Source organism: Schistocerca gregaria, chromosome 6 (genome assembly GCF_023897955.1).
Source record: "Schistocerca gregaria isolate iqSchGreg1 chromosome 6, iqSchGreg1.2, whole genome shotgun sequence".
Lineage (NCBI taxonomy): Eukaryota > Metazoa > Arthropoda > Insecta > Orthoptera > Acrididae > Schistocerca > Schistocerca gregaria.
The window spans coordinates 39,149,645-39,276,740 of record NC_064925.1 but is presented as its reverse complement, the minus strand read 5'-3'; the positions used below and the strand labels follow the sequence as shown (position 1 = coordinate 39,276,740).

The following is a 127,096-nucleotide window of genomic DNA, read 5'->3' as shown; positions in this document are numbered from 1 at the left end:
GACTTGCTATGCGGTATGTACGTGACTTGGTTATACATACATTGCTTTACTGCGGTTTTATGAACTTGCTCTCATATCTCCCTGTTCAGAATAAAGATTACATATGATTATAAACTAATTTCCCGATGAACTACAGGTGGAATCATGAACGACGGCGACGTCACGCATTCTCCGACCTCCAGTTAGCGTTCATTAGTGTTCTGAACGCTATGCTGTGAATGCGCGCATTACACGTAACGGTAGCGAGTTATTTAGTGAATTTTTATTCCGTCTGTTGTGAGTTCTCACAGCTGACGACGATGGTAAGTGGCTAATTCAGCATTCCCAAGCGAGGAACATAATTTGCAGGGTGCATGTTTTCGTCAAGCGCAAACCCGCTCTATACACGCACCACCACAACTGCCAACCCGTCCATGCCTAGACCTGAGCGGATCACCACCGTTTGTGAATGGAACCACAAAGATACAAAAGTGTCGACATAGTTCACAAGTAGGTCGCACTGTAATATTAACCATCAATTAATTTTGAAAAATGAAACGTTTTCTTACAGCATATATTAAAGTCCCCCCCCCCCCTCCAATGAACCATGGACCTTGGACAGATAGTCGTACCGTAGGTACAACCACAACGGAGGGGTACCTGTTGAGAGGCCAGACAAACGTGTGGTTCCTGAAGAGGGGCAGCAGCCTTTTCAGTAGTTGCAGGGGCAACAGTGTGGATGATTGACTGATCTGGATTTGTAACAATAACCAAAACGGCCTTGCTGTGCTGGTACTGCGAACGGCTGAAAGCAAGGGGAAACTACAGCCGTAATTTTTCCCGAGAGCATACTGCTTTATTGTATGATTAAATGATGATGGCGTCCTCTTGGGTAAAATATTCCGGAGGTAAAATAGTCCCCCATTCGGATCTCCGGGCGGGGATTACTCAAGAGGATGTCGTTATCAGGAGAAAGAAAACTGGCGTTCTACGGATCGGAGCGTGGAATGTCAGATCACTTAATCGGATAGGTCAAAGTTAGATATAGTGGGAATTAGTGAAGTTCGGTGGCAGGAGGAACTAGACTTCTGGTCAGGTGACTACAGGGTTATAAACACAAAATCAAATAGGGGTAATGCAGGAGTAGGTTTAATAATGAATAGGAAAATAGGAATGCGGGTAAGCTACTACAAACAGCGTAGTGAACGCATTATTGTGGCCAAGATAGATACAAAGCCCACGCCTACTACAGTAGTACAAGTTTATATGCCAACAAGCTCTGCAGATGACGAAGAAATTGAAGAAATGTATGATGAAATAAAAGAAATTATTCAGATAGTGAAGGGTGACGAAAATTTAATAGTCATGGGTGACTGGAATTCGGTAGTAGGGAGGAGAGAGAAGGAAACGTAGTAGGTGAATATGGATCGGGGCTAAGAAATGAAAGAGGAAGTCGCCAGGAAGAATTTTGCATAGAGCACAACTTAATCATAGCTAACACTTGGTTCCAGAATCATGAAAGAAGGTTGTATACATGGAAGAACCCTGGAGATACTAAAAGGTTTCAGATAGATTATATAATGGTAAGACAGAGATTAGGAACCAGGTTTTAAATTGTAAGACATTTCCAGGGGCAGATGTGGACTCTGACCACAATCTATTGGTTATGACCTGTAGATTAAAACTGAAGAAACTGCAAAAAGGTGGGAATTTAAGGAGATGGGACCTGTATAAACTGACTAAACAGAGGTTGTACAGAGTTTCAGGGAGAGCATAAGGGAACAATTGTCAGGAATGGGGGAAATAAATACAGTAGAAGAAGAATGGGTAGCTTTGAGGGATGAAGTGGTGAAGGCAGCAGAGGGTCAAGTAGGTAAAAAGACGAGGGCTAGTAGAAATCCTTGGGTAACAGAAGAAATATTGAATTTAATTGATGAAAGAAGAAAATATAAAAATGCAATAAATGAAGCAGGCAAAAAGGAACACAAACGTCTCAAAAATGAGATCGACAGGAAGTGCAAAATGGCTAAGCAGGGATGGCTAGAGGACAAATGAAAGGATGTAGAGGCTTATCTCACTAGGGGTAAGATAGATACTACCTACAGGAAAATTAAAGAGACCTTTGGAGATAAGAGAACCACTTGTACGAACATCAAGAGCTCAGATCGAAACCCAGTTCTAAGCAAAGAAGGGAAAGCAGAAAGGTGGAAGGCGTATATAGAGGGTCTATACAAGGGCGATGTACGTGAGGACAAAGTTATGGAAACGGATGAGGATGTAGATGAAGATGAAATGGGAGATACGATACTGCGTGAAGAGTTTGACAGAGCACTGAAAGACCTGAGTCCAAACAAGGCCCCGGGAGTAGACAGTTGGAACTACTGACGGCCTTGGGAGAGCCAGTCCTGACAAAACTGTACCATCTGGTGAGCAAGATGTATGAAACAGGCGAAATACCCTCAGACTTCAAGAAGAATATAATAATTCCAATCCCAAAGAAAGCAGGGGTTGACAGATATGAAAATTACGGAACAATCAGTTTAATAAGCCACAGCTGCAAAATACTAACTCGAATTCTTTACAGACGAATGGAATAACTAGTAGAAGTCGACCTCGGGGAATATCGGTTTGGATTCCGTAGAAATACTGGAACACGTGAGGCAATACTGACCTTACGACTTACCTTAGAAGAAAGATTAAGGAAAGGCAAACCTACGTTTCTAGCATTTGTTGACTTAGAGAAAGCTTTTGACAATGTTGACTGGAATATTCTCTTTCAAAATTCTAAAGGTGGCAGGGGTAAAATACAGGGAGCGAAAGGCTATATACAATTTGTACAGAAACCAGATGGCAGTTATAAGAGTCGAGGGGCATGAAAGGGAAGCAGTGGTTGGGAAGGGAGTGAGACAGGGTTGTAGCCTATCCCCGATGTTATCCAATCTGTATATTGAACAATCAGTAAAGGAAACAAAAGAAAAATTCGGATTAGGTATTAAAATCCATGGAGAAGAAAAAAAAAACTTTGAGGTTCGCCGATGACATTGTAATTCTGTCAGAGACAGCAAGAGACTTGGAAGAGCTGTTGAATGGAATGGACAGTGTCTTGAGAGGAGTATGTAAGATGAACATCAACAAAAGCAAAACGAGGGTAATGGAATGTAGTCGAATTAAGTCGGGTGATGCTGAAGGAATTAGATTAGGAAATGAGACACTTAAAGTAGTAAAGGAGTTTTGCTATTTGGGAAGCAAAATAACTGATAATGGTCGAAGTAGAGAGGATATAAAATGTAGACTGGCAACGGCAAGGAAATCGTTTCTGAAGAAGAGAAATTTGTTAACATCGAGTATAGATTTAAGTGTCAGGAAGTCTTTTCTGAAAGCATTTGTATGGAGTGTAGCCATGTATGGAAGTGAAACATGGACGATAAATAGTTAAATAAATTGCAGAAATATCAGAAGTCGAGGGCATATTGGAACTGATATTGACTCACAATTACTTTACATATAATGGGAAAGTTTACCAACAGAAAGAGGGTTTTGCCATGGGCAGCAGCGTATCAATTTTCCTGAGGCAGACATATTTCTCATTTATCTGGAAAGTAAGTTGTTTGAAGAGAACAATAAATTCAAAAGTAAAATAGTATATCACTGGAGATATGTTGGTGATACTTTGCTGCTATTTGATAGAACCAAAGATGAGACTGAAGAACTACTATGCATATTCGTTTCCACAAAAACATAAAATTCACAATACAACATGAGGACAACAAAAGCATAAATTTTCTGGATCTTAAAAACATCAACCACCAACGAAAACGTTAAGTTCAGCATACACAGAAAACGCACATACACAGACATAACACTGTATAATTCGTCATGCCATCCCACCACAGAGAAACCTGCAGCATTTAGGTACATGCTACGCAGAGTAGACTTGATTTAGAAGAAAACACTTTCAAGAATGAGTTAGATACAATGAAGAACATTACCATAAGCAATGGATATACAGCCAAAACAATCGACGATTTAGACAGACATGTACACAAATGTAACACAACGAACGGCCGCTCTGTGAAAGAAGAGAAAATATTTGCCAGTATCCCATATCACAAAAATTCGCTAACCCTTTAAAAAACACAAATGTAACAATCGCATTCTCAACTAATAATAAGTTAGGAAACTTACTCGTCCATAACATAAAATAAAATACTCAAACATAAAACAACAGTGGAGTGTACAAAGTATCGTGCCCAAACTAACCTGCTTACGATGTAGGGAAAACAGTCAGAAATTTCAAACCCCGTTTTCAAGAACACGTAAACGCTTTCAGGCTCAACCATTTAGAAAAATCAGTCATTGCACAACATATGTTCGAAACGAAACACGTCATCAACAGTCTATAAAACAATTTGATAGTACTACATAATGAAGCCAATGGTAAGACCCTAAATCTGTTAGAACAACTGGAGTAAATTAAAAAACAAAAACAGTCTATGTTTAATGAACCAACAGATTTTGCAAGCCACAGTTACTTCAGTAATTTTAAGACCTATTCTAAAGTTATTTTCTGCATATGTCAATTGTTTAATAATTATATCTTTCGTGCTACGAATAAACTCATCTTTTATCACACCGTGGACAAAAACATCTGTGAAGTGTTTACAAACATGAGTATACAAATGTGCCACTTGAATGAAGTGATGTGTACGGAAACGCTTGCTAAACGAATGTATGTTAGTGCTAAAGTGATGAAAACGCTTTCCTTGGATCATGTGGTAAGTTTACACTGTTCATCTTTTCCACTATTTCGCACATATATTCCGCGTTTGACTTACTAAATGCATAACCTAACACCAAACCTTTTCTTGAGAGGGATAGGCATCTCACCTCATTCAAGGTAAAAAAATAAAGCATGCTTTAAGACGAATTACACATGATGATGGACCCACAGGGTATGAAATGCAGCGTGTACTTAACAAAACATCCAAAGTTGTGACTGAAGGCGTTTGTTAATTCATACGAAATTTCTTCACGTAATATACACTACGGAGAAGACAAACATAATTGGCGGAAAGAATGGATCATCTTCTAATGACTGCAGTTTCATTATACCATTTCTCAAGTGGAGATTGACATCATATCCATTCAACAGAACTAGATCTGAAAGTGTTCTCACATTGTTCTTACATCCTGGCACATCCATCCAATATCCCACGTCCAGCGGCTATACCTTGGGATCACCAGATGAGCAAATTATTTGTCCTCAGATACGATGCTCTGAACTGCTCTTTCACACTAACCACCGCAAGAATCTAACAATAATACAGATATTTGTCCCTCACTGGGAAAAATACCGTGTTTCAAATATCTTTTGACGTGGTCAGACGTTTGTTTACCAGATTTTGCTGCTGCCAGAAGGAAATTTGGGGCTACGAACTGAGTCTCTCAAATTCTCGGAACCAAATGCATCAATAGTTCCTTTTAAAGCAAACAGAAGGCGGGTGGTCAGTGTGATGATGATGATGTTTGGTTTGTGGGGCGCTCAACTGCGCGGTCATCAGAGCCCGTACAAAGTCCCAATTTTTCAAAGTCCAATTTTTTACACGGTCCAATCTAGCCACTGTCACGAATTATGATGATGACGAAATGATGAGGACAACGCAGACACCCAGACCCTGGGCAGAGAAAATCCCCAATCCGGCAGGGAATCGAACCCGGCACCCCTTGATCTAGATTTGGATTGGATTGTTTGGGGGAGGAGACCAGACAGCGTGGTCATCGGTCTCATCGGATTAGGGAAGGACGAGGAAGGAAGTCGACCGTGCCCTTTCAAAGGAACCATTCCGGCATTTGCCTGGAGCGATTTAGGGAAATCACGGAAAACCTAAATCAGGATGACCGGACGCGGGATTGAACCGTCGTCCTCCCGAATACGGGTCCAGTGTGCTAACCACTGAGCAACCTCGTTCGGTCCGTGATCTAGAGGCAGCAACGCTAGCCACTAGACCTCAAGCTGCGGACGTCAGTGTGATAAAAAGTGGTTTGGAGCGTCTAAACCGAGTACAAGAAACATTTGGTGATCCCAAAGGGCTCGATGGCACAGGGAGAGCAGTATACGGCTTTCGGTACGATTTTGAGGAACGCCCGTAACAATTCGAAATCCTGCTGAATTTTGTTTTATATTGACTTCTTTGTGGTGTATATTACGTGAAGAAATTTCGTTCAATTCATGCGCATGGCGTAAAAAACAGACAAACAAAAAAGCCGTTAGGTTTTAAGCATTTTCTTATAGATTATCACTATCGTAATTATTTTCTATCGTAATAATGTGTTACTTACTATTTTCAGTTATCCAAATGCACATACGCTAATCAAGCAGAACGTTATGACCACTGGTCTACTATAGAAATAATCCCCTCCAGGCGATAGCGGCGTCACCTGGCGAGGAATGACTGCTAGTCAGACACATGCATGTTGCATGTAGTGTGTAGAATGGGAAAGCCGCACCATCTATCCGAGTTCGACCGAGGGCAGATTGTAGAGGCCCGGAGGCTAGTCACGAGTATTTCGGAAACCGCAAGATTGTCGGGTGTTGGAGAAGTGCAGTGGTGAGTGTCTTAAACACATGGTGAAACGACGTGCAGACGGGGGCGGCCACTCCTCATAACAGATGTCATACGTCGTAGGCTGGCCAGACTGCTCAAACAGCACAGGCAGCGAACAGTGGTGGAACTAACATCAGACTTTAATGCTGGGCAGGGTACAAGTGTGTCTGAACACACAGTGCAATGAACATTCTTAACGATGGACGTTCGCAGCCGGCAACCCACGCACGTGCCAGTGTTACCACCACGACATCGGCAACTGCGATTGGAGCATGTAATCATAGGCACTGGTCTTTGGCGCAGCGCTAGAGCGTTTAATGGTCTGATGAATCCCGATACTTTCTTCATCGTGCAGATGGCAGGGCGCGAATCCGTCGTCTTCCAGAGGAACTGCAACATGACACCAGCACTGCGGGACGGAGAAAAGCTGGCGGCGGCTCCATTATGCTCTGGGGAAGATTCACGTGAGCATCCGTGGGGCCAGTGGGGCTCGTGCGAGGCACCGTGTCGATCAAGAAGTATTGTACACTGGTTGCAGACCACGAACACTCCTTCTTGACGTGCAGCCACGTCTCGATCCCCGAGTCAACACATAGGGACGTTTGAAAGACAACAACCGTCTGCACGAGCAGTTCGACGGCGTTTGCAGCAGCATGGACTATCAGCTCGGACACCATGGCTGTGGTTACCATTGACTCTGCGTCACAGACAGGAACGTCTGCGATGCTGTACTCAACGAAGAACTTCGGAGTACGAATGGCATAAGGCATTTTTTCGGATGAATCCAGGTTCTGTTTACAGCATCATGATGGTCGCATCCGTGTTGGCGACATCGCGGTGAACGCACATTGGAAGCGTGTATTCGTCATCGCCATACTGGCGTATCACCCGGCGTCATGGTATGGGGTGCCATTGGTTACACGTCTCGGTCACCTCTTGTTCGCATTGACGGCACTTTGAACAGTGGACGTTACATTTCAGATGTGTTACGACCCGTGGGTCTACCCTTTATCCGATCCCTGCGAAACCCTACATTTCAGCAGAATAATGCACGACCGCATGCTGCAGGTCCTGTACGGGCCTTTCCGGATACAGAAAATATTCGACCGCTGCTGTGGTCAGCACATTCTCCAGATGTCTCAGCAATTGAAAACGTGTGATCAATCGTGGCCGAGCAACTGGCTCGTCACAATACGCCAGTTACTACTCTTGGTGAACTGTGGTATCGTGTAGAAGCTGCATGGGCAGCTGTACCTGTACACGCCATCCAAGTTCTGTTTGACTCAATGCCCATGCTTATCATGGCCGTTATTACGGCCAGAGGTGGTTGTTGTTGGTAGTGATTTCTCAGGATCGACGCACCCAAATTGCGTGAAAATGTGATCACATGTCAGTTCTAGTATAATATATTTGTCCAATGAATATCCGTTTATCATCTGCATTTCTTCTTTGTGTAGCAATTTTAATGGCTAGTAGTGTATATCAAAATTGCTAAAACCCTTGCCCGACTCCATTTTCTTTTTGTTAGTGTGAGATGGCGTGACCTGGCTTATGAGTTGACCTTCAGTGCGAAGGCTGACATATCCACGCTGGACTGTGTTGTGCGAGAGTAATTAGTGCACTCTGCTTACTCGAACCTGCTTACTCGTGTCAAAGCTCGGTCTCCCTCTACAACTTTTGCCACTCACACTCCCCTCCGTTAGCAACACGAAGATTCGTGGATGCCTTGTCCGCTTCCGGCAGCTGAGTTGTCAGCGTGACAGGTTGTCAATCCTAAGGGCCCGGGTTCGATTCTCGGCTGTGTCGGAGATTTTCTCCGCTCAGGGACTGAGTGTTGTGTTGTCCTAATCATCATCATTTCATCCCCATCGACGCGCAGGTCGTCGAAATGGCATCAGATCGGAAGAGTTTCACCAGGCGAGCGGTCTACCCGACGGGAGGCCCTAGCCACACGACATTTCATTGCATTTTTTCCTCGACCGACCGCTTCTCCTAGTCTTTAGTCGAGGATTCGACTGACCGGCTGTCGAGTAGTCAGCCTGGCCGCCACGCACCCCCGCTCGCAGTCTCTCAGAGGAGGGTCTCGCGCCGCCTCCGCCGCTGCCGCCCGCCTGCCTGCCCTCTCGCCGCCTCCGCCGCTCCGCCCGCCTGCCCTATCGCCGCCTCCGCCGCTGCCGCCCGCCTGCCCTCTCGCCGCCTCCGCCGCTCCGCCCGCCTGCCCTCTCGCCGCCTCTGCCGCTGCCGCCCGCTGCCCTCTCGCCGCCTCTGCCGCTGCCGCCCGCCTGCCCTCTCGCCGCCTCCGCCGCTGCCGCCCGCCTGCCTGCCCTCTCGCCGCCTCTGCCGCTTCCGCCCGCCTGCCCTCTCGCCGCCTCCGCCGCTCCGCCCGCCTGCCCTCTCGCCGCCTCTGCCACTGCCGCCCGCTGCCCTCTCGCCGCCTCTGCCGCTGCCGCCCGCCTGCCCTCTGGCCGCCTCCGCCGCTGCCGCCCGCCTGCCCTCTCGCCGCCTCCGCCGCTCCGCCCGCCTGCCCTCTCGCCGCCTCTGACGCTGCCGCCCGCCTGTCCTCTCGCCGCCTCCGCCGCTGCCACACGCCTGCCCTCTCGCCGCCTCCGCCGCTGCCGCCCGCCTGCCCTCTCGCCGCCTCCGCCGCTGCCGCCCGCCTGCCCTCTCGCCGCCTCTGCCGCTGCCGCCCGCCTGCCCTCTCGCCGCCTCCGCCGCTCCGCCCGCCTGCCCTCTCGCCGCCTCCGCCGCTGCCGCCCGCTGCCCTCTCGCCGCCTCTGCCGCTGCCGCCCGCCTGCCCTCTCGCCGCCTCCGCCGCTGCCACACGCCTGCCCTCTCGCCGCCTCCGCCACTGCCGCCCGCCTACCCTCTCGCCGCCTCCGCCGCTCCGCCCACCTGCCCTCTCGCCGCCTCCGCCGCTCCGCCCGCCTGCCCTCTCGCCGCCTCCGCCGCTCCGCCCACCTGCCCTCTCGCCGCCTCCGCCGCTCCGCCCGCCTGCCCAATCGCCGCCTCCGCCACTGCCGCCCGCCTGCCCTCTCGCCGCCTCCACCGCTCCGCCCTCCTGCCCTCTCGCCGCCTCCGCCACTGCCGCCCGCCTGCCCTCTCGCCGCCTCCGCCGCTCCACCCACCTGACCTCTCGCCGCCTCCGCCGCTCCGCCCGCCTGCCCTCTCGCCGCCTCCGCCGCTGCCGCCCGCCTGCCCTCTCACCGCATCCGCCACTGCAGCCCGCCTGCCCTCTCGCCGCCTCCGCCGCTGCCGCCCGCCTGCCCTCTCGCCGCCTCCGCCGCTGCCGCCCGCCTGCCCTCTCGCCGCCTCCGCCGCTGCCGCCCGCCTGCACTCTCGCCGCCTCCGCCGCTCTGCCCGCCTGCCCTCTCGCCGCCTCTGCCGCTGCCGCCCGCTGCCCTCTCGCCGCCTCTGCCGCTGCCGCCCGCCTGCCCTCTCGCCGCCTCCGCCGCTGCCGTCCGCCTGCCCTCTCGCCGCCTCCGCCGCTGCCACCCGCCTGCCCTCTCGCCGCCTCGGCCACTGCCGCCCGCCTGCCCTCTCGCCGCCTCCGCCGCTGCCGCCCGCCTGCCCAATCGCCGCCTCCGTCACTGCCGCCCGCCTGCCCTCTCGCCGCCTCCGCCGCTCCGCCCTCCTGCCCTCTCGCCGCCTCCGCCACTGCCGCCCGCCTGCCCTCTCGCCGCCTCCGCCGCTCCGCCCACCTGCCCTCTCGCCGCCTCCGCCGCTCCGCCCGCCTGCCCTCTCGCCGCCTCCGCCGCTGCCGCCCGCCTGCCCTCTCGCCGCCTCCGCCGCTGCCGCCCGCCTGCCCTCTCGCCGCCTCTGCCGCTCCGCCCGCCTGCCCTCTCGCCGCCTCCGCCGCTCCGCCCACCTGCCCTCTCGCCGCCTCCGCCGCTCCGCCCGCCTGCCCTCTCGCCGCCTCCGCCGCTCCGCCCTCCTGCCCTCTCGCCGCCTCCGCCACTGCCGCCCGCCTGCCCTCTCGCCGCCTCAACCGCTGCCGCCCGCCTGCCCTCTCGCCACCTCCGCCGCTCCGCCCACCTGCCCTCTCGCCGCCTCCGCCGCTCCGCCCACCTGCCCTCTCGCCGCCTCCGCCACTGCCGCCCGCCTGCCCTCTCGCCGCCTCCGCCGCTGCCGCCCGCCTGCCCAATCGCCGCCTCCGCCACTGCCGCCCGCCTGCCCTCTCGCCGCCTCCGCCGCTCCGCCCTCCTGCCCTCTCGCCGCCTCCGCCACTGCCGCCCGCCTGCCCTCTCGCCGCCTCCGCCGCTCCGCCCGCCTGCCCTCTCGCCGCCTCCGCCGCTCCGCCCGCCTGCCCTCTCGCCGCCTCCGCCGCTGCCGCCCGCCTGCCCTCTCGCCGCCTCCGCCGCTCCGCCCACCTGCCCTCTCGCCGCCTCCGCCGCTCCGCCCGCCTGCCCTCTCACCGCCTCTGCCGCTGCCGCCCGCTGCCCTCTCGCCGCCTCTGCCGCTGCCGCCCGCCTGACCTCTCGCCGCCTCCGCCGCTGCCGCCCGCCTGCCCTCTCACCGCCTCCGCCGCTGCCGCCCGCCTGCCCTCTCGCCGCCTCTGACGCTGCCGCCCGCCTGCCCTCTCGCCGCCTCCGCCGCTGCCGCCCGCCTGCCCTCTCGCCGCCTCCGCCGCTGCCGCCCGCCTGCCCTCTCGCCGCCTCCGCCACTGCCACCCGCCTGCCCTCTCGCCGCCTCCGCCGCTCTGCCCGCCTGCCCTCTCGCCGCCTCCGCCACTGCCGCCCGCCTGCCCTCTCGCCGCCTCCGCCGCTGCCGCCCGCCTGCCCTCTCGCCGCCTCCGCCGCTCCGCCCGCCTGCCCTCTCGCCGCCTCCGCCACTGCCGCCCGCCTGCCCTCTCGCCGCCTCCGCCACTGCCGCCCGCCTGCCCTCTCGCCGCCTCCGCCACTGCCGCCCACCTGCCCTCTCGCCGCCTCCGCCGCTCCGCCTGCCTGCCCTCTCGCCGCCTCCGCCACTGCCGCCCGCCTGCCCTCTCGCCGCCTCCGCCGCTGCCGCCCGCCTGCCCTCTCGGCGCCTCCGCCGCTGCCGCCCGCCTGCCCTCTCGCCGCCTCCGCCACTGCCGCCCGCCTGCCCTCTCGCCGCCTCTGCCGCTGCCGCCCGCCTGCCCTCTCGCCGCCTCCGCCGCTCCGCCCGCCTGCCCTCTCGCCGCCTCTGCCGCTGCCGCCCGCTGCCCTCTCGCCGCCTCTGCCGCTGCCGCCCGCCTGCCCTCTCGCCGCCTCTGCCGCTCCGCCCGCCTGCCCTCTCGCCGCCTCCGCCGCTCCGCCCGCCTGCCCTCTCGCCGCCTCTGCCACTGCCGCCCGCCTGCCCTCTCGCCGCCTCCGCCGCTCCGCCCGCCTGCCCTCTCGCCGCCTCCGCCGCTCCGCCCTCCTGCCCTCTCGCCGCCTCCGCCACTGCCGCCCGCCTGCCCTCTCGCCGCCTCCGCCGCTCCGCCCACCTGCCCTCTCGCCGCCTCCGCCGCTCCGCCCACCTGCCCTCTCGCCGCCTCCGCCGCTCCGCCCGCCTGCCCTCTCGCCGCCTCCGCCGCTGCCGTCCGCCTGCCCTCTCGCCGCCTCCGCCGCTCCGCCCACCTGCCCTCTCGCCGCCTCCGCCGCTCCGCCCGCCTGCCCTCTCGCCGCCTCCGCCGCCGCCGCCCGCTGCCCTCTCGCCGCCTCTGCCGCTGCCGCCCGCCTGACCTCTCGCCGCCTCCGCCGCTGCCGCCCGCCTGCCCTCTCACCGCCTCCGCCGCTGCCGCCCGCCTGCCCTCTCGCCGCCTCTGCCGCTGCCGCCCGCCTGCCCTCTCGCCGCCTCCGCCGCTGCCGCCCGCCTGCCCTCTCGCCGCCTCCGCCGCTGCCGCCCGCCTGCCCTCTCGCCGCCTCCGCCACTGCCACCCGCCTGCCCTCTCGCCGCCTCCGCCGCTCTGCCCGCCTGCCCTCTCGCCGCCTCCGCCACTGCCGCCCGCCTGCCCTCTCGCCGCCTCCGCCGCTGCCGCCCGCCTGCCCTCTCGCCACCTCCGCCGCTCCGCCCGCCTGCCCTCTCGCCGCCTCCGCCACTGCCGCCCACCTGCCCTCTCGCCGCCTCCGCCGCTCCGCCTGCCTGCCCTCTCGCCGCCTCCGCCACTGCCGCCCGCCTGCCCTCTCGCCGCCTCCGCCGCTGCCGCCCGCCTGCCCTCTCGGCGCCTCCGCCGCTGCCGCCCGCCTGCCCTCTCGCCGCCTCCGCCGCTGCCGCCCGCCTGCCCTCTCGCCGCCTCTGCCGCTGCCGCCCGCCTGCCCTCTCGCCGCCTCCGCCGCTCCGCCCGCCTGCCCTCTCGCCGCCTCTGCCGCTGCCGCCCGCTGCCCTCTCGCCGCCTCTGCCGCTGCCGCCCGCCTGCCCTCTCGCCGCCTCTGCCGCTCCGCCCGCCTGCCCTCTCGCCGCCTCCGCCGCTCCGCCCGCCTGCCCTCTCGCCGCCTCTGCCGCTGCCGCCCGCCTGCCCTCTCGCCGCCTCCGCCGCTCCGCCCTCCTGCCCTCTCGCCGCCTCCGCCACTGCCGCCCGCCTGCCCTCTCGCCGCCTCCGCCGCTCCGCCCACCTGCCCTCTCGCCGCCTCCGCCGCTCCGCCCGCCTGCCCTCTCGCCGCCTCCGCCGCTGCCGCCCGCCTGCCCTCTCGCCGCCTCCGCCGCTCCGCCCACCTGCCCTCTCGCCGCCTCCGCCGCTCCGCCCGCCTGCCCTCTCGCCGCCTCCGCCGCCGCCGCCCGCTGCCCTCTCGCCGCCTCCGCCGCTGCCGCCCGCCTGACCTCTCGCCGCCTCCGCCGCTGCCGCCCGCCTGCCCTCTCGCCGCCTCCGCCGCTGCCGCCCGCCTGCCCTCTCGCCGCCTCTGCCGCTGCCGCCCGCCTGCCCTCTCGCCGCCTCCGCCGCTGCCGCCCGCCTGCCCTCTCGCCGCCTCCGCCGCTGCCGCCCGCCTGCCCTCTCGCCGCCTCCGCCACTGCCACCCGCCTGCCCTCTCGCCGCCTCCGCCGCTCTGCCCGCCTGCCCTCTCGCCGCCTCTGCCGCTGCCGCCCGCCTGCCCTCTCGCCGCCTCCGCCGCTCCGCCCGCCTGCCCTCTCGCCGCCTCTGCCGCTGCCGCCCGCTGCCCTCTCGCCGCCTCTGCCGCTGCCGCCCGCCTGCCCTCTCGCCGCCTCTGCCGCTCCGCCCGCCTGCCCTCTCGCCGCCTCCGCCACTGCCGCCCGCCTGCCCTCTCGCCGCCTCCGCCACTGCCGCCCACCTGCCCTCTCGCCGGCTCCGCCGCTCCGCCCGCCTGCCCTCTCGCCGCCTCCGCCACTGCCGCCCGCCTGCCCTCTCGCCGCCTCCGCCGCTGCCGCCCGCCTGCCCTCTCGGCGCCTCCGCCGCTGCCGCCCGCCTGCCCTCTCGCCGCCTCCGCCGCTGCCGCCCGCCTGCCCTCTCGCCGCCTCTGCCGCTGCCGCCCGCCTGCCCTCTCGCCGCCTCCGCCGCTCCGCCCGCCTGCCCTCTCGCCGCCTCTGCCGCTGCCGCCCGCTGCCCTCTCGCCGCCTCTGCCGCTGCCGCCCGCCTGCCCTCTCGCCGCCTCTGCCGCTCCGCCCGCCTGCCCTCTCGCCGCCTCCGCCGCTCCGCCCGCCTGCCCTCTCGCCGCCTCCGCCGCTGCCGCCCGCCTGCCCTCTCGCCGCCTCCGCCGCTCCGCCCGCCTGCCCTCTCGCCGCCTCCGCCGCTCCGCCCTCCCTCCCTCTCGCCGCCTCCGCCACTGCCGCCCGCCTGCCCTCTCGCCGCCTCCGCCGCTCCGCCCACCTGCCCTCTCGCCGCCTCCGCGGCTCCGCCCGCCTGCCCTCTCGCCGCCTCCGCCGCTGCCGCCCGCCTGCCCTCTCGCCGCCTCCGCCGCTCCGCCCACCTGCCCTCTCGCCGCCTCCGCCGCTCCGCCCGCCTGCCCTCTCGCCGCCTCCGCCGCCGCCGCCCGCTGCCCTCTCGCCGCCTCTGCCGCCGCCGCCCGCCTGACCTCTCGCCGCCTCCGCCGCTGCCGCCCGCCTGCCCTCTCACCGCCTCCGCCGCTGCCGCCCGCCAGCCCTCTCGCCGCCTCTGCCACTGCCGCCCGCCTGCCCTCTCGCCGCCTCCGCCGCTGCCGCCCGCCTGCCCTCTCGCCGCCTCCGCCGCTGCCGCCCGCCTGCCCTCTCGCCGCCTCCGCCACTGCCACCCGCCTGCCCTCTCGCCGCCTCCGCCGCTCTGCCCGCCTGCCCTCTCGCCGCCTCTGCCGCTGCCGCCCGCCTGCCCTCTCGCCGCCTCCGCCGCTCCGCCCGCCTGCCCTCTCGCCGCCTCTGCCGCTGCCGCCCGCTGCCCTCTCGCCGCCTCTGCCGCTGCCGCCCGCCTGCCCTCTCGCCGCCTCTGCCGCTCCGCCCGCCTGCCCTCTCGCCGCCTCCGCCGCTCCGCCCGCCTGCCCTCTCGCCGCCTCTGCCGCTGCCGCCCGCCTGCCCTCTCGCCGCCTCCGCCGCTCCGCCCGCCTGCCCTCTCGCCGCCTCTGCCGCTGCCGCCCGCCTGCCCTCTCGCCGCCTCTGCCGCTGCCGCCCGCTGCCCTCTCGCCGCCTCTGCCGCTGCCGCCCGCCTGCCCTCTCGCCGCCTCCGCCGCTGCCGCCCGCCTGCCTGCCCTCTCGCCGCCTCTGCCGCTGCCGCCCGCCTGCCCTCTCGCCGCCTCCGCCGCTCCGCCCGCCTGCCCTCTCGCCGCCTCCGCCGCTGCCGCCCGCTGCCCTCTCGCCGCCTCCGCCGCTGCCGCCCGCTGCCCTCTCGCCGCCTCCGCCGCTCCGCCCGCCTGCCCTCTCGCCGCCTCCGCCGCTGCCGCCCGCCTGCCCTCTCGCCGCCTCCGCCGCTCCGCCCGCCTGCCCTCTCGCCGCCTCCGCCGCTGCCGCCCGCCTGCCCTCTCGCCGCCTCCGCCGCTGCCGCCCGCCTGCCCTCTCGCCGCCTCCGCCGCTCCGCCCGCCTGCCCTCTCGCCGCCTCTGCCGCTGTCGCCCGCTGCCCTCTCGCCGCCTCTGCCGCTGCCGCCCGCCTGCCCTCTCGCCGCCTCCGCCGCTGCCGCCCGCCTGCCCTCTCGCCGCCTCCGCCGCTCCGCCCGCCTGCCCTCTCGCCGCCTCTGCCGCTGCCGCCCGCTGCCCTCTCGCCGCCTCTGCCGCTGCCGCCCGCCTGCCCTCTCGCCGCCTCCGCCGCTGCCGCCCGCCTGCCCTCTCGCCGCCTCTGCCGCTGCCGCCCGCCTGCCCTCTCGCCGCCTCCGCCGCTGCCGCCCGCCTGCCCTCTCGCCGCCTCTGCCGCTGCCGCCCGCCTGCCCTCTCGCCGCCTCTGCCGCTGCCGCCCGCCTGCCTGCCCTCTCGCCGCCTCTGCCGCTGCCGCCCGCCTGCCCTCTCGCCGCCTCTGCCGCTGCCGCCCGCCTGCCCTCTCGCCGCCTCCGCCGCTGCCGCCCGCCTGCCCTCTCGCCGCCTCTGCCGCTGCCGCCCGCTGCCCTCTCGCCGCCTCTGCCGCTGCCGCCCGCCTGCCCTCTCGCCGCCTCCGCCGCTGCCGCCCGCCTGCCCTCTCGCCGCCTCTGCCGCTGCCGCCCGCCTGCCCTCTCGCCGCCTCTGCCGCTGCCGCCCGCCTGCCCTCTCGCCGCCTCCGCCGCTGCCGCCCGCCTGCCCTCTCGCCGCCTCTGCCGCTGCCGCCCGCCTGCCCTCTCGCCGCCTCTGCCGCTGCCGCCCGCTGCCCTCTCGCCGCCTCTGCCGCTGCCGCCCGCCTGCCCTCTCGCCGCCTCCGCCGCTGCCGCCCGCCTGCCCTCTCGCCGCCTCCGCCGCTGCCGCCCGCCTGCCCTCTCGCCGCCTCTGCCGCTGCCGCCCGCCTGCCCTCTCGCCGCCTCTGCCGCTGCCGCCCGCCTGCCCTCTCGCCGCCTCCGCCGCTGCCGCCCGCCTGCCCTCTCGCCGCCTCTGCCGCTGCCGCCCGCCTGCCCTCTCGCCGCCTCCGCCGCTGCCGCCCGCCTGCCCTCTCGCCGCCTCCGCCGCTCCGCCCGCCTGCCCTCTCGCCGCCTCTGCCGCTGCCGCCCGCTGCCCTCTCGCCGCCTCTGCCGCTGCCGCCCGCCTGCCCTCTCGCAGCCTCCGCCGCTGCCGCCCGCCTGCCCTCTCGCCGCCTCTGCCGCTGCCGCCCGCCTGCCCTCTCGCCGCCTCTGCCGCTGCCGCCCGCCTGCCCTCTCGCCGCCTCCGCCGCTGCCGCCCGCCTGCCTGCCCTCTCGCCGCCTCTGCCGCTGCCGCCCGCCTGCCCTCTCGCCGCCTCCGCCGCTGCCGCCCGCCTGCCCTCTCGCCGCCTCTGCCGCTGCCGCCCGCCTGCCCTCTCGCCGCCTCCGCCGCTGCCGCCCGCCTGCCCTCTCGCCGCCTCTGCCGCTGACGCCCGCCTGCCCTCTCGCCGCCTCTGCCGCTGCCGCCCGCTGCCCTCTCGCCGCCTCCGCCGCTGCCGCCCGCCTGCCTGCCCTCTCGCCGCCTCTGCCGCTGCCGCCCGCCTGCCCTCTCGCCGCCTCTGCCGCTGCCGCCCGCCTGCCCTCTCGCCGCCTCTGCCGCTGCCGCCCGCCTGCCCTCTCGCCGCCTCTGCCGCTGACGCCCGCCTGCCCTCTCGCCGCCTCTGCCGCTGCCGCCCGCTGCCCTCTCGCCGCCTCCGCCACTGCCGCCCGCCTGCCCTCTCGCCGCCTCTGCCGCTGCCGCCCGCCTGCCCTCTCGCCGCCTCCGCCGCTGCCGCCCGCCTGCCTGCCCTCTCGCCGCCTCTGCCGCTGCCGCCCGCCTGCCCTCTCGCCGCCTCCGCCGCTGCCGCCCGCCTGCCCTCTCGCCGCCTCTGCCGCTGCCGCCCGCCTGCCCTCTCGCCGCCTCCGCCGCTGCCGCCCGCCTGCCCTCTCGCCGCCTCTGCCGCTGACGCCCGCCTGCCCTCTCGCCGCCTCTGCCGCTGCCGCCCGCTGCCCTCTCGCCGCCTCTGCCGCTGCCGCCCGCCTGCCCTCTCGCCGCCTCTGCCGCTGCCGCCCGCTGCCCTCTCGCCGCCTCTGCCGCTGCCGCCCGCTGCCCTCTCGCCGCCTCTGCCGCTGCCGCCCGCCTGCCCTCTCGCCGCCTCCGCCGCTGCCGCCCGCCTGCCCTCTCGCCGCCTCTGCCGCTGCCGCCCGCCTGCCCTCTCGCCGCCTCCGCCGCTGCCGCCCGCCTGCCTGCCCTCTCGCCGCCTCTGCCGCTGCCGCCCGCCTGCCCTCTCGCCGCCTCCGCCGCTGCCGCCCGCCTGCCCTCTCGCCGCCTCTGCCGCTGCCGCCCGCCTGCCCTCTCGCCGCCTCCGCCGCTGCCGCCCGCCTGCCCTCTCGCCGCCTCTGCCGCTGCCGCCCGCCTGCCCTCTCGCCGCCTCCGCCGCTGCCGCCCGCCTGCCCTCTCGCCGCCTCTGCCGCTGCCGCCCGCCTGCCCTCTCGCCGCCTCTGCCGCTGCCGCCCGCCTGCCCTCTCGCCGCCTCCGCCGCTGCCGCCCGCCTGCCTGCCCTCTCGCCGCCTCTGCCGCTGCCGCCCGCCTGCCCTCTCGCCGCCTCCGCCGCTGCCGCCCGCCTGCCCTCTCGCCGCCTCCGCCGCTGCCGCCCGCCTGCCCTCTCGCCGCCTCCGCCGCTGCCGCCCGCCCGCCTGCCCTCTCGCCGCCTCTGCCGCTGCCGCCCGCCTGCCCTCTCGCCGCCTCCGCCGCTGCCGCCCGCCTGCCTGCCCTCTCGCCGCCTCTGCCGCTGCCGCCCGCTGCCCTCTCGCCGCCTCTGCCGCTGCCGCCCGCCTGCCCTCTCGCCGCCTCCGCCGCTGCCGCCCGCCTGCCCTCTCGCCGCCTCCGCCGCTGCCGCCCGCCTGCCCTCTCGCCGCCTCCGCCGCTGCCGCCCGCCCGCCTGCCCTCTCGCCGCCTCTGCCGCTGCCGCCCGCCTGCCCTCTCGCCGCCTCCGCCGCTGCCGCCCGCCTGCCTGCCCTCTCGCCGCCTCTGCCGCTGCCGCCCGCTGCCCTCTCGCCGCCTCTGCCGCTGCCGCCCGCCTGCCCTCTCGCCGCCTCTGCCGCTGCCGCCCGCCTGCCCTCTCGCCGCCTCCGCCACTGCCGCCCGCCTGCCCTCTCGCCGCCTCCGCCGCTGCCGCCCGCCTGCCTGCCCTCTCGCCGCCTCTGCCGCTGCCGCCCGCCTGCCCTCTCGCCGCCTCCGCCGCTGCCGCCCGCCTGCCCTCTCGCCGCCTCTGCCGCTGCCGCCCGCCTGCCCTCTCGCCGCCTCCGCCGCTGCCGCCCGCCTGCCCTCTCGCCGCCTCTGCCGCTGCCGCCCGCCTGCCCTCTCGCCGCCTCCGCCGCTGCCGCCCGCCTGCCCTCTCGCCGCCTCTGCCGCTGCCGCCCGCCTGCCCTCTCGCCGCCTCTGCCGCTGCCGCCCGCCTGCCCTCTCGCCGCCTCCGCCGCTGCCGCCCGCCTGCCCTCTCGCCGCCTCTGCCGCTGCCGCCCGCCTGCCCTCTCGCCGCCTCCGCCGCTGCCGCCCGCCTGCCCTCTCGCCGCCTCTGCCGCTGCCGCCCGCCTGCCCTCTCGCCGCCTCCGCCGCTGCCGCCCGCCTGCCCTCTCGCCGCCTCTGCCGCTGCCGCCCGCCTGCCCTCTCGCCGCCTCTGCCGCTGCCGCCCGCCTGCCCTCTCGCCGCCTCCGCCGCTGCCGCCCGCCTGCCTGCCCTCTCGCCGCCTCTGCCGCTGCCGCCCGCCTGCCCTCTCGCCGCCTCCGCCGCTGCCGCCCGCCTGCCCTCTCGCCGCCTCTGCCGCTGCCGCCCGCCTGCCCTCTCGCCGCCTCCGCCGCTGCCGCCCGCCTGCCCTCTCGCCGCCTCTGCCGCTGACGCCCGCCTGCCCTCTCGCCGCCTCTGCCGCTGCCGCCCGCTGCCCTCTCGCCGCCTCTGCCGCTGCCGCCCGCCTGCCCTCTCGCCGCCTCTGCCGCTGCCGCCCGCTGCCCTCTCGCCGCCTCTGCCGCTGCCGCCCGCTGCCCTCTCGCCGCCTCTGCCGCTGCCGCCCGCCTGCCCTCTCGCCGCCTCCGCCGCTGCCGCCCGCCTGCCCTCTCGCCGCCTCTGCCGCTGCCGCCCGCCTGCCCTCTCGCCGCCTCCGCCGCTGCCGCCCGCCTGCCTGCCCTCTCGCCGCCTCTGCCGCTGCCGCCCGCCTGCCCTCTCGCCGCCTCCGCCGCTGCCGCCCGCCTGCCCTCTCGCCGCCTCTGCCGCTGCCGCCCGCCTGCCCTCTCGCCGCCTCCGCCGCTGCCGCCCGCCTGCCCTCTCGCCGCCTCTGCCGCTGCCGCCCGCCTGCCCTCTCGCCGCCTCCGCCGCTGCCGCCCGCCTGCCCTCTCGCCGCCTCTGCCGCTGCCGCCCGCCTGCCCTCTCGCCGCCTCTGCCGCTGCCGCCCGCCTGCCCTCTCGCCGCCTCCGCCGCTGCCGCCCGCCTGCCTGCCCTCTCGCCGCCTCTGCCGCTGCCGCCCGCCTGCCCTCTCGCCGCCTCCGCCGCTGCCGCCCGCCTGCCCTCTCGCCGCCTCCGCCGCTGCCGCCCGCCTGCCCTCTCGCCGCCTCCGCCGCTGCCGCCCGCCCGCCTGCCCTCTCGCCGCCTCTGCCGCTGCCGCCCGCCTGCCCTCTCGCCGCCTCCGCCGCTGCCGCCCGCCTGCCTGCCCTCTCGCCGCCTCTGCCGCTGCCGCCCGCTGCCCTCTCGCCGCCTCTGCCGCTGCCGCCCGCCTGCCCTCTCGCCGCCTCCGCCGCTGCCGCCCGCCTGCCCTCTCGCCGCCTCCGCCGCTGCCGCCCGCCTGCCCTCTCGCCGCCTCCGCCGCTGCCGCCCGCCCGCCTGCCCTCTCGCCGCCTCTGCCGCTGCCGCCCGCCTGCCCTCTCGCCGCCTCCGCCGCTGCCGCCCGCCTGCCTGCCCTCTCGCCGCCTCTGCCGCTGCCGCCCGCTGCCCTCTCGCCGCCTCTGCCGCTGCCGCCCGCCTGCCCTCTCGCCGCCTCTGCCGCTGCCGCCCGCCTGCCCTCTCGCCGCCTCCGCCACTGCCGCCCGCCTGCCCTCTCGCCGCCTCCGCCGCTGCCGCCCGCCTGCCTGCCCTCTCGCCGCCTCTGCCGCTGCCGCCCGCCTGCCCTCTCGCCGCCTCCGCCGCTGCCGCCCGCCTGCCCTCTCGCCGCCTCTGCCGCTGCCGCCCGCCTGCCCTCTCGCCGCCTCCGCCGCTGCCGCCCGCCTGCCCTCTCGCCGCCTCTGCCGCTGCCGCCCGCCTGCCCTCTCGCCGCCTCCGCCGCTGCCGCCCGCCTGCCCTCTCGCCGCCTCTGCCGCTGCCGCCCGCCTGCCCTCTCGCCGCCTCTGCCGCTGCCGCCCGCCTGCCCTCTCGCCGCCTCCGCCGCTGCCGCCCGCCTGCCCTCTCGCCGCCTCTGCCGCTGCCGCCCGCCTGCCCTCTCGCCGCCTCCGCCGCTGCCGCCCGCCTGCCCTCTCGCCGCCTCTGCCGCTGCCGCCCGCCTGCCCTCTCGCCGCCTCCGCCGCTGCCGCCCGCCTGCCCTCTCGCCGCCTCTGCCGCTGCCGCCCGCCTGCCCTCTCGCCGCCTCTGCCGCTGCCGCCCGCCTGCCCTCTCGCCGCCTCCGCCGCTGCCGCCCGCCTGCCTGCCCTCTCGCCGCCTCTGCCGCTGCCGCCCGCCTGCCCTCTCGCCGCCTCCGCCGCTGCCGCCCGCCTGCCCTCTCGCCGCCTCTGCCGCTGCCGCCCGCCTGCCCTCTCGCCGCCTCCGCCGCTGCCGCCCGCCTGCCCTCTCGCCGCCTCTGCCGCTGACGCCCGCCTGCCCTCTCGCCGCCTCTGCCGCTGCCGCCCGCTGCCCTCTCGCCGCCTCCGCCACTGCCGCCCGCCTGCCCTCTCGCCGCCTCTGCCGCTGCCGCCCGCCTGCCCTCTCGCCGCCTCCGCCGCTGCCGCCCGCCTGCCTGCCCTCTCGCCGCCTCTGCCGCTGCCGCCCGCCTGCCCTCTCGCCGCCTCCGCCGCTGCCGCCCGCCTGCCCTCTCGCCGCCTCTGCCGCTGCCGCCCGCCTGCCCTCTCGCCGCCTCTGCCGCTGCCGCCCGCCTGCCCTCTCGCCGCCTCTGCCGCTGACGCCCGCCTGCCCTCTCGCCGCCTCTGCCGCTGCCGCCCGCTGCCCTCTCGCCGCCTCCGCCACTGCCGCCCGCCTGCCCTCTTGCCGCCTCTGCCGCTGCCGCCCGCCTGCCCTCTCGCCGCCTCCGCCGCTGCCGCCCGCCTGCCTGCCCTCTCGCCGCCTCTGCCGCTGCCGCCCGCCTGCCCTCTCGCCGCCTCCGCCGCTGCCGCCCGCCTGCCATCTCGCCGCCTCTGCCACTGCCGCCCGCCTGCCCTCTCGCCGCCTCCGCCGCTGCCGCCCGCCTGCCCTCTCGCCGCCTCTGCCGCTGACGCCCGCCTGCCCTCTCGCCGCCTCTGCCGCTGCCGCCCGCTGCCCTCTCGCCGCCTCTGCCGCTGCCGCCCGCCTGCCCTCTCGCCGCCTCTGCCGCTGCCGCCCGCTGCCCTCTCGCCGCCTCTGCCGCTGCCGCCCGCTGCCCTCTCGCCGCCTCTGCCGCTGCCGCCCGCCTGCCCTCTCGCCGCCTCCGCCGCTGCCGCCCGCCTGCCCTCTCGCCGCCTCTGCCGCTGCCGCCCGCCTGCCCTCTCGCCGCCTCCGCCGCTGCCGCCCGCCTGCCTGCCCTCTCGCCGCCTCTGCCGCTGCCGCCCGCCTGCCCTCTCGCCGCCTCCGCCGCTGCCGCCCGCCTGCCCTCTCGCCGCCTCTGCCGCTGCCGCCCGCCTGCCCTCTCGCCGCCTCCGCCGCTGCCGCCCGCCTGCCCTCTCGCCGCCTCTGCCGCTGACGCCCGCCTGCCCTCTCGCCGCCTCTGCCGCTGCCGCCCGCTGCCCTCTCGCCGCCTCTGCCGCTGCCGCCCGCCTGCCCTCTCGCCGCCTCTGCCGCTGCCGCCCGCTGCCCTCTCGCCGCCTCTGCCGCTGCCGCCCGCTGCCCTCTCGCCGCCTCTGCCGCTGCCGCCCGCCTGCCCTCTCGCCGCCTCCGCCGCTGCCGCCCGCCTGCCCTCTCGCCGCCTCTGCCGCTGCCGCCCGCCTGCCCTCTCGCCGCCTCTGCCGCTGCCGCCCGCTGCCCTCTCGCCGCCTCTGCCGCTGCCGCCCGCCTGCCCTCTCGCCGCCTCCGCCGCTGCCGCCCGCCTGCCCTCTCGCCGCCTCCGCCGCTGCCACACGCCTGCCCTCTCGCCGCTGCCACACGCCTGCCCTCTCGCCGCCTCCGCCACTGCCGCCCGCCTGCCCTCTCGCCGCCTCCGCCGCTGCCGCCCGCCTGCCCTCTCGCCGCCTCTGCCGCTGCCGCCCGCCTGTCCTCTCGCCGCCTCCGCCACTGCCGCCCGCCTGCCCTCTCGCCGCCTCTGCCGCTGCCGCCCGCCTGTCCTCTCGCCGCCTCCGCCGCTGCCACACGCCTGCCCTCTCGCCGCTGCCACACGCCTGCCCTCTCGCCGCCTCCGCCACTGCCGCCCGCCTGCCCTCTCGCCGCCTCCGCCGCTGCCGCCCGCCTGCCCTCTCGCCGCCTCTGCCGCTGCCGCCCGCCTGTCCTCTCGCCGCCTCCGCCACTGCCGCCCGCCTGCCCTCTCGCCGCCTCCGCCGCTGCCACCCGCCTGCCCTCTCGCCTGCCTGTATTGATCCTGCGCCACGGCGCACGGCGGGCAGTGCACGCAGCCAACGCCGCCCGCCAGCGGCGGAACTACGACGCCCTCACAGCACCCTCAAATCCCCGCTGCCTCAGCTCATTCACTCTGACCACGTCCCGAGAGCACACCGCACGCACACCGTGCAAAAAATCGCGTAAAACCAAATGGAAGCGCTACTCTCTAGTCTCAGATTAAGACGCAAGTTCCTCGAGTCAGTCCGGCACTGGGAACGCGAAACCGATCAAACGTGCTGCTTAGTCCACATTAAGAGCGTCTCAGCCCTCACACATTGCATTTTTTGCTCGACCGACCGCTTCTCCTAGTCTTTAGTCGAGGATTCGACTGACCGGCTGTCGAGTAGTCTGCCTGGCCGCCACGCACCCCCGCTCGCAGTCTCTCAGAGGAGGGTCTCGCGCCGCCTCCGCCGCTGCCGCCCGCCTGCCTAAACGCAGGACAACGAACGCGATACCATTCGATAACTCCAGTAGTGCTCAATATACAGGGTGTTACAAAAAGGTACGGCCAAACTTTCAGGAAACATTCCTCACACACAAGTAAAGAAAAGATGTTATGTGGACATGTGTCCGAAAACGCTTACTTTCCATGTTAGAGCTCATTTTATTACTTCTCTTCAAATCACATTAATCATGGAACGGAATCACACAGCAGCAGAACGTACCAGCGTGACGTCAAACACTTTGTTGCAGGAAATGTTCAAAATGTCCTCCGTTAGCGAGGATACATGCATCCACCCTCCGTCGCACGGAATCGCTGATGCTCTGATGCAGCCATGGAGAATGGCATATTGTATCACAGCCGTCCACAAAACGAGCATGAAGAGTCTCTACATTTGGTACCGGGGTTGCGTAGACAAGAGCTTTCAAATGCCCCCATAAATGAAAGCCAAGAGGGTTGGGGTCAGGAGACCTTGGAGGCCATGGAATTGGTCCGCCTCTACCAATCCATCGGTCACCGAATCCGTTGTTGAGAAGCGTACGAACACTTGGATTGAAATGTGCAGGAGCTCCATCGTGCATGAACCACATGTTGTGTCGTACTTGTAAAGGCACATGTTCTAGCAGCACAGGTAGAGTATCCCGTATGAAATCATGATAACGTGCTCCATTGAGCGTAGGTGGAAGAATATGGGGCCCAATCAACACATCACCAACAATACCTGCAGAAACGTTCACAGAAAATCTGTGATGATGACGTGATTGCACAATTGCGTGTGGATTCTCGTCAGCCCACACATGTCGATTGTGAAAATTTACAATTTGATTACGTTGGAATGAAGCCTCATCCGAAAAGAGAACATTGCACTGAAATGAGGATTGACACATTGTTGGATGAACCATTCGCAGAAGTGTACCCGTGGAGGCAATCAGCTGCTGATAGTGCCTGCACACGCTGTACATGGTACGGAAACAACTGGTTCTCCCGTAGCACTCTCCATACAGTGACGTGGTCAATTTTACCTTGTACAGCAGCAACTCAGCAACTTCTGTGACGCTGGCATTAGGGTTATCGTCAACTGCACGAAGAATTGCCTCGTCCATTGCAGGTGTCTTCGTCGTTCTAGGTCTTCCGCAGTCGCGAGTCATAGGCTGGAATGTTCCGTGCTCCGTAAGACGCCGATCAATTGCTTCGAACGTCTTCCCGTCGGGACACCTTCGTTCTGGAAATCTCTCTCGATACAAACGTACCGCGACACGGCTATTGCTCCGTTCTAATCCATACATCAAATGGGCATCTGCCAACTCCGCATTTGTAAACATTGCACTGACTGCAAAACCACGTTCGTGATGAACACTAACCTGTTGATGCTACGTACTGATGTGCTTGATGCTAGTACTGTAGAGCAAGAGTCGCATGTTAACACAAGCACCAAAGCCAACATTACCTTCCTTCAATTGGGCCAACTGGCGGTGAATGGAGGAAGTACAGTACATACTGACGAAACTAAAATGAGCTCTAACATGGAAATTAAGCGTTTCCGGACACATGTCCACGTAACATCTTTTCTTTATTTGTGTGTGAGGAATGTTTCCTTACAATTTGGCCGTACCTTTTTGTAACACAATGTATAGACTACATGTAACACAATGTATAGACTATATGACATTGTATAAGTATTTGGAAGCGATATTGATTTAGCCAATACCTAAAAACATTATTAGGAAAGGCGACTGCAAGACTTACATTTGCTGTGGGAAACGTTCATAAGTATACCGGTCTGTCCTGAGAACTGCCTACAGACAGCGTGTGTCCAGTCCTAGGGTACTGTTCTAGCAAATGTACTCCGCACCGAGAACACACGAGAACAGACACAGGGCGAATTCATTTCGTAATGTGACGGTACGCCGCATATCAAAATGTACACTATGTTATCAAAAGTATCCGCGCCCCTGGCTGAAAAGACTTACAAGTTCGTGGCGTCCTCTATCGGTAATGCTGGAATTCAATATGGTGTTCGCCCACCCTTAGCCTCGATGACAACCTCCACCCTCTCAGGCATACGTTCAATCTTGTGCTGGAAGGTTTCTTGGGCAATGGCAGCCCATTCTTCACGGACTGCTGCACTGAGGAGAGGTATCGATGTCGGTCGGTGAGGCCTGGCACGAAGTCGGCTTTCCAAAACATCGCAAAGGTGTTCTGTGGGATTCAGGTCAGGACTCTATGAAGGTCAGTCCATTGCAGGGATGTTGTTGTGTAACCACTCCGCCACATGCATGCGTTATGGTTGCTCGATCGTGTTGAAAGATGCAATCGCCATCCCCGAATTGCTATTAACAGTGGGAAGCAAGAAGGTGCTTAAAACATCAATGTAGGCCTGTGCTCTGACAATGCCACGCAAAGCAACAAGGAGTGGTAATCCCCTCCACGAAAAACACGACCACACCGTAACACCACCAACTCCCAATTTTACTTTTCGCACTACACACTCTGACAGATGAGGTTCACCGGGCATTCGCCGTTCGCATACACTGCCATCGGATCGCCACATTGTGTACCGTGATTCGTCACTCCACACAACGGTTCTCCACTGTTCAATCGTAGAATGTTTACACTCCTTACACCAAGCGAGTCGTCGTTTGCCACGTACCGGCGTGATGTGAGGCTCATGAGCAGCCGCTCGACGATGAAATCCAAGTTTTCTCACCTCGCCTAACTGTCACAGTACTTGCAGTGGATCCCGATGCAGTTTGGAATTCCTGTGTGATGGTCTGGATAGATTTCTGCCTATTGCACATTACGACCTTCTTCAACTGTGGCGGTCTCTGTCAGTCAACAGCCACTTCGCTATCACATCGGCATCAGCGGACCTAGGGATGTTTAGGAGTGTGGAAATCTCGCGCACAGACATATGACACAAGTGACACCCAGTCACCTGATCACGTTCGATGTCCGTGATTTCCGCGGAGCGTCCCACTCTGCTCTCTCACCATGCCTACTGAGGTCGCTGATATGGAGTACCTGGCAGTAGGTGACAGCACAATGCACCTAATACGAAACAAGTATGTTTTTGAGTGTGTCCGGATACTTCTGATCACATAGGGCCGTGCTGTGCGGCTCTGCAGCTGAAACCACGGCTCTCAGTGGTCGCACGCAAGAATTGCGAGCCTTTGTCGAAGGCACACTGCCAACAGCAGCTGGCCTAGGTTTGCTGAGGCAGGGATTGTGTCAAGTGCAGCGGTCACACTGCGCCACTGGCCGAGAAAAGTGGCAGGTCTTCACTCCAGGCTAAACTTATCACGGTTGGCTCTGAGCACTACGGGACTTAACATCTGTGGCCATCAGTCACCTAGAACTTAGAACTACTTAAACCTAACTAACCTAAGGACATCACACACATCCATGCCCGAGACAGGATTCGAACCTGCGACTGTAGCGGTCACGAGGTTCCAGACTGAAGCGTCTGGAACCGTACGACCACACCGGCCGGCCAAACTCACCCCGGTGATGAACACATAAGGACTGGCGCAAGCAGTGCGAAACGTGCCAAGCGCACCCGGACGTGTCCCGTCGTAGCAGTGGTTCACTTCTTGCCGCTAGTGATGTACGCAGAGCAGGTAATTGTGGAAAGACCAGCTGAAGTTGTAGCAGACTAGTGACGCAGCCCGGACTTGTATGGGGCGCAATAGCGAAATAAGAAATGACAACTTGCCAGCAGTGTCGTGTTTTGTTTGCAGGCCACTGCTTAGAATTATGAATAAAATTCAGAGAACAGTGTTAAGTAACTGAATACATTACTTTCATACAAACTAAGAGATTTAAGTAGCGCACTCCAGGAAAGTTCGATGGAGGAGTGAATGTTATGTGTTCCATACTGGACTGGAGTGACCCCTCTCAGAGCTTCACGCCCATGATGGGGGAACATTAAGAAGTAAGTAAGACAGCCACAGTATATATACGACACACTGTGTGCAAATCATTGGAGAATGTGTGTGTGTGTGTGTGTGTGTGTGTGTGTGTGTGTGTGTGTGTCTGTGTTAGTGATTCAATATGTATGGGAAGCCGGCTGCAGTGGCAGTGATTAAACACAATATGGGGGTTAACACTCATGATCTGCACGTTTAGCCCATGTTACAACAGCATCCGTTTGGCGAAGCTTGATATGCAGAGTCACGCATTGCTGGGACCCAGTGCCGCAGTTCTTTGTCGTGGAGCCTTTACGGCTGACTTCCTTATGTTGCCACACAAAGAACCGTGTCCACGTCTGGGTCTGACTCGAGGGAGCCACGAAGCTAGAAGTCGAGTTGTCTGCTGTGGCGCTGAAAAGCGTGCTAAATATAAACGAAGCAACGTCGCTGAAGTAGTTTTTGGAAAACATTTTACTTGTAGCACAAGAAATGAAAGACCGCATATTCTAGATTAACATGTTTTTTTTCAGATGCAATTGTCCTCAAATGACTGCATGAAAGCTCTTAACTTGACAGATTAATGCAATTATGGTAGTTCTAGAGTAGTTGATGTAACAGTAAAGCTTTATCTGTAAATATTACAGAAAACTCTAGTCTAACATAACCGGCTGGCGGTCTGAGGCGCCTTGCCACGGTTCGCGCGACTCCCCCCCGTTGGAGGTTCGAGTCCTCCCTCAGGCATGGGTGTGTGCGTTGTTCTTAGCGTAAGTTAGTTTAAGTTAGATTAAGTATGGACCGATGACTTCAGAAGTTTGGTCCCAAGGGAACTTACCACACCACAATCAGTCGTGGGTAGCAACTTAAAGTTTGCCCTGCTTTGACTGTTCAGCTGACACCCTGACCCTCAGCTACGTTAGTCACCAACTGCGCTCTCCAGCACAGCGGCTGTCAGCTGGGGCTCCTCGCTTTAATGCCAGCATCTGTCCCGCAGCAACCGCTGTTGTCGCACTACAAGCTACTGCTCTGGATGCGGTGTCACCAGCACGTTGGACAAACGCAAACTGGCGCCGACTCTCACAAACTGGAAATCGGCTGCTGCTTACTGGGGACAGTCGGAACAACACACGGAGGGTTCTTAGCCCTGCTCCACGCCATGTTCTCGCAAGAGGACGTCCGGCCACAAGTCACGTAAGACTGACCCAACGCTGTCAGCGCCAACTGTTCGCCCATCCATTCATCTGACAGATCTTGCACCCTCGTCACACTTATTCCCTGAAACACAGCGCTTTCAAATGTTCAAATATGTGTGAATTCCTAATGGACCAAACTGCTGACGGCATCGGTCTTACAAACTACTTAAACCAACTTAAACTACCTTATGCTAACAACAACACACACCCATGCCCGAGGAAGCACTCGAACATCCGGCTGGAGGAACCGCGCAATCCGTGACATGGCGCCTCTAACCGCGCGGCCACTCCGTTCGGTTACAGCGGTTACAGACTTGGCCAACACTGCCGTGACATTTTGTCACCCTTCACTTAAAAGGTTCCCATCTTCAGACCATCATAATTTGTGGGCTAGAAATTGTTTTGATTCTCCTCTGCACGTTTAACAAAGTACCACGTAAAATTTGAAGAAAATCCGAGACAGTTTAACAGGGAACGTCTCTGAAACTAGACTAATTGATAAGAAAACCTTTCATGCACAAAAAATAAAATGGTACCAGGCGGAACAACGTTTTCATTTCCAGGTTAGCTGGGGCTAACTCATGGCGTGCAGCCACGTCTCGATCCCCGAGTCAACACATGGGGACGTTTGAAAGACAACAACCGTCTGCACGAGCAGTTCGACGGCGTTTGCAGGATCATGGACTATCAGCTCGGACACCATGGCTGCGGTTACCATTGACTCTGCGTCACAGACAGGAACGTCTGCGATGCTGTACTCAACGACGAACTTGAGAGTACGAATGGCATAAGGCATTTTTTCGGATGAATCCAGGTTCTGTTTACAGCATCATGATGGTCGCATCTGCGTTTGGCGACATCGCGGTGAACGCACATTGGAAGCGTGTATTCGTCACCGCCATACTGGCGTATCACCCGGCGTGATGGTATGGGGTGCCATTGGTTACACGTCTCGGTCACCTCTTGTTCGCACTGACGGCACTTTGAACAGTGGACGTTACATTTCAGATGTGTTACGACCCGTGGGTCTACCCTTCATCCGATCCCTCCGAAACCCTACATTTCAGCAGGATAATGCACGACCGCATGTTGCAGGTCCTGTACGGGCCTTTCTGGATAGAGAAAATGTTCGACTGCTGCTCTGGTCAGCACATTCTCCAGATGTCTCAGCAATTGAAAACGTGTGATCAATCGTGGCCGAGCAACTGGCTCGTCACAATACGCCAGTGACTACTCTTGATGAACTGTGGTATCGTGTAGAAGCTGCATGGGCAGCTGTACCTGTACACGCCATCCAACCTCTGTTTGACTCAATGCCCAGGCGTATCAAGGCCGTTATTACGGCCAGAGGTGGTTGTTGTGGGTACTGATTTCTCAGGATCGACGCACCCAAATTGCGTGAAAATGTAATCACATGTCAGTTCCAGTATAATTTATTTGTCCAATGAATACCCGTTTATCATCTGAATTTTTTCTTGGTGTAGCAATTGTAATGGCCAGTAGTGTATACTGACTTTTGTCTGAGTGGCACAATGTAAAACGATAGCTGTTAAATGAATCAGGATATGAAAAACAAGCATAATTATGTTCCAGTCGAAAGTGTAAATGTTACGCTACGCCAGATACTTTTTCTGTGTGCAGTTGTAGGGTAGAAAACGCAACGAGCCTTCATTGTACTATCGAGCGTTTCCTACAGATATATGAATGAGATTGACCACAGACGGCAAGTGTCGGGTGTTGCCATGAGTGTGAAAATGAGATACATTTTGTTCTCCAGCACAGTTCATTCTGGCCCAGACCCTACGCACATGTAGTCTGCTTCGGAAAATTGTAACGGCAACTCCGCTGACGAACAACCGGCAGCTGCCGTGACGCTTCGTGATCCACGTCCCGCTTTCTGCGGCGCTGCGAGATTATCCGTAGCTCGGTATCGGCTGCGCTGAGCTCAGGACGGCTATTCTCTCCCACGGCAGCAATATGTCCGGCCAGGAACACGCCACGTCGGCAAGAAAGCGCTCTGGAAGGGTCGCAGCCCCGCCTGCTATCGGCAGCAATGCTCATGTGCGCGCCGCAGCAAAGATCACATTTCTGTTCAAAATTCCTAAAATTTGCTGAAAATTGTTCAGCTCTCCACATTTTCACAGCCAGTTGATTCCTATAACCACGTGTAACACAACTCCTTTTCCAGGTTCATGCAAGATGTTTATCGCAGCAAAAAATTCGTCTGCGCCGTCAAACACTCAGCTGTTTTTCTCTTCAGAAATATATTATTATAACACACCTTGCAGCCAGTTGCCTCGCTTTGTTTCTTTTTTACGATTTTTATACTCCTTGGTTTCAATATTAATGGTGGGTTGCAAGCAATAGATATCGGAGGCTATTCAAACAGACACCTATAGATTTTTTTATATCTAATAAATTTCGTCCGTAAGCAATAGATATCGGAAGCTATTCAAGCAGACACCTATAGATTTTTTTATATCTAATAAATTTCATCCGCCCCGATAGCTGAGAGGTCAGCGTGACGGTCTGTTACGCCAAGGGGCCCGGGTTCGATTCCCGGCTGGGTCGGAGATTTTCTCCGCTCAGGGACTGGGTGTTGTGTTGCCCTCATTATCATTTCACCATCAGTGGAAGGCAACAGGAAACCACCACTGGAATTTTCCTAGACGCTCATGCGGTGGACCTCTCTGACGAGGCCTCCCCCATGACAAGACCTGCCGTAAGGCTGAACTCAAAGTAAGTTAATAAATTTCCATACCAACAAGATGTGGACAACGTCAGCATTTTCCCCCCTCAGAGCATCAAACTCTCAATCCGAACAGACCGAGCGAGGTGGCGCAGTGGTTAGCACACTGAACTTACATTCGGGAGGACGATGGTTCAATCCCGCGTACGGCCGTCTTGATTTAGATTTTCCGTGATTTCCCGAAATCGCTTCAGACAAATGCAGGGATGGTTCCTTTGAAAGGGCACGGCCGACTCCCTTCCCTAATCCTATGAGACCGATGACCTTGCAGTTTGGTCTCCTCCTCCAAATCAACTCCTAAGTCCGAAAGCCATCCGTCGTGGTAGCAGCACCGTGAAGTTTTCTTCTGTTACTCAAGCGTCATTCGATGCACATTCCAGCTTGCGACGCCTCAGAGCCACTGCCATGTGTACGTATTGTACTCTGGGCCGAGATGAGTGAGGAACTGCCATTTCCTCACAATTATGTAAGTACTTATTAACATAATTTGAAAAATTACGTTTACACGGCGCTCATCGTTTGCCCTTAAGGCAGTTACCTCCTACCCTGTGGCAGATGCTCATCTTTCTCCTTTCATTGCCTCTCTCACAAATCTTGTAGCGTACCTGCAACAAGTAGTTACAACAAATATAGCCTATACTCGTCTGTGAATGTAAGGAGTGCGTCAGAACTCTCCATTACATTGAAAACAATATAGCCAATTTAACGCTATTCATTGAATTGCGTAAGCACTCAGATATCGATAGTAGCAATCTGAGGACAAACGTGGGAGCGCGGTTCCAAGTAGTGTCAGTTTCAATGTCATTTAAGCTGTCAACAGATCGTTACATGAAAAACTTAAAACTAACATTTGGATACGTTATCTGACTGCATATTTGAATATGAAAAACTACAGGCACAAATGGACTTTTAACAATGAATACCTAAGCTATCTGACTGCGTCTTTGAATAAGAATTTACAAGTGATAACAGAATCTGACTTGTGCGACGGAATTTACTGGATTAGAGTACATGACATGTTGTAGTATGTTAGTTATTCTCCTTTGGTCCTAACTTTAGCATTCATCTCCTCAGGTGACTGTCTTCTTCCATGTGGTTTACAGCAATTCGCAGCAGTAGCAGCGGCTAAAGCTTATTGTTACTAATAGTGAATTTTATAAAAAATGTTTGCTTGGGTCCTGTTAACTACTAAATAACTTGTAAGAAGGGATTTCATAAATCAAGTCTATTTAAAACGTAAAAAATCAGCTTGCCCAATTATAGTTTGACAAGTATTAATAACGGCGAAATGCCTGACAATGATATAAGTATCAATACTGGAAGGTCTCAGATAGATTATATAATGGTAAGACAGAGTTCAGGAACCAGATTTTAACTTGTAATACATTTACAGGGGCAGATGTGGACTCTGACCACAATCTATTGGTTATGAACTGTAGATTTAAACTGAAGAAACTGCAAAAAAGGTGGGTATTTGAGGAGATCAGATCTGGATAATCTAAAAGAACCAGAAGCTGCAGAGAGCTTCAGGGAGAGCATTAGGGAACGATTGAAAAGAATGGGGGAAAGAAATACAGTAGAAGAAGAATGGGTAGCTTTTAGAGATGAAATAGTGAAGGCAGCTGAGCATCAAATAGGTGAAAAGACGAGGGCTAATAGAAATCCTTGGGTAACAGAAGAAATACTGAATTTAATTGATGAAAGGAGAAAATACAAAAATTCAGTAAGTGAAGCAGGCAAAAAGGAATACAAACGTCTCAAAAATGAGATCGACAGGAACTGTAAAATGGCTAAGCAGGGATGGCTAGAGGACAAATGTAAGGATGTAGAGGTGCATATCACTAGGGGTAAGATAGATACAGCCTACAGGAAAATTAAAGAGACCTTTGGAGAAAAGAGAGCCACTTGCATGAATATCAAGAACTCAGATGGAAACCCAGTTCTAAGAAAAGAAGGGAAAGCAGAAAGGTGGAAGGAGCATGTAGAGGGTCTATACAAGGGCGATGTTCTGAGGACAATATTATAGAAATGGAAGAGAATGTAGATGAAGATGAAATGGGAGATACGATACTGCGTGAAGAGTTTGACAGAGCACAGAAAGACCTGAGTCGAAACAAGGCCCCGGGAGTAGACAACATTCCATTAGAACTACTGACGGCCTTGGGAGAGCCAGGCCTAACAAAACTGTACCATCTGGTGAGCAAGATGTACGAGACAGGCGAAGTATAGTAATTCCAATCACAAAGAAAGCAAATGTTGACAGATGTGAAAATTACCGAACTATCAGTTTAATAAGCCACGGCTACAAAATACACATGAATTCTTTACAGACGAATGGAAAAACTGGTAGAAGCCGACCTCGGGGAAGATCAAATAGGATTCCGTAGAAGTGTTGGAACACGTGAGGCAATACTGACCCTACGACCTATCTTAGAAGATAGATTAAGGAAAGGCAAACCTAAGTTCCTAACATTTGTAGACTTAGAGAAAGCTTTTGACAATGTTGACTGGAATACGCTCTTTTAAATTCTGAAAGTGTCAGGGGTAAAATACAGGGAGCGAAAGGCTATTTACAATTTGTACAGAAACCAGATGGCAGTTATAAGAGTCGAGGGGTATGAAAGGGAAACAGTGGTTGGGAAGGGAGTGAGACAGGGTTTGTAGTCTCTCCCCGATGTTATTCAATCTGTATATTGAGCAAGCAATACAGGAAACAAAAGAAATATTCGGAGTAGGAATTAAAATCCATGGAGAAGAAATAAAAACTTCGAGGTTTGCCGATGACATTGTAATTCTGTCAGAGACAGCAAAGAACTTGAAAGAGCAGCTGAACGGAATGGACAGTGTCTTTAAAGGAGGATATAAGATGAACATCAACAAAAGCAAAACGAGGATAATGGAATGTAGTCGAATTAAATTGGGTGATGCTGAGGGAATCAGATTACGAAATGGGTCACTTAAAGTAGTAGATGAGTTTTGCTATTTGGGGAGCAAAATAACTGGTGATGGTCTAAGTAGAGAGGATATAAAATGTAGACTGACAACGGCAAGAAAAGCGTTTATGAAGAAGAGAAATTTTATAACATCGAGCATAGATTTAAGTGTCAGGAAATCGTTTCTGAAAGTATTTGTATGGAGTATAGCAATGTATGGAAGTGAAACATGGACGATAACTAGTTTAGACAAGAAGAGAATATAATCTTTCGAAATGTGGTGCTACAGAAGAATACTGAAGATTAGCTGGATAGATCACATAAGTAATGAGGAGGTATTGAATAGAATTAGAGAGAAAAGAAATTTGTGGCGCAAGTTGACTAGAAGAAGGGATCGTTTGGTAGGGCATTTTATGAGGCATTAAGGGATTATCAATTCAGTATTGACGGAGGGCAAAAATCGTAGAGGGAGACCAAGAGATGAATACACTAAACTGATTCAGAAGGATGTAGGCTGCAGTAGGTACTGGGAGATGAAGAAGCTTGCACAGGATAGAGTAGCATGGAGAGTTGCATCAAACCAGTCTCAGGACTGAAGACCACAACAACAACAATGGCTGAGTGCCTGATTAACAAATTATTTCAGTTTCAGAGTTACATTAACATTTACTAACTACAACATATTTATATGGAGGGTAAGGTCGCTTCTTTAACTGTGAAGCAAAACATGGGATTACTGCAAACTCGGACTAACAATCACGACCCTAACCTTCCAGTTGCCCTTTATTCTATGCTTTCGAATTGAACCTTGAATTCCATCTTCAGTTGTAGTTAAGCCATCTAAATCTCCCCTGACCGTATAAATGAAATCAGGCTTTGAGTCTGGTATGATCTGCCATCACCGACGTGCCGGCAGCGTGACACGTCTTCTGTCTTCGAGCTCTCGACCGACACTACATAGAATCGCGCTCCCCTGTTTCGCTCTCAAATTGCTACTAGTTTCATAACAATGCTTGCAATCGCGCTCCCATGGTCGCCCTCAGATTGTTACTGTCGATATCTGAGTGCTTATTTCTGTGGCTTGGTTCTAAAAGGGCCAATGTCAGCAATTGGTACTGGTGTACGCCATATAGTTTCACGTGCTCTTCGTAATGTTAAAACGGCCAATGTCTAAGCCACATAGGATGAGAGATACTGGGGTTTCAAGATGTAAACCCCAAAGTGTTTTATCAAGTTTCCAATCAGCATAAAATGCCCAATCTTGGCATTGGCACTCCCTCTTAATTTACATTTGTTGCAAGAAGGGCCAATATCGACATTGGCTTTTTTTGCTGAGAGATGGTTTCGACAATTGAGACAGTGTTGTGACGTTGGACTTAAACATGGCAGGAATACACAGTAATAGGTGTTGTTCCTCTAACCATTCGGCGAATTGTTAGTGAGGATCCTAGACAATCTTGGTGGGCACAAACATCGTGTTGCACACAGGCGATAAGGAAGAGCTTGAGGAACAAACTGCACCTGAAATATCACCGCTCAAGTCGTCACTTTACCTTGAAGGTAAGTTTACTCAAATCTGCTAGTATCAGGAGCATTTATCCCTAATTTTTCCAACACAAGACCATACATTGACTGGTGTCTCTACTTAATGCCACTCTAAAATATTATCAACCGTGTATTACATTTATTTCATTTTTATTTTCTTTGAGGTCATACAATACAGAAGGAAATACATGTTCGTCATTATTGGCAGACGTGATTTCAAGTTCTGAAGAATATGTATTTGAAGATTCTGATGAGTACGTTCCAAGTGGTGGCGAAAGTAGTGATGAAAGCAGTGACGAAGGGAATATAGCTGTACGAAAGACAGTTGAAAATCTTCAAGGATTGAAGAAATTAGTCTAATTCACCAGGGGCCCTGGCAATGAAACAACAAAGTTCAGTGGAAGGGGGAGGAAGAAATGTGATCCACAGGATTCATCCAGAAAAAGAAAGCGAAACGAAAAATCATGGGAGAAAAATCGGAGGAAAGAATTGAAAACTGTAGAAAAGTAATATGTGATCTCGAAAGGAAAATTTATATCTGCTCAAATTCTGAAATCATTTTGCAAGTGCAGGAACAATTGCGAAGTAAATGACGAAGAGGGAGCGAAAATGTTCATAGAATATTACAAATTGTCCCCAGAAGCTCAAAATTAGTTCATAGCTAATCAAGTGTCTGAGAAAAAGAAACATGTGGAGCTTTTAAGGAACAAACCTGAAAGAACTGCAAGGAGGCGAAAATATTCCAGGAAGTACTTTCTTTACAGCCCTCCTTTGCAGACTAAGATAAAAGTATGTTAGAATATGATCCTTAGTACATTTTCTTTAATATAGAAGAAGATAAGAATAATTGTCGAGAAAATACGGGACTCTGAAGGAGGAGTGCGTTCTGAAGATGGACGTGGTAAACGTTCTAATCATCCGAAAGTTCAATCTGACGGCGTTGATTTAATAAAGGAACACATTAACATATTTCCTTCCTACGAAAGCCATTATTCTCAATCCCATTCTTCTAAGAAATATTTATCTCTAGACTTAAGTATTTCAGCAATGTACCGGCTCTATCAAGAATTTTGCCAAACCAAAGGTATGATGCTAAGAAGTGAACGGTATTCTCGAAGTGTTTTTGTGACCTGTTTCAATCTTAGCTTCCTAAACCAAAGACTAATATTTTTGTAAAATGTGACAAAAAATACGTCATGTTACTCAAGAATCGTACTGTCGATGCTGAACTTTGCAAGGTTGAAGTGGAACGACAGCAACATTTGGATTTAGCCCAGGCTGTTTACGATCAGAAAGACAGTGATAAAAAAGGTGAGCAGAATTTCAATGTAGTAACCATGGCTTCTGATTAGCAGAAATGTCTAACCACTCATTTTCTACGCTGTGGTGTGGCATTTTATAAAAGACAACTTTGGACTTTCAGCTAAACCATCTATGTAAAGAGATATAAAGAATATTCTCCAGTATGTTACATTTGGAATGAAACAGTGGCAGGCAGAAGTGGCAAAGAAATAGCTTCTTCTCTATACGATTATTTGATGAAACTGACCGACGAAATTGTTGTTGTACACCTGTACAGCGATTCGTATACCGGACAAAACAAATATTTTTATTGCCGTTATGTTTCTGAGAATATTGGAAGAATTCATGATTCAGGGAAGACGTTGGAAATCAACCACAAGTTTCTTGAAGTTGTACATACTCACCTGGAAGCTGACTCAGTTCACGCAGTCATTGAGAAGACAAAGAAAACAACAACTGTTGAAGTAGAACTGCCAAGAGACTGGGCCAAATTAATACGTGCGGTTCCCCGAAAGCCAGCCATAACAGCAATAGAGCTGGAACAAAAGGACCTGATGAGAACTCATTATCTGCACAAGAAAATTAACACAGAAGGGAATCCTATTGTTTGTAACAAGATAAAATGGATGAAGTATCACTCAGGTATGCCAGGAATTGTCTCCTACAAACATGGAAGAAGAACCATTCAAGATGATAGATCTGAACAGAAAGAAAACTCGATGATTGTCTATGCCAAAACTTGAACGTTTTTCTGATGCCATATCAGAAAAGAAATTAAAGGACTTAAGGAATCTCCCTCCATACATCAGTGTAAGCAGTCACCCATTCCACACGCAGTTGATCAATCACGTGAGAGGCAATATGCAATGAGATGAAAGAAATAAACAGGTATCTTACGAAGGATGGTGATGACGGGAACGAATGGCATGTTTTTGCTCTCGCCTTCTACAGTATCAACCATAGTGTATGCAAATTGTTTGTCCGATATTAAGAAATGTAAATAAAGTTTCCCACTTGATTATAAGACCAAACAGTGGTTTGATTAATTAAGGTGATAAAATGTGATTTTTGGAACATGTAACAGTTGCTATAAGTTATTAAATTCTTGAAGAATGCATAAAGTGATTTAATTAACGAGTACTGGGAAATATTAATCTTAACATTACCTGCAAAATGATTTAGATAAAATATTTGTATGGTGCGAAAAGTGGCAATTGACCCTGAACAAGGAAAAGTGTGAAATTATTCACATGGGTACTAAAAGGAATCAGCTAAAGTTCGATTACGCCATAAGTCACACAAATCTGAAGGCTGTAAACTCAACTAAATACTTAGGAATTGCAATTACAAATAACCTGAATTGCAACTATCACATAGATAATATTGTGGGTAGAGCAAACCAAAGACTGCGATTCATTGGCAGAACACTTAGAAGGTGCAACATGCCTACTAAAGAGACTGTTTACACCACGCTTGTCCGCCCTATTCTGGAGTATTGCTGTGCGGTGTGGGATCCGCATCAGGTGGGACTGACGGATGACATCGAAAAAGTACAAAGAAGGGTAGCTCGTTTTATATTATCGCGAAATATTGGAGATAGTGTCACAGACATGATACGTAAATTGGAGTGGCAGCCATCAAAACAAAGCGTTTTTCGTTGCTACGGGATCTTCTCATAAAACTTTCAGTCACCAATTTTCTTCTCCGATTGCGAAAACATTGTTGGCACACACCTACATAGGGAGAAATGATCATCACGATAAAATAACGGAAATCAGGGCTCCCACACAAAAATTTAAGTGCTCGTTTTTCCTGTGTGCCGTTCGAGAGTGGAACGGTAGAGAGACAGCTTGAAGGTGGTTCCTTGAACCCTCTGCCATGCACTTTATTGTGAATAGCAGAGTAATCACGTAGATGTAGATGTTATTCAGTGTAGCTAACCCTGATGTCCAAAGGGCCAATGTCAAATAATTAAAGAGAGTTCATGATTTCAAAAGGGGCCAGTGTCCTCTTAAGCCCTTTAATTTTGAAGTTGAAAATTATAGAAATTTATTATTTAAGGGGAGTACGTACATCCTTTACCCACAGTCTTAAATTTGCAGTATTGATGACTCATTATCCCAGAACCTGTGACAGATAGAGATCTGAAATTTTTGGAATGTGTAGTATCACTCCTTTTCTGATTACTGAACTAGAATCAAAATGTTTAAAGAAATAATTAGCTAGTTATGATTTTTTTAAAAAATGTTGCTCAATATTTTCTTTTAAAAGTCCACTTTTTCTTCCGCAAGTAAGAAAACCGTTAGAGGTAGAGATGTTTTGGGACGTTCAGTAGCTGCAGTATACTAAGTGGTAACATAGTGTAAAATTGGAAATAGGTATCTGTAATAGTTCCTGAGATAATGGGTCAAATAATTTTAAAAATGTTATTTCCGGCAGATCACATTCAAACATTTTATTTGAGATTAACTTACACATGGAGGCATGTCAGCTTCTAGAAACCGCCAGGCCCATAGTCAGCATTATCTGGATTCTGTCCTTGACTATCCTGAAAACCTAGAAGCTTCCTTCTTTTCCTGCCTCTTGCTTCTTTAGTCATTTCCTCTGCCGCACGCTGCGCTTTCATGATCCTAAGTCGATCCATTCGATGAAAGGCTTGCAGTGTGTTGGCACCTGGAGTGATACCAAGTTCCTCTAGTACCCCAGTTCTTCCTTTTATACCATCATTAAAAGTTATCACAGCATCACAAACACCCAAGCATAGAGTTTTCCTTCCTACAAAGACATTTTTGTATACGGATCCAAATTACATTATTGAAAGACTCATTCGGGTTTTGTGTTCGACCATGGAGACATTTGGAAAGAAGGCCAGGATGAGCTAATTCTCTATACATTGGTTTAATAGATTCCATCACTGCAGATGGTATGCTGTTTTTGTACCTAAATTGTTCCTCGCTACCCGCTGCCTGAGCTTTGCGGTACTTGCACCATGAATCAGCACCAGGTGGACAAAGACAATGTATAGGCGTATCATCACTGGAAGATTTGTGGAACAATGTAGCCCACACTGCTCGTTTCATCCCTTGTAGGTCACGTGTATTGTTTTCTTATTGCCATTCCATAATAATGCTGGAGTTCATCAATGTTTGTAAGTCTTCCTTTACCATTTAGAGTCTTTCCATCTGATAACTTCTCTTTTCCTTTTGTCTACTTCAATTTTCGGAGACGTGTTCCCATCCGTTTTTGAATGTGGCCCACACATTAAATCTTAACAATCTGCTTATTACCATAAGGTTGGCTTTCCACTACTGATTTGTAAGCTTTTGAATCACCATCCCCCAAGTACTCAGTGTAACACACACCTCTCTCCTGTTGTGAACGTCTGGACATAGAAACAACTGCAGTAGCCTCCATACCCCATTAGCTCCCTCATAATTTGTTTTATGGCTCCCATTTGGTTCATCAACTGATTTACACTGATGACAGTATTTAGTTAGCACTTCAATGTCTAAAACTTTACCTGTGTCAACACTAGTGACAGTTGAAACTGCATTTTTGATGTGTGACCTCTCTTCTGCCATGTGCCATCAACTGCCACAGATAAGTCTGTTGTGTTGTTTAATTCTACTGCTTCTTTAGCAGCAGCTTTCATAGAATAAACAGCAACAGATTTGACACATTCACCAATTACTCCTGTGTACTTACTTGATCTGGTTGGTGGGTTTGACAAGTTCCAGCGTTACACATAATACTTCATCTGCAGTCAATCCTGTCCCAATGCACCTCATCCCACATAAAAATCTAACATTGCTCTCAAACAAGTCATTCTTGCACTTTTCATAAGTCCAAAATGATGTAAAGAGCCTGCAAACTTCCCACTGAATATCAAGTTTGTTAGCCAGTCCAGTCCAGTCCTTGCAGATGAGTCCTCAGAAATGCTAATTTGCCCACCACAAACCTTACATGACACAGCATCTTGCAAAAATTGTCCTAACACACTCAAATCTAAAAGAACATAACCTAAACTATTTTGATCTTTGCCAATAAATAAATCCTCTTGGTTTTCAACTTTCCTCTTCGAAGCACTAGTAGGCGTGTCCTTATCACGGATCTGTGAAAAATCTATTTCAGGATCAACACTGGATTTAGATTTTGTGATATGATGATTTCCGTGGAAACGTCGCTTCTTAAAACAACCCTTTCTTTTCGTCATGTTGAAAAGACGTATAAGAGGCTATAATAACACAAAACCACTATGTTTTCAGTTCAAAACTTATGAAACACGACAACCACAAAGTAAATAAACAAAATGCATGTGCTATACCGCCATTTCTGTTTACACAGTGCAACCAACCTCTTAACACGAACATTAACATGATTTCAAGGAATAAATATTTGAAAATCACAGCCTTCTAGACTGAATAGTTCAAGAGATAGAGATACTTAGGCAAGTCAGTGCAGAACGACCCGATAATTTTACACACGCACTATTAACTTTGAAATGATAAAAACTACACTTACAATTGGAATTTTTCGACAAATAAGCCCCAAATATATTGTCAATAGTTGTCAGAAAATGACAGAAAATATTCAGAAGCTTATGACTTAAAACCAAGATTTTTGACCTTGGCCACTTTAGAACCAAGCCACAGATTTATTTCTAATCTTACATAATGCAAAGAGTAGTGTTAAGTTGGCTGTATAGTTTTCAATGTAATGGAGAGTTCTGACACACTCCTTACAATCTGCGTGGACTTTAATTTCTGTCGGTACATTGGCATCGACTTCTGTGATGTCTGTCCTACGTGCCGCAGCTCGACCATTGAATGTGACACCTCCAGGAAAGACAAGATTGTTGGCATCACTTTTGCAGTGTCTGACTATGACGCTCGCACACCGGCCCCTGCGACATATCAGACGTGAGTTGTGCCTCTGTGTCTGTCAGTCTCTCTAGATCCCTCTGATACTCTACATCAACGTCCACTGCTCGACCGACCAGAGATAATTATTCCTCGCCTAACCACGCCCAGGTCTCTCCTTACGTGCATTCACACCTCTGTAGCTGATAAAATACTCTCTTAAGTCCGTCAACCCCGTACCGGTTCATAAGTTGCTTGTGTCAGCGTAAAAAAATTGTGACACGTATAGTACAAACCATTTCGTGTTTCAGTTAAGACGGTGACGTGCTGCGAGGCAGTTAATTAGTTATTTATACGATCTATAGATCACTGCGTCGGCACTGATATAAAAGGCGTGCAGCGGAAGTATCGGGGAAAATCCAGTAGGTGCTCCAAGTGACGACATCGCACTTCATTTGCAGGACGACTGTATACTGTCACTTACTAATCCATATCACCATCAATACCAGATGGACGTAATCAGTTCGACGTAGCACAAGGAATACAAAAAGGTGCCATTAATGAATGTACTGCGTTTGACGTAAGTTTTAATGGCTATACGACAAATGGTTACTGAAAACTACATATTATTTAGATTCTATATATAATAAAAAATGTTAGTAAAGCAGTGGCGGTTTGAGCTGCAGATTTCTAGATCTGCGTTATCGAGTGGGGATTTGTAGGACTCCCTTTGATAGCTCAGGGATCCACTAGACGAAGGAAACGGCTTTCGGATAGCAGAAGACTTGTGGGTTTTTTAGACCAGACGGTAGTGTGACGTACTCTGGTGAACACTCGGCAGTCGATACGCAGCAAGGGACGTCAGACTGCGTTCAGAGTAAACACACTTCGAGTGTCAAAATTTTATCACTAAACTGTCGAAGTATTCGCAAATAAGTTTCCGAATTTACTGCCCTCCAGGAAAATCCTCGTGCTCAAATTATTCTTAGGGCCGAGAGGTAGCTGAAACCCGAAGTGGAAAGGTCTGAGGTACTTAGCGAGTCATGGAACGTATGCCGGAAAGACAGATTAGAACCCATAGGAGGGGGAGTGTTCATTGCTGTTGACAAAAATGTTGTATCTATTGAGGTCGAAACTGCGTGTCACAATTGTCGCGTCTAACAGGTCTAGGTGAACATAAGTTAATTGTTTGAAAATGAAGATGGCATCTGTTCTTTCGGACATGTCCGAAAGAACAGATGCCATTGTTGCAGCTCTCTAGAATGAAATTACTATTAAGTCAATACGATTAGCTGTTGCCGGGCGTAGATATACATCAACGGGGACAGGTGAAAAATGCGTGCCGTGACAGGGACTGGAACCCGGGACCTCCCGCTTACATGGCAGGCGCTCTGTCCATGTGAACGACCGAGGGCACAGAGGATAATGCGGCTGCAGGGACTAGCTCGCGCACGCAACCCGCGAGACCCACATTCGCACCTTCTGTGTCCACGCACTATATTCGTAGTGTCCCACCACAACACACTCATTACTCGCGAAAGACATTCTTGCCATATGCACATAAGTATGTAGTTGTGGCAATAGCGGCCATGACCTCCTTCATTTGTGCAGATGCACACAAATTACCCGAATTCTTACGGCACTTGGTGGATTGTCTGTCACGAGTAATGGGTATAATGGCAGGGACACTACGAATGTAGTGTGTGGACTATAAGTTGGGAATGTGGGTCTCACGAGGAGCGTAAAATGGGATTAATCCCGCAGTCGCGCTACCCTCTGTGCCCTCGGTGGCTCAGATGGATAGAGCGTCTGCCATGGAAGCAGGAGATCCCACGTTCGAGTCTCGCTCGGGGCACACATTTTCAACTGTCCCCGATGATGTATATCAACGCCTGCCAGCAGCTAATGGTATTGATTTAATTGTAGTTTCAAGTTAGTTGTCGGATGTCTTTACCGGCCATCCAATTCTGCTGTGACGGGTCCAGAGTCAATCAAAGAATGTCTACGCTCAGTAGCGCGTAAATAGCCAGCTCATGCAGTACTACTTGGAGGCAACTTTAAGCTACCGAGTATGGACTGAGATGTCTATGGATTCATTGAGGGGTACAGACAGACACTCGTGCGAAGTACTTTTGAAGACATTTTCTGAAAACGGTCTTCAGCAGCTAGCTCGGTAGCCCACATGGAACGGAAATATCTTAGGCCTTATAGCTACAAATAGGTCGGATCTTATCGACAATGTCAGCATAGAAACAGGAACTAGCAAACTCGATATCATCAAGCGACTATGATTACAGAAGTTAACAAATCAGTTAAGGACGATGGGAGAGTGTTTCTGCTAGATAGAGCAGATAAGCAGTTGTTAGCACCTCACATAGAAAGTAAACCAAAGTCACTCAGTTCCAGTAATATCGACTTAGAGGGATTATGGGCATAGTTCAAGCAGATTGTAAATCACGATCTGGAGAATTACGTGTATAGTAAGTGGATAAGGGCTGGGAAAGATCTACTGGTTTAATAATGGAATTCAGAAAATGCTGAGGAAGCAGCGGCTGTTGCACTCTCGATTCAAAAGGGAATGCACAAAGGACGACTGCCGAAGGTTAGTAGATATTAGTCCGTATAAGAAAAGATCTATGTGCGAAGCATACGAGGGTCGTTTGAGAAGTCCGTGCAAACATAAAAACTACTTACGTGTTTGGGGTAAACCTTTTTTTATTTCTCGACATAGTCTCCTTTGAGACTTAAACGCTTCGTCCAACGCTGTTCTAATTTGTTGATCACTTCCGAATAATAGGAATTGCTGCAATCACTTCGACATTTAAATAAAAACTTTGTCCCGCCAGTCATTTCTTCGAATTGGGCAATAAATAGTAGTCCGAGGGAGCCAAGTCTGGGGAATAGGGGGGACGTGAAACCAGTTGGAATCCTATTTCCAACCGATTTCTCATACACAAACAGCGGTTGACCGGCGTTGCCTGGTGAAACGTTGCTGTGATACCTCGTGTAAGAAGGAGAAATGTGTACCATCACGTTTCCGACTTTGATAAAGATCGGATTGTAGCCTATCGCGATTGCAGTTTATCGTATCGTGACATTGCTGCTAGCTTTGGCAGAGATCCAAAGACTGTTAGCAGAATATGGAATCCGTGGCTTCAGGAGGGTAATACGGAACGCCGTGCTGGATCCCAACGGCCTCGTATCACTAGCAGTCGAGATGACAGGCATCTTATCCGCATGGCTGTAACGAATTGTGCAGCCACGTCTCGATCCCTGAGTCAACAGATGGAGACGTTTGCAAGACAATATCCATCTGCACGAACACTTGGACGCCGTTAGCAGCAGCATGGACTATCAGCTTAGAGACAATAGCTGCGGTTACCCTTGACGCTGCATCACAGACAGGAGCGCCTGCGATGGTGTACTCAACGGGGAACCTGGGTGCACGAATGGCAAAACGTCATTTTCTCGGATGAATCCAGGTTCTGTTTACAGCATCGTGATGGTCGCATCCGTGTTTGCCGACATCGCGGTGAACGGGCATCGGAAGCGTGTGTTCGTCATCGCCATACGGGCGTATCACCCGGCGCAGAGTGATGGTGTGGGGTGCCATTGGTTTCACGTGCCGGTCACCTCTTGTTCGCGCTGACGTCACTTTGAACAGTGGACGTTACATTTCAAATGTGTTACGACCCGTGGCTCTACCCTTCATTCGATCCCTGTGAAACCCTACATTTCAGCAGGATAATGCACGACTGCATGTTGCTGGTCCTGTACGGGCCTTTCTGGATACAGAAAATGTTCGACTGCTGTCCTGGCCAGCACATTCTGCAGTTCACTCACCAACTGAAAATGTCTGGTCAATGGTGGCCGAGCAACTGGCTCGTCACAATACGCCAGTCACTAATGTTGATGAACTGTGGTATCGTGTTGAAGCAGCATGGGCAGCTGTACCTGTACACGCCATTCAAGCTCTGTTTGACTCAATGCCCAGGCGTATTAATGCCGTTATTACGGCAAGAGGTTGTTGTTCTGGGTACTGATCTATTCACCCAAATTGCGTGAAAATGCAATCACATGTCAGTTCTAGTATAATATATTTGTCCAATGAATAGCCGTTAATCATCTGCATTTCTTCTTGGTGTAGAAATTTTAATGGCCAGTAGTGTCGTTTTACTCTTTTCCAGATAGTCGATGAGGATTATCCCATGCGAATCCCAAATGACAGTCGCCATAACCTTTCCAGTCGAAGGAATTGTCTTCTCCTTTTTTGGTGCAGATTCTCCCTTGGTAACCCATTGTTTAGATTGTTCTTTGGTCTCAGGAGTATAGTAATGTATCCATGTTTCGTCCACAGTGACGAAACGACACTTAAAGTCCTGCGGATTCTTCCTGAACAGCAGCGAACCATCCTTGCAACACTTCACACGATTCAGTTTTTGGTCAAGCGTGAGCAATCGTAGAACCCATCTTGCGGATAGCTTTCTCATGACCAAATGTTTATGCAAAATATTATGTACCCGTTCATTCGAGATGCCCACAGCACTAGCAATCTCACGCACCTTAACTCTTCCGTCATCCATCACTATATCATGGATTTTATCAATGATTTCTGGAGTCGTAACCTCCACAGGGCGTCCAGAAAGTTCAGCATCACTTGTGCCCATATGGCCAATCCGAAAATTTTGCAACACTTATAAACTGTCCTGATCGAAGGTGCAGTGTGACCGTAATGTTTATCAAGCTTCTCTTTAGTCTCCTGAGTCGTTTTGCCTCTCATAAACTAATGTTTAATCACCACACGAAATTCTTTTTCGTCCATTTTTTGACAATCACTCGACTTCCTTGATTCAAGCGAGTGCAAAAGAAATAGACCAATATGGCTGAAACTTTGTGTGCGTTCTTTCGAAAGATGCTACTAACCAAACAATGACGTCGATACGCGCCGGTGATGCCACCTCTCGGAGTTTGCACGGACTTTTCGAACGCCCCTCGTACAACAAGTACCACAGTCACAGCTAAAGATCTGGCAAAGAACCCGAGAAAATTCTGGTCCTGTGTAAAATCGCTAAGCGTGTCTAAGGCATCCATCCAGTCCCCTATTGACCAGTCTGGTGTGGCAGCTGAAGATAGCAAAACAAAAGCCGGAGTTCTGAAGCTCGCATTCAAGAAATATTTCACTCCGCAGAATCGCAAACATACCGTCATTTGACAATCGGACAGATTCCCATATGGATGACATAGAAATAAGTATACATGGCGGAGAGAAACAACTGAAAGATTTGGAAACAAATAAGTCGCCAGGTTCCGGTTGAATTCCAATTCGGTTTCACATAACTTACTCTGCAGCATTAGCCCCTTACCTAGCTTGCATTTATCGCGAATTTCTAGCTCAGCACATAGACCCAAGCGACTGGTAAAAAGCGTAGTTGGCTGCAGTGTATAAGGAAGGCAAAAGAACGGACCCGCAGAATCCCCAACGTGTGTTTGCTGCAGAATCCTTGAACATATGCTCAGTTCGAATATAATAAATTTTCTTGAGAAGCGTATGTCCACGAATCAGCTACGTTTTAGAAAGTATCGGCCGTGCGAAAATCACGTGTCCTTTACTCCCACGAAATACTGAGAACTATGGATGACGAGTAACGGTCCGATTGCATATTTTTGAAAGCATTTGACACGGTGCCCCATTGCAGGCTGTTAACGAACGTACGAACACGTGGAATAAGTTCACAGATATGTGAGTGGCTCAGAGACTTCTTAAGTTATAGAACCCAGTATGTTGTCCTCGATGAAGATTGTTCATCAGAGACACGGGTATCGTGAGGAGTGCCCCAGGGGAGTGTGATGTGGCCGCTGTTGTTCTCTGTGTACACTAACGATAGGCGGACATGGACGGCAGCAATCTGAGGTTGTTTGCTGATGATGCGATGGTGTACGGTAAGGCGTCCAAGTTGAGTGAGACAGAAGACGACTTATGCAAAATTTCTAATTGGTATGATGAATGTCAGCTAGTTTTAAATGCAGAAAAAATGTAAGTTTATGCGGATGAGTACGAAAACCAAAAAAGGACCTGTATTTTCAGATACGAGACTAGTAGTGTCCTGGTTGACACAGTCACGTGTTTAAATGTCTGAGCGTAACGTTGCTCAGCGATGTGAAGTGGAACGAGCGTGAGGGGCTAGTGATACGGGTGCCGAATAGTCGGAATTCTAGGGAAGTGTGGTTCATCTGGGAAGGAGACCGCATGTAGGACGCTGACACCACCTATTCTTGAGTACAGCTCGAGTATTTGGGACCCATACCAGGTCGGATTAAAGGAAGGCTTCGAAGCAGTTCAGAGGCGCGCTGCTAGATTTGTTACAGTTAGATTCGAACAACACCCAACTGTACAGACATGCTTGAGAAACTCAACTGCGAATCCCTGGAGGAAATGGTTCAAATGGCTCTGAGCACCATGGGACTTAACATCTGAGGTCATCAGCCCTCTAGAACTTAGAACTACTTAAACCTAACTAACCTAAGGACATCACACACATCCATGCCCGAGGCAGGATTCGAACCTGCGACCGTAGCGGTCGCGCGGTGCCAGTCTGAGGCGCCTAGGACCGCTCGGCCACACCGGCCGGCTAATGATGATCTCGGCTTACTCCTCTGTTCCTATCCTTTTGTGCCATAGGGCAGGGCGAGCATAACGGAATAGCTGCATGACCAACCACAGCAATCCCAGTAGTCCATTTTAAAACGGTTAATTCCTAATCCTCCGCCCATCGGCTTCAACGCCATGGCCATAAGATCCAGGATGATGTGTGGGAATGGTGTTCCCTAGGGTTGGCAGTTTAGGGTTTCAGCATCCATCGCCCACCTACTTAGCGGAGCCACGGTTATGTCCAGCTACCAGATTACTCCGAGAGGCATAAGTAAATGCTAAGGTGCCTCACCAGAAGACTTCTCCACTACTACTCTTCCAGACATTATCCATCTGGGGAAAGAGAGGTACCTTCTCCAGCAGCCGCTGCAATAACCTCAGGACCACGCGCCCGTTGGATACACCAACACCAGTTCACCACCAGCATACCTTCTGCAGTCAACGACCCGTTCCTATGGATGTCAACAGCGACAGCCCTGGACCATCACTCCCTCTGGATAGTGTTGACGGCAACACTAAACTCCGTACAGTCTAGATGGTTCACCATCGCTCCTCTTGGAGGGGGGAGGGATGTTGCGTTTGGGCCTATGACCCCATCAACATAGCAGGTCAGTGCCACAGGTAGCCAATACACAAGCTCCTAGGGTCCGAGGCAACGAGAGCCAAAACAATGACAGTTCCGAACAACAGCTACAACAACGGCGGCGTGTTTCCAAGCTCACAGGCGTCAGACTTATCGCCTTTAGGAGACGCAGCTTGCGCAGACCTATTTGCCTATTGGCTGTAAATAGTCCGCTGAAACGCGTTAGTCCATTGCCGGAGAGGCACATCTCACATTTCTTTACGCTAAGTTCGGTTCCTCTCAAACCTAGTAATTCTCCTGCCAATTAATTAGTATGTTATGATGAATATTGGTCATAGTAGTGATTGCGAGGATTAAATACTTCCTCTAACCTGGTGGTAGTTTGCATGTTACGTACCTCTGCAGTTGCATATTTTAGGTGGCTCTTTATGAGCTAAGAGGAGAGCGGAGACCTAGGGCGCGGTTCTGACCCTCAGTAGTGTCGCAAGTGGAGCACGGTCCAGCTTCCAACAGAGAAAGTGCAGGGAGCGAAGTGACTCGTCTGGTCTGGTCGCCGAAACCAGCCACGGCCCAAGCATTGTCAGGGCGGATGCCTGCGTGTCGACTTCCACACGTCTTTCCGCTAGCCGTGTGGTCTGCGTAAATACCGTTTACAAATGGTTCAAATGGCTCTGAGCACTATGGGACTTAAGATCTGAGGTCATCAGTCCCCTAGAACTTAGAACTACTTAAACCTAACTAACCTAAGGACATCACACACATCCATGCCCGAGGCAGGATTCGAACCTGCTACCGTAGCAGCAGCGCGGTTCCCGAGTGAAGAGCCTAGAACCGCTCGGCCACAGCGGCCGGCAGAGTTTTACACAATGAGTGTGACGAACACCTAGTCCTGTGCGAAAGAATTGCCATTTTACAAGCAGAGCCATGTGATGAAAGCACAGTTGTAGAGAATGTGATATTGTCGGACTACCTGCTTCCTAGAAGACAGTGGAATGGGTGCTCATTTTGTAGATGCCAATCTCTGTTGTTTCTTCCGAGTGAATGCACCTGTATTTCGCTTCGAAATTCCTTCTCTTCGTTAAGGGCGGTGCGCCGACATGTCGGCACCGCTTCACTTGGGGTGAACAGCGTCACGCCTAGCAAATAACAGGAATAATTTTCATTGGTTAATCTTTAAAATGTAACAAAAAGTCGCAGGCACGACGCCACTTTTCAGAATTTCAGACAATCGGGAGCAGCGTACTAGCTGTAGACAACGCTTAACTGAAAATCGGCAGATTTGCACTAAAATGTTTAAAAACAGTTTACGCGAGAAGGCAGACTACTGACTACCGTTAAAAACTTTTTCAGCGTTTGGCAGAGCTTTTACATTGGAAAAGGTGAATCTGCGGACTTGGCTGGGGGCAGAGACCACGAAGTTCTGTTCAGAGGAAATTGGAGGTGGAGACTCAGGAGAGGACGTTCGAGCGTAGTTTTGGACCAGAAATCATTGGTGTTTAAGACGCAGTCGAGTACATTCAGGCTTAGGAGACAGTGTAGGACAGCCTGCGTGCTACAGGGTAAAGTGAAGCGCCGTCGCGCCAGTCGGGGTGAAGAAGACGTCAGGCAATTGCACGCTGACCGTTTCTTGCAATTATGGAATTGCTACCTAGCTGCTACCACATCCACTTGTTAATCATAATAGTTAGTTAGCAAATCTACAACCTGATCATGGGGAGGTTCACTCGGAGTGGCATTAGGGAATAATTTCTGAATGAGGCGAAACACTGCACTTCCGACCGTTGACAAAAAGTAATGTAGTTTCACAATACCTGGTACGTTGTGAGCAGTTAGGTAAGCTTCAGACTGTTGCACCCACTCGAGCCATTCCTCGTCTTTGTCGTTAAACTGGCGAAAACACGGTATATCACTTGGAGCTACATCGTTGCCTGCGGCGCTGCGTTGGTACATTGGTTCGCCAGGAGCTGCAATTATGCTGGGTCTGAAACATCTGTGTTAGCTGCGCTGCACCTATCGCTTGCAGCTGAGGCGCCTGAGCAGGGAGTGGGAGAGGTGGATTGCTCACAGTGGGAGACACAAATGCGATAAATCGACAAGGCAGGCAATAAAAATAAGCACTTAAGCAAAGAAGATTTCTGCAACGTCCACCTGAAAACACTGACTAGCAAAAATACTATAAGATACACTGTTAAAACGAATAAACACACCCCTGCAAGGAAAAGACAAAGCAGAATTAGGGCGCCAGCAAAACAGAAAAGAAAATCCGTGGCAGACAGGCACTGGGTTCTTCTTGTTACAATTCGACAGAAGTTGAATCCCACCTTGACGTCAAATATGTGGGGTCTAGGACGCCTGCCTTTTCGGATCGCTAGACAACATTCAGACAAATCGTATTAATGAGTTTTATTAAGAAATGGACAATGACAATACTTAAATTAGACAATAACACAGAAGTGTCGCAAGCAAAGGGCGACATGAAAATAAGAAATCTCTTCAGCATATGTTGTTGTTGTGGTCTTCAGTCCTGAGACTGCTTTGAAGCAGCTCTCCATGCTACTCTATCCTGTGCAATCCTCTTCATCTCCCAGTACCTAATGCAGCCTACATTCTTCTGAATCTGCTTAGTGTATTCATCTCTTGGTCTCCCTCTATGATTTTTACCCTCCTCGCTGCCCTCCAATGCTAAATTTGTCATCCCTGGATGCCTCAGTACATGTCCTATCAACCGGTCCCTTCTTCTCGTCAAGTTGCGCCACAAACTCCTCTTCTCCTCAATTCTATTCAATACCTCCTCATTAGTTATGAGATCTACCCATCTAATCTTCAGCACTCTTCTGTAGCACCACATTTCGAAAGCTTCTATTCTCTTCTTGTCTAAACTAGTTATCGTCCATGTTTCACTTCCATACATTGCTGCACTCCATACAAATACTTTCATAACGACTTCCTGACACTTAAATCTATACTCGATGTTAACAAATTTCTCTTCTTCAGAAACGCTTTCCTTGCCATTGCCAGTCTACATTTTATATCCTCTCTACTTCGACCATCATCAGTTATTTTGCTCCCCAAGTAGCAAAACTCTTTTACTACTCATTTTGCTGTTGTTGATGTTCATCTTATATCCTCCTTTCAGGACACTATCCATTCCGTTTAACTGCTCTTCCAAGTCCTTTGCTGTCTCTGACAGAATTACAATGTCATCGGCGAACCTCAAAGTTTTTATTTCTTCTCCATGGATTTTAATACCTACTCCGAACTTTTCTTTTATTTCCTTTACTGCTTGCTCAATATACAGATTGAATAACATTGGGGAGAGGCTACAACTTTGTCTCACTCCCTTCCCAACCACTGCTTCCCTTTCATGTCCCTCGACTCTTATAACTGCCATCTGGTTTCTGTACAAATTGTAAATAGCCTTTCGCTCCCTGTATTTTACCCCTGCCACCTTCAGTATATACAATTCCTAATACAACTGAAATAAATACAGTAGACTCTTCCATTCAGGTCGCAGGTCGTGAAACTTCTGTAGAAGTCGGCGGCGGACGGTCGGGTGTCCTCTTCGCATAGAGGCTGCTGCTGTCGCGTTGTCATCCTGGAGAGGGGTCGGTCAGCTTGCAATTGCTTCTTCACAGCCCTCTCTGCTCTCTCGTTCCCGATTGCCGTGCCAGGCCCTTGACTTTACGCCGTAACAGTGCGACTCCAGTTTCGTTGGAAGACAGACTTCATGCTGAGACGATGTCTCAGAATCCAGCCGCTGATGCGCCGCTGTGAGCAGCTGAGCACACCGCACGCAGCCCCCGGTTTTCCAGTCTGCAGGTTACGGTGAGAACTTGCAGAGTGAGTGAGCGAGGCAATGGCAGTCCCTAACTGTTTCTGGGAGCGTTATTTCAGTTGCTTCGGTTCCGAGACTTCCACATTTGTTCTTCAGTGACTGAGGGCCCATCCCGTCTAAGCAAATTGGAGGAGTCACGGCGTGCTACAAAGGATTTGTCCTTTCGTAGATGATTTGTGAGATGATGATCTTTTCACTCACCCATCCCACGCGGACGTTGGAAAGTTATTCAACTGTTACTTCAGGTTTGTTTAATGTCTGTAAGTGTAGGCTTTTGTGTTCTTTGAGCTTTATCGATCTTAATATTTTTGTGTCGTTAGTGTGATTTTCTTGTGTGTAAAAGTAGAGAATTTATAATTATCTGGAGTAATCTAGAACCGGTCTTTCAGTTAATCAGTTTAATGGTCCCCTTTTGGCATATTTTGGGGCAACGGCCTTGCCACAGTGGATACACCGGTTCCCGTGAAATCACCGAAGTTAAGCGCTGTCGGGAGTGGCCGGCACTTGGATGGGTGACCATCCAGCTGCCATGCGCTGTTGCCATTTTTCGGGGTGCACTCAGCCGTGTGATGCCAGTTGAGGAGCTACTCGACCGACCAGTAGCGGCTCCGGTCAAAGAAAACTATCATCACGACCGGGAGAGCGGTGTGCTGACCACACGCCCCTCCTATCCGCATCCTTAGCCGAGGATGACACGGCGGTCGGATGGTCCCGTTGGGCCACTTGTGGCCTGAAGACGGAGTGCCCTTTTAGTGTATTTTGCGAGAGTCAGTACCCAGAAGTCATTTCTTGGAGTCACTGTTCTTGACATCGTTGCTATTAATGCGACAGTTTTCACACTGGCAGCTGAGTCTGTGTACAGCTATCTGACCATCGAGAGGTCCAACTCTGGCGAACCATTGCGACAGCCAGAGGCGGCTTACATTAAGACAGGTTCTCCTGCCGGCACTGTGCTTGAGACGCCGCACAGTGGTCTGAATCTCAAAAAAGGTGGCCAAGAATCGAAAAAGTGATAATCACCAAATACGCTGACTACTATAGAATCTTGCAGAAGAGTTTCGATGCATGTAACTGCGAAAGGAAAGTGGAATATCTTTGATGTCTTAATAATTTCAGTACATATCCTAACGGTGCTACTTGTGTGGAGCGACATCAACAAAATTTAATAATCTCGATTTTGTAAAAAATTGTAGTGATTGTTTCCAAATTACGTTACGGATTATCAACCTTACACGCATGATTCGTTACTTTCAGTACTTACTTCACCAGGGATGTAAACTTGAAACAAAAAAATGACAATCGTGAGCAGAAGAGGACAAAAAGCGTTTTATGTTTCGGAAAAAACAATTCGAAATGAATTTCAAATGCACCTAGGGTTCCTTGTTGATCACACAAAAGTTTGATAGAGGAACTCCAGTGTGGCGATACAGGTCTTTTATGTCCAATGTAACTATAACGTCAACATCGAAAACTTTCAAAAATATTGCCATGATGCGGTGAAAATGTGCGTAGAAAAGTTCATAAAGTCTTAACGCACGGTGCTCAGATAACAAAATCAGCGATATAGCCAATACGCCAATTATCCGAAGACGCTCAGAAGCCAGAATAAAGATACGAAAAAAATATCATGAAAGGTTTTCCAGGAAAAGTTCAGGCGCAAATAGAATGAAAGATGTATTTTATTGGCTCCTGGCATCTTCGGGTACACTTATTTCGAGCGTCAGAAAAATGGAATCCAGGAAAAGTAAAAATTTGTCAATGGACGATCTGGGGCTTTTACTTTTTCCTTATAATGAGTCTGCAAAATATCCAGAAATTTCTGATAAGCGAGATAGTGACTTCGATTCCGGACATCCTGACAGTGAGGGCGACTGGTATTAACGATGTTTCCTTATTTACATGCTTTTTTTTTTAAATTGTGCATAGGTGGTACCTCAACAAGTTTCAGAAAAGAAAAAAAATCAAATAAAAACAGATGGATTTGCATTTTTAGTTTTGGAATTTTGATTTGAATTTCGTAATAAGCGACCTAACAAACCATTTTATGTTGTTGTTGTTGTTGTTGTGGTCTTTAGTCCTGAGACTGGTTTGATGCAGCTCTCCATGCTACTCTATCCTGTGCAAGCTTCATCTCCCAGTACCTACTGCAGCCTACATCCTTCTGAATCTGCTTAGTGTATTCATCTCTTGGTCTCCCTCTACGATTTTTACCCCCCACGCTGCCCTCCAGTGCTAAATTTGTGATCCCGGGATGCCTCAGTACATGTCCTATCAACCGATCCCTTCTTCTGGCCAAGTTGTGCCACAAACTCCTCTTCTCCCCAATTCTATTCAATACCTCCTCATTTGTTATGTGATCTACCCATCTAATCTTCAGCATTCTTCTGTAGCACCACATTGCTAAAGCTTCTTATTCTCTTCTTGTCTAAACTAGTTATCGTCCATGTTTCACTTCCATACATTGCTACACTCCATACAAATACTTTCATAACGACTTCCTGACACTTAAATCTATACTCGATATTACCAAATTTCTCTTCTTCAGAAACGCTTTCCTTGCCATCGCCAGTCTACACTTTATATCCTCTGTACTTCAACCATCATCAGTTATTTTGCTCCCCAAATAGCAAAGCTCCTTTGCTACTTTGGAAGTGTCTCATTCACTAATCTAATTCGCTGACTATCACTCGACTTAATTGGACTACATTCCATTATCCTGGTTTTGTTTTTGTTGATGTTCATCTCATATCCTCCTTTCAAGACACTGTCCATTCCTTTCAACTGCTCTTCCAAGTCCTTTGCTGTCTCTGACAGTATTATAATGTCATCGGCGAACCTCAAAGTTTTTATTTCTTCTCCATGGATTTTAACCCTGTCTCACTCCCTTCCCAACCACTGCTTCCCTTTCATGTCCCTCGACTCTCATAACTGCCTTCTAGTTTCTGTACAAATTGTAAAAAGCCTTTCGTTCCCTGTATTTTACCCCTGCCACCTTCAGAATTTGAAACAGAATATTCCAGTCAACATTGTCAAAAGCTTATATACAGTCAACATTGTCCAATCTTATATACTGATTTAAATAAAATTCGAAACAATTTTGAATGATGTGGTCGGTCCTGCTGGATCTGCTATTTTGAAGTTTGGAATTATAACATCAGACTTGTAAGAACAGATCACGATTTACGTTTAACTCTATTTTTGGCCTACTTTTCTGAAATCCAGACCAGCTGTGGAGCCCCGAGCCCACCCCGAGCCACCGACCACTGTGCTGCGACTCCTCACGAAGCTCTGCCAACGGGACGCCGGTGTCCCACTGCTCGCTGCTGTAACGTGTTTCTGGGCAGCTGCCCTTAACAGCGGTCCTTCCGGACACAGATCTTTTCTTGTTTAGAGTCGGTGCACTTGTCTACTAACACAAACAGTGAAAATCTTAGTCCTGTAATAGAGCACAAGGGGTTACCCAGAAAGTAATGAGCCGCATTTTTTTTTTTTTTTTTTTTTTTTTTTTCAACCGAAAACAATGCGAAGAATGCGAAATGTTAAGTAAGTATTAATTGAAGTCTCCTGAGGGAGTGCGCCAAGTTTCCGTTCTTCCGACAGATAGCGTAGCTGCAGGACAGTTTCAAAGTGGCGTCAGTAGGTGACGTATGTAACAAGCAACGTGCCGTCATTGAATTTCTCACTGTAGAGAGAAGCTGCGGGCAATATTCACAAACGCTTGTCCAAAGCCTATGGAGCATCTGCTGTCTACAGAAGTACAGTTAGTATGTGTGCAAAATGGGTCCCGTGTGCCTAACTGTGGATCACAAATCGCACAGGAAATACATTTGTCCTGATATGTTGCAAAGTTTTGAAGCCGAAGGAGAGGCCTTTTTGTCCCGGATTATGATAGGTGATGCAACCTGGGTTCACCATTTTGACCCCGAAACAAAACGACAGTCGATGGAATGGCGCCATTACCACTCCCTACGAAAGAAATAATTCAAAGCAACTACTTCCGCCGATAAGGTCATGATCACCGTTTTCTGGTGCTGTGGTGTGATTCTCATTGATGTGATGCCAAGAGGCGGTACCATTAATTCAGAAGCATATGCCAACACATTTACAAAAGTCAAAAAGCGCTTCCGGTGACTTTGTTGCCACAGCAACCCAAGAGATGTTAGGCTGCAACACGGTAACGCTCGGCCCCACACAAGTCCAATGACTCTCAAAACAGGGTTGGACAGTGTTACCTCGTCCACCCTCGTCCTAGCCCCATCGGACTTTCACTTGTTTGGGCCATTAAAGGACGCCATTCGTGGAAGACGTTTTGAGGACGATGAGGTGGAGATTCACACAGTGGGACACTGGCTCCGCCACCAGGACAAGGATTGGTACCGAAAGGACATACACGACCTTGTTTCACGCTGGAGGAAGACCATAGAATGTGACAGAGATTACGTCGAAAAACAGGGCTTACAAATGTTCAAATGTGTATGAAATCTTATGGGACTCAACTGCTTAGGTCATCAGTCCCTAAGCTTACACATTACTTAACCAAAATTATCCTAAGGAGAAACACAGACACCCATGCCCGGAGGGAGGACTCGAACCTCCGACGGGACCAGCTGCACAGTCGACGACTGCAGCGCTCTAGACCGCTCGGCTACTCCCGCTCGGCCGCTTATAGATAAAAACACCATTAATTCTCGTGTGTAATTCTTATTACGTTCAGTAAAAAGTTGCTGAAGAAAAAAAATGTGGTGCATTATTTTCTGGGCAACCCTCGTAGTTATTTTATCCAACAGGATACGTTATGACCTTCATGTGTACAGGGTGACTCGAAACTCATATTACAGGCTATGTGAGCTGTAGAGGGGACTTGGTAGATGAAATTTGGATAAGCGAAAAATGGTTCAAATGGCTCTGAGCACTATGGGTCTGGACATCTATGGTCATCAGTCCCCTAGAACTTAGAACTACTTAAACCTAACTAACCTAAGGACATCACACAACACCCAGCCATCACGAGGCAGAGAACATCCCTGACCCCACCGGGAATCGAACCCGGGCGTGGGAAGCGAGAACGCTACCGCACGACCACGAGATGCGGGCTTTGGAAAAGCGATCCATGTCCAGAAATGTACTCGAAGGATTGCCCATGCCATGTGCTCCTACAGCACATAGGTCAGAGCTCATTGCCTCCGCTGTGTGTGTGTGTATCGGGAAGCTGGAGATTTGAAAATAATCCGATTTAACATGGAGAAGGTACACTTCTGGACTTGAACCACTTATCAAAACTTCATCTACCAAATCCGCTCCACAACCCCTAGAAGCCTGAAATAAGAATTTTGAATCACCCTGCATAGTCCCAGCTCCTACACAACGGACAAGTGTGATTTTATGTTGTTATTAATACATGTTTTGTTCTTTGCCTGGCTAGAAGTGAGTTCTTATAAACAAAACCTTGGAAGGGCTGCTTCAGTCCCAGCTGATGCCTGCTTTGCCACCAGCATCTCGGATGGCTTCTTCACCGAAAACGACTCGCCTAGTGGGTGGAAACTTTGAAAAGTCGAGTAGTATAAGCACTAACTTTCTCTATTATTCTGTGGATGTTGGCGTTTGGCAGCTTTAAAAGCTCATAAATCTATCGTGTATCGTTGCTATAGTTACAGGGGACCACAGGGTTTCGCGGGATATGGTCTCTTAACATGTCAACATCTGATGATGATATTGCATGTGATTAATCCTGAACGCGGCCTCATTTCTCGAGAAAAGAGCACAGCGAGGCATCATCGTTGTCCCGCGAAGGAATCAGAACGTTTCTTCGTCTCGAGTGGGATTAAAATTCAGCTTCATGGGATATCAATGTATCCCCTACTGATTTTAATAGATATCTTCTCTGTCGTTACTACGTTGCTGCAATGCACTCCTTTAAACATCCTGTCTTACATTCTACATTTCACGTCACGGACATGATGTGTTTTTCCCGACACGCGTCGTCTGATGATAATTAAAATATTTTTAGCAATCAATAGAAGTGTCTTACAATTTTGATGCGATATGGTCGCAAGTCTCCTTACAGACTTTTTCTCTAAAATGGTAACTTAGCGCGGTATATATCTATGACGAAAATGTAAAATGTCAGGCAGCGTCATTTTTAAGCTCTGTAGTACATCTTAAAATTGAGTGTCAGCTGTAAACACTAGACAATGAACTCAGGCAGAAAATTGTATTGTTGTTGGTCCTGGAAGGCAATAAGTATCATACCTGCATTTCCAACTGAGTGAGCAGGTACGTGTTTAAGCCATCTGAACCCGGTGTACGGAAACCGGTGACATTCAAAACAGCTTCGAGCCATCTCGGACTGGATAAATACTAGCACTGTTTGGTTTTTAGGAGATTCTTATCCCAGAGACCTGCTTCCAGCAAAATAATTACAAGTTCCGATAACTATAATGGAGGTGAATAGTGATTACGCACCAATTTCCTCAAAGTAGACCACAAAGTTCCAATAATATTGAAATGTGGTGACTTTTGTGGCTAGGGGAGATGCGACACTTCATCCTCGAGTTCACAAAACCAATTCTAGACGGCGGGAGCTGTGTGAGTAGAGGCCCTGTCGTCTTGCCACACACAGAAACACCATCGGGAAAGAATCATTTTAATATGGGATGGAAATGAACAACCAAAATGGTCACACAGTGCTTGCCAGTATTGCGACCTCGCAGAGCAATCCTGGGGCCCACGGAACAACACAACGTTGTTGTTGTGGTCTTCAGTCCAGAGACTGGTTGACTTAGTCCTCCATGCTACTCTGGCCTGCGCAAGCTTTTTCGTCTCCAAGTAACTACTACAACCTACATCCTTTTCAATCTGCTTAGTGTATTCAACTCTTCCTCTCTCTCTACGATTTTTACCCTCCACGCTGCCCTCCAATACTAAATTGGTGATCCCTTCGCGGCGGCGCGGTTCCTTTCTGTGTTTAAACCAGTACCTAACTACCTGTGATCTCCTCGCAGCAGATCATCGGTAGGGAAGCCGAGCAGAAACTTCCCTTACTGCGTCTCGCATCGGGCTGCATACAACGTAACTATTCTAAAAATCGGGAAAAGGTCTTAATTTTGAATGAAAGGTGGTAATACTGGCAATACTTCGGTACATTCTGAAGTTTAGAAATACAGTTTCACTGCCAAGCCTGTGATAATCCTATCACAGTCATGCACAAACTCTTTCATTAACATTAGCAAGTTCATGGTAACGTACTTCCCGAAATCTGAACAGATACTAAATACGGATTGTTCCTAAATAAAAATGCTCGCCACCCTATTAAATTTATCGGTGTCTAATGCACTCAAGTTTCTGATCACCGATCTGCTCAATATGCCACGCTGAATTACTGTCTTTTCTCATACACAAAATTACTTAAAAATCAGTACTTAAGAAAAAGAAAAACACACCCGAATAAATATGCCTCCACTTTAAAGCACTTTTGAGGCATTAACACAACTAAAACGGGCAAACTATAACTTTCTTCGGAGCTCGTACTACACACGACCATACCTTTGAAAGGCTGGGCTCCTACTCCTTTAGACTGCTGTAAGCATTGTCTATCTCCAAGAGAAAAGACACCAGAAGAATACTTCGTTCGGACTGATCAGTTTTCTTAGAAATATTATTCTCTTGCGTTAGTCTGCGCTATTCAGGACTAACCAATCATCAAATAACACATTTTCGAATTGTATTTTTTCCTGCAGTAAATATTTAACATTCTGATATTTTATTTATACTTTGCGTTATTAACTATTTTCACTTGACTAGAAATTTACTTAACATATTATGATACAAAATTCCCCGTAGCGCGCATTCACACTCTCTTAAAAATATCTCACTCGAGTCCGCACAACGTTTGTCAGTATAACAATGTTCTACATATTTACTTTAGACCACATTCACGCATACTAAAGACATATACAAAAGCGTACAAATATCAATTAAAAAAACTTCAAGAAATAAACAGAAAAATTCACAAAAACATTCTCTTGACATGTTTCTTGAATGTCTCTCTCCGCTACTGTACTCTGGTGGATGAAAATTAGAACTACGTATTCATCTGAACCTACTTCAGACCGTCTGTCACTGCGCACGCATGAGTCATTCTCCCGATACACAGGCGCCAGATAGGAGCGATATAAAGGCGCCACGCCTCACCTTGATGCTTCAGAACATGTCCTACCAACCAATCCCTTCTTCTAGTCAAGTTGTGCCACAAATTCCTCTTCTCGCCAATTCTATTCAGTACCTCCTCGCTAGTTACCTGATCTACCATCTAATCGTCACCATTGTTCTGTAGCACCACATTTCGAAAGCTTGTATTCTCTTCTTGTCTAAACTAGTCATCACCCATGTTTGACTTCCTTACGTGGCTAAACTCTATACAAATATTTTCAGAAAAGGCTTTCTGACAAATCTATACTGGACGTTAACAACTTCCTCTTCTTCAGAAACGCTTTCCTTGCCATTGCCAGTCTACATTTATACCCTTTCTACCTCGCCCATCATCAGTTATTTTGCTCCCCAAATAGCAAAACTCATCTACTACTTTAAGTGACCCATTTCGTAATCTGATTCCCTCAGCATCATCCGATTTAATTCGACAACATTCCATTATCCTCGTTTTGCTTTTGTTGATTTTCATCTCATATCCTCCTTTAAAGACACTGTCGATTCCGTTCAACTGCTCTCCCAAGTCTTTTGCTGTCTCTGACAGAATTACAATGTCATCGGCAAAACTCAAATTTTTTATTTCTTCTCCATGGATTTTAATTCCTACTCCACGATATGGCTGCCTAAATCATCATCGCACTCCCGTTATGCTTCACTCTTGGTCAGAAGTTGGAAATAGACTGATTCGACCAAGCGACATTCTTCCCTACGTCTTATAGGTTCGGAACCACGTTCTCTTGTTACGGGTATTTGTATCATTGATGAGCGATGTTGGAATTTGAACGCGCCCTGCAATTTCCTCCTTGTGGAGCTCTGGTACTGACAAGGTGTTCTGCAGAGACATTGCAGCTGCCGTCCTCTTATTTGTCGTCCCAGTCCACTTCAGTGACGGTCACGATCACTCAGCGGATGATGTTCTTCCAATTTCCCTGCTTCCGGTATAAATCTTCGATACCGTGCTTCTTCAACACCAAGCACTTCGGCTACCTTGCTTACGGAAACGCCCACCACACGAGCACAAACAATTTGCCCACCACCGAATTCTCTTAGCTCCGACGTAATGCACTCACAACTACACAGAACACGGTTCTGACGACGCCTGCAATGTGTTGAGGGCGCTGCACAGGTGCTGTTGGCCGCAAATGGAACACCACAACTTGCAGCCTTGGCCGGCAGCTGAATTTCTGTTGAAGCATGCACTTCTCGCGGTGTTTAGATGCTTTTGACCAACCGCTGTACATGCCGTGACCGTTTTTGTTTCTTGTCTTGATGTCTGTATTTGAACGTTGCGTGCAAAGGAAGCGTGGGCAGTGGTTTCGTGATGGTTTGCTATATAGTACTGGCGTGATCATGTGCGATTATTTTGTTAGGTCATGGTAGTGATAGACAGCCTGCTTTCACCTAAGCAACAAGAAGGCACACTGTGCACCCAGGATCGCTTTCAGAAACCAAATGTTTGGATGGAACCCTCAACCAAAATAGCTGAGAGTAACGCTTGACCGCACTCTCACCTTCGGAGCCCACTTGGAGAAGACAGCCTTCAGAATAAAAACTAGAAATATCATAATCGAAAAACTGACAGGAAATGGCTTGGGATCGAATGCTCTTGTCTGTTCAACAGCAGAATACTGCAGCTCTATGTGGTTAAATAACGCCCATACAATAGCAGTAGATGGTCAAGTCAATAATACTATGAATACTATGAGGCTGATATCGGGGACCATCAAGTCAACACCAACCCAGTAGCTCCCTGTTCTGTCCAACATCCATCCTCCACACAACGAAGACAGCTAACACTGAAAAAAGAGTGGCAAAAATGCCTAGACAACCGTCAACTTCCTATCTATCACGTCCTCATCTCCCAATTCGTCTAAGGTCTCGTAAACCATCACGGAAGGTGCGAAAGGTTTTAGTAAGAGGCAATTTTAGCACTGATGATGCATGGCGCCGAGAATGGTCTTCCTCCAATCCAGACTCAAACTGTCGGATTTGAGCTACCAAGGAGATCCTGGCCATCACTCAACCGGTTCCGAACAGGGCATAGAAATTTTAACCACTGGAGGCATAAATGGGGCGTGGTTGATAGATCTGACTGCAACTATGGACACAACAAACTGACACTACAGCACTACACCACTGAATGTCCTTTAAGGAAACTGCAAGGCACCTTCCAGGACCTTCATTTGCTTAAGAGAGAAGCTACCGCCGGTTGAAAGGACCGGACATCCATCCTTGAGAAGTACTATAGTACCTACTACATGGTCACCTTATGGAATTGTACATCACTTATTATTTTATTCTATGTGACTTGATATTATATATTAATTCCCTGCCCGGTTAGCCGAGCGCTCTAACGCACGGCTTTCCGGAGTGGGAAGGAGCTGCTGGTTCCCGGCACGAATGTGATTGGCGGCCTTATGTCGAGGTCCGGTGAGCTGGCCAGTCTGCGGATAGTGTTTAGGCGGTTTTCCATCTGCCTCGGTGAATGCGGGCTGGTTCCCCTTACTGCGCCTCAGCTACACTATGTCGGCGAGTGCTGCGCAAACAAGTTCTCCACGTACACGTACACACCATTGTTCTACCACGCAAACATAGGGGGTTACACTCGTTTGGTGTGCGGCGTTCCTGGGGGTGGGGGGTGGTGGGAAGGGGTGGCGGGCACGGGGGGCCGAACCGCACAATAAACCTGGGTTCGGTGTGGGGCGGCGGAGGGGTGAAGTGGACTGCGGCAGTCGTCGTGGCGTTGTGGACCACTGCGGCTGCGGCGGGACGGAGCCTCTCCGTCGTTTCTAGGCCCCCGTTTTAGATACATACAACACAGTACAATATATAAATTTGCCGTTATTAGTATTTTATCTTATAATGAATATGTACTTACATATATCTTTTATCTCAAATTGTATCAGACGTAATCTGATGCTGTATTACTGATGTAATCTGATGCTGTATTTAAAGCCATACGAAATTTAAAACAATGAGCGTATGAGACGTACGCGGATTGCATGAAAAGTAGTGGCAACACTGTTACAATTCGTACCAGACTTCATCGACAGACGTTTACCGTATTAAGTGCCCTCAATATAATAGCCCCACATGTCGATCCCCCACACACTTGGAAGGCTTCGTACACCACCAGCGCATCCAGGTCTGTCGATCTCTAGAAAGGACTGCCCTGTGGCATGGGTGATGTCTTCTCTTGTGTGTAGTCATTTTGGCAAACAGGTCGTAATGACACAGACTCGTTTTGGGTTAGTATATTGTATGTTCCATTATCTCTCTCCCTCAAGTATGCAGGAGCTCCCGTAAGGAGTTCGCCGTGTGGCACCGTGCGTTGTCACGGAGAGTGATGGGATGCAGGTACTGTCGCTTCTTTCCCAGTGCGATACAAAAGTGATGACGCAAGAAACTGCAGTACTAAACCACGGGTATCAAAAAAAAATATCCGTCACTTTGGTATTTGCTGGTTCACAGCGCACGTTCTGTGGGCGAGGAGCACCAGGGCGTCTCCATTCACTAGGCTCATCTTGAATAAAATCCCTCGTATCCCGAAACACCGTCACCCATCGCGCCACCACACGATACAGCGGTGCTGCACCATCACACGCCTCACACTGTCCCTAAAAACGTTGTTGTGCTCCCCAACCAACTGCACTTCAGTCTCAATCCCAGCAACGTTTCCTGTTTCTGAACATATTGCTAGGGCGCTTGACTGGACTCCCGCATACTGCAACTGAATCAAACACAGCCATCGGCACACACGGCGCTACTTCAAGTGACGTTTACTATCAGATGCAGACAGTTTGATGCTACTGGATACACATCCTTCACGTTATAACAGTGTTGCCACCACTTTTTATTCGGCCCCATTAAATTGTTGTGCCACGTCATTCATTTGCTACGTATATGTACAATAGTATCGCCAATACCTGCCTGGTCATTAAGTACATGGTTTTGTTTAGGTATGTCTTCGTGTATGTGTACATGTCTTCAAGAGTGATAAGTTTTTGTTTGCTGTCCATTCTGAGGATATACACTTTATTGGCAAAAGGATCCGGACATCGGTCTCAAAATGACTTACAAGTTCGTGGTGCCCTCCATCCGTAAAGCTGAAATTCAGTATGGTGTTGGTCCACCCTTAGCCTTGACGACAGCTTCCACTCTCGCAGGCATACGTTGAGTCACGTGCTGGAAGGCTTCTTGGGGAATGGCTGCACTGAGGAGAGGGATCGATGTCGGTCGGTGAGGCCTGGCACGGAGTCGGCGTTCCAAAACATTCCAATGGTGTTCTGTAGGATTCAGGTCAGGACTCTGTGCAGGCCAAACCATTACAGAGATATTATTGTCGTGCAACCACTCTGCCACAGCCTGTACATTATGAACAGGTGCTCGATCGTGTTGAAAGATGCAATCGCCATTCCCGAATTGCTCTTCAACAGTGAGAAGCAAGAAGGTGTTTAGAACACCAATGTAGGCTTGTGCTCTGCTAGTGCCACGCAAAAGAACAAGGGCTGCAAGTCCCCTCCATGAAAAACACGACCACACCGTAACACCACCGCCACCGAATTTTCCCGTCGGCCCTACTCATGCTGGCAGATGACGTTTACCGAGCGTTCGCCATATCCAAACCCTGCCATCGGATCGCCACATTATGTACCGTGATTCGTCACTCCACACAACGTTTTTCCACTGTTCAATCGTTTGGCATTTACCGGCGTGTGGCTTATGAGCAGCCGCTCGACCATGAAATCCAAGTTTTCTCACCTACCACCTACCATAATACTTCCAGTGGACCCTGACGCAGTTTGGAATTCGTGTGTGATGGTCTGGATAGATGTTTGGCTATTACACATTAAGGCCCTCTTCAACTGTCGAAGGTCTCTCTCAGTCAACAGACGAGGTCGGCCTGTACACTTTTTTGCTGTACGTGACACTTTTCAATTTCACTATCACATTGTAAACAGTGGACCTAGGGATGTTTAGGAAATCTCGCGTGCAGACGTATGACACAAGTGACACCCAGTCACCTGACCACGATCATGAGTTCCGCGGAGCGCTCCGTTCTGCTCTCTCACGATGTCTAACGACAAGTGAGGTCGCTGATATGGAGTACCTGGCAGTAGGTGGCAGCACAATGCGCCTAATATGAAAAACCTATGTTTTTGGGGGTGTCCGGATATTTTTTATCACATGTTGTATGTTGGTGCATGCCACTTTTTTCACGTGCTTCTCTTCCTTTCCTCGTGCTTTGTTTCAACATTTATTCAAATTGGATTTTTGCAACTGTTTTTCTACAAAAATGTTAGGTAGGTAAAGGCAAGTTGTGTTTTGCATGTAACTACTTAGTTTAGTATAAGAATGCACACTTATCACAAGATGAAGGAATTGGATGTAATCAAAGTCACAGTTAAAATGAGTATTAGACAAACTTGACGGATTTTCTAGAGACAATAATATGAAAATTAGAAACTCGAGTTCTGTTTCAGGCAATCTGATACCACCGTATTCGTAAAAGAAACAACACAATATGTGACCTTGCCATTTTTACTCAATAACTCTCATAAAATTGCTAATTTATTTCACAGGAAAAATGTTCTGCAGCTCAGAAAACGGCTTCTGATGGAACTCTGCACACCACGTCGTAATAGGAAACAGGCAACATAACAATGTGAGAGGTTCAAACTTATGTTCAGTAATTCTCCCTCATTCTGTAGTATTTTGAAATAAGGTAGAGAGAGGATCCAGATGTTTTAAGGTTGAACAACCAAAGTAATTCTTCATTTGAAATGTTGCACTTTATTTAAAAAGGGTATGAAATTATTATTTTTATTGCTTGTAGTAGAAGTAATAGTTGTAGTAAGCTGAAGAAAAATGTTGCGTTAAAATTCCTAAGAAAGTAAGCTACTAATAAATATAGCTTCAAAGAGAAGCATTTAAACTTACAGATTTATCTGAAACCAATCATTATAATAGCTGCAGTTCTAGAACTGTTTCTCAGTGACCTGTGAGGATGAGTAGTGGAGCCTTTCACATTCTTCGTCTTGTCAGTGACGGTACTCGTATTTTTAGTTGCGACGTCAGTGCAACTGCAGGAAGAACGAAGTTCCGTTACTTAACACGCTCAACAGTTGCTGCGTGCAATATATATGTTAATGTGAGTTATGAAACGTGTGATGACGTTCATATATCCAGCATGGTAACATAATACGCAAATATGGGGCAATTTCCGGAGACAGACTACAGCAAGAAGCAAGGCACCGCTGAGGAAGCAGGCATAACACGGAGCCGATTACGGAAGCTGCCGACAGCATGGATGTCGCATCCAGCCTGGCACCAGATGCTACACACACACACACACACTGTGTGAAGGCAGACGAGAAGGCGCCGCAGCACCACGTGACCTGGCCAGCCCTGCTCGTCCGACGCTGCACGAGAGGGCGGCGCGGCCAGAACGCGTCCGCCTCAGGTTTCCTACTCCACCTTCGCGTCGCAGTGATCTGTACTCTGCTTATGGATTAATCTTCGTGCAAACAAGCGATTGATGTGCATCACACTCTGCCCCAGACTGTCTTAAGGACTCTCGTTTTCGGACGAACAATCTACTGTACGGGGGAGTGCTGCTCTTGAACCCTGCTTCGGAAACTCTCTGTTCAATTATTCTGTACTCTTTTTTTTATCATCAGTCTGGATGTATTCTAATGTCTGCCTTCCTCTACAGTTTTTGACCTCTACAGCTCCTTCTAGTGTTCTAGTGCCGTGAAAGCCATTCCCTAATGTCCTATCATAGTGTCCCTTCCCCTTCTCAGTGTTTTCCACGCATTCCTTTCCTCTGTGCAGAGCCTCCTCGTTCCTTACCTTATCAGCCCACCTAATTCTCAACATTCGTCTGTAGCACCACTTCTCAAATGCTTCGTTTCTGTTCTGCTCCGGTTTTCCCACAGTCAACATTTCGCTACCATACAGTGCTGTACTTCAAACATACAATCTCAGAAATTTCTTCCTCAGTTTGAGGCCTGTGTTTGATACTAGTAGACTCCTCTTGGCCAGGAATGCCCTTTTTGCCAGTGCTAGTCTGCTTTTGATGTCCTCCTTGCTCCATCCGTCACTGGTTATTTTGCTACCTAGGAAGTATAATTCCTTAACTTCATCTACTTCGTGACCGTCAGTCTTGATGTGAAGTTACTCGCCGTTCTCATTTCTGCTACTTCTCATTACTTTCGTCTTTCTTCGATTAACTCTCAGTCCATGTTTTGTACTCAGACAGCTCATTCCATTCGGCAGATCCTGTAATTATTCTTAACTTTCACTCAGGATAGCCATGTCATCAGCGAATCATATCACTGATTTCTTTCACCTTGAATTTTAATTCCACTCCTGAACCTTTCTTTTATTTCCATCATTGCTTCTTCGATGTACAAATTGAACAGTATAGGCGAAAGACTACATCCCTGTCTTGCACCGTTTTTAATCCAAGCACTTCGTTCTTGATCGGCCACTCTTATTATTCCCTCTTGACTCTACGTATTGTACAGGGTGTTTCAAGAATGACCGGTATATTTGAAACGGCAATACAAACTAAACGAGAAGCGATAGAAATACACCGTTTGTTGCAATATGCTTGGGACAACAGTACATTTTCAGGCAGACAAACTTTCGAAATTACAGTAGTTACAATTGTCAACAACAGATGGCGCTACGGTCTGGGAAACACTATAGTACGATATTTTCCACATATCCACCATGCGTAGCAATAATATGGCGTAGTCTCTGAATGAAATTACCCGAAACCTTTGACAACGTGTCTGGCGGAATGGCTCCACATGCAGATGAGATGTACTGCTTCAGCTGTTCAATTGTTTCTGGATTCTGCGGGACACCTGGTCTTTCAAGTGTCCCCACAGAAAGAAGTCACAGGGGTTTATGTCTGGCGAATAGGGAGGCCCATCCACGCCGCTCCTGTATGTTTCGGATAGCCCAAAGCAATCACACGATCATCGAAATATTCATTCAGGAAATTAAAGACGTCGGCCGTGCGATATGGCCGGGCACCATCTTGCAGAAACTACGAGGAGTTCGCAGTGTCGTCTAAGGCAGTTTGTACCGCCACAAATTCACGAAGAATGTCCAGATAGCGTGATGCAGTAATCGTATCGGATCTGAAAAATGGGCCAATGATTCCTTTGGAAGAAATGGCGGCCCAGACCAGTACTTTTTGAGGATGCAGGGACGATGGAACTGCAACATGGGGCTTTTCGGTTCCCCATATGCGCCAGTTCTGTTTATTGACGAAGCTGTCCAGGTAAAAATAAGCTTCGTCAGTAAACCAAATGCTGCCCACATGCATATCGCCGTCATCAATCCTGTGCACTATATCGTTAGCGGATGTCTCTCGTGCAGCAATGGTAGCGGCGCTGAGGGGTTGCCGCGTTTCAATTTTGTATGGATAGAGGTGTAAACTCTGGCACCATGAGACGATTCGTGGATGTTGGCGTCATTTGGACCGCAGCTGCAACACGACGAACGGAAACCCGAGGCCACTTTTGGATCACCTGCTGCACTAGCTGCGCATTGCCCTCTGTGGTTGCCGTACACGGTCGCCCTACCTTTCCAGCACGTTCATCCGTCACGTTCCCAGTCCGTTGAAATTTTGCAAACAGATCCTTTATTGTATCGCTTTTCGATCCTTTGGTTACATTAAACCTCTGTTGAAAACTTCGTCTTGTTGCAACAACACTGTGTTCTAGGCGGTGGAATTCCAACAGCAGAAAAATCATCTGTTCTAGGGAATAAACCATGTTGTCCACAGCACACTTGCACGTTGTGAACAGCACACGCTTACAGCAGAAAGACGACGTACAGAATGGCGCACCCACAGACTGCGTTGTCTTCTATATCTTTCACATCACTTGCAGCGCCATCTGTTGTTGAAAATTGTAACTACTGTAATTTCGAAAGTTTGTCCGCTTGAAAATGTACTGTTGTCCCAAGCATATTGCAACAAACGGTGTATTTCTATCGCTGCTCGTTTAGTTTTTATTGCCGTTTCAAATATACCGGTCATTTTTGAAACACCCTGTATATTATCCGTGTCATCCTATAGCGCACCATTTTTTCTCAGAATATCGAACATCGTCCACCATTTCACATTTTCGTAGGCTTTTTCCAGGTCTACAAATCCTCTGAACGTCTCTTGATTTTTCTTTAGTCTTGCTTCAACAGCAACGTCAGAGTTGCCTCTCTCGTGCCGTACCTTTTCTAAATCCAAACTGATCATCATCTAGCGCATCCTCAATTTTATTATCCTTTCTTCTGTATATTATTCTTGTAAGCAACTTGGATGCATGAGCTGTTAAGCTGATTGTGCGATAATTCTCGCACTTGTCAGCTCTTGTAGTCTTCTGAATTGTGTGGATGATGGTTTTCCGAAAGTCAGATGATATATCGTCAGAGTCATACATTCTACACACCAACGTGAATAGTCGTTTTGTTGGCACTTCTCCTAATGATTTTAGAAATTCTGATGGAATGTTATTTATCCCTTCTTCCTTATTTGATCTTAGGTCCTCCAGAGCTCTCTTAAATTCTGATTCTAATACTGAATCCCCTATCTCTTCTAAATCGATTCCTGTTTTTTCTACTACCACATCAGCCAAACCTTCACCTTCATAGAGACCTTCAATGTTGTCTTTCCACCCATCCGCTCTCTCCTCTGCATTTAACAGTGGAATTTCCGTTGCACTCTTAATGTTAGCGTCCTTGCTTTTAATTTTACTGAATATTGTTCTGACTTTCCTAGAAGCTGAGTCAGTCCTTCTGACAATCATTTCGTTCACATTTTCCACGCATTTCCCTCCATTTCATGTTTATTTCATTCCTTAGCGACTTGTGCTTCTGTACCCCTGAATTTCCCTGAAGATTTTTGTACTTTATTTTTTAATGTATCAGCTGAAGTATTTTTGCTATTACCCACAGTTTTTTCGCCGGTACCTTCTTTGTACCTATGTTTTATTTCCAACTTCCGAGATTGCCCTTTTCAGAGATGCCCATTCCTCTTCCACTGTACTACCGACTGAGCTCTTCTTTCTTGCTGCATCTATAGCCTTAGAGAACTTCAAGCGTATCTCGCCATTCCTTAGTACTTCCGTATCCCACTTCTTTTTGTACTGATTCTAGTCTCTTGAACTTCAGCCTACTCTTCATCACTACTAAATTGTGATCTACGTCTATATCTGCTCTTGGGTACGCCTTAAAATCCAGTATCTGATTTCGGAATCTCTGTCTGAAATCTACTTTATCCCCTGGCCTTTTCAAGTTGACCTCCTCTTGTGGTTCTTGAACAAAGTATGTGATATTACTAGCTCAAATTTATTACAGAACTCAATTAGTCTTTCGCCTCTCTCATTCCTTGTCCGAAGCAAATATTCTCCTGTAACCTTTTCTTCTGCTCCTTCTCCTACAACTGCATTCCAGTCCCCCATGACTATTAGATTTTCATCTCTCCTTACATACTGTATTACCCTTTTAATATCCTCATATACTTTATCTCTTCATCTTCAGCATGCGACGTCAGCATGTATACCTGAACTGTGGTGGTTGTCGGTGTTGGTTTGCTGTCGATTCTGACAAAAACCATCCTGTCACTGCACCGTTCACAGTAACACACTCCCTGTCCTATCTTTCTATTCATAACGAATCCTACTCCCGTTATACCATTTTCTGCTGCTGTTCATATTACCCCATACCCATCTAACTAGTTTGAGCCTTTGCATTTCTCTTTTGAGGTTCTCTAACCTTCCTTCCACGTTCAAGCTTCTGAACGTTATCCTTTCGTTATTCAATCTTTTTCTCATGGTCACCTCCGCCTCGGCAGTCCCCTGCCAGAGGTTCGAATGGGGGAATATTCCGGAGTCTTTTGTCAACGGAGGTATCATCATAACACTTTTTCAGTAACAGGCCACATGTTCTGCTGATACACGTTATGTGCAGTGTTTTCCATTGCCTTCTGAATCCCCTTAGCATTGATCATTGCTGATTCTTCCGCCTGTGTAATGTAGTGCTAATTGTCGAAATACAAAATTAGAGACAAGCGTAGAAGGACTTGGCGGTGGACCCAGCTTTGGATAAAATGTTAGAGCGATAACAGCTTGAAACGAGCCTGGCTCACCTCTCTTCACCTTGGCAGGAGGCAGCTGGTGGTCCCGCCCCCGCCACCGAAAACCGCCACTTCCGCCGTCTCCATCCTACGAGGAATCGAAAGAGGACTGGGACGCTTATCTTCGCCTATAAGGCAGCTTCCAGAGCATTTAAGGTAATAGACAGCGAGCTCCAACGAGCTTTTTTCGTACTCATTTTCACGGATTCGTTGGTGCTATATCTCGAACAGCTTGCTGGTAACTTACTGTAGTCGACAAAGGCATGCAGCGTCGGCACACTCACGGTTTAATAAACACAAAAGAAGGGCCAGAATAATCATATGCGGTTTGGGTGGCCTATCTTTAAGGCCTCTGCCGGAAATGTCAATTTGTCAGTGACAACCTGTCTTGTAAGAAGTTGTGTATCAAGTCAGTCATTCGAGGCATTGTAACTCGGTTCTCACCAGATGAAAAGGTTTACAGTGAGGCTTTAAAACTCCTGGACCCGTGGATTGTAAGCAGTCCTGTGCACCGCGCAATCAAAATTTCGGTAGTTGCACATGTTGCCTCTACCTGTTGTAGAGCATCTCAAGCCACGGCAACAGTGTCCTTGCCTGCCCTCGTAGACTTCCTCACCATCAAATTGCACGACGATATTGGACATTAGCGGCCTTTGCTCCCATGATGTGAAGACCGTCTTAAGACGCACCGACGATTCAGCTGCTCCCGTCACCAGGCAAAGTGCGGACGTGAGGGGCATCTTGCTGTGCTGCGCTGTGTCACCCCTTTTACACACTTGCACGTGGATACAAACAGCACAAACAGCAAATGTCAAACCCGATTAGAATTCCAATACTAGTGTTCATGTTCCTCGCTATACGCAGCTGTAGAGTACGTTTTCAGATTGACGGAAGCGCGTCTGCAGTGCTAATCGATTTGGAAACCTTCCAGTTTCTGGGGCCCCCAGTGCTGGCACAACCTAAACGGAAAGTAGTCGGTTATGTTAGCCACCAAATCCCGTTCAAGTCAGTGTTTGCGGCGGATGCCAGTTATAAGAACGTTACTTATATGTACACCTTGTTACATGATAGCCTAGCGTTCGACAATATTTTCGGGATAGGCACTTCTTCACCTTTCGGGTTTACCTAGTCTTGGATATGATTCCAATTCAGTCGCTACAAGCAGTATGTAAAGAATTTTCTGCCATATTTCTATCCAGTTTGAGTTGTGCAATTAACCACCCGGCGCGTCCAATTAATTTAAAGTCATCACCTCAGCCCCCTTCTTTTGTGCTCGACCCAAACCGTTCACATTAAAAGAGGCATTTAAGCCTGAATTTGACCGATTAAATCAGCAACGCGTCCTCAAAGAAATGCGTTGCAGTCAATGGATAACGGAACTTGTGATAATCCAAAAACCAAATAGAAAACAGCACCTTTGCGATGACTTCAAAGTAAGAGTCAACTTGCAAGCAATTGTTGCCAAGCTCTCTAGCGATTAGTACTTCTCAAAGATTGACTTCACGCAAGCATACCTCTAGATCCCCCTTACATTAAGAGTCTACGTGGATAACATCGTCATCATGGGAGTTAATCAAATGGGAACACTTAACAAATACACGCATCTTCTTAAAGAAACTGCACGCAGTTGCACTAGGCCGCAACTTTAGCAAAAACAGATATTTCCAGGCAGAAGTGGAATATTTGGATCACATTTAAAACGAAAACGGCACCTGCCCTAGGAGGCGTCTTTAAAGCAATTGAAAAGTAACAGATAGCCGACAAAATAATGAATCCATATGTGGAACAAGACGGATGGTCGTGTCATTTGAAGTTCATATGGAGCTTTACTCTATGATTAAATGATGATGGCGTCTTCTTGGGTAAAATATTCCAGAGGTAAAATAGTCCCCCATTCGGATCTCCGGGCGGGGACTACTCAAGAGGATGTCGTTATCAGCAGAAAGAAAACTGGCGTTCTACGGATCGGAGCGCGGAATGTCAGATCACTTAATCGGATAGGTTAAAGTTAGATATAGTGGGAATTAATGAAGTTCGGTGGCAGGAGGAACTAGACTTCTGGTCAGGTGACTACAGGGTTATAAGCACAAAATCAAATAGGGGTAATGCAGGAGTAGGTTTAATAATGAATAGGAAAATAGGAATGCGCGTAAGCTACAACAAATAGCGTAGTGAACAGATTATTGTGGTCAAGATAGATACGAAGCCCACGCCTACTACAGTAGTACAAGTTTATATGCCAACTAGCTCTGCAGATGATGAATAAATTGAAGAAATGTATGATGAAATAAAAGAAATTATTCAGATTGTGAAGGGAGACGAAAATTTAATAGTCATGGGTGACTGGAATTCGGTAGTAGGAAGGAGAGAGAAGGAAACGTAGTGGGTGAATATGGATCGGGGCTAAGAAATGGAAGAGGAAGCCGCCTGGAAGAATTTTGCACGGAGCACAACTTAATCATAGCTAACACTTGGTTCCAGAATCATGAAAGAAGGTTGTATACATGGAAGAACCCTGGAGATACTAAAAGGTTTCAGATAGATTATATAATGGTAAGACAGAGATTTAGGAACCAGGTTTTAAATTGTAAGACATTACCAGGGTCAGATGTGGATTCTGACCACAATCTATTGGTTATGACCTGTAGATTAAAACTGAAGAAACTGCAAAAAGGTGGGAATTTAAGGAGATGGGACCTGGATAAACTGACTAAACCAGAAGTTGTACACAGTTTCAGGGAGAGCATAAGGGAACAATTGACAGGAATGGAGGAAAGAAATACAGTAGAAGAAGAATGGGTAGCTTTGAGGAATGAAGTAGTGAAGGCAGCAGAGGATCAAGTAGGTAAAAAGACGAGGGCTAGTAGAAATCCTTGGGTGACAGAAGAAATACTGAATTTAATCGATGAAAGGAGAAAATATAAAAATGCAGTAAATGAAGCAAGCAAAAAGGAACACAAACGTCTCAAAAATAAGATCGACAGGAAGAGCAAAATGGCTAAGCATTGATGGCTAGAGGACAAGTGTAAGGATGTAGAGGCTTATCTCACTAGGGGTAAGATAGATACAGCCTACAGGAAAAATAAAGAGACCTTTGGAGAAAAGAGAGCCACTTGTATGAATATCAAAAGCTCAGATGGAAACCCAGTTCTAAGCAAAGAAGGGAAAGCAGAAAGGTGGAAGGCGTATATAGAGGGTCTATACAAGGGCGATGTACTTGAGGACAATATTATGGAAATGGAAGAGGACGTTGATGGAGATGAAAGGGGAGATATGATACTGCGTGAAGAGTTTGACAAAGCACTGAAAGACATGAGTCGAAACAAGGCCCCCGGAGTAGACAACATTTCATTAGAACTACTGACAGCCTTGGGAGACCCAGTCCTGACGAAACTCCACCATCTGGTGAGCAAGATGTATGAAACAGGCGAAATACCCTCAGACTTCAAGAATAATATAATAACTCAAATCCCAAAGACAGCAGGTGTTGATAAATGTGAAAATTACCGAACTATCAGTTTAATAAGTCGTGGCTGCAAAATACAAACGCGGATTCTTTACAGACGAATGGAAAAACTAGTAGAAGCCGACCTCGGGGAAGATCAGTTTGGATTCCGCAGAAATGTTGGAACACGTGAGGCAATACTGACCCTACGACTTATCTTAGAAGCTAGATTAAGGAAAGGCAAACCTAAGTTTCTAACATTTGTAGACTTAGAGAAAGCTTTTGACAATGTTGACTGGAATACGCTGTTTTAAATTCTGAAGGTGGCAGGGGTAAAATACAGGGAGCGAAAGGCTATTTACAATTTGTACAGAAACCAGATGGCAGTTATAAGAGTCGAGGGGTATGAAAGGGAAGCAGTGGTTGGGAAGGGAGTGAGACAGGGTTGTAGTCTCTCCCCGATGTTATTCAATCTGTATATTGCGCAAGCAGTGACGGAAACAAAAGAAAAATTCGGAGTAGGTATTAAAATCCATGGGGAAGAAATAAAAACTTCGAGGTTCGCCGATGACATTGTAATTCTGTCAGAGACAGCATAGGACTTGGAAGAGCAGTTGAATGGAATGGATAGTGTCTTGAAAGGAGGGTATAAGATGAACATCAACAAAAGCAAAACGAGGTTAATGGAATGTATTCCAATTAAATCAGGTGATGCTGAGGGAATTACATTAGGGAATGAGACACTTAAAGTAGTAGAGGAATTTTGCTATTTGGGGAGCAAAATAACTGATGATGGTCGAAGTAGAGAGGATATAAAATGTAGAGTGGCGATGGCAAGGAAAGCGTTTCTGAATAAGAGAAATTTGTTAACATCGAGTATAGATTTAAGTGTCAGGAAGTCGTTTCTGAAAGTATTTGTATGGCGTGTAGCCATGTGTGGAAGTGAAACATGGACAATAGATAGTTTGGACAAGATGAGAATAGAAGCTTTCGAAATGTGGTGCTACAGAAGACTGTTGAAGATTAGGTGGGTAGATCACATAACTAATGAGGAGGTATTGTCTAGGATTGGGGAGAAGTTTGTGGCACAACTTGACTAGAAGAAGAGATCGGTTGGTAGGTCATGTCCTGAGGCATCAAGGGGTCGCAAATTTAGTATTGGAGGGCAGCGTGGAGGGTAAAAATCGTAGATGGAGACCAATCGATGAATACATTAAGCAGATTCAGAAGGATGTAGGTTGCAGTAGGTACTGGGAGATGAAGGAGCTTGCACAGGATAGAGTAGCATGGAGAGCTGCATCAAACCAGTATCAGGACTGAAGACCACAATAACAATACAACGCTCGTCTAATACTTTTCATGCAAGCCATCGCGCGGAGCTTCACAGCCTCCTGATCTTCACTTCTAACGCCTGAAGTTCAGATATCCCCTACCACCATGCCTCTTGTCCTCCAGGCGCTACGTTCAACTCATAGATACGCCAATATCATAACTAGACAGCGTAAATGTCTCAATTTCACGTCGTTGTACCGCGTACTCTAAGCATGAGTGTGCTTTCAGGTCTCCGGCTTTGCATATATCGTACTAGCTACACCCAGCGAACTCCGTTACGCCTCTGAAAATCTTTATATGTTATAGCTGACCCGGGGAACGTTGTTTTGTCATATAAATTATCTCTAACCTATAAGAATAATGTATACGAGTAACACAATAGCCATTGTTGGAGGGAGCTCGTGACACAAACAACAATAACGGCCGAAAACGGTGTTGTTGTTGTCTTCAGTCCTGAGACTGGTTTGATGCAGCTCTCCATGCTACTCTATCCTGTGCAAGCTGCTTCATCTCCCAGTACCTATTGCAACCTACATCCTTCTGAATCTGCTTAGTGTACTCATCTCTCGGTCTCCCTCTACGATTTTTACCCTCCACGCTGCCCTCCAACGCTAAATTTGTGATCCCTTGATGCCTCAAAACATGTCCTACCAACCGATCCCTTCTTCTAGTCAAGTTGTGCCACAAACTTCTCTTCTCCCCAATCCTATTCAGGGAGCGAGAAAAGGCGTAGGCGGAAGTCCGGCAGTACCGGCCACTATTAGTTGTAGCGTTCCTACGGCAGATCGCGCGGGTTTAACAACTGCAGCCGATACACGGCACGTCCATGAGCATACAAACATAGCGGCAATTTCGTGTCGAAACGTGTTCGCCAGCTTTATGAATAAGGCCGACGCACACGCATCAATTTGTACCGTACGTAAAAATATTGTACGATTAAATTCTTTTAAGGGAACAAAGGAGAGCATAGGAACTTCTTTGTTCCACTAAAAGAATTTGATCCTAAGATAATCGATGCGTGTGCGATAGTCCTAAATGTCGGTTTGGCGAATGACGCGTGATACCTTAGTAAACTTCTAAGTCTAGTTATGTCGATTGAAAGAGGAATATTCGAGTCGTTGCTTTCAGTACGTTTTCTTCAATCTATCGAATAGAGAAAGACTATCACCGCTAGACACCTTGCGGGGATAACTGATCAAGTGATAAAAGGTTGAAAATTATTAAATTACTAAAATCACCATTGAAAAATAGGGTTGGTGGTAGAAGGGTGAAATTAAGGGTTGTGTCATACACATCAAAAATAAAATAAAAAGTTATGTCCAAAAAATAAGAAAAAAGTTGATGGTGTGGACCACCCTTATCACTTAGGGGTACGAAAAATAGATTACGACCGATTCTCAGAGGTACCGAATATACATGTAAAATTTCATCAGAATCGATCGAGCCGTTTCGGAGGAGTATGGCAACTAACACTGTGACACGAGAATTTTATATATAAGGAATATAAGGAAGGATTAAGCTCTAGGACTGTGATGTATATGAAACCTATAGTGATATCATATTACCAGTTCATATCTAAATACTGCTCTTCAACAGTATGTATATGCTAACGGCGTGCGGTTCCAAAGTGTAAAGGTAGGTTTAGCATTAGATAATAACTGTGAGGTACAGTGGAAATGGAGAATGTTCGTGGTAATATAATAGTGCAATTAATCAAGATAGATTGCAGTGTACTAGACAGGCAAATGTCATACTCCAATGACTGATGACAACAGAGTACGACCCATCTCGTCTTCCGCCAGGCATGAAAATCTTTAGCAAGATGACATACACTATATATATGTATGGAACTCCTAAAATGAAGTTATTATCACCACAAATCTTTCACAGTTTATCTATCTACACCATTCAATTGTAGATAAACTGTACTGGTTATACGCCAAGGTGACAAAAGTGATTGGATACCTACAAATATCGTGTCCGACGGCCTTTTATCTGGCATAGTGTAGCAGTTTGATGTGGCAAGCAGTCAACAAGTCGTTGGAAGTCCCCTGCAGAAATATTGAGCCTGTATAGTCGTACATAATTGCGAAAGTGTTGCCGGTGGAGGATTTTGTGCACGAACTAATCTCTCGATTACATCCCATAAACCTTCCATGAGATTCATCATTCGATCGAACTGACCAAGTCGCGAACAATTGTGGCACAGTAACATGGCGGATTGTCACCCACAAAAAACGGAGTCCATGAACGGCCGCAGATAGTCTCCAAGTAGCCGAAAATAGCCATTTCTAGTCAGCGATTGGTTAAATTGGACCGAAGTACTGTGTCCATTCCATGTAAAGACAGACCGCATCAATACGAAGCCACTATCAGCTGGCGCAGTGGCTTCTTGACAATCCGGGTCCATGGCGTCGTGGGAACTATGCCACACTCGAACCCTACCACCAGTTCTTACCAACTGAAATCGGGACTCGCCTGAGCAGGCCACGGTTCACCAGTCGTGTGGATCCAACTGATGTGGTCACGAGCCCAGCAGAGGCGCTGCAGGCGACGTCGCGGTCTCAGTAAAGGCATTCGCCCCGGTCGTCTGCTGCCATAGCCCATCAACGCCAAATTTCGCCGCGCTGTTTCAACGGGTACGTTCGTCGTACGCCCCACATTGATTTCTGTGGGTATTTCACGAAGTGTTGCTTGTCTGTTAGCACTCACAACTTTAGCAAACACCGCTGCTCTTGGTCGTTAAGTGAAGGCCATCGGCCACTGCGATTTCCGTGGTGAGAGACAATGCCCGAAATATAGTATTCTCGGCACACTCTTGAAACCGTGGATATCAGAATACTGAATTTCCTAATAATTTCCGAAACAATGTCCCATTCATCTAGCTCCAACAATGATTTCAGAGTCTGTTAACTCCCGTCGTACGGCCATAGTCGCGTCGGAAAGCTTTTCGTATGAGCCGTCAAAGTACTCCTCCAGTGCACTGCCCTTTTATGCCTTGTGTACGTGGTAATACCGCCATTTGTAAATGTGCACATCGCTATCCCACGACTTTTGCCATCTCAGTGTGTAGTGTGTTATGGATTGCAACAGACAAACAAACTCGATTGAAGCCATATGTCAAAGCACTATTCAATGATGTTGTGAACTACGTATATTAATATACCATATAGAAACAAAGGAAACAAAAGAAAAATTCGGAGTAGTAATTAAAATCCATGAAGAAGAAATAAAAACTTTGAGGTTCACCAGTGACACTGTAATTCTGTCGGAGGCAGCAAAGGACGTGGAAGAGCAGTTGAACGGAATGGACAGTCTCTTGAAAAAAGGATATAAGAGGAACATCAATAAAAGCGAAACGAGGATAATGGAATGTATTCCAATTAAATCAGGTGATGCTGAGGGAATTAGATTAGGAAATGAGGCACTTAAAGTAGTATATGAGTGGAGTAAAATAACTGATGATGGTCGAAGTAGAGAGAATATAGAATGTAGACTGGCAATGGCAAGGAAAGCGTTTCTGAAGAAGAGAAATTTGTTAACATCGAGTATAGATTTAAGTGTCAGGAAGTCATTTCTGAAAGTATTTGTATGGAGTGTAGCCTTGTATGGAAGTGAAACATGGACAATAGATAGTTTGGACAAGAAGAGAATAGAACCTTTCTGAATGTGGTGCTACAGACGAATGCTGAAGATTAGATGGCTAGATGACGAGGTACTGAACAAAATTAGGGAGAAGAGAAATTTGTGGCACAACTTGACTCGAAGATAGGGTTGGTTGGTAGGATATGTTCTGAGGCATCAAGGGATCACCAATTCCGTATTGGAGGGCAATGTGGAGGATATAAATCGTAGAGCGAGACCAAGAGATGAATACACTAAGTAGATTCATAACGGTGTATATTGCAGTAGGTACTGGGAGATGAAGAAGCTTGCACAGGGTAGAGTAGCATGGAGAGCTGCATGAAACTCGTCTCTTGACTGAAGACCATAACAACAACAACAGAATGATTTATGACAGTGTACAGATGTGTGCATGCGTGCAGTATCGACGTCTGCTGCCGTAACACCCATAAATCTTAAATCAGTAGTAACTGGAATTACAGCTGGAATACCGATATATATCATTGCTCCTTTTGGTTTGAATGCTATACAAGCAGAGTTTATATCATATAAAAATTATCTGTTTAGAAAATATTGTAGGGTTGCCCCAGAGAATGAATTACAAGAAATGTTATAGTATATATTTTATTTCTGTATGGAGAAATATGTTAACAAACCGAAGGTAATTAACATTTTATGCTTTCATTGAACCATTTCCAACGATAATATCACAATATTTTTAAAAAATATGACCAGCAACAGCATGAAATATATACAACTGTGAAGAACAGGTCAACACACACACAATAAATACGTTCATTCATTCAGTGAACAATGTGGGTATGGCAGCGTAACAATATCATTCTTATAAATGGTCTATTTCTCGTCATAACGTGAAAGTCCAATAACCTGTTGCGATCCAGTACGTATCACATGTTTTCAAAATCCTCTTGGTGTACCATGTGTACACCGCCATACAGACATTTCAGGTATCGTCAACCACAAAGTTTTTTGTAACTGCGCGACTCAGACCCTCAGCTCACCTAAGGGTAGTACTTCTGCAAGTACGTACATTTTTGAACGAAGACCTACAAACTTTTCGATCTGCCTCGTTTTTCATAAAACCTATAACCTTACTGTTTTCAGATGTTATGCCATAAGGAATATCATCTGACTCATACCCAGACGTGGCGAATTTGTCAGTATTGCACCATATCACATCATATGGATCACAGACCTCCACTCTATAAATGAAGCTGTCTGGGGTCCATATAAAGTCCCTTATGGTGCTTAAAATGAGGTTTGGCAAACTTATAATCAAACTTTTGTCTGTGTTAATGTACACAAACCTACATAAATGGGTTATTTGAACTGAAGCGGAACCTTCCCCAGCTACAGAGCAGCAAAAACTTTATTGAATATTTAAAATTTGGCCTGCCAAACAGTTTTCGTCCGCCACGACACCCATCCCATTTACTGACCAAAGAAATATCATCTTGCTTTCCTTCGTTTTCCTGAAAATGAAACTAGTCGTAAGTTTACAGAAACCTTCTTCAAATGAACATTTTGCAAAATATCTCTTTTTACTCAAGCAAAATGACCGAAATTAGTAACACGATGGATTTCCTCCATTTCATCGCCACCTTTACGCCCTACCGAAGGTTTGTATAATGTATGACAAATCTTGTTTTCCCATCCAAAATTGCCATCAGCTTGGCTTAAGAAGCTCTCCACGGAACTCAAGTCTCTGGACATGGCGGTAAATCGCTGTGTACCTCATGAATATGTCTTGTCTACCTCCAAGACGTATCCTACCTTAAAATCAGCTGTCACAAATGAGAAATCCTTTAATCCCTCGATTTCCTTATCGGACAACCAACAGAACCCTTCAGTAGGGAGTAATTGTTGCATGACATTTCTGTATAAATTCTTAACATGTAACTATAAGACGTAACTTGTATTGAGTGATGTACTATTCATTCGCAGATTATTAGAGATTATTTGCCTGTGCATGTTTAAGTATACACTGCTACATTTGAGAAGCAGTTAGTGCTGCGATTCTAACAGTTTTTTTCTGTTTTGTTCTATTTTATACATTAGTTCCATTTTTACATTGTCTATGTACTTTTAGTTGTTTTTCCATATTTTCAACATTTTTCGGTTTTTTCGTACTTTCACGTTCTATATGCAAATGTGCAAGTATATACTAGTGCACTTATTGCTTACATTACCCAGTGTGGTTTGCTAGTTTTACCATGCAACTGTGATACAGAGACCTAACCTATCCATGTTATCTACAAATTGTACTTCTTCCTAAATTCCACATAATACTGTCAAAGCCAATGCCAAAACACACGCAAATAAATGAGTTGCTATGGAGGTGGAGTGTTGATTTGAACCCGTTATAAAAACCACACACACACACACACACACACACACACACACACACACACACACACATTTCCCAATTTTTATCATATATATATGGAAAAATATGATAAAAACTGGGAAATGTGTGAAATACACCAAAGTACTTCAAGAATTTGATGGGAAATCGATTGCAGTGTGTGGAATATTGTTTCATCAACTCCTGGTAAACAAGACAATGTGTGCTGTTACATATTTAAACCATTTATGGGATACAAGGCAGTGTTGGGAGTATAGTTAACTTATTTACTTATACATTTTGAGGGCGACAAGGCGCTATGGTATGTTTAAACAGTTGCACTGCTTTTTCTAATCCAGATTGCACAAGGAATACCATCAAAATAACTCACCACACGTAATTACACTGTTAAAAATCTTCCGGGCGACTGCGGGGCGTTGCTCGCCTGCACGCACACGCACACTATGCCGACTCAGCCCCAGTTGCTCACATACCGTATGTCGTGCTAAGCCCCTAAAGAAAGCGCCAGGTGTCGGCGACCCTTTCATATTGACACGTAAGAAATTCCTGCTGGAACACACGCTCTCTCAAGCAGCCGCGTCCTGTTGCGTACCACTGCCGGGCCTGCACGCACCGCCGATCACACTCGAACCGAACTGCAAACAAACCAGCGTTTACCTGTAAACCACCAGCTCTAGATGCCTTGGAAATATTCCATCACTCTGTCAGATTGATTGACTAATTAACTAAATTGATACCCTTTGTGTGGGGCAGTTTCTCCTTGCTTCCAATTGGTAGATACTTGGATTGGAATATTTGGCCGGATTAGATCCCACAACTGCACGGTTTCCAAACCTTACTCGATTTGCTTTCACTGCCCTCCTGTCGGTTGATACTAACACAGTTAGTTCATTTTGTAGGAAGTCCATTATGTTGGAGGTAGCTGAAAATTTCAAATTTCAGCTCAGCTGCATACTATGTTCTTAAACAATCTGCCGAGGGGTTGGACTGGAGGGTGTGCTTACAATGCCACCACTGCAAACATTACATTGATCAGTCGGGAATCTGACGTTACTATTGGGTTTTTAACGCACTGCATCCCCTATAAGTTGCTTCTCTCTTCTCTCTACTACTTGTGGAAGGAGGAGGAAGGGCCTGCTGTGTGATAGGATGAAGACAACATCAAATGCCTCTGCAGGACAGGGTTCACTGCAGTGTATTGAGAAGCACTAAATATGATACATTTACACCACGATCGTGTCGGTAGCAATAGTTGTCACAGCTAGATGTCAGACATCCCTGAATCACTTGTACATCATATGTGCTGATATTCCAGTGTTGCCAACACTCGGCAGTGGCCGATACTTAATTTGCCACAGGGAATACATGCAACACACACAAATGTGGAACAACCCAATGCATACTGAGTATTACTAGTTCGCTATTCAGTTATTCAGAGAGCGCCGTCAATGGGATCTGCCCCTGCAGCTGCAGGCAATAATCATCTAGCTGACTGGCCAGAACTTTTCTTTTTACTGGAAGATGGCAAGGACTATGCTCCTTACATGAAGTCATTAAAGATCACCTAACTCACGTTGAGCAAACAGTAGGGCTGAACAAAAATGACTGACAAGGCACAATGCATCTTGTAGAGGGTATAGTATGGACATATTGGAATAATTAATGTAGGGTGATGGTTTTAAAGTAATTCACATGACATGAAAACTTTGCGGAAACGCGTCGATTTACTGGAGGCTAGTTTACCCCAGGGAAGTACTCAGAACTGACCGTGGCCGCCGGGAGAGTGGCTAAGGGAAGCGACAATAGGCAGCTTAGGGCGGCTCAAGCTCTGAGAAAGCGGTAACCCGGCACGGCCTCCAGCCATCTTAAGATGAGTGACAGTGAGTGGGTGGTTGACCCCGACTCCATGCTGGTGTACCAGGAAACAGACGGAGAACTTTACGCCTGTTGATAAATGTCTGTCGTCCCATTTTCTGTGAAACTTGCGAGAAAGCCGCGTAAAGGTTCGGCGGAGCAGTCAACAGAGGTCAAAATATGCCTGTTCGTGACTATAGAAACTTCACGGTGAATTCACAGTCCGCAGAGCCAGAAGTAAATCAGGTGAAGAGCGACAGCATGAAATACGCTGGCCTCCAATGGGAACGTAGGACCAATGAATTTGATGTACTCTCCTGGGAGTCAGAATTCCGGAAAAATTGGTGTTTGTGCAGACGCTAACCTTGATGGGTGGCCTGGGAGGAGCGAAACAGCAGAAGTTGAGAGGAAGGGAAATTTTGTGGGAATTTGTTCACTTCCCAGAGCAGGCATTGGTCGGCGCTGGGAAGCGACGTAATTAACGCGACTTGCGCTGCAATTGGCGTAAGTGATTTTGCTGGAGGGGAAACCGAGGCAAAGAGCGGACTGTGAGAAGTCTCCGTAAAGGTCTTCCATTCCCAGCTGGCCTAGAGTGCAGACGTGGCGTTCTTGACTCAGCTTGCCTGAGAAAGAGTGAGCAGCTCTGCAGTTTAGGAGCTTGGAGATAGGTAGTTTTGGTTCAGCTACGTACTGAGCAAGATAGCTAGAAGTGAATAGACGAGCGCAGCCTTGCAGCACCACGCGCTCGGCCGACGTCCGCACAACGACGCCGCTCCGCCACGTTGTATTCTGTGATGTTGCGCCCGTTCCGGCCACTGATTAATTTGTTGGATCACGTCGGCAGAGTTTCCACGAGGGTTTCACGGGCCGTGTATTTTAGAATTCTTCTCGCACTTTGCATATGCCTGGGTCAGTCGATAGGAATTACTTTTGAGTATCGCGCTTTGCTCCACGCAAACGCAATTTATTACTACTGCCTGATAGGAGAGTCTTGTAAAGTCATGATTGAAGGTCTTGAATTAAAATAAATTTGTGGTAATCGACTGCATCTGTTTTCAATCAAGTAGTTGAAATCCCAAGTCACTTTCTTAATTAATTTTATGTTCCACATTTGCATCTGGTGTTCAATAGCTGAATGAAACATCAATGTGCACATCTTTTTAATTAAAAGTGATCCATTCTGAATAAATTAATGTCAACACCGCCACTGCAGTTCAATCAGGAGTCACAGGGCCATATTACTTTTTTGCATTATCCAATATTGCCGCAGTTTGCACTCTCTGTTGATCTGTTAGTGAATTAGTTGGGGTGAACACACGCCAAAACCAGCTAAGTGACGGATGGGGTGTTACACTACTTGCCACTCACAAGAGTCTTAAGCAGGAAATATTCTTTCGTTCTAGCCACAGCCTATCATCGCCACAGTCCCACACGCCAAACGGTTTCATCCTAAGAAACCAGCTACAAATGTATCAATGTAGATACAACTGAATTTTACTTTTGCACCCCCAACCTCATGACATTCGACAATGAGAGAAGTATCAGAAATACCACCTCCTGACAGCTGTGGCTCAGGTAATATCAATATCATTGCCCGTCTTATGATTGGACATACTTTTCCACAAAACCCCTTCAACCTCCCTTACAGCTATCGATGCACTGTAATCGAAATCTCCCACATCATATCCATAGCTGCCTTGCGACCACACATAGTCATTTCCATTTACATGTCAAAACACTGACACAGTAACTTTACACCCCAACACAAACATTATAAGCCCGCCAATCACAGCGAATCTATCTGCTAAGCATGATACTTCGCCAGTGACTGATTGCTGGTGGTACCGTGACGGACTGACATTCATCCTTTGTTTTTCTTACGAGTAGCACCAGTGTCTCTTAATAAGGCAGATGGAATCGTCCTGTAAGCGACCAGGTGTTAAAAGCAACGCAACGACCTTGTTGCTGCCACGTGCATGAAAGGTGGTCTAGGTTGTACCGCCACAAACAAATATCGCTAAGAACAGCCATATTAAAAACTATACATGCTTTATGAATCGAGCTATCATCTTTCTTCCAAATGAAGTGGTCTAAAAAACTATACATGCTTTTAAAATCAAGGTATAATATTGCTTCCGAATGAAGTAGTCTTCCACAAAAACACTGCGACACAGATATAGCAGGGTTGTGTTAAGAAAATGCCAGCAGTGTAAGCTCACAACAAAATTTAGAAAGTTATTCGGCTAAGCAATGTGGTATCAGGACAATACTTGCAATTCCTTCATGCCACTGCTAGATATATCCCACACTAACAAATAGTTTTTTCACTGAATTCTATATCGATACAATGTAGACAACGTAACATGATCAAAAGTATCTGGACACCTGGCTGAAAATGGCTTACAAGTATGTGGCGCTCTCCATCAGTAACGCTAGAATTCAATATGGGTTTGGCCCGCCCTTAGCCTCGAAGACAGCTTCCTCTCTCGCAGGCATGTGTTCAATCAGGTGATGGGAGTTTCTTGGGGAATTGCAGCCTATTCTTCAAGGAGTGCTGCACTGAGGAGAGGTATCGATGTCTGTTGATGAGGCATGGCACGAAGTCAGCGTTCCAAAACATCAGGTCAGGACTCTCTGTAGGCCCGTCCATTAAAGAGATATTATAGCCGTGTACCCACTCTACCACTGGTTGTGCATTTTTATCAGGTGCTCTATCATGTTGAAAGATGGAATAACCTTCCCCGAATTGTTCTCCAACAGTCTGAAGCAAGACAGTGCTTAAAACATCAATGTAGGCCTGTTCTGGATAGTGCCGGGCGAAACAAGAGGTGCAAGAACCCTCCTTGAAAAACACGACCACACTACAACACCACTGCCTCCGAATTTTACTGTTGGCACTACACACACTGGCAGATGACGTTCCCCAGGCATTTGCCATACCCCCACCCTGTAATTGGATCGTTACATTGTATACCGTTATTCGTCACTCCGCACAACGTTTTTCCACTGTTCAATCGTCCAATGTTTACGCTCCTTACACCAAGCGAGACGTCGTTTGGTATTTACTGGAATGATGTATAGTTTATGAGCAGCCGCTCGACCATGAAATCCAAGTTTTCTCATCTACCACCTAACTGTCATAGTACTTGCAGTGGGTCCTGATGCAGTTTGGAATTCCTGTGAGATGGTCTGGATGGCTGTCTGCCTATTACATATTACGACCCTCTTCAACTATTGGCAATCTCTCGTCAGTCAACAGACGAGGTCGGCCAGTACACATTTGTACTGTATGCATCCCATCATGTTTCCATTTCACTATTACATCGTAAACAATGGACCTAGGGATGTTTAGGAGTGTGGAAATCTCGCGTACAGACATATGACACAAGTTCTAACATTGCGCATGGTGTCTGTTCTATATCGTATCTCCCTACCATTTTCGCTCAACGACGCTCTGAGCGTGTTTTTTAGGGAATGACTAGTTTGAACCTGGGACCTGTTGCTGATAAGGAGACGCCAGACCACACATGACATGTAGAGTTCAGAAGAGTTCAGTGAGACTAGCGATGATATAACCAAATGCTTCATGATTTCAGCGTCAGCTCCACTGCACTCCCTGTAAAAGAATCTTAAAACTAACTAAATTTAGTGGAAGGGGTTCAAGGCTTTCCTATTTTTAGTTAGCTGGTAAAATAACGTCGAAAAAGCAGTTAAGTTTACCATTGGAAATTTTATTCTACTCACAAAACATTGTTTATAAATTGCACTATTGATCAAAGGAAATGTTTTAACACAGAATGGTAAAAACCAACTGCGTTCAACAAAAATGTGAACGAATATTCCCTGAATGGGTTTCCAAGTTCTACAATGGATCGAAGGATGACCTATGCCATATCACACCTATAATCTAGGTTTAAATTAAGTTTCACAAAAGAGAAAACTATCAAAATGGTCTACAGTGACCCTCAATTATCTTTAATTACTTGTCTAACTTGTCGTAAATTACAGTGGCTGATGTGGCTTCTCAATAACTATATAACAGAAAAATCATCGCCTTTCAGATTTTTATTTCAAGTGGCAAATGTGAACACCATGAGCTTTAATTGACGATCGACACTAGTATTACTCAAAAAGGGGGTGTAACAGATGAGACTTCTGCAGTTCTGAGTGAAGCTTTATGCGCTGTTATGTGGCATCGCGTGCGTTCATTACCTTGTCGGTGTTCGTCCTGGGGGGCGGTGGGCAGCACAGCTCCGCTCACCTCGCCGTCTCGGAAGCAACTCGCTCCTAACTTCACCTTACAACAATTTACCGAAGTTGGTTTAAAAAAAAACTATCTGGCTGTGTTTTCGTCTGACCAATCAGGGTCTCAATGTTAACCTTAAGCTCCGCCTACAAAAATTCTGTCTATCCAATGAGAAACGTTATACTTTTCGTGGTGGGGCAATGTTTTTAAAGTTTGCAACGTAACAGAGACGCTAAAAAGTATCACGCTAAAACCTGCAGCTGGTGTGGTCCTTTTAGCGTTATCGTGAGATCTATACTGGAGGGCTCTAGCTTTTAACATGGGCTGGGGGGTGGTCCTAGCGGTTAGCTGGCGATGTGGGTGTCCAGTCCGTCCCTTATCGTACGGCCTTCTAGCTTAACACGGTTCTGCTCTCGGCTTCTGTTCTCGTTTCTCCCCTCCGAACTGCGTCTGTCTCACGGTGGGAAGGTATGACATGCATTTAGGCATTCTTGTGTTAGTCTGTGGTATTCCATTTGCTCACTCGTTACTCGTATTACTTTGGTTAATTTAATGTCACGATTTATTCGGAGCTATGTGACATACTACTGGATTTGCTTATCATGTCAGGGTTCTCATGGAACGTGTTGGATTTGCTTGACACCTTACAAAGTGACACCCAATCAGCTGACCATGTTTGAAGTCCGTGTGTTCTGCGAAGTGCCCACGTCTGCTCTCTCACGACGACTAGTGACTACTGAGGTCACTGATATAACGCACCTGGCAGTAGGTGGCACCACAATGCACTTAATATGAGGAACGTATGTTTTTGGGGGTCTCTGGACACTTTTGATCACACAGTGTATATCCACAGGGTAATAGGCGAGGGAGATTGATGGCGGACTGAGAATGATCACATTGAATGTATGGTGTCGTATGGGAGACATCACTAAAAATGCGTCTCTAGATTGAAGTTGTAAGAAGTGTACAAAATGCTATGACCAGTACACTGACTTTTCAGATGAATAGTGTTACGGCTGCTGGTGGAAATGCATTCTGCGATTTGAAATCAAGTCTATCCATTCAACCACTTACTTCCGTTGGATCCAAAGGAAAAGTTCTTTAATGATTACAACCACTGGTGAATCACATTCGTGGCACTTTCATATCTCGAAACGAGTCACGTTTTTGAACCTATGAGCTGGTTTTGTAGACAGTCCCTCTACATCTTGCAACTGTCCCTCAGTCTCTGCCTCGCCCTCGATGCAGCTTTTCCCGATGTGATCGTTCCGGTTTAAGTCGGAACTGTACAGACGTTAGAGAGCGCTATATCCAAGACCTTCTGCATCCTGTGGAGAAAGAGGCTGAGCTAATGCGACAGGACTGTGTTTTGATCACTCAGTGGGTACTGGAACATGTTGCTGTAGCTCCACCAACTGTATACGATGTGCAAGGCCAGTGCCAAACCAAGCTTTCTTCTGCAACACAAGGTAGCAGAAAAGATAATACCATGGTGTTTCTCATTGGAAAAATTAGAAAGACTTTACATCATATGGGAACTGGAAGAAGGAAGAGGATTTTGCAATTGCATTGAGGTGCACCTCCAAACTACATACAGGTAGTGCAGGGTGAAGGAGAACGGTGTCTCTCAGGGTGCATTTATATTTATCACGCAAACAGTCTCAACATCCTCATTATTTTGTACCATCCAGCAGAGAAAAATTGCGAACTACAAAAACTCTGCTAAATCACCTGCTAGAGTACTTGCTAAGATATTACCACGTTCTTCTCTTCTGATGTATGCTGTCTGCATGTTGGCATCGAGAATATGTGGCGATTCTATTAAATATGCAGGTGTTGATCTACTGGAGCTGATAGTGATTGAAGTCGCTTGCACACACCAGTGTCAAGTATCATTGCCTGTACTGAAGGAGGACCATATCCCACAGATTATCAATCACAAGGCAGGGTCCCTGTGTTGTTGTCTGATACATTGTTTTTCTGCTGTAACACATCCAAGCAGTGTATTACTATAATGCCATACATATTGTTTTTCTCCACCACAATGTCAAGTTGTGTCGGGCAGTAAACTGACGTTAACAGGGCTTGATCTATTGGCTGTCAATGAAAGCTGTACATCACATGGTGTAAACTGTGCTGCTCTCACAGCACACAGAGACATAAAATACAGAGGCGGTGTTTGTTATTGAGAAAAATGTGGTAGACACCGCAACATATGGAAACTGGAAAAGTTTGTGACATTGTAGAGAGTTTCAAAACAGCTGTTCAAAGGTGATGACATCAGCATTTAATCTCTCTTCCACAGTAACAGAGTGGCAGATGTGTTGGTGTTCTGTTTAGATTGATTCCTTATATAGCAGTCATGTAAGCATCTCTTTTTCAATGCTGGCTATCTCTAGAAGGTGTTGCTCCCACAAAGTCTCTCTCCATGTCAAAGAAGTGGTGTAAGCCAATCATTATGTGGTAATGAACAGCATGCCAGTGGTTGGGTGGGATATGAAAGACGCCATAAATGTAGTGTAATAAGCACTACAACTGATAGTCTGACAAATTTTAACAATATTCCCAGTTTTTCTGTAATGCCAACCAGTGACACGACAGCATGCTTCCCAGTTTATGTATCATGTTAAACCACCGCTCCACTACTTTCTATGTACCATATACCAGATTACAAATGTACCTTCATACAGCTGTTTGGAAACGCTCCACAATGTCACAAACTTTTTGAGTTGCCATATGTTGCGATGTCTTGCACATTTTGTCAATAACAAATACTGCCTCTGTCTTTTATGTCAACTGTGCTGTGTGTTGTGGGAGCAGCACAGTTTACACCAAGTCATGTACAGCCTTCAGTGACAGTCGGTAGGTCGAGCCATGTTAGTGTCAGTTTATCACCTAACACAGAACTCGACGTTTTGGTGGAGAAAAACAATAAGTATAAGTTAGTTGTAAATTGTTGTAGTTGCGCTGGAAAAGTCCCTGAGCTTCAAGCGCTAATAGAAAGCACAGAAGCTGATATCGTTATAGGTACAGAAATCTGGCTAAAGCCTGAAATAAGTTCTGCAGAAATTTTTACGAAGCCTCAGACGGTGTTCAGGAAAGATAGATTAGGCAGAATTGGTGGTGGAGTGTTTGTGTCTGTCAGTAGTGGTTTATCTTGTAGTGAAGTCGAAGTAGATACTCCGTGCGGATTGGTGTGGGTGGAGGTTATACTTAACAGCCGAATTAAGTTAACAATTGGCTCCTTCTACCGACCCCCAGACTCCGATGATACAGTTGCGGAACAGTTCAGAGAAAGTTTGAGTCTCGTAACAAATAAATACCCCGCTCATACGGTTATAGTTGGTGGGGACTTCAATCTACCCTCGGTATGTTGGCAAAAATACTTGTTCAAAACCGGTGGTAGACAGAAAACGTCTTCCGAGATTGTCCTAAATGCTTTCTCCGAAAATTATTTCGAGCAGTTAGTCCACTAACCCACGCGAATTGTAAATGGTTGCGAAAACACACTTGACCTCTTGGCCACAAACAATCCAGAGCTGATAGAGAGCATCATGACTGATACAGGGATTAGTAATCACAAGGTCATTGTAGCTAGGCTCAATACCATTTCTTCCAAATCCATCAGAAACAAACGCAAAATAATTTTATTTAAAAAAGCGGATAAAGTGCCACTAGAAGCCTTCCTAAAAGACAATTTCCATTCCTTCCTAACTGACTATGCGAATGTAGACGAGATGTGGCTCAAATTCAAAGATATAGTAGCAACAGCAATTGAGATATTCATACCTCATAAATTGGTAAGAGATGGAATGGATCCCCCGTGGTACACAAAAAAGGTCCGAACGGAAAAAGCATGCGATGTTCAGAAGAACGCGAAATCCTGAAGATGAGCTAAAATTTACAGACGCGCGAAATTTGGCACGTACTTCGATGCGAGATGCCTTTAATAGCTTCCACAACGAAACATTGTATCGAAATTTGGTAGAAAATCAGAAGAAATTCTGGTCGTATGTAAAGTACACAAGCGGCAAGACGCAGTCAATACCTTCGCTGCGCAGTGCCGATGGTACTGTTATCGACGACTGTGCCGCTAAAGCGGAGTTATTGAACGCAGTTTTCCGAAATTCCTTCACCAGGGAAGACGAATGGAATATTCCAGAATTTGAAACACGAACATCTGCTAGCATGAGTTTCTTAGAAGTAGATACCTTAGGGGTTGCGAAGCAACTCAAATCGCTTGATACGGGCAAGTCTTCAGGTCCAGATTGTATACCGATTAGGTTCCTTTCAGATTATGCAGATACTATAGCTCCCTACTTAGCACTCATATACAACCGCTCGCTCACCGATAGATCTGTACCTAGAGATTGGAAAATTGCGCAGGTCGCACCAGTGTTCAAGAAGGGTAGTAGGAGTAATCCATTTAACTACAGACCTATATCATTGACGTCGGTTTGCAGTAGGGTTTTGGAGCATATACTGTATTCAAACATTATGAATCACCTCGAAGGGAACGATCTATTGACACGTAATCAGCATGGCTTCAGAAAACATCGCTCTTGTGTAACGCAGCTAGCTCTTTATTCGCACGAAGTAATGGCCGCTATCGACAGGGGATCTCAAGTTGATTCCGTATTTCTAGATTTCCGGAAAGCTTTTGACACCGTTCCTCACAAGCGACTTCTAATCAAGCTGCGGAGCTATGGGGTATCGTCTCAGTTGTGCGACTGGATTCGTGATTTCCTGTCAGGAAGGTCGCAGTTCGTAGTAATAGACGGCAAATCATCGAGTAAAACTGAAGTGATATCAGGTGTTCCCCAGGGAAGCGTCCTGGGACCTCTACTGTTCCTAATCTATATAAATGACCTGGGTGACAATCTGAGCAGTTCTCTTAGGTTGTTCGCAGATGATGCTGTAATTTACCGTCTAGTAAGGTCATCCGAATACCAGTATCAGCTGCAAAGCGATTTAGAAAAGATTGCTGTATGGTGTGGCAGGTGGCAGTTGACGCTAAATAACGAAAAGTGTGAGATGATCCACATGAGTTCCAAAAGAAATCCGTTGGAATTCGATTACTCGATAAATAGTACAATTCTCAAGGCTGTCAATTCAACTAAGTACCTGGGTGTTAAAATTACGAACAACTTCAGTTGGAAGGACCACATAGATAATATTGTCGGGAAGGCGAGCCAAAGGTTGCGTTTCATTGGCAGGACACTTAGAAGATGCAACAAGTCCACTAAAGAGACAGCTTACACTACACTCGTTCGTCCTCTGTTAGAATATTGCTGCGCGGTGTGGGATCCTTACCAGGTGGGATTGACGGAGGACATAGAGAGGGTGCAAAGAAGGGCAGCTCGTTTTGTATTATCGCGTTATAGGGGAGAGAGTGTGGCAGATATGATACACGAGTTGGGATGGAAGTCATTACAGCATAGACGTTTTTCGCCGCGGCGAGATCTATTTACGAAATTTCAGTCACCAACTTTCTCTTCCGAATGCGAAAATATTTTGTTGAGCCCAACCTACACAGGTAGGAATGATCATCAAAATAAAATAAGAGAAATCAGAGCTCGAACAGAAAGGTTTAGGTGTTCGTTTTTCCCGCTCGCTGTTCGGGAGTGGAATAGTAGACAGATAGTATGATTGTGGTTCGATGAACCCTCTTAAAGCACTTAAATGTGAATTGCAGAATAGTCATGTAGATGTATGCAGTCTAGTCATACACTGCTTGGATGTGTTACAGCAGAAGAAACAATGTATCAGACAACAACGCAGGGACCCTGTCTTGTGATCGATAGTCTGTGGGATATGATCCTCCTATAGCACAGGCAATGAAACTGTGCACTGGTGTGTGCAAGCGACTTCAGTCACTGGCTATCTGCTCCAATGGATCAACTCCTGCATATTTAATAGGATCGCCACATATACTCGATGCCAAGATGCAGACAGCACATATAAGAAGAGAAGGATGTGTAATATCGTATCAAGTACTGTAGCAGGTGATTTAGCAGAGTTTTTGTAGTTCGCAATTTTTCTCTGTTAGATGGTACAAAATAATGAGGATGTTGAGAGGGTTTGCGTACGAATGCACCCTAAGAGACACCGTTCTCCTTCACCCTGCACTACCTGTATGTAGTTTGGAGGTGCACCTCAATGCAATAGCAAAATTTTTGTCCTTCTTCCAGTTCCCATGTGATGTAAGGTCTTTCTAATTTTATCGGTAAAAAACACCACTGTACTATGTTTTCTGCTACCTCATGTTGCACAAGAAAGCTTGGTTTGACACTGGCCTTGCACATTGTGTGCAATTGGTGGACCTACGACAAGATGTTCCAGTATCCACTGAGTGGTCAATACACAGTCCTGTCGCATTAATTCAGCTCACTCTCTTTGCCGACAGGATGGAGAAGGTCTTGGATACAGCGCCAGCGCTCTCTAACTTCTGTACAGTTCTGACTTAAACTGGAGCTGCAGCCAGCGCGAAGCAGAGACTGAGGAACAGTTACAAGATGTAGAGCGACTGTCTACAAAACCACACTGGAGTTTTGTTGTACGCAGTTCATAGCAAATAGATTTAAAAAACGTGACTCATTTCGAGATATGAGAGTGTCACAATATGACTCACTAGTGCTTGTAATCATTAAAAGACGTTTACTTAGGATCCAAAGCAAGTATATGTTTGAATGAATAGACCTGGTTTCAAATCGCAGATTGCATTACTATAAATCTGAAAAGTCAGTGTACTGATCATAGGATTTTGTACACTTCTTACAACTTCAATCTAGAGATGCATTTCTTTAGCTATTCCTCATATAGGACACCATGTACTGTATGTGACCATTCTCAGTCAACCGTCATCCTTCTTCGCCTGTAACCTTGTGGATATATTGCAGAACCTCTGTTATACTGTCGACATGGTATCGAGATGGAATACACTACAAGTACTGTTTCGTTGCGTGGGAAGTATGTAACAGTAGCAAGAGAGAGGTCCAGATATAGGCTGGATACCACGTTTCTTACTCGAATTACTTTCTAAATTTGGTGATTCTATTCCAAGCTTACATCGCTGGCGACATCCCCCCGCACTTTTGATCCGTTAATACACACCCTGTGACCACCATCTATATTCAATGTCACGGTATTTGTGTGGCACACCACTTCGTTCAGAAGCAATATCATACCTTGATTTCTAAAGTATTTACAGTTTTTATCATGGATTATCTTAGCGACACTTGTACGTGTCTGTGGAACCAAGACCACTTTTTATGCAGGACGATAGTAAAATGATCGCTGCGATCGTGTTTCTATAATGTAGTCGCTGATAAGACGATTATTCTCTGTTCCTAAGAGACATTCGCATAAAAAACAAATGGGGAATGTCCCTCCATCGTGAAATTTGGATCAGTATTATTTGGTGGCACCTGCAATCAGTTGCTGGCGAAGTAGGGGATGTGTGGTAGATTCACTGTGATCGGCAGGCTTATAAAGTTTGATTTAGGATGTAGAGTTAGTGTGGTCACTGTTTCAACAAATACAATGAAAACGACTGTTCAGTCGTAAGGCAGGTATGGATATGACGTGGGAAGTAGGCATTTCAACATACCAACAGCCGTAAGTGGGTATGAAGGATTTCTTGTGGTAAATTACGTGCAGTCTTATAAAAGGGATACAAATATTGATATTTCCAGAGCCCCAGCAGTCAGGAGGAGGTACTTCTGTTACATCGCTCACTGGCGAACGTCATCAGATTTGGGGGTGCAATAGTAATATTTAATTATAGTTACCGTGATAAATATGTGGGTGGTTTCCTAGGGAGACACCATTTGGCGTGTTGGAGCGGTATCATAGGTAGCCTGTGCTTGGAATGAATGGATATTTCCATTTTAAGGTTCTCGTGGGTGGCAGGTACAAATAAAAGTACCGGGCCATTGGCTAGTCGGTTATTGCACGTAGCTGCAGGGACTGATCCCAGCGGCGGGTCTCTCCTGAACAGCATACTAATACCCATTATGCACTGGAGTGACTTCGTGTTTGAGTGTGTTGCATGTATTCTCTGTGGAAAATTTTGCGATTCACTATCGATCACTGCCAAGTGATGGCACTGGAATTCCTGCTACACCAGTTATCCCAAGATGCCCTCTATGGGTAGGGGTGGTGCATGCCGACATACATGCGCGTCCATGACTGCAGGTGTGGTCTTGGCGGCAGAGGATTGGCGCGGTGAGTGTGTGGACATCAGGATAAGAGTGGATGGGATGTGCGAGTGTTTCAGCGATCTTCGACATCTAGCCATGACAACTACTGCAACCGAGTGGATTGTGATTTAAGTGTGTCATATTTAGTGCTTCTCAATACACTGCAGTGGACTCAGTCCTGCAGAGGTATTTGGTATTGTTGTCTCTATGGCATCGTACAGTAGGCCCTTGCTCTTCGTCCTCCTCCTCCTCCTTCGAAATGCAGCAGAGAGGAATTCTATAGCACTTTAAATAAGCAATCGCGATCTCACGTTAGTGATTGACAGCGATCTCCAACATCTACTACTGCTACGGATTGCATCATGGTGTAAGTGTGTCGTGTTTAGTGCTTCCCAGTACATCACAGAGGACTCTATCTTGCAGATATATTTGTTCTTGCTGTCTCTATGCTATCATGGAGTAGTCCCTTCCTCCTCTTTCCAAATTTAGCAGAGAGAACTAACTTAGGGGTTACAGGGAGCTTTAAAAACCCAAATGCAATATCAAATTGCTGATTGATAAGTTTATTGTTTCCAATAGTGGTATTGCGAGCACACACACCAGTTCAACCCTTCCTCAAATTGTTTTAGGATGTAGCATGCTGAAATTTGAAACTTTCAGCTACCTGCAACTTAATGAACTTTCTACAAACTTATCTAACTGTGTTGGTATCCATAGATATGAGACAAGCGAAAATAAATCGAGTAGAATCGAGTAGGATTTGGTATCTGGGAAGTTGCAGGATCGAATCCAGCCAAGTATTTCAATTCTAATATCCACTAAAGAAAGCAAAGAGAGACTGTCCCACTCAAAGGGTATTGATTTAATTAATGAGTCAATCAATCTGATAGAGTTAGGGAATATTTACAAGAGGATATCCACAGCTAGGGATTTAATAGATAAACACTAATTTGTTTGCAGTTCTGTTCAAGCATAACCGACAGCGCGTGCTGGCCCAGCAGTGGCATGTGACAGGACGTGGCTGCGAGAATTTCACAGGTATCAATATCAAAGGGTTGCTGCCAGCTGATGCTTCTGTTCAGGGATGAGTGCGGCATCTGATCTGTCAGTCACAGGGCCTGGGCAGGCGTAGTGCGGCCTGCACATGTCAGAACAGCAAATTGGTTGGCCAGATGCACAGTGCCCTGTGGTTGGTGCAAAAGATGTTTTAATGGGGTACATACATGTGGTTAGTTATGTTGACTGAATTCCTTGTGTGGTCAGGATAAAAAAGTGCGACACCTGTTAAAATATTCCACACTCCCTTTTTGCTTTCAAAATGTTTAAGTAAATAGTATGCTATTCAGTGTAGTCAACTGACCAACAAATTCCTTAAATAAATAAATAAACTGTATTGCATACACAACCTTGCATCCAATAAATTGTTTAAACAAACATTACACACAATGTTTTGTATACCACGAACTGTTTAAAAAATATTCCTTATACTGCAATCAATTTCCCTCCAAATTGCCAGTCAACAGAGTCTTATTCTCATCCATTTCCGGACTGGGGTGGGGTGGAGGGAGTGGGGAAATGAGTTAATTACTTGATTCATTTAATTTATTAGACAATTAATTTGATATCAAAGATGTGCTTGTATTGGTGAGGGTAGTTCCTAGGTGGATGGGGGCGAAGAGGAGGGGTACGGGAGGGGCTGTTTCTCAGAAGTATTGATTATCCCCTGGGCGTCACAATCCACTCAGCAGAACTACAGGTTAAGGACCTGTCAATCAGAAGAGAACAAAAGCTTCGCATCTGAATGTATTCTTAACACTGATGTGGGCATCACTCACTAACAAATTGTACTCGTGCTTTCTTTGTCCTACTACTCACATGGACCCCATGTTGATGCTACTACAGATGACATCTCGAGAAGTTCTCTGATAGAGGATAAAAGGGCTTTGTGTACAACACAGGTGGCATACAGTTATCTATACGACTTAGATTAACACCTAGTACTAGTGCTCGGCATTTATCTAATTTTTTCAACACATTATCTTACTTTTACCATTTTTCCTCTTGTTGTCTCTGACAGTAGCAGTTGTGGGGTATGTACTGCTTTCGATACACATACAGTTGATTGATTTGAAGAGTTAATACAGAATGTGGAGAAGTCAGGAAACGGAGTCAGCTCGACTGCCGCCCATGTGCCATCAGTAATGTGTGGAACGTTACGTGTGCCGCTGCTGAACTGACGACACGTCTCAGTAACCTTAGCCATACACCTGCAAGCTCCAGTCGCCGTCCTATGGTTTTTGATATTTAACATTTTACCGTTATGCATTATTTGTTTAAAATAATTAGATACACTTTGTTATACGTAGATACGGGCGACGTTAAAATGATTTTCGTCCCTTACATGCACTTTCGTTTGCAAAGAAACACTATCCATACAAAAAGAAAATTTCTTTGCACTCTGCCCATGGCCCTCATTTATCCACGCCGCAGTGTACCGGTTATTGAATTACAAGCAGGTTCCCACTTGGAGGGTGTTAAAGTGCTGCCATCTTCGGTTTTTACTCAGATGTTTTTTCTACCAGAATGAATAATCGACTAAACTACGTTTGACAGATGGGGGTTGTAACGAATCTTGCCTCCACAGAACTTACGTGTGCTAACCGAATTGTTTGATGCTGCATAAATGTTTCCCAGTCTTACGTCCATTTTCTTACATATTTCTTATCTACAGATGTTTCTGAACATATTTGCTTGTCAAAAACTATTTTTCTGTTAACGTTTTCTTATTATTCATCTCGACCAGTTTCGTAATATCGATCTTATAACATGAAAATTAGCACCCACAACTGTCAACTTTGATCTAAAAAAAAATTTAGAGTAAATATAATATTTTTATGCTTAGGGAGCAAAATAACTGATGACGGTCGAAGTAGAGAGGATATAAAATAAACTGGCAATGGCAAGGAAAACGTTTCTGAAGAAGAGAAATTTGTTAACATCGTGTATAGATTTGTCAGGAATTCATTTTTGAAAGTATTTGTATGGAGTGTAGCCATGTACGGAAATGAAACATGGACAATAAATAGTTTGGACAAGAAGAGAATAGAAGCGTCTGAAATGTGGTGCTACAGAAGAATGTTGAAGGTTAGCTGGGTAGATCACATAACTAATGAGGAGGTATTGAAAAGGATTGAGGAGAAGAGAAGTTTGTGGCATTACTCGACTAGAAGAAGGGATCGGTTGGTAGAACATGTTCTGAGGCATCAAAGGATGACCAATTTAGTATTGGAGGGCAGCGTGGGGGGTAAAAATCGTAGAGGGAGACCAAGAGATGAATACACTAAGCAGATTCAGAAGGATGTAGGTTGCGGTAGGTACTGGGAGATGAAGAAGCTTGCACAGGATAGAGTAGCATGGAGAGCTGCATCAAACCAGTCTCAGGACTGAAGACCACAACAACAACAATGCTTAGATTTGCATGAAAACAAAATTTCTGTCTTGAGTTATAATATTTTTGATTTTGTCATCGATAACGAAATCACTTTTACCAAATAAAAGGAAACTTCTATTCCTCATTTTGTCAAAATTTGTAACCTTTGCTATTAACCATTATAAATCTTCATATAAATAATTATTTTCGGAAAAAAGCATGTAAATTTAATCTGAAAAACAGTTTGAATTAAGATGGTTATTTTACTTCTTATTTGGACTGTTTACCATTTAGAAGGTAGAGGAAGCTGTGTTCGTAATATAACTATTAATTTTTGGAGCCAACTGCGTCAAAATGGGTTTAGCATCGATTGAGATTGGTACATGTTGTTTTTCTGTATGGCTAAAACTAGTTATACAATGTTTATTTGAAAAGTGTCAAATACGTGATGGTAAATTACGTTTCGAGAATATGCAAATAAAAGAAGAAAATGCTTAAAAACAATATAATGTTCCAGCGTGTTGTTAGTTAAAGGACCCTGCACAAAATCTTTGCGGCTGGTACCGGCGGAGGTTCGAGTCCTCCCTCGGGCATGGGTGTGTGTGTTTGTCCTTAGGATAATTTAGGTTAAGTAGTGTGTAAGCTTAGGGACTCATGACCTTAGCAGTTAAGTCCCATAATATTTCACACACATCTGAACATTTTTTGTTTTGACAAAATCTTTTCAACATGTTATACAGGAACAAAGGAGTCAGCCATGACACTGAAACCAACTTTGCTGGATAAGTTTTATTTATCTCCAAATATAATGCATATGATCTTACTATGTATTTTAACGTCGTTTAAATTCTGAGACAGTATCAAAACTTAATGCAACCTCACAAGCGTTCTTGTTTGGTATAAGATACAACACAAAACTGCCTATGAGATTAAATGGACAATGTTACTTATATACAGATAATATAAATATTGGAGCAAAGTACATGTGGTAACTGTTATTCCAATTACGCAAATGGACAGCTAATAGGGATTTCAGGCCAGATGATGGTCTGATCCTAGAATGAATACGGTCGTGTCTAAAAGAATATACAGTTACAGCTGTGTATTGCATAATGTAGTTCTTAATACACTTCTCCATAAAACAGTTAAATAACACGCTATACTGATATGATGTAAACAGAAATTTATTATGTACAATGAAACATTATAAATGCAGGTATGTCATAAAACATTTATGGTACTGTTATAACGTGTACACTCAAATTGTCCGACAATATTGTATTTAATGTTTTGATAGTAACATTCTACCTTCTAATATAGGTAGCAATTTGAGGATGATAAAGATGTTCGAAATTAGTCACTAATAAAAACATTATTTGAAACTCTGATGGCGACTTTAATTAACAGATTAAAATCATATATTTTCCCTGAACTGTAGGGTGAATTTAAAAAAAAAATTATGTACGAATCAAGGTATTGCATGTAGAAAACTGTATTTTTATTGTATTTATAGTGTCATATTTACACCCTTTTTTCGTAGTACGTCATATTTAGGTCAACGTTTGCAATAACTTTGCCAACTTTGGCCAGAAATGCTTACATTTGTCATATCTTCAAGCAGGCAAGAATAAACAATGAAAATGTTGTCTAAAATATTCTCTAACTTCTTGCCCTGTCAGTTCAGGGTTAAACCTCAAGCTTTCGACAATTATCCCCACTGTCTTACTCACGAGCAACTGACTGAAAATTGCAGCTGCGGTGGCCCTGTATAGACAAACGACGGCTTCTGATTGGTCATTAACTACTGACGGTGTCGCAAATGGTGTCAACGTCTGCGCTGGTGGTGCCACACACTGAGTAAACATGGTGACAACATCTCTGGCGCTTCTCTCCACGGAGAGTTCGCTTCAAGGCACCGTTAAGATTATATCCGCCGTCACGGTTAAAGATTATCTCACGTATTCTTATTTCTAGAGCCTCTTTAATTACAGAGTGCCGTTATGTGGAAGCCAGGGACAAAACTTTTGTTTCGTCAAACAGGATTTTATTTTTGTTTGCGAAGCTCAACAATTGCACATTTCTCCAGTTCTCGATTTTTAATATGCCGCTGATGTTCTGCACACTGTTTTATACAACAGTGCCTTCGAATTAGACGTCTTTCTCACATGAAAATGTTCCTCAGCGGACAATGTTTCAGGCGATATAATCGTAAATAAACAAACCAGTTACTATAAAGCTTTATTTATGAGAACTGTAGTAGACAAGCAGACACACTAGTCAGTTTGCTGACATAAGATGTCGTTGCAGAAGGTCGGCAAAATGCTGCCGAAGCCAACAAAGGCGGCTTTCGAAGTAATAAACACAGCTCATGTTGTCACACTATTCAGTTTGAATACAAACTCACTCTGGTTCAACATACCACAAGTGCTCCTACAGCATGAAGTTGCGACCTTTTGTTCGTGCTTTTGGAGAGAAGTTCTTCGGCTCTGGCGGGGAAATGTTGTTTTGTAAACTATGTGAAAAAATTAGTGCACAAAAGCGTTTTAATATGCAATGGCGATGTAATACCGCCATACACAGCAGCTGTGTGAAGATAATGCTGAAAAAAAAAGAAAACAGCACACAACCGCTGCTATTTGAGCAGACAGGCCAAGCTTCAACGGTGCAATCATTCTTCAAGGACTTGAGTGAGATGACGTTGTCTCACAAATCCCACTGAAGAAACTGCAGAATTCACAGTTCAGACAGTTCGTAAGGAAGTACACAACACATCCAAATGAATCTACGTTGAGCAGATTTATACGTGTGCTACTAGGAGGTGGTCAACAAAATACGAATTAGTGTTGTCGAACCCACAAGGTGTGGATGTCGTTAGATGAAACCACTGATGTGCATAGGAGTTATATTGCAAGTGTTGATGGTGGTGTTCTAAAAGTTGACAGGCCTCGAGAAATGTTCCTTCTGACGTATGAAGCTCTCGACAGAGCGAACAATTGGACAATTGCCACTATCTGCATCTACATGGATCCTCTGAAAATCACATTTAAGTGCCTGGCAGAGGGTTCATCGAACCACCTTCACAATTCTCTATTATTGCAATCTCGTATAGCGCGCGGAAAGAACGAATACCTATAGCTTTCCGTATGAGCTCTGATGTCCTTATTTTAACGTGGTGATCGTTTCTCCCTACGTAGGGACAGCTATGAAGCAGCTGTGTTCGGATGGCGTAAACGGAGACAATGTTCTGCTGCTGGTAACAGATGGTGCTTAATACATGGCTAAAGCGGCCAAAGGGCTCCAGAGTCTTCATCCTATTACTGCACTCGTCGCTTGCCACGCACTTGCACTACACAGAGGTGCGATCAAATTACACTGACGTGGTAAAATTAACCCCCCCCCCCCCCCCCCCCAATGAACCATGGACCTTGCCGTTGGTGGGGAGGCTTGCGTGCCTCAGCGATACAGATAGCCGTACCGAAGGTGCAACCACAACGGAGGGGTATCTGTTGAGAGGCCAGACAAACGTGTGGTTCCTGAAGAGGGGCAGCAGCCTTTTCAGTAGTTCCAGAGGCAACAGTCTGGATGATTGACTGATCTGGCCTTGCAACAATAACCAAAACGGCCTTGCTGTGCTGGTACTGCGAACGGCTGAAAGCAAGGGGAAGAGGATGCCGTTATCAGGAGAAAGAAAACTGACGTTCTACGGATCGGAGGCGTGGAATGTCAGATCCCTTAATCGGGCTGGTAGGTTAGAAAATTTAAAAAGGGAAATGGATAGGTTAAAGTGAGATATAGTGGGAATTAGTGAAGTTCGGTGGCAGGAGCAACTAGACTTCTGGTCAGGTGACTACCGGGTTATAAACACAAAATCAAATAGGGGTAATGCACGAGTAGGTTTAATAATGAATAGGAAAATAGGAATGCGGGTAAGCTACTACAAACAGCATAGTGAACGCATTATTGTGGCCAAGATAGATACGAAGCCCACACCTACTACAGTAGTACAAGTTTATATGCCAACTAGCTCTGCAGATGAAGAAGAAATTGAAGAAATGTATGATGAAATAAAAGAAATTATTCAGACAGTGAAGGGAGACGAAAATTTAATAGTCAAGGGTGACTGGAATTCGAGTGTAGGAAAAGGGAGAGAAGGAAACGTAGTAGGTGAATATGGATTGGGGCTAAGAAATGAAAGAGGAAGCCTCCTGATAGAATTTTGCACAGAGCACAACTTAATCATAGCTAACACTTGGTTTCAGAATCATGAAAAGAGGTTGTATACATGGAAGAACCCTGGAGATACTAAAAAGTATCAGATAGATTATATAATGGTAAGACAGAGATTAGGAACCAGGTTTTAAATTGTAAGACATTTCCAGGGTCAGATGTAGACTCTGACCACAATCTATTGGTTATGACCTGTAGATTAAAACTGAAGAAACTGCAAAAGGATGGGAATTTAAGGAGATGGGACATGGATAAACTGACTAAACCAGAGGTTGTACAGAGTTTCAGGGAGAGCATAAGGGAACAATTGTCAGGAACGGGGGAAATAAATACAGTAGAAGAAGAATGGGTAGCTTTGAGGGATGAAGCAGTGAAGGCAGCTGAGGATCAAGTAGGTAAAAAGACGAGGGCTAGTAGAAATCCTTGGGTGACAGAAGAAATACTGAATTTAATCGATGAAAGGAGAAAATATAAAAATGCAGTAAATGAAGCAGGCAAAAAGGAATACAATCGTCTCAAAAATGAGATCGACAGGAAGTGCAAAATGGCCTAGCACGGATGGCTAGAGGACAAATGTAAAGATGTAGAGGCTTATCTCACTAGGGGTAAAATAGATACTGCCTACAGGAAAATTAAAGAGACCTTTGGAGAAAAGAGAACCACTTGTATGAATATCAAAAGCTCAGATGGAAACCCAGTTCTAAGCAAAGAAAGGAAAGCAGAAAGGTGGAAGGAGTATATAGAGGGTTTATTCCAGGGCGATGTTCTTGAGAACAATATTATGGAAATGGAAGAGGATGTAGATGAAGATGAAATGGGAGATACGATACTGAGTGAAGAGTTTGACAGAGCACTGAAAGACCTGAGTCGAAACAAGGTCCCCGGAGCAGACAACATTCAATTGGAACTACTGACGGCCTTGGGAGAGCCAGTCCTGACAAAACTGTACCATCTGGTGAGCAAGATGTATGAAACAGGCGAAATACCCTCAGACTTCAAGAAGAATATAATAATTCCAATCCCAAAGAAAGCAGGTGTTGACAGATGTGAAAATTACCGAAGAATCAGTTTAATAAGCCACAGCTGCAAAATACTAACTTCAATTCTTTACAGACGAATGGAAAAACTAGTAGAAGCCGACCTCGGGGAAGTCACTTTGGATTCCGTAGAAATACTGGAACACGTGAGGCAATACTGACCTTAGGACTTATCTTAGAAGAAAGATTAAGGAAAGGCAAACCTACGTTTCTAGCATTTGTAGACTTAGAGAAAGCTTTTGTTAATGTTGACTAGAGTACTCTCTTTCAAATTCTAAAGGTGGCAGGGGTAAAATGCAGGGAGCGAAAGGCTATATACAATTTGTACAGAAACCAGATGGCAGTTATAAGAGTCGAGGGACATGAAAGGGAAGCAGTGGTTGGGAAGGGAGTAAGACAGGGTTGCAGGCTCTCCACGATGTTCTTCAATCTGTATATTGAGCAAGCAGTAAAGGAAACAAAAGAAAAATTCGGAGTAGGTATTAAAATCCATGGGGAAGAAATAAAAACTTTGAGGTTCGCCGATGACATTGTAATTCTGTCAGAGACAGCAAAGGACTTGGAAGAGCAGTGGAACGGAATGGACAGTGTCTTGAAAGAAGAATATAAGATGAACATCAACAAAAGCAAAACGAGAATAATAGAATGTAGTCTAATTAAGTTGGGTGATGCTGAGGGAATTAGATTAGGAAATGAGACACTTAAACTACTAAAGGAGTTTTGCTATTTGGGAAGCAAAATAACTGATGATGGTCGAAGTAGAGAGGATATAAAATGTAGACTGGCAATGGCAAGGAAAGCGTTTCTGAAGAAGAGAAATTTGTTAACATCGAGTATAGATTTAAGTGTGAGGAAGTCTTTTCTGAAAGTATTTGTATGGAGTGTAGCCATGTATGGGACTGAAACGTGGACGACAACCCTGTTCTTTCTTACACGACGAGGTTCGTGCTACTGATTATTACTGCGCCAACTCTACCAAAATAAAAGACAATCCTATGTGAGCTTGATAGCGACGTTCAAGTTCTGTAAAAATGTCACAGAGGTTTTTACAAATACCACGCCTGGAAATCTGGCACACATCAAGGCCAACTTTTCAGCTTGTCCGCCCCCCGGTAGCTGAGTGGTCAATGCGACAGAATGTCAATTCTAAAGGTTCGATTCCCGGTTGAGTCGGAGATTTTCTCCGCTCCGGGAATAGGTGTCGTGTTGTCTTAATCATTATCATTGCCGGCCGCGGTGGCCGACGGGTTCTAGACCCTTCAGTCCGGAACCGCGCGACTGCTACGGTCGAAGGTTCGAATCCTGCCTCGGGACATGTTGTCTGGTCGGACGAGTCTCTTTTCAAATTGCATCCAGCGGAGGGTCGTGTACGGTTATGGAGACAACATCCTGAATCCATGGACTCTGCAGGTCAGAAGGGTTCAAACTGGTCGAGGCTCTGTAATGGTTGGGGCGTGTGCAGTTGGAGTAATATGGGATTCCTAATACGTCCAGATACGACTCTGCCAGGAGACACGTACATAAGCATCTTGTCTGATAACCTGCATCCATCCATTTCCATTGTCCATTCCGACGGACTTCGGCAATTCCAGCGGGACAATGCGAGACCCATACATCCAAAATTGCTATAGAGTGGCTCCAGGGAGACTCTTCTGAGTTTAAACACTTCCACTGGTCACGAAACTCACATGAACATTATTGAGCATATCTGGGATGCCTTGCAACTTGCAGTTCAGAAGAGATCTCCACCCACTCACATTCTTACGGTTTTATGGACAGCTCTGCAGGACTTATGGTGTGAATTCCCTCCACATTAGTGGAGTCCATCCCACGTCGTGTTGCGGCACTTCTGCGTGCTCGCTGGTGCCCTATACGATATTACGCAGGTGTACTAGTTTCTTTGGCTCTTCAGTGTACAAAGAATTTAGGGATGTGTTCCCGGAGAACTACTGATTGGAGGAAATTCAGGAAAGAATACAACATGAGCTGATTCTCATCAAGGATTACGAGGAGCCAGGGTGAAACAGTATGGTGAAGTTCCTTGATGTAAGGATCAAGAAAAATTAATTTTTGAGTAACCGACAAAACAAAACAAAAGGTTCAAATGGCTCTGAGCACTGTGGGACTTAACGTCTGAGGTCATCAGTCCTCTAGACTTAGAGCTCCGTAAATCTAAGTAACCTAAGGACATCACACACATCCCGAGGCAGGATCTGAATCTGCGACTGTAGACCGACATGACAGGCGACTTCATCAGACGCTGCAGCTATAAACGGGAAGATACAATACGGTTATAAACACATTACAGGATATGCCGCACGAGTCAAGAGTTCACGTTTAACATGCAGCACAGACGAGAAGCTAGGCACAATACTGAGAATCACTACTGTGGTCTGTCACATCGCCAAAACCAGAACAACTACAATAATAGGGATGGACAGTCTGGGAATACGTGCTGTTCCCCGGGTCTGTCAGGAGAAGATGATTTTCAGCAGAATCATGGACTACAAAAGGGAGTCTGGGATGAGAGAAGGTACAATTACGGGTCATAAAATGGAACATGAAACCAGCGACGTAATAATAATAGACTGCAGAACGGCCGATGGAGAACGACTTGGGCAGAAAAACGCAGGAGGAGATTCAAACAGATATCGTGCAGAGAATGTTAAAATTCATGGACACAACCCACGCACTGAACAGCACGGCAATGTGTCAGCGAAGCATTGACTGTGGGAATACGTGGGAGAGGCTAATAATTTCACACCAACAACACCCGCCAGAACCAGCCTCATAAAAGTTACCGAATATAACGATATTTCTGAAGCTTTCTTGGATGAGAAAGAAATGACAACAATCAAGGACGTCCATCTAGTGGTAAAAGTCAATATGGTAGAAGTTGAGTTACGTGGCATTTTGGATAGTGGCAGCTAAATTTCGGCGATAGCTGAGGCTAATTTCAAAAATGTAGAGTGAACTGTAACACTGTGTAACAATACAAAATTTTTTGCTTCTTTAAGTGAGTTTCATTCTCGCTTTGGATAAATCAAGTCAGTCGGCCGCGGTGGTCTCACGGTTCTAGGCGCGCAGTCCGGAACCGTGCGACTGCTACGGTCGCAGGTTCGAATCCTGCCTCGGGCATGGATGTGTGTGATGTCCTTAGGTTAGTTAGGTTTAAGTAGTTCTAAGTTCTAGGGGACTAATGACCACAGCAGTTGAGTCCCATAGTGCTCAGAGCCATTTGAACCATTTCATTTAAATCAAGTCCCAAGTAAACTACACAGAATAATCAAAGTTTTATGTAGTCGTTTCTTTGCTTTTTATGTCCAGTTATATGAGAATCATTGGTTAAAATTACATTAGCTAAGAACGCTTTATGTATGAGAGGAAGAAACGGCTCAACGGTATGTCATCTATATGAGATTCACATTATTGATAAATAAAGGTACCTTCCAATTGCTGTAACCATCATCCAGATTGTTTTTGTTATGTCTGTGGAAATTTCCTGGGATCTAAAGGAGTAAAGCATAGAATAAGGGATGCTAACAACTTCTGCTCGGCATACAGGTCTTATTTTGGTATCCCTGTCAGGTGTCTGAGGCCAAGACAAGAACTGGGCATCATATGTTGTCTGTGGATGTTGCAGATCCACTCGCTAGGCCTGGTATACAGGAGAAAACTGAAAAATGAAATTTAGTGACCTAGAATTTGATGAGAACCAACATATCACCTCTCCAATTGTTATTTCTGTGTTGGTAACTTGTCCCATCAAATGAGAGGCAACAAGACCAATGTTTTTGCATTTCCAGACTTGTAGGCCTATTCCACACGGTGAGGAGTTTCCTACGTCTCCTCTACCAGTAGTGAATCAGATATCGAAATCCACCACGAAGAAGACTTCTCAGTGGGTTAAGATAGCAGATCTCACTACCCCATACAAAATTATTTAAATGACTTGATCAGGGATCTAAGACTTACAGAATATAATGTAGAAATTGTAACACCGAATCTAAAGCAGTGGAACCTATTGGGAAAGAGTTGCAAGATATCAAACCAGAAGGAAGATCGTGACACTTTCTCACAATACATCAATCTACAGACAAATCGGTCTATGGCCACGTGCTAGGCCTTTTCAGAGAAATAGTGTTTAACTATGAGCCAAGAGATTGGCGACTCTTCATTGATAGCTCCTACAACAGCCTGAAAGCTGTTTTTCTTTCACAATGGAAACAAGTATCACTCAATTCCAATGGCTCATTCGACTCACCTGAAGGAAGATTACTCAAGTGTTCAACATCTCCTTCAGGTGGTGAAATATGCTGAATATCAGCAGGCGTCATTGGTGTTTTCAGAATTATTGCATATTTGACGGTATTACAAGGAGGAAATACAAAGAATCCCTACTTTGTCTGTCTTTGTGAGAGCAGGGATAAAGGCAGAAATGTTGAGACTGTTGAGTGGCCATTGAGGACAGAGTTTGAAGTTGGCCAGAAATGGCCATTGAGGACAGAGTTTGTAGTTGGCCAGAAAAACATGAAGTGGGATTTGTAAACGCCTTAGATAGAGCATCAGATGTAATTAAGACCCACCAGAATGTCTTCCCCAAACTATCAAAGGCTAACATAAAGGGCGGAGTTGTTGCGGGCCCCCAAGTGGAAAAATTACTTCGTGGTGACACATTCATCAGAAAGCTTCTACCAGTTCAAAGTAAGGTCTGGAAGAGCTACCGGGATGTAGTGAATGGTTTCCTAGGGAATCATAGGGTGGACAATTGCAGGGGTATTGCAGAGAGTCTTTTGAAGAACCAGAAAGTAATGGATTGCATAATTTCTCTAAAGTTGCGTGTGCTCCACTCGCATCGCGATGTTTTCGAGTCTCATATGAGTGCATATTCAGAGGAACAGGGCGAGAGGTTTCAGCAGGTCTTACAATTATCTGAAAGAAGGCACCAAGGACAGCAGAATGAGCGTGTGCTTGATGCTTGTATCTAGAGAGTGATCAGAGAGCGTGACGTAACTTGTAAGAGGACATGGACACGTATTTCAACACTTTGGTCTGTACATTTAATGCATTCACATTTTCCAAACGTTGTATTTAAGAACTTCTTTTGTTTCGTTTCATTGGTATATGATAACGAGCATTCATTGTTGCAAACAAATGCAGTTTCCAACCATTAAAAAAATCGATGCCATTTCCCTAAAAACAGTTTTCCACATGCAAAATTGTGTAGAAAAAGTGCTTTCAAACATGCTGCATTAAAAACAACAACAAAAAAACTTAAACAAAATCTTGTTACATGATGAATTGCACAGAGCTTTCATTGAAGAAAATCATAATTAAACGTGCCACCTTAGGTGGGAGTCGATATGGTAGTGCATGTGTTGTTAAGAAGAACGGTGCGATGTTCTCGTTGTCGGCACTGCTATATCGTATTAATCCGCCGACACCAGCCCGCGACTTCATATTACTGGTAAAATGTCCTCCTCTGTACAGGGACTACAGGTATGTGAGGTCAGGTATGAAGCAGGAAAGACGACATATGGAAGTTCGGGTCTTGCACAAATAGACAAAGCGGTCAAGACGACAACCCACGTAATGGGGAAATCCGGACTTGAATCCTTGGTCAACATAAAATTTCACTGTCGTAATTCCCTTATACAGCTGATTCGCAACTGCGAATATGTTTCATGTATTAGTGAAAGTTACAAAGGTAAGTAGACAGATGCGACTGAAGCTAATGTGCCAAGGGCAGGTGCTTGTAGCAAATTTTGCTGTGGTCCCTAGACTGGGGACGGACTTGATCAGCGAATACAACGCAGCATTGGACCCGGGCGCGTTGCACTCATTTTGAACAATTGCAAAAAGATTCAGCTTCATTTCTGGGACAAGCCAATCGTACCGTACAAATATCTGCAAGCTGTCTGAACTATGCAGGGACGCAGAAGGTTGCATTCGCAGATCACGAGGATCCCAAAGATGATTAAGAACTGATAAGAAGCGAATTCGTCATACAATTAAAAGACGAGTGGGACAAATCTCGAACATCAGTGCAGACGATAAAGAGGGGTTGAGGGAAATATTAATCGACAGCTGTGGCATATTTCTATCCATGGAGCGATCAGCAGTTTTCAGTACATCTTCAGCGTGAAGGAGTACAACAAGTTCTTCGAACCGCTTTATCCAGCACTACTTGTATACAGATAAAACCAGGACTGATGTTACGAGTGGGTATGACTGAACATGCGGCTTCAATTTACAACAGCCCGCTGAGAGTCACTGAGAAGGACGGGTCCAACGCCCCGTACTGGATTCCAGAGATATCAACACAGTCATCATGCCGGAGCAGGAATGGCCGGAGAAACTAGAAAAACTATTACCGAGAATTCAGCGGCGAAAGTCTTCTCTTCCATCTATCTCATATCGGGCCTCTGGCAGATAGACTTGTATCTGTCTTGTTGCAAATACGTACACAGTTTTCCTACCTTTTAGTCGATGTTATCATTTCCGACTACTTCCCTTTGGCGTAAACATACCTTTGGCTGCATTTATTCGTGAGCTTAACGAAATCTTTGATGAATAGGTGATGAAGGACATAACCTATTATATGGACCACCTGTTAACTGCGAAAGGAACTTGAAAAGATAGCAATAGAATACTACAGGATTTGCTTGGTTTTCTGAGGAACCACAGAGTAACTGTGAATTTAGAGAAATCCTGTATTAGCACAAGAAATGTAGCATTTTTAGATCACACTGTTTAAGCGGAAGGAATTTACGTCGAACCTAAAAAAGCTATATACGATCGCACAGTTCCTGGTATCTTGCACCAGGAATGATTTAAGAGGGTTTCTAACAGTCATCAGTTTTTATAACAAAACGCGTTAGCAGTTCCGTGACTCTGCATATTCATCGGTAAAAAGACACCATGGGTGTCGGATGCGAATGTAGATTAAGAATTTCAGAGATTGAAACGTGCTCTTTTGTAACAGCATCGACACTGTTACATCCAGATTTATCAACAGACTTTTGCACGGCTACTGATCCGGCGATGACGGGAGTCGGAGTCACGAACAACAGGGTCTGGTAGCCGTGCGCTACCGAAGTGTGAAAAGAGTTACTCAGCGACCTGGCTCGAGGCTTTAGGTATTTAAGACGTTCCACTGTTTCCTCTTTGGGCGCAAGACCAGGCTGTATACAGACTACAGACCACTAGAATTTCTGGTGATACCAAGTTAAAACATGACAGAGTGACGCAGTGGTTTTTTTTTTTTTTGCAAGAATTTGACTTCACAATTTCTGGAAAAACAAACATTACAACTGATGCACTGACACGTTGCCTGTGAACCGAACAGAACAGTTAGCAGAGAGTACTGAAGATATCCAATTCAGTTTAGCCTGTCTGAGAAATGTGGTCTTTGAGAACTTCATTACGGTGTCACTGCAGGATACAGTCAAGGAAAAGCACAAGGATCTGGCTGAAGGAGAAATGCGAAATAGAGGAGAGGCCAATATCAGTCCTCTTGGTTCGGTTAGAAAAGGAATCCTGTTCTACCGAGAGAGAGTGACTGACTCACTGTGGGCGCTCCGTATTTCAAAACAAAATTATAAATAAAATAATCTGATATATACACCTCAACTATGTGTTTGCCACTTAAATGACATGGAACGAAGGGTAAGGAAGATCTCTGCTTACAAGGCATGGCAAAGGCGAAACCAAATAAACAAACGATGGAAGCACCGGTCTACTGTACCCAACAACTTGCGTCACATCACAACAGCAGTTTAAGAGGGACCATAGCCCGTGGCGCACTGCGACTTTCAGTATGTACTACTTGCTGAGCTGACGTCTAAGTTTTGTAAATTTGTGGTAAGATCTTATGGGACCAAACTGCTTCGGTCATCGGTCCCTAAGCGTACACACTACTTAATCAAACTAACTTATGCTACGGACAACACAGGTATCCACGCCCGAGGGTGGACTCGAACCTCCGACGGGGCAATACGGCCGAGTCCGCGCGATTACCCCGCGCGGCCGTCTAAATTTGCGACGCTCGTACCATTACGTAGGGCTCCCACACTCACTGCATTCGAGGCACTGTGTAGGGACTTTTTGGCGCAAGTAAGATGTGTAGACAGGATAGTCTCAGAAAATGCACCCCAGCTTAAAGCAGATCAGTGTAAGGCGACTATGAGGAAGCACAGGGTGCAGCCTACATATATCTCAGCGTATCATCTAAGTTGGAATCCTGCAGCACTTACAATGAAAGAACTTAGAAATTTTTGCACAATCTACTGCCACAAACAGCATAGGACATTGAAAGAATTTTTGAACAATTTCCGGAATGTACTCAACGAAAAGCCACATAGTTCCACTCTGTTACTACCACTGATCCTTCTTAAGAATCAGATCGCCCGAGAATTCGGGAGAAATAGTTGATTACTCACCAAGATGAGGGAACAATATCGCGAGGTAACTGATCAGGCACTGCACAGGATCCGCAAGGCGCGAAGAAACAGAAAGAAGACAGCAAGCAAGAACGCAAGAATAAGGTTCTTGGGAAATCATCCCGTCTGTCCAACAAACAAGAGGGATTGTGCCCCAAATTCTTATCTATATTCAAGGGGCCAGTGAGTAATTGACGTATTGCATGTGGAAAAGTGTACGAGTCAGAAACCTTGAAGTTTAAGAAGTCCGTGAGTCTACAGCACGTCTCCCACATCAGGCCATTCATAGAATCGACGGAAAAGGGAGATTAGTGCAACAGCAAAGGGGAGGAGATGTGGCAGGAAAGGCTTATCAGTAAAGCTTGCATGGCACACAGTTAACACAACCAGTTCATGAAGTGCGGATGTGACAGGAGCTTGTACAGAAGAACAGTGTTCGGCAAGGACGAGATTTTTGACAGAATGTGTCTACTATACCTGACATAAATGATCTTTTCTCCTGTGGGAGACCGGTATCAATAGACAACCTGTATCACAATGCAGCACTGTGCTACAATATCTGTTCTCACACTGAGGACCTCCAATGGTGTCTACTGACACGCTTGCTGTAGATCAGAGCAACCTTTTCTGTTGGACCTTTGGCTACTGCAAAATGACTGAAATTGTATAAAATGTCTTTAGTTTGCTCACTTGACAAGCTTTATTATGACTGCTAACCACAATATTATAAACTACGAATTAAATGACACGTATACAATCTCACTCACACCCAAGGATCCAACATAACTTTACAGTATTGCTGGAAAAAAAATTTCTCACAAGTCTGAGTCAACATTACATCAAACGTTTTCAATCCCTTACTGTGCCCGACATTTAATGTGGATCCTGGTTAAATCATTCTACTGCGAGATTAATAGAATTGTGACTGAAGGTTCACTCTTGCCCTATACGTGGCTTTTATTATAGTGTTCAAAATTGTATTCGTAACATTGTTCAGTACATGTGAATAATTGACTATGTCTTGGAAATTGCATAATTAAGAAATGCGACTGATGTAAGATATCAAAGATATCTGTACTGTAGTAAGTCTGTATGGTCTGATCAAAAAAGCTAGTAGGCACAATGACGAAGCATAAAATATTACAAAAATCCCACAGAGCTTATATCTACCTACCCACGTTCTCAGACTTACTGTATCTACATCTAAGTGATTATTTTGCTATTCACAATAAAGTGGCTGGCAGAGGGTTCAATAAACCACCTTCAAGCTGTCTCTCTATCGTTCCACACTCGAACGGCGTGCACGAATAACGAGCATTTAAATTTTTCTGTGCGGTATGATCATTTCTCCCTATGTAGGAGAGTGCCAACAGAATGTTTTCGCAATCGGGGGAGAATATTGGTGATCTAAATTTTGTGAGAAGATCCCGTCGCAAAGAAAAACGCCTTTGTTTTAATGACTGCCACTCCAATTCACGTACCGTGTATGTCGCACTATCTCCCCTATTTCACGATATACAAAACGTGCTGCCCTTCTTTGAACTTTTTCGATGTTATCCGTCAATCCCACCCGATGCGGATCCACACCGCACAGCAGTGCTCCAGAATAGGGCGGACAAGCGTGGTGTAAGCAGTCTCTTTAGTAGGCATGTTGCACCTTCTAAGTGTTCTGACAATGAAACGCTGTTTGCTCTAACCACAACATTATCTATGTGATCATTCCAATTTATGTTATTTGTAATTGTAATCCTTAAGTATTTAGTTGAATTTACAGTCTTCGGATTTGTGTGTCTTATCGTGCAATCGTAATTTTGCAGATTTCTTTTAGTACTCCCACTTTTCTTTATTCAGGGTCTATTGCCACTTTTGGCACCATACGGATATCTTATCTAAATCATTTTGCAATTCGTTTTGGTCATATGATGACTGTACAAGACGGTAAATGACAGAATCATCTGCAAACAATCTAAGAAGGCTACTCAGATTGTCTTCTATGTCGTTAATATAGATCAGGCCCAATAGAGGGCCTATAACTTTCTTGATGAACGCCAGATATTCCTTCTGTTTTACTCGATGACACTAAGTAGCTCAGTGAGTGTTGAATGAAACGTTACACGAAAAGTCAGCAGGTGTTAGGATTAACTAAATTACTTTGTCTTTAAAAACATGGTAATAATAAGTTAATGGTAATAAACAAAATACAAGTTAATGACAATGTGGCATAAGCTCTTCAATTTTAGATAACATTTTTTTTGGTCCAAAATACGCGTAGCTAAAGTGTGTATACCAGATTACTTTATACATAATTTTTTTTCGGAATACAAAGGGCCCGCAGAGACTCAGTCACCCTCCTCCGGTGGGACAGGATTCCTTTCCTAACCAAATGAAATAGTCCGATATTGGCTTCTCCACTGTTTCACCATTCCTCCTTTAGCCATTTGCGAGCCAGACCCTTTTCCTGTTCCGTGACTGTATCCTGCAGTGAGAGGTGACCACATTTCACAGACGGATCGGTTTTCAGTGAGGCAACTGCAGCAGAGAGGTCCGCACGCCGGCGGCCTTCAGCACAGCTGTCCGAGAGTAATTACGAGGAGAATTCAAGTCGTAGCACCGGCCTCTCAGGTTATTATCGGTCACCACTGGTGGATTACTGCACGATAACGTGTCTCAGATTCACAGTAGCCGCACTATGTGCATCGGACTTTTGATTGACCAGCAGGAGTCCAGTCAATGTATGTGTTGTAACGTCACAACAGGTTTCGTTACGTAGTTAAAATCAGTGTTATGTTGCTATCAGCTGATAGACATTATCAGCGTAAATTCAATTACTTTACATAATTAATGAACAGTGAAATAATCTCAGCCCCAAATTACATGCATGTAGAAACAATTATGGATCCAAGTCTCTTATTCTCATTACAATATGCACGTCCTGTGCCCCTATTTACATTTTCCCACCTCTGCTTAATGTACGTGGACAGGTGTGAATGTTTTGAGTGTGGTAGCAGACAAACCAGAGATGTAATGGGTCTCAGAATCTTCTACCAACTTTAACACAGTCAGTGGAAGGCAAAGAGCAGGAACAGGATGGTTCGACCAGAGGTGCGAATGTTTAAATATGTTTAATGTTAACAGTTTATTTCTCAGAGCCTTTTTCGCGATTGATTAATTAAGAACCATTTATTGATTTTTGTTCAATTTATCCGATATAAGAGAAATCTTCTCCGTTCGAGATTTCCGTTACGACCCGCAACGTGGTGCATAGTTTCAGACTGCAACCGCCGAGAAAGCTAATAGAGGGAGTTGTAGCCAGTTTTTGCGATTGCTGAACATTTATGCTAGCGCGTGTCGATGTTTAACAACTTATTGAAAATTTGGTGACGAGTGTGGGTTTTCTAAGATGAATCGTTTCGTATTGAAGCAGTTTGCGCTGGAGATACGAGCCGCGAGTCCTGCTCGATGCCAGCCGCTGTAGAGAAATAGCTACGATATTTGCATTTCAGAGATAACTTAGTGCATGTGCATGTATCGGCATAGTAGTAGTGACCACGTGCTCTCCAAGATTTTCCTTCCCCCCACAGGACGATGCAAATCAAAGGCTTGTAATTCAAAGGAGAAATAATCTATGTGCATAGATAAATAATCTTTGTCCATAGTTAAATGAAAATTCAAAGCAGAATTAGTGAAAATTGTATTCAAAAGATTGTTAAGAAGTAACTTCGTAAAATTTGTCTAATGTTGGTTAAAATAAAATTAATTTTGTTTTTCAAAGTAATTTCCGTTCTCGGCTTGCTCATTTAAACCATACCTAAGAGAAAAGAATCATATCAATCCTTTACTAAAATTATTGGCACAAGACTAGATTCGTGCAGGATGTAGTTTTCTCTGTCCTTCCCCAAAATTACAACTGCGTCATCCGTTGCTACTTCAAAGTCAATGGATCAGATTGTATTCTGAACTTAGATGGGCTAAACACCAATTCTAAAGCGGGCAGAATGGTCAGGGAAGGTTGCGCTGCCGAGAGAGAAAAAGTGTGCGTAAGATCCTCCCCCACAGCAGGCTCATTTAAAAATGAATAAAAGTAATCCCTGCTGATAAAATTAAGCAAACTCCTTTCTCAGCCTGCCACAGACAGGGAGTATTAACGACATTTACGATCTAAATACCAGTCGTTGGGAGCTTGCAGTGTTTGAGTTTAATGAATTTTGAGACCTACGTACTGTGTGATATTTTGCATTAGAAGGGCTAAGTCATCTCGTTGCGAAAAGTAGCTCTGCTAACTATCCAAAATCCAGTAGTTAAAGTTGTATGCATTGAGTTTATAAATAATTCAGCACTCTGGAATAATCTGTACATTGTTACTATGTTTTATGGAATAAATTATTGTTTTCTGTTAGCTTTCATTCATATTAAAATAATGTCTTGTGCAAATCTACATTTTAAGATCTATAGTTAGGGCTGTATAAATCGCGTTATCCATCAAAGCTATGAACATTACAATTGTTAATTTAGATCTTAAAGGCATACGCAGCATATAATTAATTCTCTGGGCCCAGATAGCTTTTTACATGCGGGGGTTTTTGCAAATGACAACCATAGATTTTTGAGAAATGGAAAGCCTGAAAACGCACCGTTGGATCCAGTGCAGTCCTGCCAGCACATATGAACTGCGAGGGTCGTTCAATAAGTAACACCCCATATTTTTTTTGTCAGAAAATATTTATTCTTGAGAGTCAGAATTTGGCGAAAATATACCGGGTGACCAAAATGTCAGTATAAATTTGAAAACTGAATAAATCACTGAATAATGTAGATAGAGAGGTAGATATTGACGCACATGCTTGGAATGACATGGGGTTTTATTAGAACCAAAAAAATACAAAAGTTCAAAAAATGTCTGACAGACGGCGCTTCATCTGATCAGAATAGCAATAATTAGCATAACAAAGTAAGACAAAGCAAATATGATGTTCTTTACAGGAAATGCTCAATATGTCCACCATCATTCCTCAACAATAACTCTAGTCTAGGAATAATGTTGTGAACAGCACTGCAAAGCATGTCCGGAGTTAAGGTGGGCATTGGCGTCGGATGTTGTCTTTCAGCATCCCTAGAGATGTCGGTCGATCAAGATACACTTGCGACTTCATACAACCCCAAAGCCAATAATCGCACAGACTGAGAGGTCTGGGGACCTGAGAGGCCAAGCATGACGAAAATGGCGGCTGAGCACATGATCATCAACAAACGACGCGCGCAAGAGATCTTTCACGCGTCTAGCAATATGGGGTGGAGCGCCTGGTTCTAATAAAATCCCATGTCATTCCAAGCATGTGTGTCAATTTTTACCTCTCTATCTACATTGTTCCGTGGTTTATTAAGTTTTCAAATTTATACTGACTTTTTGATCACCCGGTACATCAACATGTCTTGACCATGACCTATTTTGTTACACAGACGCCATCACGTTCTACGGCCGTACGCCAACGCTGTGGAAGAGCATGTATTCCCCGCTGGACTGTAGTGTGAGTAAGGCAATGATGTCCAACCGAATTTGGTGATGTGTTCCCAGGTTCTCAGACTTGTGTGTGGGCGTGCATTATCGTGTTGGGGCAAGATATCTGATGGATTCTTGCCCGATCGAACATGTCGGAAACGGTTCTTATTCAGGGTCTTCACGTATGCCTCTAAATTGATAGTTGACCCTCTTGGCATCACATCCTCGAGAATGACGCCATCACAATCCCAGAAGAGTGTCTCCATGACTTTTCCAGCAGAGGGGGTTGTCTTGTATTTCTTCTTTTGTGGTGAATGAGGATGGTGCCGCTCTATGGACTGCATTTTAGTTTCTGGCGCAAAGTAGTGCACCCAGCTTTCGTCCCCCATAACGGCCCGCGACAGAAAGGCCTCTTTGTCGGTCTCAAAACGCTCCAACAATTCAGATGAATTGACCTTTCTTTGAAATTTGTGGAGCTCTGTGAGCATTCGTGGAAACCATCCTGAGCACCTCTTTCAATACCCGAGAGTCTCGATTATTGCAGGCGCACTTCCAATGCTGCCCGACTACTATAGAGCCAGTTGTCGAGCTGTGATTAGCCGGTCGGCACGAATAATGGCACCAGCACGATTCAGCATGTCTGGGGCAGTGGCTGTGACAGGGCGTCCCGAGCGTGGCTGATAACGGAGTTTCTGCATTTCCTGAGGCTATAACTTTCATTACCCATCGCCCAACTGTACTCCTACTCACTGCAGCATCGCCAGACACTGCATACAAAGAAACGTCTAGGGATGTTCACCAAGATTTCTTTTTCTGCACACAAGATTTAAATAACAGCACACTGCTTGTAACGTGCGTCGTATGTATACGCCATTTTGACGCTAAACTACAGCTCTGCCATCTGCCAGAACGATTCGAAACTTCACCGGCACACAGAAGAAACATCAAATGTGAAGCATCAACAAGGACGTTCGTCTACGTATATTAAAGTTTAAAAAAAAACAAAAAAAAAAAAAAAACAGTGTGGGGCATTACTTAGTGAACGACCGTCATAATTGTGAATACTTTAGACAAGTGATGTGCAGTAATAAAAACATGCTTTTTTGTCTGGATAGGTGTTTTTATTTTCACTGTAGTTCACGTTTTTCTTCAGACATTTGCAGACATTTCTAAAATAAGTGCTACAGGTATCTATTTTCAAACACTGCATTACGTAAGTATTATACCCTCCATTTGTTCAGGAGCTAATTTTGTATTACATGGTTTTAAAAAAATCAACAAGAGTTTTTAAATCACTATTATATAGTCATATTTTATTTTTAAGTAATATTTATACTAGGTGAAGAAAAATCGTCGCACTCGGACTTCGCTGTGTGATTCCTCACATACTGGCAATACAATAACATATGTCACAAAATTTCGTCCTGCGTATATTTGTGGCAGTAAATGGACAATCAAGACTGGCAATCTGGCAACACTGTAGTCACGTTTACGGTAACTATTTATTTCACAGAATAACACTCGTGCTATGCAGTTGGTACAGGGGAGCATGCAGGAGGTCGAGGATTCGATTCTAGGTCATGGATTATTTGTTTTTATTTGCCAAAAATAGTCTTCGTTGTACGGTATCTGCCGTCTTCATCGTCATACAGCGATTACAGTGAGTCTTCTACAAAACATCTGCAGGAACGTATTACGTACACTAAAATGGAAGTCCAGTCTTTTTCATAGGTCAGATTTTAAAGAAGCCTTTTGCAAGTCGTGGATGCGAATTGTTTCGCATCACTGCATATACTACACTCCAAACCTATTTTCTGTATGCCCTCCCCAAATGGTTCCTTCAAAATTATTTGCAAAGCACGTTGTTGGCACTAGTGGTGGTATAAGGTCCTAATGAAATGGAATGGACCTAAACTTAGCGAGATCAATAGCTGAATAGTTGGTATTAATAGATGGCACCACTGAGGGCGGGTACATACAAAGCAAGTTTCGAATATAATAGATGCAGTGATGTGAAACAATTCACATCCACGACTTGCAAAAGGTTTCTTTAAAAGATGACCAATGAAAACGATTGTATTTCTATTTATCTATTCATTGTAATACGCAACTGCAATTTTTTTTTTTTTGTAGAAGACCCACTGTAATCACTGTATGACGATTAAGACGGCAGATACCGTACCAGCAAACTACTTTTAGCAAATTAAAACGAATAAGCCACGACCCAGAATCGAACCGTTCACCTCCTGCGTGATAACTCAAAAATGCTATCCACTGTATTAACTGCACAGTATGAGTATTATCTTCTGAAAGAAGTAGTTACCGTAATCGTGATTATATCGTTGCCAGATTGCCAATGTTTATGTCCATTCACTGCCAGAAATATGCGCAGGACGAAATTTTGAGAGACATTTTTGTATTGCCAGTATGTGAGAAATCACGCTGTGAAACCCGAGTGCGCGAATTTTTCTTCACCCTGTATAAGTTTTAGATCATAAGTAGTTGCATATTTCGCAGGTTTTTAGGTCATTAAAATATGGGTCCAAAATATGACAACCTGCCATGTTGGGGTAGCATTATCGTGTTTTTCCATACAGCTGTTGCAAGTGGCATCTCCCAGTTTTTAATGGACATCGAAGGAAATACTTCAGTATATGCCCCTAAGTTACTTCCCTTAGTATGCATTTTTTATATGCAGAGTAATGCTATACAAAAAAGAAGAAACATGCAAGTTCCTCGCCAGTGCTGGACCCACTCCCAACACATGCTTCTGGGGCATTTACGTCGCGGCACACACGAAATAATGTAATTGGATTGCAAGTCCCATCAAATTTCGAAGGTATGAGCAGAACATCATGTGGACGGAACTGTGTCATCATGTCCTTTGCCTGGAGGTTTTCCAGCTGGAACAAATAATCGTCATCATCATTAAAAGCATTTACTTTGGTGCATTTTCTGTCATATTGCTACGTTAAAACGCATGCCAGGATTTGTCCTACACAAGTACAAAAAACTAAGACATACTGACGTACAATCTAAACTATAACTTCTGGAGAATTACAGTAAGTACATACAAGATGACGATTGGCATCTATGATAGCACGTACATTCCAAGTAATTAGGACCGATAATGAGTTACAAAACTGTGCTCTGTGTATCTATACCAATGCTGACAGTTGTATTACAGACTATGTCTTGGTGATATCCTATGTTGTGCATTTGGATGGCTGTCTTTTCATCATCAGCAAATCACATTTTAAAATTAGTATGGTATTTGTGTGTATTACAATAATTAAGGTGTAATGGGATATTTGTTGGTAGTCGGAGGCTGTGGTTGACTGCTATTTTCTACATAGAAACCGGATTGTCATCCATGTTACTGGGATCGTATACCTGATACGGAACCAAGACTGGGTAAGATGAGGATACTGGGAAACATATTAATTATTTACAGTTATGCACTCGCAACCATGGCTAACAAAAGCTCCATCTTTCTAGAGTTTTTTCCAGTGTTAAGAGTATGGAGAAATTTAGTGATAGGCACGCCAGTAAATTTAACAGTGCAGTGAACAATCTATACGTCTCTGTAACAACAAAGTGAGCTGACTGGCTTGCTGGAAAAGATATAGGATAAATGTGGAGTTTCTGACAACTGAAGGAGCAGCTGTGCCGAGCAAACAGCAAAACTACACTGGCCTTGCGGTTTGATTTGAAAGACTAGAGGTGACTGCAAGCTTACACCCTGGCAGCAGTGTAAGCCTTGCACTTGTCCACATGGCCGCGCGTCCGGCGTCTGCTACGTTAGATCTGCCCTCTGACGGTAGTCAAGGTTAGTGGCCTGCACTGCATGTTTTTCACTTTTATCACAATCTTAAACGCTGAGAAAAATTAATAAAATGGTGGCCTGTCATTATTGTACTCAATTAACATACCAACACACGATTAATCTTACATAAAAATGGCCAGAGTTTATTAAGCATAAAATAGGACAAACAAGACAAGAGACAGACAAATAAGTTATGAACTGTTGGCAACAAATAGAAGCAACAAATAATTAGCACTCCACAGAGTGGCAAAGACTAAGGTTTATCTGAGTAATCTAAGAGGTGCATTCAAGTTCTAAGGCCTCCGATTTTTTTTCTAGTTAACTACTCACCCGAAATCGATGAAACTGGCGTTACTTCTCGACGTAACCGTCCTGCAGACGTACACATTTTACACAACGCTGACGCCATGATTCCATGGCAGCGGCGAAGGCTTCTTTAGGAGTCTGTTTTGACCACTGGAAAATCGCTGAGGCAATAGCAGCACGGCTGGTGAATGTGCGGCCACGGAGAGTGTCTTTCATTGTTGGAAAAACCCAAAAGTCACTACGAGCCAGGTCAGGTGAGTAGGGAGCATGAGGAATCACTTCAAAGTTGTTATCGCGAAGAAACTGTTACGTAACGTTAGCTCGATGTGCGGGTGCATTGGCTTGGTGAAATAGCACACACTCAGTCCTTCCCGGACGTTTTTGTTGCAGTGCAGGGAGGAATTTGTTCTTCAAAACATTTTCGTAGGATACACCTGTCACCATAGTGCCCTTTGGAACGCAATGGGTAAGGATTACGCCCTCGCTGTTCCAGAACATGGACACAATCATTTTTTCAGCACCCGAAATTTTTTTGGTGGTGGTGAATCTGTGTGCTTCCACTGAGCTGACTGGCGCTTTGTTTCTGGATTGAAAAATGGCATCCACGTCTCATCCATTGTCACAACCGACGAAAAGAAAGTCCCATTCATGCTGTCGTTGCGCGTCAACATTGCTTGGCAACATGCCACACGGGCAGCCGTGTGGTCGTCTGTCAGCATTCGTGGCACCCACCTGGATGACACTTTTCGCATTTTCAGGTCGTCATGCAGGATTGTGTGCACAGAACCCACAGAAATGCCAACTCTGGAGGCGATCTGTTCAACAGTCATTCGGCGATCCCCCAAAACAATTTTCTCCACTCTCGATCATGTCGTCAGACCAGCTTGTGCGAGCCCAAGGTTGTTTCGGTTTGTTGTCGCACGATGTTCTGCCTTCATTAAACTGTCGCACCCACGAACGCACTTTCGACACATCCATAACTCCATCACCACATGTATCCTTAAACTGTCGATGAATTTCAATTGGTTTCACACCACGCAAATTCAGAAAACGAATGATTGCACGCTGTTCAAGTAAGGAAAACGTCTCCATTTTAAGTATTTAAAACAGTTCTCATTCTCGCCGCTGGCGGTAAAATTCCATATGCCGTACGGTGCTGCCATCTCTGGGACGTATTGACAATGAACGATGCCTCATTTTAAAGCAATGCGCATGTTTCTATCTCTTTCCAGTCCGGAGAAAAAAAAAATCGGAGGCCTTAGAACTTGAATGCACCTCATATTTACCCTGGCTCAAAACTTGGATAACACAATCTTAAATTATCCAGCACTGAATAGACTTCGATAGATTTATTCTACAAGGGCTACACTACATTGGTGCAGTTGAGAACATGAGGCGATACTGTAATTCTGTTTGCCCTAACAAGTTGCAGCAGCAGTCCTATGTCCCATTCTCAATGTGTAGCACTTACTCAGGTGACAGTGGCGCAAACGTCGGCAGAGTAGTGGAGTACGGTGCCTGTAGTTCGTTAACCCGAGCACGAAATGTGCAAAGTCGTGGGCAGGCGATCTCTCAGACAGATTGCAAATACTCTCTATTGGAGCCCCGAAATCTTGACAGACTCCATAATGTTACTCTCTCATTCGACGGTCATATCATGGACTAATGACTCACTTCTGTGGCAGTGTGCACAAGTAGGTCAAACGTCAAGACAGCAGACCTGATATGAGTAAGATTGTCCTCGGTACAGCGAGTTGTCCAAGATATGGTGTTCATTCTATCCGCGCGCTATACGAGATTCGAATAACAGAGAACTGTGAAGGTGGTTCGATGAACCCTCTGCCAGGCACTTAAATGTGATTTGCAAAGTATCCATGTAGATGTAGATATAGATGACTGAGGCCCAAACTGTCGGTACAGCTAAGACTTCACCAGATAAGACAAGTGCCAATGCGAAGTCATGCTGAGGTCAAGTGTCCATAGTGCAACCCACTCAAAACAAGAGTCAAGACCACAATTTCCTCTCTAGACTGGAGTTTGAATCAGAAGAGCATTTTTCCCTTCGCTGCCTTTCAATCAAAACTCGGTAAACTCGAAAAGTGCACAAACACAACCACCCCCACATGGGTTTCGTGCTAATCGCAAGACTCCACATGCACCACGTTTCCCCTCCAGTTCGTCTGCTCAGCGTCCTGACCAACCCTGACCAAAGTCGATAACATTATTTCCTCTTCTGGAGAGGCAGTCAATCCCTGACTCATAAATTTCTGGACAGCGAGGAAAAGATATTACGCTCCATAATTGTTTTTCCTGCCGAGACTTTAGAAAACATGTTTTGGGAGTTTGACACTCGTAAAAATACATCGATGAATAAAAATCACTGTCTATATGCTTCTGATTTCTCTTATTTTACTGTCATCTTAACTCCTGGGTTCATGTAGCATCTTCATAATATTCATGTGTTGATCGGACATACCAGTAACAGATCTAGTATTAACTGCTTGAATAAGAGAAAGCCTTTTGCAATGTTGACCATTGGTGTCTAAAGAGTATGTTACAGTATATACACATTTCCAAAGGCAACAAAAGATTTTCATTGCACCCCCAACCTTATAAACCATAAAGGAACATAAATTTTGAATGCAACGAATTAAACACGGAGAAAA

The 127,096-nt window shown here is 47.6% G+C and overlaps 1 protein-coding gene across 1 annotated transcript; it reads right to left on the bottom strand.

Annotated features, from left to right (window-relative positions):
• Window positions 1–8,583: 8,583 nt before the first annotated feature.
• On the bottom strand, window positions 8,584–110,697 carry LOC126278709 (fibroin heavy chain-like). Its single transcript, XM_049978982.1, has 3 exons — window positions 110,625–110,697; window positions 10,752–23,289; window positions 8,584–10,717 (listed from the first exon to the last, which is right to left on the bottom strand). Exons 1-3 carry the CDS (start codon window positions 110,695–110,697, stop codon window positions 8,584–8,586), a joined length of 14,745 nt encoding a protein of 4,914 aa, XP_049834939.1.
• Between the last annotated feature and the right edge of the window lie 16,399 nt (window positions 110,698–127,096).

Bases quoted from the DNA above. Each gene is read 5' to 3' on its own strand.
- LOC126278709 (XM_049978982.1), bottom strand. From the start codon at position 110,697: ATGACGCCTGCTGATATTCAGCATATTTCACCACCTGAAGGAGATGTT. The intron at 23,290-110,624 runs GTGAGTCGAATG...CGGGGATTTGAG, and splicing joins CTTGAGTAATCTTCCTTCAG to GGTGCTGTGAGGGCGTCGTA. The intron at 10,718-10,751 runs GCGGGCGGCAGT...GCGATTGGGCAG, and splicing joins CGGAGGCGGCGAGAGGGCAG to GCGGGCGGCAGCGGCGGAGG.